Below are 144179 nucleotides of genomic sequence, written 5' to 3'. Positions count from 1 at the left end.
TGCAAGTTAAACATCAATCAGATAGTAAAAAATCTGATGAGTTGCAAAGGACCATGAACAAAATCATTCTTGAAAACCAACTATTGATAGAAGAAAGTTTAGATCAAAGAGCTAAAATTGAGTTCAATGAAAATGAAAGAAAAGATCTTTACAAGAAAATCAATGATAAAGAAATTAATTTAAAAGGTTTTCAACAAGCCAAAGAATTTATAAACTTCATTGAGTCCACACCAAAGAACAAAGGAGAGGGTTTAGGATATGTAAAAACAAGAGAATGTAAACCCACTGTCTTTGTAAAAGCAACTCAACAGATTTCTGATAAATTTTCATCAGATCTGATTCTGAAACTTGCAAGTCAACCTGTTCTGAATACTACTCTTTTGATAAACCCAACTTTGAACCAAAAAGAAGTGAATGCAAACAAGAGTCTGTAAAAACTCCAGAAGCAGTTCACTTATTTCTTCAAAATTATCCCATCATTCCATCACAAGAAAGAATATCAGAAAATTCTGATAAATCTTGTATGTGTGTTGACATACTGAAGCTTGTTCAACACCATCTCAAAAAGAAAAATGCAAAATTTGTTTATGGCTCAGCATACAACAGAATTTCTGATGAAAAGACAACAAGAGAAAATAATTTGTTTAAAATCTCATCAGAAAGAGTACCCAAGCAAGCCTAGGTACCAAAAATCCTCTAACCATTCCATTTCAGGACCATCATGTGCAGCAGATCTGGTACTGCGATTCAGGAAGCTCCAAGCACATGACTGGGGATAGGAGCTTACTCAGCAACTTTGTTTCAAAGCTGGGTAAAATGGTAAATTTTGGAAATGGAGTGAAAGGGAGGATCATGGGATACAGATGTATAAGGTATGGATGCTTGACCATTGAGAAAGGAGCCTATGTTGAAGGCTTAAAGTACAATTTGCTAAGTTGTGGTCAATTCTGTGACAAAGGTTTTCAGGTAACCTTTTTACCAGAAAAATGCTTGCTGATAGGTATGGATGATAACAAAATCTATTTAAGTGGAAAAAGAATAAGGCAATCAATATACTATTTTGATTTCAAAGAAGAAAATGAACATCCAAAATTATGTTTATTTTCAAAAATCAACAAAGGAAGTAGTTGGTTGTGGCATAAAAGGTTGGCCCAGTTAAATTTCAAAAACCTAAGCAAACTAGCAAGCAAGGGTCTGGTAAAAGGATTACCTTTTATATCCTCGAAAAAGGATAAAATTTGTAATGCTTGTGAGATGGGAAAATCCAAAAGAAGCTCACACAAATCAATTTCTGAGTCTTCTATTACACAAAATTTGGAACTTTTACACATGGATTTGTGTGGACCCATAAGCACAGAAAGTTTTTCTGGAAAGAAATATATACTAGTGATAGTTGATGATTTTTCCAGATATACATGGGTCGAATTTTTAAGGAAGAAAAGTGAAACACCTGATCTGATCATTAATTTTATCAAGAAAATTGAAATCCTGTTAAAACTAACAGTCAGAAGGATCAGATCAGACAATGGGACATAGTTTAAAAATTCAAAAATTGAGAGCTTTCTTGTAAGTAAAGGAATCTCTCATGATTTTTCTGCTCCCAGAACACCTCAACAGAATGGGGTCGTTGAAAGAAAGAATAGAACCTTAGTAGAAGCTGCCAGAATAATGCTTGCTTATGCTAAAATGCCCACTCACTTTTGGGCAGAAGCAATAGCAAATGCATGTTTTACTTAAAACAGAACCCTAATCAACAAAAGGCTGAACAAAACACCTTACAACATTATCAATGGAAGAATTCCAAGTGTAAAATTCTTACACACATTTGGTTATAGATGTTTTGTTTTTAATAATTTTGAAAGCGTTGAAAAATTTGACAAAAAAGCAGAAAAAGGTATTTTTCTTGGTTATTCTTTGTCCTCAAAAGCTTATAGAATTTTTATTCTTAACACAAGGACAATCAGAGAAAGTCTGTATGTTTCATTTAATGACTCATCAGAAACAGAGGTTTCTGATGAATACATGAAAGAAAGAAATTTTTCTGACAAACAAGAAAATTATGAACATCTCTTTGAAATGATAACTGAAGATTTCTTAGAACATGATAAATCTCTCACATACAAATCAACAGATATTTCATGTACTAACCCTGCAGAACAAGTGAGTAGTACATCAGAAAATCAAAGTTCCGGTGCACTACACACAACTGAGGCAACCGTTCAGGGGGGAACTTCAAATCCATCAGAACCAACAACTTTTCACAACAAGTTAAGATGGATCAAAGGACATGTTCATTCTGACATCATTGGCAATCCAGCAGATGGTGTGAGAACAAGATCTGCAACTGCACATGAATGTGCATTTGCTGGGTTCTTAAGCAAAATAGAACCCAAATCTGTCAAAGAAGCTCTGAATGACTCAGACTGGATTCAAGCTATGCAAGAAAAGCTTGATCAGTTTGAAAAGAGCAAGGTATGGGATCTGGTACCCAAGCCAAATGACAAATTTGTCATAGGCTCAAAATGGGTATTCAGGAATAAATCTGATGAGAATGGCATAATCACCAGGAACAAAGCAAGGTTAGTGGTTAAAGGTTATTGTTAACAAAAAGGTATTGATTATGATGAAACCTTTGCACCAGTAGCTAGATTAGAAGTTGTAAGAATTTTTCTTGCTTATGCTGCATCCAAGGATTTCAAAGTTTACCAAATGGATGTAAAATCAGCTTTCCTGAATGGTAAAATTGAGGAAGAAGTTTATGTGCAGCAACCAGAAGGCTTTGTTGGTCCAAAATTTCAAAATCATGTTTACAGATTAAACAAAGCCTTGTATGGGTTGAAGCAAGCTCCTAGAGCCTAGTATGAAACACTATCAAACTTCTTACTCAATTCTGGGTTTACTAAAGGTACTATTGACACCACACTTTTCCTCAAAACACACAAAGGCCATACTTTGTTGGTCCAGATATTTGTTGATGACATTATATTTGGATCAACAAATGAAAAATTTTGTAAAAAGTTTCAAAAGTTGATGACCAGCCACTTTGAAATGAGTATCATGGGTGAGTTAACCTTTTTCTTAGGGTTACAAGTTAAACAAAGAATTGATGGAATATTTTTTAGCCAATCAAAATATGTGAAAACAATTCTACAAAAATACTCATTGAAAACTGCTCTGTTTCAAAAACTCCCATGGCAACAAGGAACAAATTAGATTTTGATAAAGATGGAATAAGTGTAGATATTAAAACCTATAGGGGGACGATAGGATCATTGCTATATTTAACTGCAAGTAGACTAGATATTATGTTTGCAATATGCTTTCTGGACAAATATCAATGTGATCCTAAAGAATCCCACTTAAAAGCTGTAAAAAGGGTGTTCAAATATCTAAAAGGCACATCAGAACTTGGTCTCTGGTATCCAAATGATACAAACCTTGAATTAATTGCATACACAGATGCAGATTATGCAGGGTGCAAGATTGACAGAAAAAGCACATCTGGTGCTTGTCAGATCTTGGGAGAAAAATTGGTATGTTGTTCAAGCAAGAAGCAAAACTGCGTTGCCACATCAACAGCAGAATCAGAATATGTAGCAGCAGCAAGTTGCTGTTCACAAGTGTTGTGGATGCAAACTCAACTGAAAGACTATGGAGTAAATCTGACAAAAATACCAATCCTATGTGATTCAAAGAGTGTAATTGCAATAACAGAAAATCCAGTTCATCACTCAAGAACAAAACACATAGATGTCAGATATCACTTCATAAAAGATCATGTGGAGAAAGGTAACATAGAAATGTATTTTGTTCCAACTGAAAACCAAATTGCTGATATCTTTACAAAGCCTCTTGATGAAAAGAAACACAATTTTTTGATCAGCAAACTTGGCATGGTTAATATAAAAGATGAAAATTTTTCAGAAAACAAAAAGACACAAGTTGAAAACCAAATTGATGATCATCAAAATTCTGATAATCAAAGATTAATTAAACATGGTTCTGATAAAGAAATCCATCAATCTAATGGAACATCAGAAGGTCTAATAAATCATCAATGAAAATGATGATTTATCAGAAAATCTGAAGAAGTATCAGAAAATCTGATGAAATCATCAGAAATTCTGATATAACATCAGAAACTTTGTTTAAACATCAAAATGATCACTGATCATCAAAAATCTCTTCATCCTCATGCATATCCCATATGTATAAATTCATAATTGTGCATAGTCTATTTTTTGTTTTTTTTTTTTGTTTTGTATTTTTAATTAAAAAAACAAAAAGGGGGAAAAGTAACATGCATTAAGATAAAATTCAATACAGCAGAAAAAAATCAACCGTCACAAGAAAATTTTTGCAGAAAATTGAATTTTTCTTACACTACCAATGCATGCAACGTCATTTTTTCATAAGAAGTTTAAGAGACACGTAGGCACTAAAATGATTAGGAGCTATGAAAGTAGCCACCTAGCTATTAAATGTTTACTCACACATGGGGCTTAGTAGACTGTCATATTCACTGCAACAGATATCGTCTTAATTGAAGAGATGAAAATAAAAACCTTTTTGCTGTTAATATCATTTATGAGGAACTATCACTTTCATCTATAAATATTAACAACCTGAAAAGGACTTTCTTCACAGCAAAATCATCTCTTCAAAAGCCCTTCATCAGAAATTTCTTATTTTAGAATGGGTCGCCCAAACTCAATGAAAGTTACACAATTCCCTCTCCCTCTTCACAGACTTCATAATCTTAGGCTAAGATCTAACTTGGAAGGACATGCATGGGAGGATTGCAGGTATGTGTATAATATGATCATGCGAAGCCCCTTGGGGCTTTGCTGTATCAACACATGTCACTATATATCCAGAACTTCTTCAAGAATTTTGGTGGAATGCTCAAATCGTTTTAAGTGGCACTTCCATGTGGATAGATAGCAAAGTTATGGGGGTAAAAATCACCCTAAAGGAGGAAACACTCAGAGATGTCCTCCGGTTGGGTGTTGATCAAGAAAACACCTTCCTGGATAAGGCAGATGTGCAACAGACCTTGACAGAAATGGGCTATCATTGAAACAACGTGTCAAGGCAGGTTAGCAAATCTGGTTTTATACCACCTTTCCAGTATCTGGTGACACAACTAAGTGTCTGCTTTTCTAAAAAGATTGGGCACTTCAACGAGCTGTCCCATAGGATGATGGAAGTGATTTATGTTGTTGTACAGGAAAAACCTTACAACTACACTAAGTTTCTCATGATAGACTTAGAAGCAAATATTCATGACCGTCAACCTTTTCTGATCTACCCTCGATTCGTAACCAAGGTGATCACCAGTCAGCTAGAATTCGGAGGAGTGAGAAGTTGGTATCCAAGGGAAGAGCTGGCACTTCACGAAAACATAAGAGATCCTACCCTGGTTCCATCAACGAATCACATTGGACGAATAACCAGTCTTTGGTTATATGTGAAGTGCATGTACAATGTGTTGGATGAGGAGGAGGAGTAGTTGGTGTTTGCTTGTTTTGCTTGTTTTGTGTGTTTAATGTTTTTTTTTTGTTATATATACTAAGTTTGCCTTAATTTTTGGTCTTTCTCTCTACTTAAAAAAAAAACAACAAAAACATGATCTAGAGGGAACTTAGACAACATGTCTGATAAAAACAAGGAAAATCTGATGAAAATCAAATGAAATCTGATAGGATTTAGTGAAACTCAGAAAATCTGATGATCAATCAGAAAATCTGGTAACTTTTCAGAAAACCCATTAAAGCCATCAGAATCTGTTCATACACCAGAAAAATTCTCAAGATAAACTGAAAATCTGTTAATATAACAGATAATCAAATTTTTATGAGAAAAATCTCTTGACAACCAGGAAGTTTGACAAATCAACAGAAAGAAACATCAGAAAACATTGTCTTTAACCAGATTCAAAGAAACTTATGACCATCTAAATTTTTGAAATAAGTTTCTTTCAAAATATTTTTTTCTGAGGACTGGAACAAGCTATATGACAAATACTTCCTGAAAATTAGAACAAAGGTGTGGAGTTCAAAACTGCAATGTAAGTAAAAATCTTCGAACTCTACTTATTCCCTCTCATCTCAAAAAAAATGTTGATTCAATTTCTGTAAATGAATCAAATGCATTCTGATGATATATAAAGGAAATTCAACTCTCAAAAGCATTACTCAAAGATTTTCTGATATATATCATCAAGAGGAAAACTTGGGAAGATACATAATCTCAGAAAAGATTTTTATTGGACCTTTTTGAAAAGGGGTCCCACATGGAGAAAAGGTGCAAGTTGGACATTAGTGTTTATCTTCTAAATCCTTGGTATCTCTGATTTTCATTAAATGATTTACATTACATTAGAGATAATCCAAAGGTTTTTCAAAAACGGTTGTTTCCTAAAAAGATTAAAAAATCATTAAGGTGTCATTAACCACCTTGAATACAAACAACCTACGAAAAACACTCAAAGATCTCTGCTTCTATTCACTAAAAATATATCATTCGAAGATAGAGACTTCCATCTTCAACCATCAAACTCAAAACCCTAAAACCCTTTTCCGAAACAAAAACCCAAATTCTCAATGGCAGCTATCAACATCAACATACCACCAATCGAACACTCTGTTCCTTTCATCACCGAAGCTGAATTTCTTCCATTAAAGAGCAACAATGAAGCAATGAATGATAACATTGAAGAATATGATATAAAGTGTCAAATTCTCATTGAATTTCTGATCAGATGCTCGATAGCTCAAGCTCTTACAAAGGCCAGAGAGGTACCAGAAAAACTCATACAACAAGCTGTAAAAACTCTCAAGGTCTCAAATCAAACAGAGCTAACAGCACATGTCTGGGGTGATATCTTCATTACAATCTCACCGGAGAAAATAAGGGAATGTTTGGAACTTCCCTTAAGCCAAAGCTATGAAGAAGCACCAGAAAAAGAAGATATGTTTTCACTACTTGATGCTGTAATGGGTTACAAGACAAAGATTTCAAAGATCAGTGAATTCAAGAGGAATAAGCTACCTGCCTTCTGGCAAGTGTTAATCGAGATTCTGAACAAGTGTTTATCATCAAAAATTGGAGGTATAGATCAGATAAATATGAATGTTCTGACAATCATGTTCAGTCTCATTAGTGGGTTGAACATTGATTTTGGAATAGAAATATTTAATCTGATTAGAAGATCAATTCTGACTCACACTGGAAGGATAGATTCACATCTACCCTTTCCCAGATTTCTGTCAATCATAATTTCTGATGCATTTTCTGAAAGGAACCTAGAAATTCCAGCATCAGGAAAAATGTGGAAAACATAAATCATGAGACCTTGGACAGCTGTAGGGTCTTGGAAGTCAGATTATGATGTACCTGTTCTGTCAGAAAAAATGATGTATCTGATACTAGAAGATTCACCATACAGAGTAGAATACCTGAAGATGTTAAGCAAAAAGCCAGAAAACAAAGAAGGTTTTGAAAATGTGTCCCCCATGGAGCATGATGCACAAGAGTCAAGCACACCAAGAATGGAGCAGCAGGGTGAATCTGATCCTCTTCCAGCTGATGAAGATGTGAATACGAGTCCTGTGGCAGAAGAACATCATGCTGAAATCTCACATTTGGGAAAAACAGGTGCACAACACTCTAAATTCAATATATTTCATAATTCTGAGAGTGATTCTGATTATTCAATTCAAGGAAAGTATGAAATTTTACATAGAGGCACTGTTTCTACAAAACAAAATGTGAGTGAAACCAAAGACCCATTTTCTGAATCAGATTCTGAGGAGGAAAATGTGATGGCAACAGGTGGAGATCAGTCTACTGATCAAGGAAACCTGGATGAGAAAACTAAGAGTTTCTCAACAACTCATGGAGAACCTGAAAGGGTTCAAGGATATGAGGAAAACCAGGACTTGAATATGTTTCAGTTTTCTAGTGAGGGAACAGAGAATATGGAATATTTCCATCCTCTTAATCTCAGAACAACAGAGAATGTGTTTTCTGCTGGTGTTAGAGGTGGAACATCTGTTGTTTCTCCTATTTACCAAGGACATCAATCTATGTCCACTGAACAACTTCACAAGGAACTTGAAGATACAACTGCCACTGAGAAAACAGCTACAGAAAGAAAACTTGATCTGATACTGGAAGAAATCAGAAATCAAAAATCAGAGATCAATATTTTATCAAAAACTTTCAAAGCTGTGCAGAAGCAGACAGAAGATAACACTGCATGTAACAACTCTCATTAAAATTAATAATTAGAATGATAATTAGTCAATAAGGAAACCCTAATTGAGACACCCAAGTAATCCTGCACTAACCCTAAAATTTTCGGAACAATCGAAATCAGGATCAGGGCCCCTAAAACTCAAGGGGGTAAAACCCTAATTGATAATTATCTTGAAATTGCGTTGTACATATTGAAATTGATTTTTTTAGTGAGTCATACAAGCTAGTCCCGTAGCCAGCAAGTCTACATAAATAGACTGCACCCCTTACGGACCGTAAGGGGAAATGCCATACGGTCCGTAAAGGAGTCCCAAAAATTACTATAAATAGCCGACCTTGGGACTTGAAATTGGAAGTTGAAACGTCGGCCAAACGCTTTCTGTACGATGAATTATCACAATTATACTACAAATAAACACACACTGCACTCGAATTGCTGCCACAAAACAGGGTAAATACTCGATCGCTATTACGATTCATTTTCCGAGATCAATATATCCAAAGAATGTTTAAGTGCCGCCCACATTAGGGTTATACTTTGTCGTTTGTCGTTAAATCGACGAATGTTTAAGTATTGCACTTTGTCGTACATTGTGAGAATTTGATCTCGTGAGTTATCGTGACTGCTGTATTGATCACTAACCCAGTTTTGTGTGCATTATTGTTGAAATTAGGTTAACAGGGCTAAATCATATTCTATCTGTATTAATTCTGCAATGTGAGTCATTCTCTTTTTAATCAATTACTTTACAATACTCCAAATTATTTTCAGAATTATAATTAGAGTGATTAAGTTGATGTAATCACCAAATTACAGCCAGTATGTGGGGTATTGTGCACATTACTACGGTTTAAATCATTTTAGGTGGGCGAACCTAATTTTAATTGATTTACGTCATTCATTGGGGCAGCCAATGGTGATATGACCACTGTCACAGATCCGGTCGAGTGACAAATACTGTGGGTAGTTGGTTGATATCAGAAACATGTGTAAAAGATCTTAACACTGTGAATTATAACAAATATGTCGTTTTCAGTAAAATGAATGATTCACTCAGTATTTCCCCGCTGACAAAACCTTTTTCAAACATGTTTCAGGTGATCTACTGTAATTCAGGAAAAGTGCCGGAGAGCATTTCAAGCTTACGATAGTGGCTCAGTATAAAATAAAGAAATATGTTTTGAAATAAAGATTTATCAGAAAAATCTTATTATTGTAAATTATCGGGGTTTTATCCCGAGTTGTAAAATAAAATAATCGGGAAAAGTTTTTAGCTTTATAACGATCCTGATGTTAAAATTCCGCTGCTAAACTCAATTAAATAAATATCACGGGATTTCTGTCCCGCGGCTTCGGAAACGGGTAAAACCGGGTCGGGGGCCGTGACACTGCATCTCTCAACAAACTACAAGAGTCATCAGAAAACAGAGAGAGCTCATCATAATTCAAGAAAGCTCTCAATGAACTACAAGATATCAAGAAACAGATGGCTGGAGTTGCAACTGCAGGAGAAAGCTCAAGTTCAGGAAGAATTCTTGAAGAAATACAGTTCCTCAGAGCCAATAACAGCAGCATGGCTGAGGCTTTTGAGAAGCTGTTGGTGGAATTGACTGCACAAATAAATCAAGAAAACTAGGAGTTTCAGAAAATGAAGAAACAAGAAGAAACAAATACTCAAGCTCTTACTAATGTTCATTTGTTAGTAAAGAGATTGCAGTATAATGTTGCCAGACTAGCAAAAGTTGATCTTCATGATCTGAAAGCCCCAATTTCACAAGAAAGACAATCAAGAGGATCAGAAACTCCTCAACAACAACCAGAAACCATTCAACAAGATCAAATCAAACAAACAGAAACTTCAACAGCTCAAAAACAGAAGCAGCCCATGGGTCCACCTCCAGATAAACAAAAGCTACTCATGGGTCCTCCACCAAACGTCCCAAAGCCAGACACTTCAAGGGTCCAACAGAAAGAACATGTTCCAGTTCAGTCATCTTCTACAGCCATCATAGGAGAAATAGAGTTCAGCATAAAGATGGATACAAAAGAGAAGAGAAGAATAGAACATGAAGTGACCTCCTCAAAAAGGCCAAGAAAAGTAATGAGAGAAGATTCAGAAGGAAACATCAAAGAAGAAATAGTGCTGAAAGGTGATTTACACACAATTATGTACCCTGAAGAACATCTAAAGCACTACTACTGGAAAGGTCCAGAAGACAACCCAAAAAGTCCACTATCTCCATTGAGTAAAGGTATTGTTGAAATCAGAAACAATGGAGGCTGGGAAATTCTGCACAAACACATGGCCAATCCAATAGTATCTATTGAAAGAATCGATACTTTGACCACTGGAGGAGGCATATTAGGTAATGAAGGACAAAACAAGTATACCTTGATCAGAAAAGATAAAAGTGAACAAAAGGTTACTGATGCAAATCTGGCTGATGATATTCATCCAATGGGAATAGTGAAAATGAAGAATATCATTGATAAAGAGAAAGAGAATGCAGTTGTGATCAGAAGAGCCCTTGACAGCCTCAAAAGTGCAGGAGCAAAGTAATACAAAAAGGCTGCACAGGCAGACTTTGATCTATGTATCAATTTTGAGTATAGCAACAAAGTGCTAATACCTCCTCCCAACACCATAATCCCAACTGAAATTCCTTCTAAACTGGTGAGAACTGGAGCAATCTTTGACAAACCAGAAATGTGTGTAGTCTTCAAAGATGCTAATGATGGTAAAGCTCTGTTCAGAATCAGTGAAATATGCAGGTATTCAAATCAAACTCTGAAATATATAAGGAACTGCATGAATGAGAAACAAGAGCAGCTCAAAAAGAAGGGAAAGAACAATGAACAGCTGAGAAAAACAATTAAAGAATGCATTGAAAATTGGATGGAATCAAGAGGATGGTACAAAGAAATGTACAAGGAAACTCAAAAGGCAATTGATCACAAGAAAAGGCTGAAACCAGGGGACAAATACAGAAGTGGAGTAAAGATCAATTAATGAATTGATGAGATTAAACTGTTGTTTTTGAACAATATTTTATTTTTGTCTGTTTTGAACAATGGTTGGTTTGATTATGTTTTATGTTTCTGAACTTAGTTGTTTGATTTTTCTTTTCAAGGGTTAGTTGAAAGTTGTTTATGTTGATATAGATAGTTCATTTTCTTATAATACTTAGGGGGAAACTGTTAGGAAACTTTATTTGTAAGTTTGAAGAAAATCACAATCAACTGAATCTATGAAGAGATAACAGTCCTGAAGATCACAACAAGAAGAAGAAGATCAGATAGGACAACTGAAATGCATAGCATCTACTTCAAAGAATCACAAGTTGATCAAGAGTTGATTTGGATTATCAGAGAAGGTCATTTCTGATGGATCTGATGATATTTCTGATGAAATATCATCAGTTTCGGACGATTCTGATCATCAGATTTTCTAATGATTTGTTCACCAGAATTTCTGATGAAGTGGTTTATCAGAAATTCTGATGAATACCCCACTTGTTTAAAACTTAGCTCTATCCTGCCACAATGACCGAAGCAATTTGATATTATTAGATATCATGATTACAAAGGCAACTTGGACGTTGGATTCAATGAATATGTCAAATTGCTACTTTTTGCAGGACTTGTTGCATGAATAAACTATTATTTATTCATGTACCCAGCCTTCTATAAATAGAAGGCTCAACCAGCAGAAGACAATTGAGTTTGAAGCTTAGCATTCATATACAATACACAAACTCCATTGCTATTCTCACCCACAGAATTCAAGATTCATTTGTATTAGATAATAATCTTACAATCACCTTGTAAACTAGTTTGTTTCAAAGTGATATAAACTTGATAATTCTGTAGGTCTTGTTTCTGAAAGTCTGATTTCCATTTCATCACATCTTTTTCACATCTTGTGAAATCACTTGCCATATTACGTGAAAAGAAGTTGTTTAGGCCATACTGGGTCCAACAAGTGTTCTTGTTTAAAAAATTGATAACCAGTTTTTCATTAATTCGATTTTTCGGTTAATCGGTTTTCAATTAATTTAGTTTTTGGTTGATTTTTGTTTGGTTTTGGTTAACAACTTAGTTGTGTAAATTATATATATATAGTGGAGAGTTCAAATGAGAAGAAATTTTTTGTAAGAAGAAAAAAGAAGAAATTTCAACCAATAAGAATCCTTTATTTTAACTTCATTTAATATAAGTGTTAATGTTACTATAAGAGTACATTGGTAAATCTACATAGGTAATTAATTTGTAGTCTTCATCTTTAATAGCTAACTACATTAAATAATTTGTAACTTATCCACAAAATATATATTTTTTCAAAAAAATAAAATGAAATAATTTAAAGTGTAGGATAAATTACGAGTTGTGTAAGATAAATTACGAGTTGTGTATGATAAATTTCAATGTGTAGGGTGAATTTTGAAATATGTAGGATAACTTTTGATGTGTGTAGGCAAAAAAAGTTAGTGTATAGGATAATAGTCTTTATGACTAATTAATTAGTCAAAAATGATAATAAATGAGATAAGTGAAAAACTATTTAATGTATTACAAAATTACCCTTTGTTCTTTTTCTTCTCAATTAAATTTTCTTCTCAAATGAATCTTCCCCTATATATATATATTAAAGATCCTGTACATTAATTCAAAAGTGTGAGAAGTGTGAGAAATATTGTGGAGATGACATGTATCCTCAATCTAAATTAATTCAAAAGGGTAAACAAGTAATTTTCTCATTGATTCAATTAATTGATAACCTTCCATAACCGCCACCCTTTATTTTAGGAATACGAATTAATCTATGAAGTTGTTTTTTTTAACGTTCATCAATTATAACTTTATGAAGATCGCAGAATGGAGGTTTTTATAGATTGTTATATAGTGATGAATGCAGAATGAAGGTTTAATACAGTGTTATAGTGTCATATTTTCTGGTAGCAGTCTATGATAATGTATAGTGTTATATTTTCCGGTAGCAGTCTATGATGATGTATAACGTTATATAGTGTTATAGTGTTATATTTTCTGGTAGCGGGTCTATGATGGATGTATAGTGTTTTATAATGTTATATAGTGTTATATACTGTTATATAGTGTTATATATTTCTGGTAGCAGTTACATGTTTCCAGATTTTTAGAATGTCCGGATTTTTAGTGTTAGTTTAAAAATGGGTCGCTGGAATTTAGGAGAGGTTACCTTATTTGAAACATATAAAAAGACACTATTACCTCTACAATTTTCAAATTAGTCCAAATAATTAAAACACAATTTACAATTTGGTCCCTATTGATCTCAAACATTAGATCAAATATCTAATAGTTTAAAACACTTCTTACACTTCTCACACTTTAGAGCATTCACATCCAACCCCCTAAAATTATACATACATTCCACTAAAAAACAACTCCTATATCAATATATTTCCACTAAAAACAAATACTTTTTCTCTCTCCTTTTCAATTAAATAATATTTTTATACCTTTATCATTACATTTTTCTCTCTCCTTCACTCACAACCACTTTCAATATATATTAAAAAATTATAGTGGGTGAACAGTGTCCCCCCAAATATACAGATGAACAGTAACATTTTCTCTCTCCTCCACTCACAACCACTTTTTATACTTTTTATATTTTAAAAACACCACACTAAGAATATGATGCCTTGGAAGTGAATGCTCTTAGGCCCTTTTTACACTATCCTTACCCTATATATATATATATATATATACACATACATACATACACACACATATATATATAACGTGCATGATTTTAAAATGAACGTGTGTAATTACCTGTCGTACGTGATGTACGTTAAGCCGTAATGTACGTTAACCTTCCTCTCTCTCTCTCTCTCTCTCTCTATATATATATATATATATGTGTATTAATGTACGGAAAAGTTATGACCGTTTAAAAATCATAGAGGTGGTTAGTTTTTTATAAGGTGAATTAAGCGTAACCATTAACTAATTATATATAATTTAGTTAAAAATAAGAGAACGAAAGTGTAATTATTGCTTGAAAGACTAATCTACCTTCATTTAATGATTGTACATTATGTATTAAACTTAAAAAAAGTTCGTAACTTATGAGTATCTTAAAATCTCATTCCTTTATGGATTATATATAATTCCGTTTTTGACAACATGAGATTTTTTGTCTTTTCATAAAAAATAACACACTTATGGGATGAAGTCAGTCAATTGGGTTGAAATATATGGCATTGGAAACATTAGTGCTCAGATATAGTTAACAATTTGAGAATTGAATTGAAGTAGTTAAAAGGACCCAAACACAGGAACGCGAATTGTATTTTACTCTTTTTTAATTAGAACGGCTTTTGCATGTGCTTATAAAATTATGTAAAAATGAGTTTTTTACGTCTACGATTTATGGTTCCTCGGTTCACCACTTTTTTGTAGGTCCCCGGTGAACCTACACTTGTTAAATAAATGTAATATTATATATTTAGTAATATAAATGACTTTAAAAAACTCGTTTATTGACCGGGGTATTACACGAGTTGGATAAAATAATGTAAAGATTATATAAACTATAAAGTCGTCAAGACATGGTTTTAAAAAAATGAACTTTTAGGTGACGGTTATAAATTATGTTAAATTACTTTTTTTAATATATTTTTTATTGGATACTAACTTTTTGTATGTAATTAATAAATGTTAACTCACTTAAAGTTTACATAGTCATTAAATATATATTTTTTTTTTGCACACTTAAGTTAAACAAAATTGTAATTACAATTACATTACAAATTACAAATATATATAAATATTAACACATATAAAAATTACGAACTAAAACTTAGACTTTTTTAATACCACCTACTTTTTTACATATTGTATTTTTAGTTTTTTTTATCATTAAAATCATCCAATCACGTTTAAAAGATACTTATTAAAAACAATTATAATCATTATTCTTTTTTTAATATTTTAATTTTAATAAACATAATTTTGAACTTGGTGTTATTTAAAGATTTAAATATAAACTTTTGTGAAAAAATAAGTTTATTTAGAAAATGAATAATTAAACTCATTTGGTAATGATAAAATAATTATCTAATATCTATATATATATATATATATATGTATATATATATATATAAGGGAAGGTTCAAATGAAAACCACTAGTTATTGTGAAAACTCGAAAACTAATTAAAAAACATACCAATTTTCGCCACTTTTAGTATATAAAAAGAAAAATTTCAAAAAAAATTTTTTTTTTTGTAGTACACATACACATGTGTAGTATTACACATGTGTAATACAATTTTTTTTTAAAAAAAGTTTTTTTTATATTAAAAAACCTGCGATTTTTTATAAAAAAAAAACTGGAAAAAAAAATTTTGGTGTGTTTTAGGCTTTTTTTAATTAGTTTTCGAGTTTTCGCTTTAAAAGTGGTTTTCATTTGAACCATCCCCTATATATATATATATATACATATATATATATATATAGAATTGCGCTAAAATAAGAACCAACTCGAGATGTAAGAACCGTGAGAACTTTTTGATCCTGGGCGAGGTGGACTAATAATTTTTTCATAAACATAGATGCGTGTATTATAAACACATTTGTAAAAAAAAAATTCAAAAAAAAAATATCGTGTGTGTAGTTTTGAGCACCACAAGTTTGTGTTTACGTGCACCGTAAATTTTCCGGTAAGATTTACGGTACCCGTAAACACAAACTTGTGGTGCTCAAAACTACACACACGACATTTTTTTTTTGAATTTTTTTACAAATGTGTTTATAATACACGCATCTATGTTTATGAAAAAAAATTTTGGTCCACCTCGCCCCGTACGGTGTAGTTGTTACGGTTCTTACAACTCGAGGTGGTTCTCATTTTAGCAGTCCCCTATATATATATATATATATATATATATATATATATATATATATATATATATAGGCCGGTTATCATACAAATACACTAATCGTACATTATGTACGCTACATCCACAACCGTCAGATCATCTCATTTAAACCACATATTTAACTATTAAATTAATCAAATTAAAATTAATAAAAAGAAACCGCCAAGGTTAAAATTGTCCAATTCTAGATCAAAACCCCTGAAAATCAGCACACAATAAGTCACAAACATACCGAAAAACCCAAAATCAACATTGCATTCTCCTTCTCCCAATTTCCCTGCTACTCTCCGTTGCGATTCAACTAAGATTCATGAGTTTTGAGAAATGAAGCAAAGCAAACAACGACAGACCACAAACGAAGAAATCCAAGTATCGATTGACATTTGCGATTTTATAGTGGAATATACAGGGACTTTAATGTCAAATGCGATTTTGTTTGTTTATTAAAGTTTTAGACTGAAACATATAGTTTTATAAGATTAGGTATTGTTCATAACTACGATTTTGTTAGGGTTTATGACTGGTATGGTTATTTATTAGGTTTTGCATGATTATGCAGTTTTCTTAATAATAAGCTGACATATGTGCGATATTATATAGGGTTTTGTGAGGGTTTTGTATTACAAATGCGATTTTATAGGTAAAGTTATATTTGTAGAAGGTTTTTGTCTTAGCTTAGGTTGAGCATGCGAATTGATAAAACCTCCTGCGATTTCATATGATTAGTTAGTTTTAGCGGATTATGATTAAATTATACATACGATTTTATATTTTTAGTTGCTTAAAGCATGCGATTTAAAAAGATTGGCTACTTTTGGTAATGCTTAACTAAGACGTGCGAATTGATAACTCATTCATGCGATTTTATCACTTAATGACTTTGTATACATGATTAACTGATAAATGCAATTTTATAAAGGTTTTTGACTGATAGCATGCGATTTTGTAGAAATAGATTCTGATGATGACTTTGAAGGCCCAATATCAACACTGATAAAAGTTAACAAAAATAGAAAAAGAAGGGTAGTTGAAGAAAGTTCTGAAGAGGATGACTTTGTTAAGCCACTCTCAAAAAAGAAAAAAGATGACAGGAAATCTAAGATACACACAAAAAAACATTCAAAAAAGGTGGAACCACCTAAAACAGAACATAGGGAATTCTTCAAATACAGCAACGAAGCAATACTGCTGAGATGCCAGCCTAACTCATATATGGATACTGTGAAAAAATTTTCAAAAAAACAGGTTGATGAGGTGAGGAATATGGGATTTGGAGCTATTCTAGATATCAATATCAACCATATTTCGATACGATTGGCATATTGGCTAGCCAGAAACTTTGACGAGAACTTCGATACGCTAAACGTAGGGAAACTCCAAATAAAGATAACATCAGACACAGTTTATAAGGTATTTGGAATACCAAAGGGGCCAAAGCAGGTTGAAATAATAGCCGATAAGAGAAAAGTTAAAAAGCAGGAAAAAACTGAAAAGGGTAAAGAACCAGGAAATGCTGTCAGGGATACATTCATCAGCCAGTGGGGGGGAAACACGAGAATTACCCATGGCTTAATTGCAAATACAATGGAAAATCAAAGAGATGGGGGGAGCCTGTTTAGATTAAATTTCCTGGTGTACTAGATGACGTTCTTTGCGGAGATTACAAAGGCAACAACTGCAAATGATAGATGTTTGCTTGGTGTAGAGGCTGTTGAGGAAATACAAAATCTAGATTGGTGCTCATTTCTACTTAACACTTTGCGTCGTACACGAGCAGGCTGGAAGAACTATAAAATACAGTTTGTGGGGCCTGTTGCCTTTCTTACGGTATGCATTAGTACATTTCATAACATATTTAAAATACTAGTTTGTTTTGTCATATAATTAAATGATCTTGCGATTTATACAACTTCTATACACGCATGAGTAAAACAAGAAGCTTAAATTGTTTGAGAAAGTCGTGGAAATACCAATTATTCTTTATATCACATCTTCGGAGATTGATAAAGTCGAAGAGCATATTTCGGATTACGGACCTGTGTGGACATCAAGTGAGAGTGAAGAAGAAGAAGAAGAAAATGAAGAAGAAGAGGGTCGTTCAACGGAGGAGTATACACTACGACCACCGGTTGACACCACAATAAGCTACAAAAGAAGGACTGCACGTGCAGTACAAAACATAGAAACCATGGAAGAGCCAAACGATAACGAGAACATTGATGATTTCATGGATTTCAGTTTTGAAATCCATGAAATGTCTCAGTTGAACCTTGAGATGGGAGTTAGAACACAGACACAGAAAATGATGGATTATTGCAACACTCCTGTTCAACTTTCACCATCGGTAATCTACGACACAACCCATGAATGAGAATGAGAGGCTTCGAGAATCAACAAAAAGGTAAGCGGAAAAAAATATTAATTTCACTTAATCTATTTATATTTAACATTTGAATTGATAGTATCTTAACTCGAAAAATATTACAGAACCTGTTGAAAAAAATGAAAGCCAATGTCAAAAAATACATTAAAATGGTTCAAGATGTTCAAGGGATGAACAACTTAGTTTCAGAAGTAAAAACTAAGTGTTTTTGGGATCCAGAGATTATGGAGGCCTGTAAGCAGTGGGATGAGACGCTTCGGAATAATCCCATTTGTGTGCCGCCTGATTCGGTTCAAGAGCATGAAACTTCACTCTCTCATGTTCATCAAGAGCCTGAAAATCCAGCTTTTGAAGTTCATCATGAAGTTACTACAAACGAAGAAGGTAGACAGGATGAAGAAGCTCAAAAAGTAATATCCAATGTTTTGGTACAAATGGCATCAGAAGGTAAAACATGTGATTTCAAAATTAACACATGCGAAATTATGTAAAAAAATCACTATTATTTATGCACATGCGAAACCTAAAAAAAACACATGTGATTTCTGCAAAACACTTCAAATTTGATTTCACATGCAATGTCATGTATACCATGCGATTTTGATTCTGATGTATTAAAATTCAATAATTTGTATCTATAGGGGTACTGCAGCCAAATGATGAAGGACTGACAAATAAAGATGATGGAGGAGTGACAGACACCCTTATTGCAAACATGCAAATTGTCGAAACGGGTGTATATGCTTACAAACCTCCTGCCAAAGGTAAAAAACACTTTATATTAGAACAAAATAAAAAAGCACAAATTATTATATTTCTTAACTTGCTCTGGCCTGCAGAAAGTGGTGAAAACTAAACTGTTATCAAAGAAACAGTTAACCTGGCAGAATCTACACAAAACATTCAACAAAAAGTTCAAGAAAAGGAGCCAGAAGTGGAAGCAGTTTCTTTAGGAGAAACTACACAAAAAGACCCTCAACAACCCGATTCGGGTATCGAAGTTGAGAAGGAACCGGAAGTTGAATGCCCTCGGGTGACGGCTGAGGAATTGCAGTCAGTTGAGTTGCTTTTGAGCCTGGGACCCAGCCTGGAAGAAAATAAAGGAAAAAACCAACTAGGGGGAGAAAAAACTCAAAGCCAAAGCAAGTTCCAAAACAAGTTCTACCAAAGGGGTTAAATGAATTCCTTTATAAGACAATAGAAGCAGCCAAAATTTGAGCTGAGAAAAGATGTGCAGAGTTTGGAGACAAATTTTGTTCCCCTTACTGCAACAGAGTGGTAAACATGCACAAAGCACTCTTGAATCAAGAATTGAGTGTGATCCGATATACATTTGCTACATTTGCAGACATAGAGTAAGTAAAATGGTTATATCAACTAACAAACATCTAAATATATACACACAACAATATTAATTATTTATTTTTTTGCCTGGCAGAGATGAACTTTACCGATCAAAAACTGGCGTTTACACATTCAAAGCTATATTTGAAAGCTTCTACAGGGGTCAGTACGTAGCATCAAACAGAATAGATGCATTTGTGGATGTTCTAAACCTTGAAGAGAAAAGGAGGGATAGAAAATCATCACCGTACAGACTCTTCTTGTTTAGCACAATGATGGTATGTTTTCATAAACATTTTGGCATTTGAAATTAAAACAGTAAGTGCATATTCAATGATTTCGCATACTAATTATAGCTAAATCGCATGTAGAATAGTAGATAGTTTTCATGTGAAAACAAAAAACAACATTTCTCATACTGTTGTAATTTCGCATGTGGTATACATACTATTCGCATGTGAAAAATTCCATTGTTTAAATACCTTTTAATACAATACTTAACTTTGATTCTAATTACATAACATACAGCCGGATATCTTTTACGACGAGAAGAAATACACAAACAGCCAACGTCTAAACATATTTGCCTCAAATTTTGAAGACATCATACTAAAATATGAGGTAAAAGAACTTGATTCGGTTGACCTGGTGTTTATTCTGGTACTTCAAGTTGACCACTTCTATGTCTTGTGCTTCCACTTGAAAACCGGCAAAATTGAGCTGATTGACAATTCAGAATCAGCAGCTGAACAAGAGTTTGAGGAAAGATACAAGGGGCTTCCAGACACACTGGTAATACAAAAACTTATACATATACATGTTATATATTATGTAAAAGCTACTAACACAATGTTGCTATGTTACAGAGAAGGGTATTGGTTTTATACCTACGAAAGGCTTTAAAACCAACACCGGCTATAGAAGACCTTGCAACCTCAGTTATAGAAAGAAAAGAGATGAATTGGAGGATGAAGAATAACGGCGTAGACTGTGGAGTGTTTACGATACGTCACATGGAAACGTATAAAGGAGAGAAAACACCATGGGTGACTGGATTTGTGAAAGAAGATGAAGTAAACAACAGACATAATTCACAACTTCATCTCCTAAGGCACAAATATCTCAGTAAAATCATTCTATCCGATCACAATATGCATCGTAAACTAATAATTAAAAAGGCAAATGCTTTCGATAAAAGGCCAGACAAAGAAAGGTATATGAAAGATTTGGAGAAGATAATCCCAGATAGGATGAGTGCATATTTTGGAAAGGCAAAGTAAACTTGTTTGATGTTGGATTTATGTTGAATATTTAGACTTGTTATATAACATTAGTGTTTTTAATTTCGCATATATTATGTTTAAAATCGCAAGTTTGACATTGAATTGCTTAAAATTTGCAAAAATAGGGGAATATACACATGCGAAATAAAAAATCCATTCCATAACACAACATGCGAATTTATTGAAACATGCAAAACTTGGATGTTTTATTAAAACAAAGCACTAAAATAAACAAAGTTCATTCAAAAGATGAAAGATACTCCATTTTCATCTTCATCGAGCATCTTAAGATAGTTATTGCATCCGCCAACTCTTTCAACTGCTTCTCATCCCTCTCATCCAAATCCACCATGAACATAACAGCAATTTCTTTAAGACTACTCACTTGCATCTGAGATAGCAAGTTCAGAATTTCTTGTCTTCTCATCATGTTTTCTGTTACACGAGAAATGTTGGTCTCCAACATCTCTTGACATGATCGATCCTCTTAAATTTGTTCCTGAATCCTTTTCCTCAAAACCTGCTTGATTCTTGATTCAGAAGAAGGGGATGTTGGTAGATCTGCCATTTTTAATATGATGTTTGAAATAGTGCTAAAAAAATAAACTATATAATAAAAGAAAAATTATTGATATGAATTTTTGAAATCAATTATTGAACTGAATTATTTGATTTCAATTATTGAACTGAATTATGAAACACACTGTGCGAAAATAAATATAATTATTTTTAAAGCGTGCGAAATAAATAGCTATATATGTTAAATACTTTCTAGTTTGCGAAATGTCCAACTTAAACATGCGAAATTATACATATGATCCAATCTTAACTACCTGGGCTATGTTAAAAACACCACATGCGATATATCAAACAACACATGCGATATGATAAACTCAACAAATAAAACCAGAAACAACTTATCTTCAACCTCATTACAATCTAATAAAATGAAAAAAGCTTCAAATCAAATAAAACCCAAAACTCAACCATAAACCTATGATGAAAAACCAAAAACAAACATCCTAAATGACGAATCCAGCATTTTCGGAAATCGCCAATCTGGGTTCGGTCAGGAATCAATCAAAAAACCTACAAATGGAATTGATACGAACAATAATTAAATGGACGGTTATGAAACGAACTCGAAATCTGCTTCCTAGTTGACGGAATTCCCTGATTAGCCCTCAGATGTTCGAATAGAATGTCTGATATACCCTTATTTAATTAAATTGAAACAGGACACGTGTATGGCTGTGGGTAGCGCGTACATAATGTACGATAAGGAGATTTGTATCCTACACTTTACCTATATATATATATATATATATATATATATAATACCTGCAAAAGCGCCCAAATATGGTTTATTGAGAGATTTCTAAAAAAAAATCAAATATTTATGTGGTTGGATGGTAAGGATAGTAAAAATACAATATGTTAAATAAAAAACAGGTTGTATTAAAAAACCAAAGTTAATCCTCAACTAAAAAGACAATGTTTTAAAGATTAACTTAGCAAATTTTATAATTATCACGTTAATGTCCATTTTTGTTAAATGCATATGTTGATGACTGTAAGCTTCACGAAGTTCAAAATTATGTTTGTTAAAAATTTTGAAAGGCAAAGAATAGCGATGATAATTGTTTTTTAACCGATTTAAAAAAAATCAAATATTTAATATGGTTGAATGGTAAGGATATTAAAAGTAAAATATGTTAAATAAAAAAGAGGTTGTATTAAAAAAATCAAAGTTAACCCTTAGCTAGAAACAATGTTTTAAAGATTAACTTAACAAATTTTATAATTATTATGCCAATATTCATTTTTTTAATTGTATATGTTGACGCTTATGTATGTTAATAATTAAACTACATTTTCTTCTTTTATTATAATACACGGATTTATTGAATCGTGTGATGTATATCTTATTTTAAAACATAATTTATTTAATCTATACTGTAGAATAAAAGAAACTATTTGAAGGACACTTGTTATGATATTAGGCCATGTTTTATAGATAATTATTATTTTAGTTTAATCTCTTATAATTAATTATAGATAACCCTCATACTAAATATTATTTAGTTTAATATCTTATGGATAATTATTATTTAGTTTAATATCTTCTAATTAATTATAGATAACACTCATACTAAATATTATTAATTTAAGATATTTTTAAATAACCAAATATTTATCACCAAAACCAAACTTTGTATTAATATATTATTTGTTTTTATTTTCATTATTAAAAAATTATTATATCGATTTTATTACACAATTTTTAACAAATTGTATATAACTTTCAATATTACTTTATATATAAAATTAAATTTATTACGGGTTTTTTTTAATATAATTTATATTTTATCACTCAAATGGCTGCTTATTTGCTTTTTGAATAACATGTTTGACCACTGTATCTTCTTTTCAATAATCATCTCCACAATCACCATATCTATCGCGTACCGAGTATATATACATTAGTTTTTTAAATATAGTTTTCTTTATTTGGTATATAAGATCATATTTATTCAAGCCGTGTAATACACAAGGGTTTTTAAAGATATAACTTTTTTTATTATTTGGTAAACAATATTACATTTATTCAACCCTTGTAATTCACATGGTTTTAAAGATATAACTTTTTTTATTATTTGGTATATAAAATTACATTTATTCAACCCATACAATATGGTTCTTATAGATATAACTTTTTATTACTTAATATTTTAAAATGATGTTTATTCAACCTGTGCAATAAAGGAGATTTTTAAAGATATATTGTTTTATTATTTAGTATATAAAATTTATTTATTTAACCCGTGTAATTCACGGGATTATAACCAAGTACTAATTACATAATATTATATTTGCCAGACCATGTAATACACATAATTATTACCTAGTATGGTATATATAGAAGTATAGATAGTCATATATAGATATAAATAGAATATATATATATATATATATATATATATATATAAACGGGATCAGGGGAAACGCTCAAAAGTGTGAGAACGGTGAGAACGCATCCTGGCCCAACACGTGTCCCGTGGCATTAAGAAGGGCGGAGGGCCTTTTTTGTCTTTACATTCTTCTTTTATTTTCACAACGCGATATAATATTTTATGGCGTCTAAGTTTTTTTATTGACGTTAATTGTATTTATTAAACTTTTTGGCGTTTAATTAATTGTTTTTCTGTCACATATATAATTTTTTGGCGTTATATCATTTTCTGGTTATTTTTTTTGGCGTTTGTGGCGTTTTGTATAATAATTAACTATGAGTAATTAATGTTTGCATAAGATTAAAATAAGTCCAATTTTTCTTTTTGGCGTTTATTGAATTTTTTGGCATTTTAATACCCTTTTACAAGGTGCTTTGCCAGCAGCTGTTCTCCCAGTTTTCATTCTACTAGCGTTTTTGTGTTTGTAGTTTTTGGCGTTTTATTTAATAATATATTTTATTTATAGAGACGTAGATAACCAAACAACATATAGCTTTATATCAATACAATATAAAATGAAAACAAAAATAATTAAAAATGGTAATCTAATTTTTCTTTCCAATCTTCAATGTCATCAGCCTCTTCATTCTTGAATTTGTTTTTGACGTTTTAAACCTTTTTTTGAATAGTTTAGCTAGATGCCAACTTTCCTTCATAAACCCAGTCTTTTTCAGAAGATGCTGCTTAGTGGCATCCTGTTTTTTGGTGTGATATTCTTGTTTGGTGGCATGTCATTGAAGATCAACTCTTGCTTGATGCTATTTGTAATAATGGAGTCCAAAATAGCTTCTTGTGTTGAACCCTTTATTCCATGTCTATTATCATCAAGAACAAAGCTCACCATGATGGCATATCACTGTCATCAGTCTCTTTTTCTTGAATATTTGTCCATCTCATTCAGCAAAATATTATTGAGTTAACCCCCTCAAAAAAAGGATCCATTTCAGTGCAAGCTTTGTCATCTGTGGCGTTTTAAAGGGAGTGGTTTCTAGAGGATATGGCGTTTTTTGTGTTTTTCTGGGTGATTAATTTCATTGTGTATAGCCCATCTCTTATAGGAGTTTTTTGGCACGTAGTTTAGGCGTGACTTTTTATTGTAATAAATGATAGTAATAAAGTAACTGTCTTTTCAGTTACTGTTTTTGTATTTACTGTGTTGATCAGCTTTTATCAGTTTTATAGGTTATCGACGTCCCATCTTCTAAGTTTGGCGGTTTTTTTAAAAGTCCTTATGCAGACCAACATGATTAAATACAATAACGGAGTAAATAAAATATTAAGCAGGAAAAATAATTTTTGTTATTTTTGGCGTTTTGTTAGGGTTAACCATTTTTAGTATTATTTTGCCGTTTTGCTAATAAAGATAGAAATATATCATTTAATTATCTTTAAAAAAAGAAGATTACATAGAAGAAAAAAAAAAGAGGAAAAGAAATTAAAATCCTTCGTCAGAAGGTACTTTATCCGAATAGTATCCATCACTTGTTTCATCTTCTTCCTCCTTGGAGTCTTCTTCTTGATCTTCATCCATTTCATCACATTCACCTTCATCAGCTTCTTGTTCCTTCTTGTTCCTGAAGATTCTGAAGCCTCCACCTGAACATGTCTTGCATTAACTCCAATTTTGAGTCTATTTCTGTGTTGGTATAAGTGGCGTTATGCAATTCTTCCATGAAACCTAGTCGCTGCTTTGTCATGATGTTCTCTAGCCAGTAGACTTCCTGCTCTTCGTTGTCGTATGTAACCGTCACCATATCTGTTTCATTATCAAAACGCCATGATGTCATTACAGGGTCTGGCTTCACATCTCCTTTGATTGGTCCAAATTTGCTGGTTAATGCTTTCATAAGCATATGCGTTTCATGGCATTCGTTGTCTAGAGCGATGCCAATGGATGAGATTTGCCTCTGTCTCTCTTCTTCTATCTTCAGAATTGCCCTGACCGTCTTAACATACACCCTCCTTCTGTTGTCAAAATGGAGGACGTATCGCCTGATTCCCAGAGTGTACCTCCACGAAACGATTGTTGCCATTTTTGGCGTTTTGTTTAGGTTGGCGTTTTTGGTTAACGATTTTTTTTTTTTTTTTTGCAGAAAATGGATAGATTGAAGTGATTATGGAAGCTATGTTTTACGTTTGTTTATATAATGATGTTTTTGGCGCGTAATTTAGGAGGGGATTTCTTCTAATAAATGTTAATAACTGAAATTCAGTTATTTGCGTTGTTTCATCTTCCTGTAATATTCAGCGCGTTTTATTTTGAATTTTTGGTGTTTTGTTTTTAATGGCGTTTTGTTTTTTGTATGGCGTTTTATCATTTTTGGCGTTTTGAATATGAGCGGTAAAAGACCCTTTTACCCTTAATGAAGCGCCTCTCATATAATAATATTGATGTTATTTACGAAAACGCCACCGCGCAATCTATTATATCATACATTACGGCTTAACGTACTTCACGTACGACAACATGCGTGATTTGTTCTATAACATGCGTGATTAATGTTTTCTATATGCGTGATTATTATGTTTCAACATGCGTGATTTTGGATTTTTGAGTTATAATGTGGGTAATTTTAAAATGAACGTGCGTAATTACCTGTCGTACGTGATGTACGTTAAGCCGTAATGTATGTTAACCTTCCCCTCTCTCTCTCTCTCTCTCTCTCTCTCTCTCTATATATATATATATATATATATATATATATATATATATATATATATGAAATTGAATGTTAAAAAATATTTTCGATTGTTCTTAACCTCCTCCTTCGTTGATTTTTAAATAGGCACTCTTTGTGAAGTGTTGGTACCTCGTCCAACATAAGTAATTCATACCTTTGTTGTCAAGGCTCATCCAGACGTGCGCCTAGGCCCATTTTTCAGGCCCATTCTAGTTTTTTTCGTTTCGCTTCAAAAGCTCTACTTTCAGTCATGGTTGTAAAACAAGGTTTCCAAGGCCGAGTAGTCGCTACAAGGTAGGCTGCCGAGGCGACTTTCTCTAACTCCACCTAATTACTCGGAATCGATCAAACGCGGTCAAACTCGGCCAAAAACGGATTAGTAGGTCAATTCGGGCCGAGTTTGACTTAAAAAATAATAAAACATAATTTATATGACTATCATATTAATATTAAATAATGAATATAATTTTCACGTATTTTGTTATAAATATTAGTAAATTTATGTTATTAGACATTATTCTTATATTAATTTTCCATCGATTTGAACAGTACTTATTTTTTTAATATTATAGTAATACATATAGTTTTTTAAAACTTTATTATTTTGATATTATAATAATAATTACTTCCTTACTTTTTAAGTTGAATTAGCTTTGTGTCAACCAGTACTTGTATCGAAAATACATGTATAGTCCGGTTCGTTATCGGTACATGAAGGTAAAAACCAGCACCAGCCTGATACAGTTATCGATACACGAAGGTAAAAACCGGCACTAGCCTTGTACAGAAAACCCCAAAAGTCAGTACCGAAATGATTTTGAAAATCTTTTAGTTCGGGAAATTCGGTACTTCTACCCGGTACCATTTGCTCATCTCTGATCATGGGTACCGTACGAACAACAACGGTATCGTGCAACTTTTTTTGTTGATTTTCTTCAACTTTTAATAATTTCCCTTTTTTCAGTTTCAGGTGTAGGGTTGAGCTCGGTGCCAACCGATATCGATACCGAAAATACCAGTTACGGTACTGGTATATGAAAGTAAAATCCGGTAGGCGCCAAAAGTCGGTACCGAATTTAGGGGTGAGCAAAAGGAAAAACCCGACCCTACCCGACTATTACCCGACCCGACCTGAGAACCGATCAAACATAAAATACAGAACCGATTCACTACCCTAAATATAGGGTCGGTTCCGATCCATAGGTCCAAGTCGGGTTTCATCATGAAAAGAACCAAGAACCGACCCGACCCGATTTTATATGAAAAATTGGAACCGGTCTAAATACCTAGGTACTTGGGTTCTGGTCAGGTTGAGTATATTTTTGGTTCGGTTCTCGGTTATTTTCGGTCCGGACCTCAACTTGCTCACCCCTAACCGAATTTGTACTTAAGATCTTTTGGTTCGAGAAATTCAGTACTGGTACCCAGTACCATTTGCTTATCTCTGACCACGGTTTCATACGAACAAAATCATTACCATAAAATTTTTTTGGTTAATTTTCTTTCGGTTATCTTTTAATATTTTTTTCTATATCTTCTTTTTATTCTTGTCAGCGGTTTCGTGCGCAACGCCCTCGTAGTGATTTCAAAACACATGTAAACACAGAGTAAATAACAAAATAAGTTCGCCGCAACGCGGTGATAGTGAAAAAACCTAGTATATTTAATTTTCGAAAACGAATTTCTTTATAATTTAACATGTCCGAGTACTCTCTGAGTACTCTCCACATAACATATGCCGAGTACTCTTAACTCCCCGGTCGACCGACTAGGGAGCGCCTAGCGACTTTTGCAACCATGCTTTCAGGCCATTGGGCGCATTTTCAGGCAAAATTCCAAAAATTTCAGTAAAAAATCGTTTGAACAGGTAAACATGTTTGAAACAATTATAAAAACCCTAAACAAGTCTGGAAATAACCTAAAACAACTTAAACTAGCCCTAAAGAAGCATAAAACATGTATAAAATCCCTAAAAGTTGCATTTTTATACTAAACGACTCGTCTAAAAAAGCCCTCACTTTTTCAACGCCTTGCATTGAGGCCTAAGGCTCACCCTTTACGCCTTAAGTGTGCCTTGCGCCTTTGACAACTATGATTCATACATGAGTTGTGGTACCAAGACTTTTTAGTTAGTTTTAAACTTTTTGTAGATTATTTTTCAACTTTGTGTAGCAAATGAATAATAACACAAGTGATAGTTTCAACTACCATCAGCCAAACCTCATAAAAATCTCTCTATAAATAGTTACGCTTTAAACACATTATGAAAATTATCAAAACACTAGACTAAAAATCCAACACACATTTCATTCACCATTTGAAAATGAAAAATATGATCACAGTTTCACAAGGTGGAAAAGACTCCGAATACGGCAAAATACTTCTCTCGAATGTGATGGTTACGAGGAAAAGAAACCTCATCATGGGTCGTACATGGAGAACTCTTGATATCCAAACGGCTGTATCGATATTGGTTATCCACTTGCTTGCACTTTTCGCACCATTTACGTGTACTTGGCGTGCATTATGGGCGGCCTATGCGACCAGCGTGTTGCGTGGAATTCTTGGTATAGGTCTGTCGTATCACCGAAACCTTGCACACCACAGTTTTAAGCTGCCCAGATGGCTTGAGTACACCTTTGCTTATATTGGAGTCCTTGCTTTTCAGGTCCGTTTTATTTATTTCTTTCATGCATGTCATCACGTAGAGGGATACCAAGAAAGTGTCTCTAAATCTTGTTTTAGCTACACTGTTTTTTAGAATGGTAGTAACATGTCTTACAGATCAACAAAATGTAATTTGGGTTTTACTAAGCTTTTTTAAAATGTATCGTTGGGTGTATATAATAAAAAATGTTTCTCATAAAGGAACAAATCCCGCTCTTTTTCATGCATAGGTAAAACACCCAACGATACATTTAGTACATGTGTTTGCCAACTTTCTTAAGAGTGACTTATTGTAACTTTAATGAGTTTAAATATGATATGTATATAGAGAGATCCTATATCTTGGGTGAGCATACATAGATATCACCACCAGTATGTCGATACCGAGAAAGATACACACTCTCCAATCTTTGGATTTTGGTTTAGCCATATGGGTTGGCTCTTTGATAGCGGCTACATGCTTGAAAAGGTACTTCATACTTCCATGTTCCAAAATGATATTAAAAACTGTTTCTCTTGGCAAATGTTCTTGTTTAACTTGATTTTTCAGTATCAAGAGCGTAATAATGTGGAGGATTTAAAGAAACAAGCATTCTATAGATTCATCAAAAAGACTTATGTATTGCATTTATTTGCATATGTTGTCCTCGTTTATGCTTTTGGTGGATTTACATACCTTGTTTGGGTCGTGGTACGTAAGAATTTGTTGATTATTTTTCAATGTTGTGTTAAATGGAATGTAACTGATGTGGTAACGATATGATATGTAGGGAGTTTCAACAACATTTGCATATCAGGGGACCTTTCTTGTGAATTCAGCTTGTCATATATGGGGAAACCAAGCTTGGAACACAGGTGATCTCTCCAAGAATAATTGGTAAGTTTACATGAAAAAAGTAATACTCAGTCAGGGTATGATTTTATAGAAAACCCTAAAAATTTAAGAAAATCCTAGAAAATCCAACCTCCCGACATATTTTTTGAAAAAAATAACGCATGTAATATACATATTTTTAAGAGTTTTGGGCCAAAAAAAAAAAAAAAAACCAAAAAAGCGCCGAAGGAATATTTAAAAAAAAAATAAACAAGTTTTAGCATTCTTTGTCTAACACATGTTAGTCACAAAAGTTGCTGAAATTTGTTTATTTTTATTTTTTTAAATAATCCTTCGGCGTTTTTTTGTTTTGTTTTTTTTTTTTTTTTTGCCAAAAACTCTTAAAAACATGTATATTACATGTGTTATTTTTTTCAAAAAAAAAAAAAAAAAAAATTGTCGGGAGGTTGAGTTTTCTAGGGTTTTCTATCTATACTTAGCCTACTCAGTTATATAGTATATACTACCTATGTGCTAACTCGTAGTCATGATTGCAAACAGGTGGGTAACATTGATTGCTTTAGGTGAAGGATGGCATAATAATCATCATGCATTTGAGTATTCAGCTCGACAGGGGTTAGAATGGTGGCAATTTGATTTTGTTTGGTATATGATATTGTTTCTCGAAGCAATAGGGTTAGCCACCAATGTCAAATTACCAACTGAGGATCATAAGCTTAAGAAGTCGTTTGCTTCTCTTAACAAGTTCAAATGAGCATTGCCGGATATATATACATATATATATATATATATATATATATATATATATATATAAAACTTGTAAGAACCTATGTATCAAGAATAAATGTCTTCAATGTTATATGTTTGTACCACTGGTTATGTGATGTAGTGAGTGGTACGATATTGAAGATCAAACACGTTGATTCTGCGAATACCCGTGTAGTTCTTCCCCAACCCCAAAATTCAACCCAAAGGGCACAAAATTTTAAGTGAAAATCAGTTTTCTCAAAATTCAAGTCTGATTGTTCAAATGACTAGGGCAATACATAAATAAAGACAGAAATTCGAAATGGACCTAAAAAAGACAACCGGCCAAACACAAGCCCAAAAACAAAATGCCCAAAATACTTGAAAAAACATAAAAATGGAAAAAAACTAATAGAAATAAGCGTTTTTCCGGCCTGGACGATGACCCAAACCGCCGTAGATAGAGCCCGTTCTCCCGTTCGTTTCGCCTGGTCACACGCCCAAAACGGACCCTCGTAGCCCAAGTTAGAGCCATTTTAGTGAAGCCCCTTTTGTTACGCGATCTTGGGCCTCCAAATACAAGATGACCCGCTCTTCCACACTTGGGCCCGCATCATTATGCTATCTAGCTTATAATACGTGGATTTGTGTGTGTCTGTCATTGCTTATATGTGTACAAATTATATACATTATTTTATATTTTATATATATTTTATATATATTTTTTATGAGAGATCATGAATAGTAATTTAAAATTTAAAATAATATATACATTTTTAATATTTTAATATTATAATAGTTGTAATTATATTACCTTTTAGCTTTAACGTTATTTTCCTTTTTTTTTTCTTTTCTAAAACCATATTTATTTATTTTTTAATATTTTTTTTTTCAAAACATATTTTCTTTCTCAATTAATTTGATGTTTCTTAAATAACATATGTTGGTTAATTTTTTTTTCTAAAAATTTAAGTACGTAACTAAATCGATTCTGACGGTTTGGCTTTTTAAACAAAAATGCTACATTTTCAAATAATGTTTGTTTTACAATATCATTTGATGTTGGTTAATTTTTTTTTTTTAAATCTAAGTACGTAACTAAATCGATTCTGACAGTTTGGCTTTCCAAACAAAAAATGCTACATTTTCAAATAACGTCTGTTTTGCAGTATCATTTGCTCTATTTCGCTGCAAAGCGCGACGTGAACAAAACTAGTTTTAAATATTTGTTAAGTTTGTACCCCGAATTCCCAAATCCAGAAACATCAACTCCATGACCTCAAGCTCACAGTCCGCCCTCATTCACCGTAAGGCGAATTGCGCATGAATGTAATCAACACCGAAAAGGGATGTGGCTTCTGTTTACTTGTTAGCTTAAAAGTAGATACCTAAGTTTTCTAGATATTAATTGAGTTTCTGGCCATTTTAGCGGATAAACTCAAAATTGAGATGTTTATAATACAAGGCCTCTAAATCGAACACAGTACAGTCGGGTCACATCACAGTTTAGTGTGTAAAAAGAAATAGTTCTTTCAAAAACACACAACGAAAATTCAATTAGAAACACTACTAGTTGTTTATAATTCAATAAGTCAAAGTTATTTATATCTAACTCAAATGTTTGAAATGCCTTCGCCATGGTCATGAGTAAAAACCCATTCGCTAGCCAGGTGTATCATCGACCCGAATTACGTACCAACACGTCGTAACGTTTAACGCTTTTTATAAAAGGTTAACCTCTTGTATTGTCTAAACAAGTTTGGTGAACGACTTGTGTGACACTCTAGGTTTTTCCGAACGAACACCTTGTAATATTTTGTGTGTATATAAATATTATTAAATGAAAACGTGATCCTTTTTGCATATTACGTGTTGTATTTGTATGTATTATATATATATATATATATGAGAGCCGAGACCACGACCCGAGACCATGACTCGCAATCACCCGGTTGCGAGTGGGCCACTCGGTCTCGAGTGGGCCCTTGGGCCGTAACCGGCTTGGGCCGAAATCCCCTAAGCTTATGTTGGAACCTTGTATATAAACCCAACCTCCCCCTCATTCTTTATTCTTTAGTTACCACACTTCTCCTATTCTCTCTCAACTAGAAACCCCAAACCAACAACATTCCATCTCTTCCAAATCTCGGTTCAAGCAAGGATCTCGGACAAGAACTCGGTCAAGATCATCACTCGGACACTCCATCTTCTCGATTCCTTTCTCTTTGTTTTCGGCTCATTCTTCTTCCTCACAACCGGTTAGTGTTGTTATTATGTGCATGAGATTTATGTATGTTTATGAAACTAGAAATGCTTGATTAGTAGCATTATGCATGATTTTAGGATGATTGTGAAGTTTGACTATGTGTAAACTTTTATGTGTAAAATACTTGTAACATGTTCAAAATGACTAGTTGTATGTTCAAACTAAATGGTAGATAATTTGGAGATGAATATGGATTCTTATGACCAAACATGTTCTTGTATGGAAAAATGTTATTTAAAGAGGATGAACCTAGGATGGTGTATAGTTCATGAACTAGTTGGTGTGTGTTTCCTTGTTCTTGCATATTGATCTTGTTAAAATATGTGTGATTTTGGTTCATAAATGTATGGTATGTTTGAATATGAAAACCCTAGAATGATGAACTTGTGATGAACTAGTTGAATATGACTTGAAGATGTAAAAATGGCAAAGTTTGATCTAAGTTTACTAATATTCAGATTAGGCAAAGTGTTAGTAGAAACCTTATTGGTTGTTTCCTAATCTGGGTCTGAATTCTTGGTACAAATTGGACTGATGGTTCTGCATCATCACGTGTGCATGAAAGTGACAGCTTCCGACTCGCAACCACGGCATTACGACTCGAGACCACGCCGTTGCGACTCGCAACCAAAGCGTGACAACTCGAAACCACACGATTGCGACTCGAGACTACGACGGTTGCGACTCGCAACCACAACGTGACAACTCGAGACCACGGTTGCGACTCGCAACCATAACGTGACAAGCCGAGACCACCTGGTTGCGACTCGAGACCAGCTGGTTGCGACTGGGCTGTCCACTTTGGTTATTGGGCCATTATGTGTTATGGGCTATCTGTTGACTGGGTTATGTGTTGCTGTTGACTGCTTAAATGTTTAGGCCGGCCCAATAACCCCATGACTGTTTATTTGTATGTATGTTACGTGCCAGTTATGTGTATAGATTTTTATGTGAATGCTTGTGCACCGAACCTGACCTATACCGGTAACCATGTTAGGACGTGGTGACCAACGTGATTGACAAGTAACCTAAACCTACCGAGCAACCCAAGGTGAGTTCACAACTTAAAAGCATGCGTCCCGGTGGTTTGGGACACGAGACTAAAACAACCCTATCCCCTTGTAAAAGGGGATACCATTTACATTCCTTCCCTAGTTATTGGGAACAAACTTACTTTTCCTTCCCTTGTATTGGGAAACCTTTTGGTTAATTACTGTTTATACGGATTGCAACTAACGGCACTAAACGAAACTCTATCACTCAAGTCCCTACTACAAATACCGATTAGTCGCCGGGGCCAGGCGAACGGGTTATTAGTTGATAGCGCTATTTAGGTGTTTACCAGCCTCACACCGTGCCCTGGTTTGGGATCGGTCGTGAACTAATGTACTCAGGCATCCGTCAATGATGATAGAACATTGACATCGGGGCATCCTGCGGAAACGCAACGGTTACCTAGTGTTCGGTATTGGAAAACAGTTTAGTCGCTAACTTTTGGGGTAGCTCCCCATGGCATGTATAAACGGATAAATTAACTGGTGAAACAAGTTTTTGGTAATTAAAACTGGACAACTAGTGAACTCACTCAGCATTATTGTTGACCCCTTACTGCATGCTTTGCAGGTAACCAGTGACGAAGGAGCTTGCTGCTTGGGAACGAGTAGTGTCTGTCCACCCTTGAGTTGGGTGTTACCTTATTTTGAAATATGAACTTTGTTTAAACTTCTTTACTTATGCTTCCGCTACTTATTAACTGTTTGAACTTGAAACCTTGAACTCTGAACTTGATATTTGCTAATCTTATGGTTAGTAAGTATTACTTTTGTTATCAATTTTAGTTATTCAGTATAATTGGTGGCTGGATCCTGGTCAGTCACGCCCTCGAAGCGGGTGTTATCCGCAGGTGGATTTTGGGGGTGTGACAGATTGGTATCAGAGCCATTGGTTATAGTGAACTTGGTTTTAAAAAGGGGAAAATCTTTTTGGAGAAAACCAGACTATAACCCGTGACTCGCGACGACACTACACTCCAAGTACAAGGCTCGACACTTTTGACCTCATAGCTCGGACCAGTGTTTACTTGTTTGCTTACTTTATGTTTCCTGTTATGCTATACGTACTAGTGTGCCTAATCAGATAGATACACCTCTCTCTCTTATATCTCGTTCTCGCTACATCACACTCATACTGTGTTTTCTGGTTATGAAGACAATGAGTGGACGTGGAAGAGGAAACATCAACATGACTCAGGCTCAGTTCACTAACCTACTCAACACAGTGGCTGCCGCTTTCGCAGCTCACCCTATAGGTAAGCTCGTTGTTTTAGGATGTTTAGATCCTACCGCCACATCGTCTTTTCGCCTCTAAGTCTATACGTTTCGCTTCTCACCCTATAGGTCAGCATGCACCTGCGCAACCACCCGTGTGTACTTTCAAAACTTTCATGGATTGCAAGCCTCTCCCTTTCAACGGCACTGAGGGTGCCATAGGTCTTCTACATTGGATCGAGAAAATTGAAGCTGTTTTTGCTGTTTGCGAGTGTCCTCCTGCAAATTGGGTGAAATTTGCTACTGCTACGCTTGAAGGAAGCGCGCTTTCTTGGTGGAAGGCGCAGATTCAGATGTTTGGGTTGGAAACTGCTAATGCTACTGCGTGGGAGGATTTCAAGGACATGATAAAGGAGGAATACTGTCACCGGGATGACATCCACAAGCTTGAGAATGAGTACTATGAGCTCAAGATGGTTGGGTCGGAAATTGAAACTTACACCAAGCTGTCCAACGATTATGCTGCTCTTTGCCCAAACATGTCTCGACCTATGTATCGAAGAATCGAACTGTACATCAAGGGTTTGGCTCCATAAATTCGAAGCCATGTAACTTCAGCCAACCACACTACCATTCAGCCGATCGTTCGACTTGCTCACAAACTTACTGATCAGGCCGTAGAAGAGGGCAGGTTGCCCAAAAGGATCAGTGCCACTGTCGGAACTTCTAGTGACAACAAGCGCAAGTGGGAAGGAAGTCAAAGCAAGGATGCTAACCCCACTCAGGCCCCAGCACAGCAAAGGAAAACGGAAAACAACAAAGGCACTCAGCAACAGGGTGGCTACCGGGGAAGCTACCCTAAGTGCAACAAGTGTAACAGACACCACAATGGGGCATGTAACAAGGGCCAGTGTCAGCGATGCCACAAGATGGGGCACGAAGCCAAGGATTGTAGGAGCCAGTTCCCAGCAAGACAGAATCCGCAACAACCCCAACAGCAACAGCAGCAGGGAAACAACCGAGCATGTTTTAAGTGTGGAACTGAGGGGCACTTTAAGAAGGATTGCCCTGAACTGAATCAGAATCGCAACAACCAGGGAGCTGGAAACAACAATCAAAACAACAATGCTGGGAATGGTGCTAGAGGAAGGGCTTTTGTGATTGGAGCTGGAGAAGCAAGGAATGACCCCAATGTCGTGGCGGGTAAGTTCCTACTCGATGATCGTTATGTTTCTGTGTTATTTGATTCCGGTGCCGATGCTAGTTATGTGTCCCTACGTATTAGTAAGAAGCTTAAGCGTCCGCTTTCGTTACTAAGTTCTCCTCATATCGTCGAGTTAGCTAATGGTAGAAACATCGAGGCCTCACATGTTATCAAAGGCTGCAAACTAGAGTTGTCTGGTCAGACATTCAGTATCGACCTTTTCCCTGTTACTCTTGGAAGCTTCGACGTCGTTATTGGTATGGATTGGTTATCCAAGCATCGCGCTGAGATCCTCTGTCAGGAGAAAGCAGTTCGTATTCCTCGCCGTTCTGGCAAACCCCTCATTGTACAAGGTGGCAAAGGTGGAGAAATCTCCGGCGTTATCTCGTTCTTGAAGGCCCAGAAGTGTTTACGAAAAGGGCACACCGCTATCTTAGCACTTGTTACCAACACGCAGGAAAAGGAAAAGAGGATTGAAGATTTTCCGGTAGTGCGTGACTACCCCGAGGTATTTCCTGAAGAACTACCTGGACTCCCTCCCCACCGTCAGGTCGAATTCCAAATCGAGCTAGCCCCCGGAGCAGCACCCATAGCTCGTGCACCGTATCGTCTAGCCCCCGCAGAATTGAAGGAACTCTCTACTCAACTACAGGAACTTTTGGATAAAGGGTTTATTCGCCCTAGTTCATCACCCTGGGGAGCACCGGTACTCTTTGTTAAGAAGAAGGATGGCACGTTCCGAATGTGCATTGACTATCGTGAGCTGAACAAGGCTACCATCAAGAATCGTTACCCTCTCCCGCGAATCGATGACCTATTCGATCAATTGCAAGGATCAAGCTACTATTCTAAGATTGACCTGCGATCAGGCTACCATCAGTTAAGGGTCCGTAATGAAGACATCTCCAAAACTGCATTCAGAACTCGTTATGGTCATTATGAATTCCTCGTTATGCCCTTTGGAATGACCAACGCGCCTGCAGTGTTCATGGATCTTATGAACCGAGTATGCAAACCCTACCTCGACAAATTTGTGATCGTGTTTATAGACGACATCTTGATCTACTCGAAAAGTCAGGAAGAGCATGAACAGCACCTACGCCTTATCCTCGAACTCCTTCGCAATGAGCAACTGTATGCCAAGTTCTCGAAATGCGACTTCTGGCTTCGAGAAGTCCATTTCCTTGGGCACGTGGTTAACAAGGATGGGATCCACGTCGACCCTGCAAAGATCGACTCTATAAAGAATTGGCCTACCCCTAAGACTCCGACTGAAGTCCGCCAATTCTTGGGACTGGCGGGATACTATCGAAGATTTATCATGGGATTCTCCAAGATCGCTCAGCCTCTCACGGCTCTTACTCAGAAGGGTATGGTTTATAAATGGGGTGAAGCTCAGGAAACCGCGTTTCAGAAACTAAAGGATAACCTCTGTAGTGCTCCTATTCTCTCGTTGCCTGAAGGAACGGACGACTTTGTGGTTTACTGCGATGCGTCGATTCATGGGCTCGGTTGCGTGTTAATGCAACGCGAGAAAGTTATTGCTTACGCCTCTCGACAACTTAAGACGCACGAAAGGAACTACACTACGCACGACTTGGAGCTGGGAGCAGTGATCTTTGCGCTTAAGATATGGAGACACTACCTGTACGGTACCAAGTGCACCATTTACACCGATCACAGGAGCCTCGAGCATATCTTCAAGCAAAAGGAATTAAACATGCGACAACGCCGATGGGTCGAACTTTTGAATGATTATGAATGCGCCATCAAGTACCATCCGGGCAAGGCCAATGTTGTGGCAGACGCCCTCAGCCGAAAAGACACTACGCCCAAGCGCGTGCGAGCGTTACAACTTACCATCCAGTCTAATCTCCCTACCCAGATTCGAAATGCCCAGATTGAAGCTCTGAAACCGGAAAACATCAGGGCTGAGTCCCTGCGAGGATCGAGGCAGCAGCTAGAACAGAAAGAAGACGGCGCCTACTATGTGGCAGGGCGCATTTGGGTCCCCCTTTACGGAGATCTACGAGAGCTTGTGATGGACGAAGCCCATAAGTCCCGATATTCAGTGCATCCTGGTTCAGATAAGATGTACCACGACTTAAAAACCACTTACTGGTGGCCTGGCATGAAAGCCCACATAGCAGCTTACGTTAGCAAATGTTTGACATGCGCAAGGGTCAAAACTGAGTATCAGAAACCAGCAGGCCTACTCCAGCAGCCGGAAATCCCGAAATGGAAATGGGAGCAGATTTCCATGGATTTTGTTACAGGGCTACCTAGATCTCAACGCGGGAATGATACTATTTGGGTGATAGTAGATCGATTGACTAAGTCTGCACACTTTCTGGCTATTAAGGAAACAGACAAGTTTTCTACCTTGGCGGAAATCTACTTAAAGGAAGTAGTCTCCAGGCACGGGGTGCCAACTTCTATTATTTCCGACCGAGACGCTCGTTTTACCTCCGAATTGTGGCAAGCTATGCACAGATCCTTTGGCTCACGTTTGGACATGAGCACCGCTTACCACCCGCAAACGGATGGGCAGTCTGAACGCACCATCCAAACCCTGGAAGACATGCTTAGAGCATGTGTGATCGATTTTGGCAAGAACTGGGAGAAGCATCTACCGCTGGTGGAATTCTCCTACAACAACAGCTACCACACTAGCATTCAGGCGGCACCTTTTGAGGCATTGTACGGTCGTAAATGCCGATCACCTCTTTGCTGGGCGGAAGTAGGTGACAGTCAACTCACAGGCCCAGAACTAGTGGTCGATACAACAGAAAAGATTTCACAGATCAGGCAACGCATGGCGGCAGCTCGTGACCGTCAGAAGAGCTACGCTGACAAGCGTAGGAAACCGCTAGAATTCCAGGTCGGGGACCGGGTTCTACTTAAAGTCTCACCCTGGAAGGGTGTGGTTCGTTTCGGTAAACGAGGCAAGCTGAATCCACGATATGTTGGACCATTCGAAATTACCGAGAAAATCGGTAAGGTTGCTTATAGATTGAACCTGCCTGCAGAGCTGAGTGCAGTGCACAATGTTTTTCACGTGTCTAATCTGAAGAAGTGTCTGTCAGATGAAACACTCATAATTCCTTTCAAGGAACTCACTATTGATGAACAGCTACACTTTACTGAGGAACCGACTGAGATCACGGATCGAGAAATCAAAACCCTCAAACGTAGCCAGATACCTCTCGTGCGAGTTCGTTGGAACTCACGACGCGGCCCAGAGTTTACCTGGGAGCGGGAAGACCAGATGAAGTCCAAGTATCCCCAGCTGTTCCCAAACGAAAACCCCAGCACTGAAGCTACAACTGAATTTCGGGACGAAATTCCAAACTAACGGGGGGATGATGTGACACCCCGTTGAAACACGCTAGCTTAGCAGTGGCTGCCTTAACTTTCGGGACGAAAGTTCTTAAAACTTGGGGATAATGTGACACTCTAGGTTTTTCCGAACGAACACCTTGTAATATTTTGTGTGTATATAAATATTATTAAATGAAAACGTGATCCTTTTTGCATATTACGTGTTGTATATGTATGTATTATATATATATATATATGAGAGCCGAGACCACGACCCGAGACCATGACTCGCAATCACCCGGTTGCGAGTGGGCCACTCGGTCTCGAGTGGGCCCTTGGGCCGTAACCGGCTTGGGCCGAAATCCCCTAAGCTTATGTTGGAACCTTGTATATAAACCCAACCTCCCCCTCATTCTTCATTCTTTAGTTACCACACTTCTCCTATTCTCTCTCAACTAGAAACCCCAAACCAACAACATTCCATCTCTTCCAAATCTCGGTTCAAGCAAGGATCTCGGACAAGAACTCGGTCAAGATCATCACTCGGACACTCCATCTTCTCGATTCCTTTCTCTTTGTTTTCGGCTCATTCTTCTTCCTCACAACCGGTTAGTGTTGTTATTATGTGCATGAGATTTATGTATGTTTATGAAACTAGAAATGCTTGATTAGTAGCATTATGCATGATTTTAGGATGATTGTGAAGTTTGACTATGTGTAAACTTTTATGTGTAAAATACTTGTAACATGTTCAAAATGACTAGTTGTATGTTCAAACTAAATGGTAGATAATTTGGAGATGAATATGGATTCTTATGACCAAACATGTTCTTGTATGGAAAAATGTTATTTAAAGAGGATGAACCTAGGATGGTGTATAGTTCATGAACTAGTTGGTGTGTGTTTCCTTGTTCTTGCATATTGATCTTGTTAAAATATGTGTGATTTTGGTTCATAAATGTATGGTATGTTTGAATATGAAAACCCTAGAATGATGAACTTGTGATGAACTAGTTGAATATGACTTGAAGATGTAAAAATGGCAAAGTTTGATCTAAGTTTACTAATATTCAGATTAGGCAAAGTGTTAGTAGAAACCTTATTGGTTGTTTCCTAATCTGGGTCTGAATTCTTGGTACAAATTGGACTGATGGTTCTGCATCATCACGTGTGCATGAAAGTGACAGCTTCCGACTCGCAACCACGGCATTACGACTCGAGACCACGCCGTTGCGACTCGCAACCAAAGCGTGACAACTCGAAACCACACGATTGCGACTCGAGACTACGACGGTTGCGACTCGCAACCACAACGTGACAACTCGAGACCACGGTTGCGACTCGCAACCATAACGTGACAAGCCGAGACCACCTGGTTGCGACTCGAGACCAGCTGGTTGCGACTGGGCTGTCCACTTTGGTTATTGGGCCATTATGTGTTATGGGCTATCTGTTGACTGGGTTATGTGTTGCTGTTGACTGCTTAAATGTTTAGGCCGGCCCAATAACCCCATGACTGTTTATTTGTATGTATGTTACGTGCCAGTTATGTGTATAGATTTTTATGTGAATGCTTGTGCACCGAACCTGACCTATACCGGTAACCATGTTAGGACGTGGTGACCAACGTGATTGACAAGTAACCTAAACCTACCGAGCAACCCAAGGTGAGTTCACAACTTAAAAGCATGCGTCCCGGTGGTTTGGGACACGAGACTAAAACAACCCTATCCCCTTGTAAAAGGGGATACCATTTACATTCCTTCCCTAGTTATTGGGAACAAACTTACTTTTCCTTCCCTTGTATTGGGAAACCTTTTGGTTAATTACTGTTTATACGGATTGCAACTAACGGCACTAAACGAAACTCTATCACTCAAGTCCCTACTACAAATACCGATTAGTCGCCGGGGCCAGGCGAACGGGTTATTAGTTGATAGCGCTATTTAGGTGTTTACCAGCCTCACACCGTGCCCTGGTTTGGGATCGGTCGTGAACTAATGTACTCAGGCATCCGTCAATGATGATAGAACATTGACATCAGGGCATCCTGCGGAAACGCAACGGTTACCTAGTGTTCGGTATTGGAAAAACACTTTAGTCGCTAACTTTTGGGGTAGCTCCCCATGGCATGTATAAACGGATAAATTAACTGGTGAAACAAGTTTTTGGTAATTAAAACTGGACAACTAGTGAACTCACTCAGCATTATTGTTGACCCCTTACTGCATGCTTTGCAGGTAACCAGTGACGAAGGAGCTTGCTGCTTGGGAACGAGTAGTGTCTGTCCACCCTTGAGTTGGGTGTTACCTTATTTTGAAATATGAACTTTGTTTAAACTTCTTTACTTATGCTTCCGCTACTTATTAACTGTTTGAACTTGAAACCTTGAACTCTGAACTTGATATTTGCTAATCTTATGGTTAGTAAGTATTACTTTTGTTATCAATTTTAGTTATTCAGTATAATTGGTGGCTGGATCCTGGTCAGTCACGCCCTCGAAGCGGGTGTTATCCGCAGGTGGATTTTGGGGGTGTGACAACTTGCCGGGTAGACACGTGGTTAGACCTTAGTGTCTTATATGGTTTAGGACACTTGTAGGTCGGGGTTTTTCTGTTGGTTCGAACATTTGTTGTTGCTAGCTTTTGCACAGAGTGCTTAGGTGAGTTTTCACGCCCCCTTTTGTTTTTAAAATGTTTATTTAAAGTTTGGGGGAATTACATGTTTGGTACGAGGATGGTAGTTGGGGATGAAATCCATTCGGTCTATAATGTGCACATAAGTTTATTGGTTTGAGCTCGGGATGCCCTCGTGGTGGTATTTCATTTTAGTGACTCTTAGTCTGTCGAGACCGCGAAACACTCGAATAGATCTATTGGGTTTAACAAGCCTCGCCTTCAGTTAGTCATAATTATGGGTGCGATTGTGTCCTACTTGCTAGACGTCGCCATGATGTGCGATGTGACGATGTAACATTGATATGGTTTGATTACGAGCTTATGTTTGGCACATATGCCATGGTTTTGCAAGACCATGATTTGATCATTGTGATTTTCATTAGACTATGCATACTAATTTTTATCATATGATTAAGGTTTCATTTGTGTCCTTTAAACCTGTGAACTCACCAACATTATGTTGACATTTTAAGCATATTTTTCGGGTAAGTGAACGACGGTTCACAACTTTTGGGAGTCCTTGCATGCATCATAGATAATACCATTTTATGGGATTTTGCCATGGGATATATTTGTCAAAGCCTTAGTCTTAAAAACATTGTCTTTTGTTGGGTATTTTGGACAAGTTGTCTATTTTGGGTTATGTAAACCTAAACATGTTACTTTGGTTTGTAAGTCTTAAACTATTGGTATTGTATTGATGTTTTAAATCATATTAGATGTTTGCTAATCGGATGCTTGAAAACCTTTCGTGTCACGCCCCGTGTTTCTGCCTTTGGCGTGGTGTATACTTGTAATATAAACGCAAACTTGTAACATAAGCACATACTTTGCTAGGGGCGTATACCTACCAGTTTTTTTCTTTGCACGAATGTCACACCCCGATTTCCACGTGTTTCACCGGTGGGCCCGGTGGGGGATTACCGTGACGTAGTTGGCAACAATATAGTCAAACCACACAATATATAAATGCACAGCGGAAGCATAAAGATAAATTATATTTCAACCACTGTTTGTAATATCCAAGTATCACGAGTAGTCGAAACAAATCCACAGGGAATCAAAATAAAATATAAAATATTGTTCAACAGATATTGGCATCCCAAGCTTGCGATACTCTAACGATGCTAAGGAGTGGTCAGCCTATTACGAGTAGAACCTGCATTAATCTTTTTGGGGAAAATACGTCAGTTTACACTGGTAAATACATTCAACCGACACTTTTGTAAAATATTTAATATAATTGATTTGAATGCACATGGCACAAACTCTTTATAACTTGGGATAATTCATAATCAAATCTTGTAAAAGAATTACATGTTTACTATGCGTTCGATCGCCCGGGTCGTGCCGGGTTTAAGGTTAATAGACACGCCACAAAGCATAAAGCCGTGGCGGGAAAACCAAGGGTTATACCTTTAATAATATAGACGCATTACGGGTGTACGCCTACACCCGTGTGTTGGGGTCATGGCCATTTCGTAAAATGATGCCAAGGATATCCGGGACATGGTCATTAAGCTCCCAAAGGCGTAAAGCCAACAAAACCAATTTTTAAACGGGTCACATTGAAATCACCCGACTACTAATGAGTTGGGGTCAATTGCCCTACCAAGCGGTATTTTAAATACCGTAACCCAAGCCCGTATAATGGAAAATAAGTTAAAAGTATTTACCTGAGCAAGTAATATCCTTAATAAACAAATGCAAGTTTCTTTTACTGGTCTCCTATTCTGGAACGAAGGTTTAAAACAACCTATTAGAATCCTAACGGGTCTTTAATTTAGCCTTAGCTTAGACCGGTCAGTTTCAAAGGATAATTACGGTTTAATCGCGTGAAAGGCGAAAACCGGGAATGGAATGTGATTCGGACCCAACAAGTTTGAAGACTTGTTTTATATGGGTAATATAACCACACTCTGTATTTTGAGGTCAAAACAATAAGGTTTGACCCGTTTCGGCTAGTTTATGTAAACTAGTTACATAAACCGGACCGTGCGCGCAAAAGGCGTAACGGGTAACCGTAAGAGTCCTACACAAGTTTCCTAAGTCAATATGCTTTAAAGAGGTTGTGGTATCAGTAGGATACCTTCCATAATGCCCGTAACGAGTTTAAATCCATTATATGCCCCGTAGGGGTATTTCGGTCATTTTAAAGATTATAAAAGAGGTTTCTGAGTTCTACAGGAAATCTGAGTTTTCCGAACAGTTTATAAAGTCCAAAATACTCTATTTATTATTTAAAATCAGTAGCAACTGGAATCGGGTCAAAAGACCATGTAGAACTCAAGTTATGCTCGAAAAGGGTATATTCGATATTTACCGAACCGATGCCATAACCGCAGGTTTTGGGCAGGTTAAAAATAATTAAAAATATTTAAAAATCCCAAAATATTATCTTACATCAGTGTGTAAAAGTTTTGGTGTCGAAATTTGGGTTTAGATAGGCGTTATGCTAATTGCGCCGTTTAATTACTAAAGTTTCCGTAATTGCGCTATTTAGCATAACTCCTATTCTGGACCTCGGATTGACGTGAAATTTTTGGGACATGCTAATAAATCAGTAACTAAGGTTATTGTCTTTTCACGTGTCCAAAAATTCTCGTTTTAAAGTAAAAAGGGCGTTACGGTCAACTTTTAAGCATTTAACGGAAATGTGCTAAAGACTTGGACAAACAACGAACCGGTCACAGAGGGTTATACCATCATGTAACCTGGTCCTATGAGAGTCCTATGGCATATCTAACTCATACCAAAACGGGTCAGAACTGAAGTCAAAGAAAAAGTCAAAGTTTTGCGACTTTCGGTTCCGAACCGGGTCAAAACAGTAAATGGTCGGTTCAAACAAGCTTAGACTAGTTAATATACTTATTATCATGTTATATGAGTGTTAAAATAGGTTACACGCTATCTACATTACCGATTATGCATGAAATCGCAAAATAGCATTCTGTTGACTTTTTCTAAGCATGTTTGACTCGACATTCGGACTAGTTAGAGTGGGAATCAGAGGGTGCCCTTTTAGGGGTTTAAAGCCCACATGATTACCAACATATAACTACCTTTGATTCGACAAACCACTGGACCATTTGTGATTTATCGTAAAGTCAATCGTTAATTACGACGGATTGACTTTTAAGCTATAACTATGTAAAAACTAAACCACAAAGGGTTAGGCAAACTTACAGAAGCTTGGTACACGACCAGAGATGATAGAAGAGTGCTCTTGAGCTCCAGAAGTGATCAAGAAAGCAGGTTTGAGGTGTGGTTACAATGTGTGCACTACATGGCCTTTTATAGTAAAAATGGAAGCACAAGATCATCACAACTAAGGCTACAAGGGTTCCTTGATCATCAACATGTGTCCCTGGGTGCTAGGGGTCGTTTAGGGGGCGCCCATGCTGCCATAATTGTGTTCTAAGGCGGTTAAAATAGCAAACAGTGAACCTGTCCCCGAATTCTGCATCTGGCGCCTTGACGCGGCCCGCGTGAAGGATCAGGCTTCCCTTACGCAGGTCGCCTGGATCCTGTTATCAGCAAACGTATCTGCACCTGGCCCGCGGCCCGCGTAAGATTACTTGTATCTCTAACGCGGGTCGCGTGGGACTTGATTTCCAAGATTTTCAAATCTTTTGCCATTATTGCCCTGGCCTTTCGGTTTCGAAGGGGTAACTTTGCGTTTTGGGCCTCGTTTATTTACGAATAAGGGCCTCGTGACTTTTATCCGCGCCGTTAAGTCCCCGGTTAGTTTAATTACTATCCGAAAAGCCCTAACTTTTATTGTTGACGCTTCTAACCCCTCGTATACGAAATTGATCATAACTTTCTCGTTTTAAAACGGAACTTCGTGAAATTTATATCGTATACTCAAGTGAGCGTAATTTACTGTTACAAAGCCTCGGGTATGTTAAAGGGTCACTCAGAGGTATAACTTAGACATGTTGACACAATTAACCCCTGTAGTTTGTAATCTCTCACTTTCTTCCGCATTTCATTCCGTACGATCCATGATTTATCCGTTTGAAGGTACGAGCATTATTTAGGGTTACTGTACAGTATATTTATCCCTCGTTGACATTTTTAACCCTCGAATTTACACACTTTCAATGTTTGTCAACCTTAGTCCTTTATTCAGTATTTAACACCACATGTAAACTCAAGACACGTGTCAATACATTATTGGACGCAAAAATTTCGAGGTGTTACAACAAAACCTTGATTGCTCAATGTGGCGGCTGTGACGATCTGGATCTGAGAAGATCGCCTTCACAAAATCAAATGGCTCAAAAAATGACGCATCCCCATGCATAAACTTTCATAGAAATTCCACATTTATTTGAAAAATATACCTTGAATGAGTACATCTCGAACTGAGCGTGATTCAAATACGAGTAAAGTTCGAAACTATATCAAACGACCTCGAAATTGAGTGCTTCAAGCAGCAACATGTTCCGTACATCTAACTCTACTTGTTCTGCCCTGATCTCTACCAGAATCTGCCAATACCTGACCTCCGAGTCTTTAAATGAAATGGCCACTATTGTAAGTATTAGTTTATGTGTTGTGAAGCTCCTGTAAAAATTTGAGCTCCATCACACAGTTGGATCTCTAGGGATTGTCCGATTTTTGCAGCTTGGTTACCCAAAAAACAAGATTTTTAACTTGGATGATGGGTTCTCTCTCTCTGTCTCACACTTCTCTCTAGCACTCTCTCTCTCTTTAAAACTTGATGAAGAAGAAAAAAGATCGAAAAACCCTAATCCCATATTTTTATACCATGAAGTTTGTGAATTTAACATAATCAACCCTTGAACCTTAAAAGAATACAAACGAGTCCCCTACTTTTGTTTGTTTACAAAGGGGGCTAAATTTAAGGTGTTGCAAAAACATAACCGGTCCAAATTAGAAAAGTATATAACCGAACTGAGTTCAACCTATATATTCGGTTTCTCCATTTTTGTTATTTGATTAATGGTTATTATTCGGTTTATTCAATTGAATTTTGTTCGAATATCTGAATAGACAAGATTTGTGGAACCGATGACTGAACCAAAAACCGAATTCACAATTTAGACATGGTTAGGAACCAAAAACCGAATTCACAATTTGGTTTTGTTTTTTCAGATTACAGATACAGTTTCGTTTCCTTTTTTGTTCACATCATAAAAAATGTGACTTTGGAATGTGAATAACATCATAGTTGTCAAACAAATTTAAAAGAGTTCAACAAATACGCATAATAAGAACTAGATGTGCACATATACATTCTTCTTAAAACCGAAACCGGTTTTGCTCCACCAGTTTTGTTACGGTTCCACCCCAGTTGCTCATTTCAAAAGACCGGTCTTGGTTCGGTTTGAGTTTGGTTCGTTTTTGGTTTGGTTCGTTTTTGGTTTTCGTTCTGGTTCTGGTTCGAAAACTAGTTATTGCACACACTTTGTAATACTTCTTTATGACAAAAAAATACATAAAATTCAACTTTATTAACATTTATAATTCTCGAAACAAGAAAATACAATAATGAAATACCAAAAAATAGACTTATAAGAATTACAATTATTAAATCAAAAAACATAAATTTATTTTTCGTGTTATTCTTCGTCCGAACTATTTTTCATGAGAATCGATGCATTGTAGGAGAGTTCTTTGTTAGATAGGGGATCGCCTAGTCTCTCTTGCACCTCTTCTTCCTGTATATGTTCTTCAACTTCCGTTGATTCTTTGAGAGTTGTTTGGTGTTGTACACGATCCATTGCGTCCAGGTGATCGTTTAAAATATGCACAATTGCACGTTTCATCATTGCCACGTATTAGGGTCTACCATTGAGTGGTGACACAAAGGTATGATTCTGGTAAATCGTGTGGAGCCGATCAAACATCAAAAGTTAATTTCACACTGGTTTGTAAGTTTAAAATAAAATAAAAATAATAATAAATAATACAACTATATCCTTTTTTGCTTGTTTCCACAATTTTATACAATAGCATCATATAGTAGTAAGGCTTACGTGTTTGTAACAAGGTTGGAACGTGGCTCAAATCATCTTTGTCAAGCGAGGGTTGTTGAAGGGGTCGAATGGCAAACCTTCTTGAATTACGAACTTTGCCATTTGATCTTAAACCTTGTTAAAATCATAAAAGTGCCACATTGATGGTCGATTGATGTTTTACTACTTTTAATGTTGTCACAGTTCGCTCGGTAATATTTCGTCATATGATTTATCAAAGTTGAGCTTGAGTTTGGTTGAAGAAAACTTCCACACATTATACAACGAGCCTTTTAAGAGACATTCGACATTAGACATATGTTGAACCACCCACGTACTTGCCCGAAAAATTACGGGTTTGGAGTCGTTTCTAAAACACTCGTAACGGTTTGGCTCGTTTGAGGAAGCGACACCAACTAATGCTTTTGATTGAGCACTATGTGAAGCCATAATCAAATAAGCAAAGATATTCAAAATCGAGTGTGTACAAGAGCGGGTTTTTGCTTTTTTCGAGTTTATTTTTGCGTTTTTGAGTGTTATGATCAATCTAAAACATAAAAAAAATCTATTTATACTAACTTTAGAGGGGGGGGGGGGGTGATTAGTTAGAAAAAAAAGATTTAATAAATATTTTCAATGACTAGCACATTTTAACGGTCAAAGCTAGTTTGCGTAACCAACCGGTTTGAAAAATCCCAGACCAATTTTTAAGGGGACTGGTTTGTAACAGGGACCGAGTCGTTTTCAAAATTGGTTTTTTGTAGATGTGCACAAAAAAGTTGGTTCCATATCCAACCCAGAACCGGTTCCTACCCGCTAAATGGAGGAACTGGTCCAATCTATTGGTCCTACCTGGTTCCACATTTTTTTCAAGATCGGTAACTTGTTCCAACTCAACCTGGATTTACCCGGGCAAGAACCGGTTTCAACGGTAAAAAATTTTAAAATCGGTTCCTAACGTTAAAATAGTGTTTTGACCGTTTTTTATTACTATTTTGACTGTTGGAACCAGTTCTTGTTATAAAAAAATTATTACCAATAGTCTTGGGATGTATTGGTTGCTTACCCAACTCGGAAACACATAAACGAACCCAAAAAACCGCAAAACAAACAATTTACGAAAATGTCACAAGCTTGGAGTGACGATGAGGCGTACGCGTTGGGTCTAGATTTTGTACACAATAGGACCGAAGAGTTACGAACGGTGGGTCCAAGTATTATATTTAGGAGGGGTTTTTGGTCTCAGGTTAAGGAGAGGTTTGACGAGGAAATGCCGAAATGGGTTATCAAACCAAACGTACAACTTACAAGTAATGGTCTTAAAGCAAAGATAATACGCATGACCCAACCAATAGGAAGATTTCATGAAATTTACCGCTGACGAATGGAAGGGTTGGAAGACGCAAATGACGATAAGCAAGTCATTGAAGAATCAATGGCCGAGCATGAACGAGTTAATGAAAGACCGTTTACGAAGCTTGAAATTTGGAAGCTTATAATAGATGATCAATTGTAGTTAGTATTAGTGATTTAGTTTTAGTTGTAGTATTTTAGTATTAGTATTTTTGTGTAATGTCAAGTATGTTTAATGTTAATGTTATTTTATTTAAGTTGAACATTAAAAAATAAACATGAAAAATTAAAACATTAAAATATTAAAATATTACATACTAAACATTAAATATTAAGCATTTATATATTCTTAAAGAAGAATGTCAGTGAAACAGTGCACGTGAATGTACAATATTACCCCGTTTTCAAACAGTAAATTACAGAATTCTCCTTGCCCTAGGTCCTTGTCGCCCTACATTTAAAATCGCCGGTTTTGAAAACGACGCACAATCCGTTGTCGTCTGATTGGAAGAGAGAGAAAGCCGGGAAGAGGCGGCGAAGGTGGTGGTGGACGGTGGTTATGTTAATGCCGATGGGTGAGGGCGATGGTGGATGGCGGCTAAAAGGGTGGTGTGATGGACTTTAGTTAATCTTGAAAGACCACCGTCACTTCTTAATTGGAAAGAAATCCGTTAAGAGTCTTTTGTGTTTTCTTTCCTTGTGATTAGTTGCTTGTTGAGGGAACAAAAGAATTCTATGACCATCTTGACTTAAGACAGAATGGTTTCTTTCAAGATCAATATAGGGTACCATTTGAGACCAGTGAACAACTGCTTTAAAAGGCCGTAAATCATCAATAAGAAAGGAGTTACATCATAACGAAATACCGAACCCGGACCACAAAACCATGCTCTCGTTGAGCGAGGGCCTGCACTCACTCTGTTCACCTCCCCTGAAGGTATAGAGCGTTGTCTTTTTTTTTTTGTTATTTTGTTTTTATGCCTTCAGGGGAAGAAGGGAAGGTGTAGCCAGGCGAGGGAAGCCCCGAAAGGCTTCTTCGCCAGGCGGCTAACAACAGCAGGTAAAGGTTTAGAGATTTCATCTCTCTCTCCCTGCCGGTTGTAGCCAGGGGAATGAAGTTCGGGTGATCTTCATTCTCCGGGCGGCTAACCTCTAGTGACTTTGTATTAAAGCCGGCTGAAACAGAGGGCTTGCTTGTATCCCAAAAAGAGGTAATCAAGCCCTCATGCCTGAAAGCCGGCTAAAGAGGAAAAGTCATAGAGAAAGCCTAGCCTTGAGTCCGCAATTCGTTTACGAATTGAGTAAGGACTCGCCCTTAAAAGAGGGGGAGGGGGTTCGGGGGAGGGGGAGATGAAATCTCACCACTCCAACCGGGAAATCCCTCTGAAAACAAAAAAACAAAAAAAAAAAACAAAAAGACAACGCTCCATACAATTTTTCAGGGTATGGAGCCACGTCGGTCGTTTGGGAATGGACGAACAGAAATAAGATTTTTGACAAGTTGAGGTGCAAAAAGGGTATTATTAATTTTAAATGGTGGGTATGGGAATGGTAAGGTATGGTTACCTATGGCATGGACTGGAATTTTATTGCCATTTCCGACGATAATATTTCGTGCAAAAACCTTATTTAAATAAGAATTAAGATTGTACGAGTTGCGAGTCATATTACCTGTAGCCACGGTGTCCATGTACCATTGATTATCTGGCGGGTGCAGACTCATTGTGTTGAACGCCTGGTCCAATGCAGTAGCAGTGTAAAGTTGGTCAGAATTTGCGTGGGCCTGCTGGGGTCGTGGGCCGAGTATACCAGGCCGTTGGTTAGGTTTTGGACTTTGGGTAGATGGGCCTGTAGGATAAGGACAAGGTGGTATGGCCCAATATTGAGTAGGAGCCCATGCTTGTGGTCTTGTAGTCCACTGACCTACCCCATAACCAGATGGAAAAGGAGTGCTACCAAAGTGTGAAGGAGACCATCCTTGGTTGGGATTGGTGAAACTCGTTTGGCCACGCCCGCGGCCTCGGGTTTTTCCTCGGCCCCGATAACGGCCACCGCCGCGGTTGTTGTTACTGTAAGAGGGTGGGGTTTAGGGTGGAGCAGATCCGGTTGGAGGTGTTGTTGTGGTATGAAGGGCCGATTCGGAAGAGGCATGGTTGGCTTTGGTGGTTTCTTCAAGAGTTAACGCAGATCGGGCTTCATAGAAGGTGGGAAAGGGTTTGGTATTCTGGAGAATGGAGGCAGTCCCACCGTAAGCTTCATTCAGACCTGAAAGGAGTTGGATGACCAGGTTTTTTTCGGTTACAGGGGCACCAACGTTTGCTAATTGATCGGATATAACCTTTGTTTCTTGACAATAGGCAGCCATGGATTGAAAGGAGTCGAGTTTAAGGTTTGTAAACTTTTTCTGCAGTAAAACGACACGAGTGGCTTCATTGTCATGAAAGAGGCTTTTGAGTGCCGCCCAAGCGTAACAGGCTGTGGAATCAGGACGGATAATGGTGCTTAGTAAGTCATTTGATATGGTGCCATAGATCCATTGAAGGACTATGGCATCAAGGCGACTCCAAGTTTCATCAGGGTCGGATGAGGCGTCGGGTTTGGCGCCTTCTGTAGCAGCGGGTTGAGGTGTGGACGTGCACTCGGGTTTCAGGGAAAGGTGGTTTAGCACTTGAAAGGCGCGGCAATGGATTTTGAATAATTCCGCCCACGAAGCATATTGGCTGGATTCGATTTCGAGAGTGATCGGAATGAAGTTTTTGATGTTGGTAACGGTGATTGCGGGATGTGTTTTAGGATCCATGGGGTAATAAGAAGGTTGTTGGTGAAAAAAAAATGAACAGGGGAAGGTCACGAAGAAGTGAAGCAACGGATTGCAAGGTAATGATAATGTTGGATGAGAAAAGAAAAAAAAAAGAAAGCTTCAGAGGGATCGGAAAAAAATGCTCAGTGGAGCTTTATGGCTTGATACCATGATAGATGAGATAATTTTTGCTTGTTGCTTTCTGTATTCCACTATCGAATATATACAGATAGGAGGATTGATTGCCTACAACTTTGGCAAACCAATCAATTTCAAAGATTTGTTCCATTAATATGGCTATTACAATAAATACAAATATATTCCAAGAATACAAAAGTTATATATGCTAATAGTCTCAGATCTTAATAAAAAGAGTTGCGCACTATCCCTTCTTCGACTGCTGCCCGACGAAGGGAGTCTCGAGCAAGATTCAAGTTGCTATGACGAGCGGCAACGGTGGTGTTAAGATTTGGTACGGGACCTAATGTTGTTGCTACACCACCATCGTTGCTGGATCTTCACGATCTGTTTGCCGGTGCCGATTTGAACCGCGTTCGTGAACCACGATCTACCATCGTACACCATCACTGCTACTGTGAACTCTTTATACATCAAAACGAAGAGGAAGGAGGCGAATGGTGTGAAAGACTTCCGGAGACGCTCTAACTTCGCCCCGGTTTCACATGCCGGATGTCGAAAACCTACAGTCAATTATTTTCAGGTGAGGATGTGATAACAAAGAGAGAGGCATGTCAGCATGTGTGTGTTGTGTGCGAGAGAAAGGGTATAAAGCTAACAATTTTTTTTTCGAACGACACTAGGCTAATGAAACTTGAATTTCTTGCAAACCAAAATATTGTAATACTATATAATCCACATTTATATATCCATAACGGTGGCAGCTTTGCTTTTTGGACAAAAAATATTAGGGTTTAAATCTTTGAATAGATGTAATTTAGTGTGTAGAGTTAATTACTGTTTTCGTCCCTGTGGTTTGTCAAAAATCACTATTTCAGTCCATTAGTTTAAAATTGCGATTTCAGTCCATGTGGTTTCACTTTTGTAACCATTTCAGTTCATGTGGTTTCACTTTCGTAATATGGGTGGTAGAGATTTTTGCCTCTTAGATAAAAAAAACTAAGTTCAAATCCTAACATGAATGTAATTTAGTATTTATTGGTGTAGTTTATGAGTAGGAGTAATGTAATCTTTATCATTCAAACAAAAATATTTATGCAAATCATACCGATACTTTTATGTATTTAATTTTGGCATCTAAGTTTACTATCAAGTTAGGCCAAAAATAGAGTTATGTTTTATCAACCTTTCTTTCATTTATGTGACGCTCGCTGATGTGCGAGATGGATTTACGTAAAAGTTTTGAATATAATATTTAGAGTTTCGTCAATCTAATGTTAATATTTTTGACAGTTTAACGTGCCACAACGCACGCGGTTCCATAATAGTTTGACCGAAAACAAAGAGGACTCATGTTCACCTACTTTTCCTTATAAGATTATATAGAACTATACAATGCAACGTACGAGACATTATACTCTTTTTATATCAGCCTAAGTGTGTAACAAAGTAAAAAACGTGTCGCGTCACACCTAGGCATCACACATTAATGTCATCATCGTAGCACGTGTAACGAAATCACAAATGTGACGTTGCCGCAACAACGCGCGGCATGAGTTAAAATCTAGTTACATCATATTATCCTAAGCTTACACACAAAGTGGAAGTTAAACACTACCGTTATTGTTGGCCGGCGGATGCAGACGACTCCCCCTCTTTTTTCGTTTTCTTCACCAGGCAATGTTTGTTCGTATGTTTTTGAGAGTTGAGTTTGCCACGACTTTCAAGAATTTCTCACAATATTTGCATCGACCCATCTCAATGTTGTCCGACATAAGACACGAGTCGTAGTACTTCCAAACCTCTGGGTTTCTTTTGGTTTCAAGCACAAAAACAACATTCTCGTTGCTTGAGTGGTTTTGTGTTTTTGAGAGTGTTTGAGAGTTAAAGAAGTAGTGTGGTTAAAACTAAACATTCTAGGCCTATTTATACAAATACATATGATATGAATTATGAGCCCAAAGAGTTCTTGTCTAGCCCATATTTATTACTCTTGGGCCTTGGTAATCTCGGCCCAGCCCATACAAACTACACCAGTCAGTCTAAACTCTAGTTTTCCGATAAGTTACCGGTGATTAACATCCCTGAACCACCATAATCTCAAATTTAGGGTTTCATACTCCGTATCACCATCATCACCAATGACATCACGCTCTCAAATCGACGACGTAAGCATTGAATCCTACCGTTTTTTTATCTCAATTATGCCCTAATTACTGTACTACAGTCTTCGTTGACGATTATTTATTGTTTGTAATGAACGGCGATTGTAGGATGATGATTTCGGTGGTGATTTGCCCGGAGTCAACGCTGCTAGGGTTTCAGGTTTGAAATAATGCTCAAAGTTGAAGTAACTAGTGTTTTTGATCTAGTTTAATGACTTTAATCGCCTGTGTAATGTGATTGTAGGTAATAAGAGGGGATTTGGAGATATTGATGACGATGATGATGATATGTTTGGCGCCAAAAAGGTGTGTTTTGAGTGTTGTTGATTTGTATCTGGTTATTGTTGGTGAGTTTAGTGTCATCAATATGGGTAATTGGGTTTAGTTAAGAGACCAAATGAGAGATTACAGTGTACATTGGTGGAAATAAGGGGGTACCAAGGTTCCATTGGATTCAAAGGGCAGTCAAGGGGGCTGTGTCTTATTGGTGGAGGCTCGGGTAGTGTCCCAAGATAGTTGTTAGAAACCGATTCGAGATGGTCAATCTCTTGATAGATACCCGTAGAGTGGGTTAGAAACTTAGAACTCAAAAAATTTCTTTATCTTGCTCATTTATGCAAAATATTATATAAACAAAATAAAGGACACTACCAATAGCTATTGTTACATTCAAGTGCTATAGGGAGGAACCATTAGTTGGTTAAATCTTCAAAGTTGTTTTCTGTTTTAAGTGTTTTTGGCTACGGCTACGTTTCATACAATGTATTATACTGCACTTCTTTTTTGAAAAATGTGCACCCAAAAAGAGTGCTGTATCCAGGTTGACACATGATAGCTTGTTATTTATGTTTGTCGAAGTGTCACGCTTCATGTTAGAATTCCTGTACCATTTTATCTGTTATGTGACATTTGCCATTACTTTGTTTACGTCTCAGGCTAATTTAAAAGTAGAAGAAACTGCCCCAGGTGTGGCAACCGGGATGATTTTATCCCTTCGTGAAAGGTAACACAAATTGATTCTTGTTGGACACCTCGTTTTTAAGGTTTTGGTCTTGTAGTAAATTTCTATTTTAATCAAACATTAATCCATCTTTTTTTGCATTTCTCTTCTTTGTGCTTTATTTTTTTGTAGCCTCCAAAGCTGTAAGGATGCTCTTGCAACATGCCAGGTATGTATAAACTTATTCTTATCACGTCTATGTTACTTTCGTGCCTTCTTTTATAAATTTATTTTGCAACAAGTTATTTTTAATGTACTATAAATGGGCCAATTTGGGTTGTGTTTTGGACTTTTGTCTTCAACTGGTCCATCATGTCAAATAAAAAGAAATGGCTTTAAAATAAACACGTGAAATAGGTCGAAAGTTTTGCCTGAAGTATAGCTTTTTAATGTGTGTGTGTATATATAAAATTGAAATAATGTATTTTTGTCATCATATTTGGCATACTAATCATTATAAAAACACTTTAGAAGTTTGGGCGAAAAGTGTCAGTGTGTCACGTCAATGCAACGTTACCCAACCTCACCTGTACGAAAGAGTTGCGTGTTTTGACAAGTTATTGAAGTCGCTCATTGGCCATTTTTATAGAAAACTAATGTAAGGGGAAGGATCAAATACAAAACAATCGAGACCTAGGAAGTGTAAGAAACCGGGTCAAACAAACTGCGATTGACCTCATTCCAGCGGCATTGGAACCAGCTCGTCAAACCCTATTTAATTATATATAGGGTTTAGCTTCTAGGGTATAGCTTTAGATTTTAGCTCTTTAGCATTAGCATTAGCATTTAGGGTTAGCTTAGGTTTTGGCTTTTAGGGTTTATAGTTTAAATTTTAGGGTTTAGAATTGGAGTTTAGGGTTTTTTATTAGGGTTTGATGAGCCGGTTTCAATGCCATTGGAATAAGCTCAATTGGAGTTCGTTTGACTCGGTTTTCTACACTTCCTAGGTTAAGGACAATTTGTACCGGATCCTTACCCACTAATGTAATTTCTTAAATGTAAAGATGACATATTTTTGCATGAATATCTACTGTGTTTACATCCTCTGCATGGTTATCTTATTTTTACGATGGTATTTATTTTGGTAATAGTCGGAGCTCGAAGAAGCAAAATCAGAAGTTCAAAAGTGGCATTCTGCTTTTCAGAAGGAGTCCTTCATTCCTTCGGGCTCATCAGTTGGTTGGTTTCTTATATATATGTATTATTGTTTTATCACAATAAAAAGATGATATGCGGCATTGATATTGTGTTTATATAGGTTATTGAACAATGGTTACTGATGTGTTTTCTGTTCATGCAGAATCTAGAGTCGTAGTCAATTATCTCCAAAACCTAAAATCTTCTGAGGAATCAATTCGAGAGCAGGTTTAGCGTAAAGAAGCTGTGTTTTTTTTTTTTTTTTTTTTTTTTGTGGAAAGTGAATGCAAGTTCTGTTTGATTAATGCTGTTTAATGTGTTCAGCTAGAAAAAGCAAAGAAAAAGGAAGCCGCATTTATAGTAACTATTGCAAAGCGAGAGCAGGAAATTGCAGATTTGAAGGTGCTTATTTTTTCTCTACTATACACAAGTGACAGATATAAAAAATATATCCAATTTAATGCGAATACCGTAACTGCTAAAAATAAGTTCTTAACTGTGATAACATTGTTATAGAAATCTTTTTACTGGACAGAACTAAAACTAAATAGATAAAATTTGTTTTCAACTGTTTTAGGCCGCAGTTCGGGATTTAAGATCACAACTCAAGCCTCTATCAATGCAGGTACACCACTATTCTTTCTCTCTCTGGCTACCTTTTATTAAGACAAAATCTCCTGCTGAAAAAGTGACATTGTACGAACCTTTTTAAATCGCTATTTGTTACTAATATTTGTGCTTATTAGTTATTACAAAGTTTAATTCAACTTATAATTTCAAGCAATATTTTAACTTGCAATACGTCATTTGACTTTTCCAAGTCACAATGTAGCCTTCTATTTGAAACGTTTATAATGTGATCTTACTGTTACATGCATGGATAATAACAGCAATTTTCTCACAATTATAGATCTCAATATCTCCTCAAATCTAATTCAAAATATTAATATCCCGCTGTGTTAAAAATTTCAGGCAAGAAGATTATTACTTGATCCCGCAATTCATGAGGAGTTTATGCGTTTGAAGGTAGTCAACTTTCAGGATCCTGTGTTCATGTTTAAGATTTATGTTACCACTAGAGACGGTTATAGGACACCTAATCAGTAATTGTAAAATGTTTGATATTAACTACCTATAAATTTTTACTTTTGGAGTAGCCTAATTAAATATTAAACACTGATTAAAATAGTTGGAGCTTAAGATTTGGTTGACTTAATATTAAACATGTGAAACCTTAACTATACAATGCTGATGTTTGACCTGTTGGTGTAATGTGGACTAGTAGTTGACCTTTTCAGCATCTTTTTATACGTTCAACTGAAAAACGCCTGCATTTGCAACTTCAGAATTTGGTAGAGGAAAAGGATAAGAAAGTGAAGGAGCTGCAGGACAACGTTGCGGCTGTCAACTTCACGCCACAAAGCAAAATGGGAAAAATGCTAATGGCGAAATGCAGGACCCTGCAAGAAGAAAACGAGGAGATAGGAAATCAAGCCAAAGAAGGAAAGGTCAGTGAGATGACACAGTTTTCTGCAATGTTTTCAGGGCCGGACGCCAAACCGGTCTCCTCACTAGTCCACTGGTCGGACCGGTCGAATCGGATGTAAGAACCGGGTGATTCTGTAAATATTATAAAAACAAATAGACTAAAATTAATTTTTTTAATCAAAACCCGGTTCAACTGCCCGGTTTTCTGGTCCGACCGCCGGTTTCCGGTACAACGGCCGGTTCAACTCAAAACAGTTTTGATAGGGTTAACTGGACCGGGATCCGACTGGTCTGGGGTTTCAAAACACTGGATATCTGAGTGAGTATATAAAAAAACCTGTTTTTGCATAACTAAATCCCTATACGTTAAAACTTCATGAAACAGTTATTTTTTTTTTTTAATTTTAAAGGCTTAATCTATGCACAAGTAGGATTTTTTTATGTTTATCATTGGAAAAAAAGGACTTTATTTTAGTAGTTAAGTGTTGGGACTCTACTACTTTACTGTCAAAGTTATTAAAATTGAGGGATTTAATTTTCCGAAAAACAAAGTCCAGGGACTTATGTGTGAATTTTGAGAAAGTCTTTAGGTTTTTCCAACAATTGCCTTTTTTTCGTAGTGTAGCTATTTGTGTTTTATCTCAAATGGGTTAAAGAAAAAAAAAAGATAAAAGATAATGCGTAAAATGGGTGAAACATGAAAGACAGCGAAAAGTCTATATTTCATGCATACAGCTTCTAGAATCTTAATTAACTGAAGGGTATGGTTGTCGATGAAGCTTACTAAGCATTTCAAATTTCTGGTTTGTAGATACACGAGTTGTCAATGAAGCTTGCTTTGCAGAAGTCTCAGAATTTAGAACTCAGGAGCCATGTTGAAGGTTGACTTATTTTTTTCTTTCTTTGACCATTATGTATCTAATCTTATATCACACTAGCTAGGATGCTCATAGGAATAATTGTGTTTTATCGCGTTTCTTGAGGTTTATTGTTTAGCAAAATGGTTTCTCACTTTCTGAAGTGAGATGAGATTTTGAAGAAATCATTATCTCAGAATAGATTTTTAATTTTGACTTTTTCTGGTCAAATGGCGGCAATCATGAAATTGATGACACTTCTCACACGTATTACTTATGAACTATTTAATAGGTTGGTTATTTAGATGCTTAATGTCATTTATTGTTTTGTGCTTTCTTTATTGCAGGTTTATGCAAGCATATGGAGGGACTGACGGATGATGTTGAAAAATCAAATGAGATGGTCTCTGTCTCTCTCTCAACCCTTGTGCTTATAATTATCTATTGAGTTAATTGCCATTTTTGTCCTTGTGGTTTGTCCAATTATGCCAATCAAGGCCAAATTTCAAATTTGTACCATTTCCGTCTCTGGCCTTCTTGAAACATGTCAGTTCCGTCCAAAAAACTAACGTCTGTTTAAACCTATTGTTTAATGAAGGGTAAAACCGTCATTTTCCTTTTCTTATTCCCTCTTTTAATCCTATTGTTAATAGTGTTTAAGAAATTAAGAAAAAATAAAGAAAAATGATGTTTTTACCCTTCATTAAACACGGCAGGTTTTAACAGACGTTAAGTTTTTGGACGGAACTGGCATGTTTCAAGAATGTCATACAAATTTGAAATTTGTCCTGGACTGGCATAATTGGACAAACCACAAGGATGAAAATGACAATTAACTCTCATTTATTACTTATTATCAGCCATGTGATCACGTTTCAGTCGGGCTGGGCCAACCTGTCTTAAATTTTTTTGTCAATTTTTTTGAATTCATAAATAGTCAATGTATTAGAGCACACGGGGTGGTCCGTGATACCACCCCATCACGCGTTAAACTAAAACGTAACACCGCCACCGCCCAAAAAATAACGCATTATATTTTCAACGCGTTGAAACCTTCACGCGTTGAAAAGTTTGAATGTTTGGCTTCTTTCTTGACGAACCTTTCACTGGGCTTGACGAACCCTTCTTTCATTTGAGAAACCTTCTCTGTGACGAACCTTTCACTGGGCTTTTTGGGCTTTTGGTATGTAATTTATTTTTTCACTGGGCTTTTGGGCTTTTGGTATGTAATTTATTCTGTGGCTCGGTCATCATAATTTAAAATTAAAAATTAAAAAAAAATATTTTGCTATGTAATTTATTTTTTAAGTTTAATGAAATTTATATTTTAGTGTTTTATTGTTAATTTCTAATTTTAAAATGAAAATTAAAAAAAATTGGGAGTGATAGAATTCCATCACTAGTGATACCACCCCCCCTACATTTCTATCACTAGTGATGGAATATTGGGTGATGACATGGCATGATTTGATTGGATAGTGGGAGTGATAGAAATCTATCACTAGTGACCACCCCTCCTCCCCTTAGACCACCCGTAGTGGGGCGTGATTTTTAAAAAAAATTGAAAAAAAAAACCGCCCCAAAACGCCCCCCACCCCATTACACTAGGCGTTACCCGGCGTTTTTTTTTTTTTTTTGAAAATTTGCATGTGAGCGTTTTAATTAAAACGCTGAAGAGAGATGGGGGATTTTGCATGTGGCCAATGAGATTTTTGCATGTGGTCAATGGTACTGTTTGCTTTTTTGACTAGCCAATCAGCAGCAACTGTTTGCTTTTTAAATTTTTTTTTTTTGTTTAATGATTGGAAGGGGCATTATTAGGCATTATTCCCACTACACCACTTTTGCAATAACGCCCCATACTGACTGGGATGACAAGTGTCGAATAATGCCACATGGTGGGGGCATTATTTTTCTCTACCACTACGCATGGTCTTACACATGATTAAAAAACTGTATTACCGAAATAAGCATTATAATTATTTTTAATAAAATGATTTGGGATGTTGTTATCACCATTTGAGTACACATTATACAATTTCTGACCTGTTTTAACTCATTCAACCCGTTTCCTTTTCAGGTGCTAATCTTAGAAGAGAAGCTTAACGACAGAGAAGCCGAGATCAAAAGATTAAGGCATCAGCTGCAACAATATGATGTGGCGGAGGAAAAAACAGACACACTTGCTACTGATGAAAAAGATACCAATGCGGATGTTGCTGTGCCTATGGAACAGGAACCTGAACCCGAACCCAAACTCGAAAATGAGGAATTATAGGAACCCCGAGTGTCGGTTTTTCATGTATGTGACTATGTGTATGTTGTACATCAAGTCTTCATGGCACATAAACTGTGAGCATTCATGTTTGATGAATGATTTTGGGGTACTAAACTAATCGAGTTTCGTATTTATGGGTCCCACATGATCAATATTCATGCATATTTCATATGCTTTCTGCCATGGTTGGTAAACTGGTAGCTGAACTTGTGCTTTATTTGGTTATTATCTCAATCACTTTGTTTGCAACTTCAGTTGATTTGGGTGTAGTTTTTTTTAACTTAAAGTGTTCGAACTGTGAAACCATGTTTTTCAAAACGTGAACTTAAATATGTTAGTTCTAGCTTAGCCGGATGACCGATTTAGCTTAATTTGGATGGTTCGGTCAATTTTCAACGGTTATTGAATATCTTTGGTTACAATGGCTAGCAGGTTTTGGTTTAATATACTCTTATTAACCCTTTATTAATTTGCAACTTTCGTGTGCGTGGCTACTTTCTTGTGTGTGGCTATTTGTTTTCTATTCACTCATTTTCCGCGACCTGCGTGGTTCCTTTGGCTTTCGTTTGGCCGTCTATGGCAGTTGCCTCATTTTGTAGAGAGAGAAACAGAGAGGGGATTTTGTCCACCGTTGCGCGTGGCTTTACTGGCCATTTCTGGCCATTTATGGCGGCGACGGATCTTCAACGTCCTTAAATCTTTTATGCCTGGGTCTCTTTGGTTCTGTGGACTTTGGTGACGATGATGGTACAACAGTGGTTGGATTGTGTAATACATATCGCTTTGGTTTTCGTGCTTGCTTCGATACTATGGTTGTGGCGGCGGCGTTGGTGGTTGTCGGTATTCTTTTGTAAGTTTGTTTAAAGGCTGTGATAACGTGTATTTAACGTAGGTTAAACACCATATCATTCTTGATTAAAGGGGGCATCAAGAGGGGAGGCGGTATCCTCTTAACGCTCGTGAGAGGTATCCTCTTAACGCTCGTGAGAGAATTGTGAGATAGGGTCCATCCCAAATCAACCAATCACAATTTCTTTTTTGTTTTTTTTTCTTAAACCGCAAGGTGATAGTTAAAGAATGTGTTAGTTAAAGTTTATTGTCTCATTGGCAGTGATGTGACACCCATGCCACCTCACCCAAAACTTTAAACATCATGTCATGCTGGTTAAAGGGGGCACCAAAAGGGGAGGCATTACCCCCTTAATCTCCGTGAGAGAATTGTAAGATGGGGTCCAACCTAAATCAACTAATCACATTTTTTAAACCATAACGTGATAGTTGAAGGATGAGTTAGTCGAATTGGTGGAACAAGGTCAAAGTGCCCAAAGTTTGTTTTCAATAAATACATCTAAATTCACTTAATTCAAAAAATCTAATTATTATTAAACCGGTATGATTTTTAAAATAATATTCAAAACATTTTTTTTATAGAAAGCACGAGGGATATAGATAAAAAAAGTATCTGTGAATCAACCCAACAGTACTGTAGTAAATGAATACGGTACAAAGTCACAATCTTTAAAATAAATGAGAAGTGGTGGAGGCTTGAACACACAATCTTGTCTCCTAGTAACATGCATATGTGACTAACCATTATACCAACAACAAATTACAGTAATGTTGTTTGTTTGGTTACAAATCTATGTATTAAACTAGACATTAAAGTAGCAGTTAAGAGTTGAGACTTATTTCACATATGGAAACTGGTCAACTCTCGAGTTTGACCCGGGTTTCACTGTAGTCTTATTTCATATTCACCAGCCATTGTTATGTATCTCACCCATGGTAGTGTCTGGTAAGCACTTTTTTCGATAACCTTCAGGTGACGAACCTGCAACCGTAAAGTAATGACTAATGAATGCGTCAATTCAGGCCGTGTTCACAGGTTAAATAAATATTTTTAACTAAACGGCCCGGTAACAAACTAGTCAAGGCTTGAAAGGGATGCACACACACCACTAAATCATTTTATTTAAAGATTATTATTATTATTATTATTTATATAATATCGATTTGTAACATTTGTAGGCATGAAGGATTGTACTCATAGTTTAGTGAGTTGTACTCATATTTGGGTTCTTTTATGTTTAACTTCTTTTACTTTCAACCATAAATCACTTTTAAGCACATACAAATTAACATTTGTAGGAATAAGGGGTTGTACTCCAATGTGTAGGCGTAAAGTGTGTGTGGTTCAACATCTCTTTCTAAGTTTTGAGAGTTAACACAATGCAATGTGCGTGTGTGGTTCGACGTTTTTATGTTGTCTATTTTTCCCGTTTGACAAGTTCTTCATAATGTGCGAGTCCTAGATGGACTTAGTTATTTTTATTTTCTATATTTACGTTTCAGTCTAATTGCTTCGTATTAACACGTCGCAAACTCAGTGTTGGTGGTCGCTCACGGTGGTGTGACATTGCTACTATTTGACACGGTTTTACGCCTCCGCCGCAATGTGGGGATGCTAAATACTAGTTATTATTATAAGTAATCATTATTTATTTTTTTATAGTTTTTTCCAAATGAAGGACAAAAAAGTGTTAGTGGGTCAAACCAATGACGTGACCCATTTTGACAGTATGTTTTGACCTGTTACTCAACCTATTTGGCCCGCCGATATTGCCACCACTAGTAAAAATGCATACCTGTATACCAGATACAGTAAAATACGGTATCTCAAACTTCACACGTATAGGAGTTTTTTTGTTTGGGGTTGGATCTTCATAAGCGACACTCGGGAGTCTAAACTCGGCCCCTAACATATACTCCTGCAATTGTTAATGCTCAAATGGTGTTATGACAACAAGAAGCATTTACAACAATGCAAAAAAAAAAAAAAAATGTTCATAAAATTCCAAACATTATTTGGTACCTTGTCACCGGGGAATGACCTTATTCTCCATATAAGCGAATCGTGTTCAGGAGCATATGAAGCGGCTCCCATTGTTGTTCGAACAATTGGTTTTGTAGCATCGGATGGCACGGGTATGCTAATTTGGACATTTGTTGCGTTACTGTTTTTAAACATTAGTTATTAGATCGCCTCATAATTCGACTAAGAAAACTCATTTGTATCACGAAAATGAAAAAAAAAATTGTGGCCATGAGAACTCGTTAGGGAAAACTCACGGGCCCCACCAATACCCTGGTGGGATCAGATAAACGTTAATTACATGAGGCGTACCTTCGCTCTCTAAATTGGCTTCTAGCTTTTACAAGCATCTCAATCCTACTTCTCGCATGTTTTTCGATTTGAGCCTCAACCCAAATTAACGGTTTCACCTAGCAGCAAATAAAAAATTAAAAATAAAAAATCTGAAATCCTGATAATTATCGAAAAAGGGTGTATGAAATATGAATCAAGCGCGATGCAACTGAAGATAACCTGAGTGCTAATCCTATATGTCATTAGATCAAATGATCCATCAGGAGGAATAAAAGATATTGTGCGGTCCTTTTCATAGCGCGCTAGACGTACACATCTATTGAAAGCAACAATCAAGTAAGCATGAAGAGTGTTTAGATCCGTAAACGACCAAATTATAGCATACGCTAGTAATGTCTCTATTGATGTCTTACTGGTGAAATCTGATGTCTTCTAAATCAATGCATTTCCCCTTTGAAGACCGATCTTGTGCATCCATTAGAACTCTATCGTTAAGCCCAAGCTTGCACTCAGGCATTCCACTGCACGAAATGGTTAAAACTTCAGTTAACCGTATAAATACTTGTGCGTAGCGTTAATCATATATAGTGGTACAAAGAAAGGGATCACAAGTAAAGTAACGAGTACAAATGTTTACGCAATTCTCACAGTTCTTTACTTAAAATTAGTTGTGTATTCAATGACCCCCCCCCCCCGTGGTGTGCGCACACACTTTAGATTAATGTTGATAGTGTTACATGATAAACTTATCGACTTTGTTGTTGTGAGCCATAATTTTTAAGCACCTTAAACACGTTCTCATCTTTAACGCCCCGCCAACTTCTGACCGAATCAACTGTCGGTTACTATTGACTAGTATGTTAACACTTTCAATCACATCCAGGAATACCTGATATCAAAAGAGAAAAAGATAACATTGCAATGTTAATGTTAATATCAATGACCATATTGACAAAAAAGGTGCATACTTCATTCTTTTTGTAATATATTCCTTCATTTCGCCACGAGACCGCATTGGTTACAGCCATTGGAGGCCTTTGTGTAACTTCCAACCTATAAGCGTCAGTCTTGATAAACTCGCTTAAAATCGTTGCTTCGGTATATTGTGGGTAACCAAAGTCCATCATTTCGTCGAGTAATTCATACTGCCATATTTTGCTAAGTATGAGTTTATATAGTTGGTTAACTTAACTGAAGTGTAATGAAGGGTTTCATTTTTACCACTACAACAAAGTTATCTCTAAGAGATTCTTCAACCAACTCTTCGAAATAATACTCGAAAACCTGAAAAAAATTTATAATTTATTTAGAAATAATTAATGACATGATAATATGAAATTCATCATCATGGGTTTTGAAAAATGAAAACAACCCATTTTTGCGAATCCAAGCGTAAACCATAAGTATAACCATGGGGTAATAAAGCGTTAATCTTAGTACTCACATCGGCTAACTTGTGGAGAAATGCAATGAGGCTAGCAACGTTACAGTTTTGCCTGGATACAGCCATTAAGTATACATTGTTGTGTCGAATGAATATGTGAGACACGCCGTTATCAAATACTACTGGACCTTGAGCCTCAATATCTTCCTGACATAAATCAAATGCACAAAAAAAAAAAAAAAAAAAAAAAAGAAAACACATTTGTCCCTAAATTAGCATGAACTTACTTCATGAATCATATTTGTTCCATTATACAAAGAGATTGTAATGAAAAGGATAATGATAAAGCTAACAAACTAATTATAAATTTATAAGCCTAACTAGCTAACGGTAATGATAAAACGTCACTAACTATCCTAATATTCAAACCGGATTTAAAATAGTTACGAACAAAAAAATTATAGATGAACGATAAATCAAATAATAATAACTATAGTCTACATTAATCGTTTTATGCTATAACGAAAACCGATTTGCTTGCCAAAAACCTAGAAACTGAAATTTTGTTATATGCATACAATTGGATCCATCCATACTAATAATATCATAAAATTATTATACCTCATTCTCAAGAAGTTTTGTGAAGAATCTCTCGGCTTCAACGGATAAAATATCACCACGATAGTGACGACTGATCAAACAGCGGCCCTTGATATCGAGAATGAAAAGCGCTGAAACGGCTCCAGCCATTGTTTTGCGTCAATCCAACGATGGGATATATAGATAGATAGATAGATACAGGAATATTGTTGATGATGTGACAATGGTGAAGAAAATGCAGTTGAATCTAGAGTGTGGTCACCTATGAATTTAGTAATATATGAATGCTAGAAACATTGAGGACATGTGATTTGGTTTTTGGAGATCGTACGTGCAAGTTGAGATGGAGATGAAGAATGTAACGGGTAGAAATGGTAGTTACTAGTCACTATTTGTTAATTACACGTTTCCCCCTCTACTTATGTATATTTGTAATTTGACCATACACACACACACACATACATACAAGGGTAAATCATGTCACACGTATGAATCTTAACACTACTCATATAACCCAAATATATATATATATATATATATATATATATATATATATATATATATATATATATATATATATATATATATATATATATATATATGAGCAGGAGTTGTGTGGAAAGTCCTATTTTCCTAGAAAGTCTAGGAAGCAATAGTATAGTGACATGTGGCATGGATGTATTTTAACTAGAAGGGCAAACATGTAATTACATATATTTTTTTTTATTTTTGGTAATTATCTCAATTTATATATTTTTGCATGTTTCGTTTTGTAACTGATTTCTATGCATCAAATTCGGGATTGTAGTTTCTTTTCAATCCAAATCTATTCCAAATTCCACGAACACGAAACACACATCTATATATTATAATCCGATCATCCTATTATTCATCAGCAAAGTTCTTATTCTATATTTTTTAAGTCTGAAAGATCATGGCTTCGAACACCCTCGCTGATGTTGCAGATGGTAATTGCAGTTACCTTTTTAGCATTTTTGTATTGTTTTACTATAACCTTTATTCAAAATATTCAGATTGTTCTTGATGCTGTGTTTTAACAGCAGAGTTGTCGAGCTGTATTAAGTACATAAAGGTTACACATTGTTTTCATAACCTTGATGATGTGTTTTAACAGCAGAGGTCACCTTGTTAAAATCCACAGTTTTTTTTTACGAGCAAGACCATCAAGCTTTGTTGTTGGTGATGTGTTTTAACAGTTATACAGATTCTTATTTGTCTGTGTTTTAACCGTATTGTGTTTAACAAGTTTCCTGTTGCAATAGATATTGAGGTTGTAGTCAACCTTTTATATAAATCATGTTAATGTTGTCTGTTAAATAGTGTTGTGTTTTAACAGTTATTGAGCCTGAAGACAATTTTTTTTAATGTTCCATAGTGGATGTTGTGTTTTAAAAGTAATGTGTTTTACTAGTTATGTGTTCTATTTTAGTTTCTTATTGAATGATGTGTTCTAAATTGACTGTGTTTTACTAGTTATGTGTTCTAATGTAGTTTCTTATTGAATGATGTGTTCTAAATGTACTGTGTTTTACTAGTTACGTGTTATTATTGGATGTTGTGTTTTAAAAGTAATGTGTTTTACTAGTTATGAGTTCTTTTTTGTAGTTTCTTATTAAATGATGTGTTTTTTAACTGTAATGTGTTTTACCAATTACTTGTTTCAACAGATGCTGAGGTTGTGCCAAACCATCATCATGTTATTGGTGTTGTGTTTTAACAGTCATACATGTTCAGGGTGTTTTTGTTCATTGTTTCACATGAGTTGGATGATTGTTTGTAGTATGAAGGTCACCCCTTTTTTTACATAGTTGAATGTTGTGTTTTAAATTCCATAGTTGCAGTTTTTGTTCATGTTTATTTTAAACTCTTTATGTGTAAACATCAGTTTGTTATATGTGATGTGTTTTTTCTGTTCAAAGGAGGGTCAAAAAGACTTTCGACCAGTTGATACTTTAGTAGATCAGCCGTCCGATAGGTGGGTACGTAGGGTACCATCAAAAAGGACCGGATGCCAGGCTGCGATCAGAATAAAACTTACCGATGCTAAGAAGTATTTGCTTTATCATTTTATAGAGGCGCACAACCACGATTTTGTGCATGAAGAAGATTTACATCTTCTCAAGGAAAACAGGGGTATTAATCGTGCACACGAAGAGATGATAAACAAGATGTCACATCTCAACATCGGGCCTGTTCGTGCATTTAACATTATGAAGGAAGTGTATGGTGGGTTCGACAAAGTCGGTGCTACCAAAGTCGATTTTAAAAATTTCAAGAAGGAGTTAAATCTTTTTATCGGAGAGTTTGATGCGGAAATGTTTGTCAAGCGTTTGATGAGAAAAAAGGAGTTTTTACCGAACTTCTCTTGTGAATATGAAACCACAGACGAAGGTGTGTTGAAGTGCATTTTTTGGGCCGACGAGGATATGAAGAGAAATTATTATATGTTTGGGGACGTTATATCATTTGATGCTACATACAAGCGTAACAAGTAACTATGAGTTTATTTTTTTTACATATTTATTGTGTTTTAAATCTTACTGTGTTATAAATACATCATGATTTGTTTTTTCATCGCTGATTGTGTGTTTTTTTAAAGGTATAACATGATGTTTGTCCCTTTTACTGGGATTGATAATCATAATAGGAACGTGACACTTGGTGCTGCAATTCTCGGTTCGGAAACGGCAGAGACGTATAGCTGGTTACTTAGGGCGATCAAGAACGCATACGGGTACGCGCCTCCTGTAATCGTTACTGACCAAGACCCTGCGATGAAAAGGGCTATAGCTGATGTTTGGCCTGAGTCGAGGCATCGGTTATGTATGTGGCATATCATGGATAAACTCACTACAAAGGTATGGGTTTTATATGGCAGGGTTTTATTTTTTTTTATTTTTTGTGTGATTTGTTCTGTGTTTTAAAATTAATTTTTTTTGTCATTCACGATACAATGTGCCATTTTAGGTTGGGGCTGCCTTATGTTCAAATACAGATTTCAGGAAAAGATTGTCTGCAGTTGTTTGGACTGATTCTCTATTGCCCGAAGCTTTTGAGGCTGAATGGGCCGCTATTATTCATGATTTCGGGTTAACCGACCATGAATGGCTGACGTATATATATGGGCTACGTGAATCATGGATTCCAGCTTACTATCGTGAAGAAGAAATGTCTGGTCTTATGCGGACATCATCTAGGTCCGAAAGCGAGAACCACTTTTTTGGAAAAATTAGCAATCCAAAGTGCACGTTGGTTGAATTTCTTAGCCACTTTGATACGGCTATTGAAGCGCAAAGGCATGAGCACCGAAAAAACGATCATGACACTCGATACACCAACCCTGGAGAGTGGAGTGATTTTGTTCTCGAGAAGCAAGCAGCTCAAATATATACTAGAACTTTATTTTTTGATGTTCAACTCGAGATTCAACATGCGATTCATCGTTGTGCGAGTGTCAGATTAGATCACGTCGGTGATTTCATTAAGTTTTTTATAAAGGATCTCGATCAGCCATGTTCTTCGTACTTTGAGGTGATTGTTTATTTTTTCTTTATGTGGTCTTATTTTTTGTCTATTATTTATTTTTTTATGAACTGTGTTTTATTGATATTAAATGTTACAGGTTATGATACGCGAGGAGGATGTTACTGTTAAGTGTACATGCAATAGGTTTGAGCAGTTTGGGCTGTTTTGTAGTCACATTTTTTGCGTGTTACGGATTCTTGATATAAGGGAGTTTCCTAAACAATATATATTGAGGCGTTGGACGCGTGAAGCTGTTCCAAATAGTTCCCCCGGGTCCATTCTTACGGATGGTGGAAATCCAGATCGTAGTGACGAGGTTAACCGGTGTGTTCGGGAGATTAGTCACGCAACGGAGTATGTCGTTAACAAGCTGATTTCAAATTTTGATAAGTTGTCTGATTTTCGAGACCATATCAAGCAGTTTATGTCAGCCGCGGATGAAGCTCAAATAAATGCACCTCCCAAGACACGACGTAACCGATTTGCTGAACTGCTAGGAGTTGCTCCAGAGAGCACGGCCACTATCCGTGTTCCAGTTGGTACCAGGTTCAAGGGCTGTGGTTCTCATAAACGCCTTAAATCTCAAAAGGAGCGAGCCGTAAGTCAGTCTGGAAGTAAACGTCGTCAATGTTCATTATGTAAAAAATACGGTCATAACAGAGTAACGTGCTGGAAATACAACGTGGCTGGGGCTGAGGCAGGTTCTTCGCAGAATGCTGGTGGTAATGAAGACACAATTCCTGAAGGAGATGCTGCTATGGTTGTTCAAGGTGATGGTACTGGTTTGAACGATGATGATGATGTGTTTTACACATCTGGAAACGATGCAGATATGGACGATGAGGAGATGGCATAGTAGGATCTTTTTTTATCAATATTTTTCTAAGTACTTTGCTGAACTATCCGTTTTTTAGTTTTATTTTTTTATCGTATGTTTGTGTTGAGATTTGGTTTTGGTGATTTTAAGACTGATTTGTATTCGACATTTTATGAAAATAGTTGCTTTTGTGTTTTAGTTTTAAGCTCTTTATGTAGTAGCCATATCTGTTTTACGGGATTCTGGATTTGTTCGTGGGTTTGGCATATTTGTTTACTTCGTTAAAAATGTGTTTTAAACTTGTTTTAGTCCATAAAGTGCAGTTTTCAACTGTGTCTTAAGTACTCACTTTGTTCCAGAGTAACGAGCATACTTTTTAAATGTTAATGTGTTTTAGTAGCCATATGTGTTTTAGCATACTATAAAAGTTAAATGTTAACTTTGTTCCAGACAAAACACAAGCCTTTTAAATGTTAATGTGTTTTAACATTTTTAATTTGGATTATGTTCCTTAGAATCCATCCGCCTGTTATACGTAATGTGTTTTCACAGATATTCGAACCTGAAGTCATTCTTTTGTATACTTGAAGGTTTTTTTCAACTATTTAGTTTATGTTATTGATGTTAAAGTGCGTTAACTTGTTTTAATGTATGTTTTCACAGATACTCGAATCTGAAGTCAATCCTTTGTATACTTGAAGGTTGTTGTAAACTATTTAGTTTTTGTATTTGATATTTAAAGTGTTTTAACTTCGTTTTAAGGCATAGACACTTGATGATATAGATAGGTTGCTTACCAGATTTTATTATTGGCACTAAGTATGTAGACTGTGTTTTAAGGGGTCACACAACTGTAACAATGCCTTTTCCAGACAAACCATCAGCCTCTTTAAATATTAATGTGTTTTAAGTTTGTTTTAAGGTATAGATGCTTGATGACATAGATAGGTTGGTTCCCAGATCACATTATTGGCACTGTGTTTTAAGTATCTAGACTGTGTTTTAATAGGTCATAGCACTGTATATCTTTTGTAGATTGAAACAAAGTAATAATATAGCCACAAATCACAAGGTTCAAGAGGTTCAAAGTTAACATATTTGTACTTGTTAAAGTCATTGAGATAACTGAACAAAACAAACTATCTGGGTTTTAAGAAAATCAGTGCACAATACGTCAACAAACTACCGCTAACAAAGTTTTTTTTCGAGAACATGTCATTTTAAGCTAGTTATCCAATCTTGCAAGGATTGTGTCATAGGCTTTTGATTCTAGCCTCTTTTTTTCATCCGCCGACAACTTGTTATATTTAGCAACCTCGGCTTTAACAAAACCTCTGTACTCGTTTCCTTCACTTAGGAGCATCTTCGTAATGTACTTACGCCGGAGATCATCAATCTCTTTGATCTGCTTGTATGAAATCTCACCCGCATCAGTGCACTCATTTGAGAATCCGCATTCCCAACCTTTTCCAGATACGCCCTTGTATGTTTCCATATGGCGCATCAGGAAGACGCCACAATCGATTACATTATTTTTTGTACGCCATGGCATTTCCAATCGTACCGGCTCAACCTTATCGATCACCCCGCCCGCCGGATGCCCATTTTTTTCCAAGTACACCGATAAAGCATCACGCTGCACGATAAACAGTTTAAATCAGCGCTTGTGTTTTAAGCTGAATGCATTAAAATGATCAACGTAATTAACAAAGAGATAAATTTAAAGTTCTGACTCAGTGTGTTTTAAGCTCTTAATACCGTTATTATGTATAGGCACAATACTGTAGTAAAGTAATAAAGTAATACACATGTAGAGGCACAATACAACGTAGAATTAAGTAACAGTGTGTTTTAATTGAATATTTATATGTTATTATGTTCTACACTGTGTTTTAAAGATTCACTAGTGCTGCTAACGTATCATTCATTTTATCAAGTGTGTTTTAGCACACTAAACTTATAATTATCATGAAGTGGGTTTTAACACATTAAGTAACAGTTTAAGTAACATTTTAATGTGTTTTAACACATTAAACTTATAATATCATCATTTAGAGTCATTTTATTATCACATGTGTTTTAACATCAAACCTTATTCATATATATTTTGTAAACATTTTTTTTGCAGTTTTTAATTTTTGTGTTTATAAAAAAATTGTAATCCAAATGACATGCATTTATATAACACAGGACTTTTGTATTTTATATATAGACGGGCGTACCAATTTTTCCGGCCTTTTTTTGTATTTCGCTTGCATTGAGACATCCTTAGCGCTGTTGTCCAAAACTTCTACCTTCATGTCCTTTAAATTAAAGCATACACAATAGAAATGAGCTTCGTGTAAGACTGGTACAAAGATGAGGGCATGTTCAGGTATCTTTTTGACATCAGCTGAAACTAAAACCGGTTCCATGTTGTCTCCGAACGTTTTTGCTCTTGATTTTGCATTTTTAATGTAGTCGTCTTCATTCTGCATTTCAAATTAATCGTGTTAAACAATATTACTAAAGTTGACAACTTAAATTGCAATTCCAATATGATCAGCCTTACCAACATATTGACTGAACAGAACAGGCGTGCGATGCTCCCCTTTAGCCTGAATTTTTCTTCGTAATTCAACAAATCCGCCCACGCGCTTATTACCAATATGTGCACCTCGATTCCCGGCAATAATGATTCGAGCGGAGATCTCATCACCGGCACTCCTTTCTTAGTTCTGAAGACAACATCCCTAATGTATACAAATGTGTTTTATTAAATGTTTTACAATTTATTCATCAGAATCAGTTTCAAACTGTTGTGAGTATATCGGTGCATTACTATTTTTTCGAATACAATATTAATGTGTTTTACCAAAACAGATGTGTTTTAACATACCACATTGAACCCCAGGCTGAAAACATGTATGAGCTGACGGAGAGCTCAGCGTTTTCAAGCTTTGCCTTAATCGACACTGCCCGCTTCACGTAAGGTGACCTTAGAGCATCAGTCAACTCTGTTTGTCTTTCCGGTCTTATTTTCGGCTTTCCAAGGTCCAGATCGTGTATTAGCCGCCCACGTCTAATTGTATATTCGTACTCTTCCTGTGTTTTCTGGGAGATTGGTGTGACGGCGAGTGCGGTCTTCTCCATTTCTTCAACCTGAGTCTTCTGTGCGGGCGGCTCAATTACTGCAAGCTGAGTCGTCTGCGTGGTTGTCTTGTCAACCGTCTTGCATACCTCTTCGGCCAATGAAGGTGTCCACTGCGACAACTGTGACATATCTAAATTCTCCTTATTTGCCTCTTTTTCCGGTGTTTTATCATCAGGAGTTTGTGGTTGTTCGGTTGTCGTACACGTTGATCCGACCTTTTTCAACTTATCTGTCCACAATTTGTGTACTTCTTTGATTTTTTCACTTTGGGGGTACAATTGGAAACCTTCTGTAAAAGTGTCGGTTATCCTTTTTACACATTCGTCGAATTGATTCAAGAAAATCTCCAACATTCCCGCATGTACCTGAATTACATCATACACACTTTATCATATTCTTATTTCTCCAATTATGCAACGTGTTTTTACCAGGTTATAATGTGTTTTCCCTATCAATATTTGTGGTTCTTTTTTAATTTTTTATGTTGTTTGTGTTTTACCTACCAGCAGTGTGTTTTATTAGCAAACAGAATATGTGTTTTAAATGATCAGGCTGTTAATACTTTAATGTGTTTTACCATTCGTAAAGTGGTTTACCAATCACATAAATGTGTGTTTTAACATTTAGCAGTGTGTTTTACTAATACCAAATATGGTTTAGCAGCAGTGTGTTTTAGCAATCACAAGGTGTATTAAATTAGCATTGGTGCTACTTCCAAACCCTGCACTATGTTTTTACCATTATTAAAAGTGTTTTACCTTTTTGGAAAATGTTATTTTCCAATCATTAGTTTGTTTTTTTATTATTAGTGTGTTTTTACCAAATAATTATTAAATCAGCATCAGTATTCTGTTTTTACCAAATAATTAGTGTGTTTTAATAATTCCAGTTTAAGTTTTTTGGTATTCTGAATGTGTTATTAGCAAACAGAATCTGTGTTTTAAATGATAAGGCTGTTAATACTTTAATGTGTTTTACCATTCGTAAAGTGGTTTACCAATAACATAAATGTGTGTTTTAACATTTAGCAGTGTGTTTTACTAATACCAAACATGGTTTTTAGGTAGTATGATTGTGTGGTTTAAGATGTTAAGTGTAAATAATTGAAAAATTAAAAGATTACCTCGTCGCTTTGTGTCGCTGGTGTCGATCCATATTGAGATGCCATAGATGAGCTAATTCCCGGCTGACTTTGTTGTGTTTGTCCCCACTCGCCGGTTTCTCGGTAGTATCTTTCTATATCGGATGTATCTATAATAGGCACTCGTTCCTGGCCAGCTTCTTCATTCATGCAATCTGCGAAATCGGTTTGGAAACCCGCATTAACCGGTATTTCTTCTACAACACGCGCATTTTCCGGACCACTTTCATTTAAAATTTTCTTCTTCCCAGCCTCTCCGGCTTTCGGCAGCTTCTTTTCAGTCTGTTTTTTTTTTCGGTGACGGTGAGACCGGAGGTTTACCATGTGCTTTACCGGCCGGCTTTACGAATGTTTTTTTCTTTTTTTCCGGAACACACTTGGTAATGTGTTTTTCAGCCTTCGGTTCATCTTTTTTCTTTGTTTTCACTACTTCTGCTTCGATGTCATCATCACTCTTTTTTGCAAATGGATACCTTTGTTCCGGTTGTAACTCGTACTCTTCCACTAAGATTTGATCTAATCTGACCGAGTCCAACTTTATGCTCACTGCCTCGATATCGTCATCATTGATATCTTCGATGAGATGCGCTGCTCTTTGTTCACCTTCTTTGTATATCTTCTGGTCACGTATCAACGCAGCCTGTAAAAAACCAAATAACGAAACTAACGTCAGATGTGTTTTAAAGGTTTGGTATACTCCAGGTTGTGTTACATCACCTATAATACTGTTTAACTATTCTTAGAATGTGTGTTGATGGTTTTTATATACATAATGGTCTTCAAAATAAGTTTTGAGTCTATCGGTGCATTTCTATTTTTTCGAATACAACATTAATGTGTTTTACCAAAACAGATGTGTTTTAAAGGTTTGGTATACTTCAGGTTGTGTTATATCACCTATAATACTGTTTAACTATTATTAGAATGTGTGTTGATGGTTTTTATATACATACTGTGTTTTACCAGAACAGATGTGTTTTTACCAAAACAGATGTGTTTTAAAGCACATTACTCTTTGTTTTATATTAGGAAATTACATATCTATTTAGAACATACCACTAGCAATGGCATTGGTCCAAGGAAGGGCTCCTTTGGTGTCCATGCTTCCACCGTTCGATCCAGACACCTGATCATGTACTCACACCAGTTAAAACTTTTGATATCCTTCCCTCGATGCAATGCTGGTAAAAACTTCATATTAATTGATGAATTCGTAGTTGTCTCTCCCAGAAGTGTGTTGTAGAACAACAAAAAGTTCAACACAAAGATCCGTCCGCTCGCTTGTTGCCCCTGCATGTATGTTTTGAACTGAACAGGCGTCAAGCGTGCAGGATCACTTTCGAATTGTGCTTTCCATTCTGCCACAACCTCGTGGAAATCAGCCCTTGCTCTCGCTACTTCCTTTATTTCTTCGTTCCCTCTCGGTACTCCGAACACATCGTGCACCAATTCCTCTGTTATTTGAATGTGGTGGCTACCGCAATTCAAGACCCGTGTTTTAGTGTCGTAATTATTTACCAACCACCAACTCAGAGTTGAGGGAATCGGACCCATTCGAAAGCTAAGTATTGACCCGAAACCTATGTTTCGGACAGCCCCCCGTTGATTTTCGTTCAAAGATTCCATTAACTCCCCCATGTGTTTAAGAGCCAATCGCATAGTTAGTTTCCCATCAGCAAGTGGTATGTAATTCTTTACCGGTTGTCGCTTCTTGTGTGTTTTAGAGTCTTTGATTGATGTAGCATATGCGGGTTGTTGTGTTTTTTCAACTACTTGTTGACCCGCACCTGACCTTGTTTTTTTCCAAGGTGGGTTGTCAAAATCATCATCAGAATCGTCTATTGTCGTACCTGACAAAACACCAATATACCAAGCCGGTCAGCAAGTCAGTCTTTTAAGTATCTGAAATTTAGTCCTTAATATTAACTTTACCGTGTGCTGCTTCTTTAATCGGCTTAACCGTTTGTACAGTCGCAGCTTTCTTTTCTTCCGGTATGATTCCAGCCTCTTTGTGCTTCCTCTTCGTACCGGTTTCGTTTCCCTTTTTGTTTGTGGCGGCTGATTTAAAGCCCATAAAATTTGTTAGTACTATGCTGTTGTGTTTTAACTCATTGAACATATGGTTTCACGTTCGTTCATTTAACTTACATATGGGAATTTCACTTTTTTCGTTTGGTTCCGACTACAATACGACATTTTTATCCATTACGTTCGGAAAGAGATGTGCAATGTCAGACAGAAGGGTACCGGCAGGCGGTTGTTGTGTGGACGATACTTTGCTGTCTATTGTTTCTTTATGTTTTTTAACACGCTCAACTGTTTGTAACAAAAATTAACACAACTTATCAGACAGGTGGCCATATAAGTTACCCACCCCCCCCCCACCTTTAACTGCCACAACTAACCGTACCCTGTAAAGGTGATCCTTCTTCTGTGTCCGATTCATCCAGTATTATTGGCTTGTCCGGTGGGTTTCCGGGTACCCTTGAAAGCCATTTTCCTTTTATTCTCTCACTTTTTCTCCGTTTGACTGAAAACACATCTTTATTATTTATAAAACACATTTCTACTGCCTTATCTAATAAATTAACCTTAAAACAAACATGTTCACCGTAAACTTATGACCAAAATGACCTTAAAACACATATGCTTTACACCCACATCTAATAAAAAACCCATTAACAAAAACAGTTTTTTGGACAACACATCATTACCCTAACAGTAAAACACAGCATGCTAATACATTACAATAAAACACATTTTGTTCTAAAAGTGTACATCAAACCTATTTTTAATACGAATAAAGCACTTACAGGCTGACAGTAAAACACATCGGCACTGTTCAAGTAAAAGGCTGACATTAAAACACATTTTCAGTACCCTAACCATTAACAAACACAGTTTATGGAGAACCCACCACACAACCTATCCATAAAACACATTATATTTACACCTATCCCATAACAGATGTATGTTCAAAAAAAGGTACATAAAACACATTTGTCCATTGAAACCATCTAACTACCTGTGTTTAAAACACGTCATCGGAAACACACCCATAAAACACATTTGGGGCAAACTCATTAACACAGAGAATTGGTCTATACATAGTGTAAAACCTATATAAACATTCCATATCACACATACCCAACAACAAAAAAATCAAAACAAAAAAAAAACACAGTCATCCCAAACAATCGTAAATCATACTCACCTTTTTTTACTCTAAAACACATACCTGAGGTTCTCGCTACTACAACTTTGCTCCCGGATAGTCTGTTTTCACTTTCACCCACTTTGATTTTGCTGGATTCCATCTTGTTTAAATCCTCTTTTTTTTTTTTAATTTCTTACCTGCAAACATAAAACACTTCAATGTAGAGAACTATCGAACCCTAATCGCCTTCTAAAACACAGCAACCAATGTCCAATTGATCTTACGTATATAAAAGATTGAAAATCTCTTATCTTCATCCATGATTCTCGGTATTTTTGGTATGAATATTTTCTGACTTCTTCGAGGGTTTAGAGAGAGAAAGTGAGAGAGAGGGAAATTCGCGTGTATTAAGGAGATGTGATGTGTTGACGGTTATACTTGATTGTTTTAAAACACTGTTAAGACGATTTTGCCCCTCATCATTTAAAACATTCTATTAAATTTTATTGAATATTACAATCTTGCCATTGATTTGATCTCAACCATTAAACACACCAATCCAATGGACAAGATCGCTTCCTAGGCTTTCTAGGAAAAACACACTTTCCGTGCGAACCCTACTCTATGTATATATATATATATATATATATATATATATATATATATATATATATATATATATATATATATATATATATATATATATATATAGGGTAGGGATCCTAAGAGAAGTCCACCCTATATGAGAAACTTGAGAAGCATTCTGGACCACACATTTTTCTAAGCCTTTCGTAATATACACATATGTATAGTTTAAAATTGACTATATACATATGTGTATAACTCAATATACATATATGTATATAGTCAATTTTAAACTATACATATGTGTATATTACGAAAGGCTTAGAAAAATGTGTGGTCCAGAATGCTTCTCAAGTTTCTCAACTAGCCTATCACTTTTCACATGATCCTTTCCTATATATATATATGTATGTATGGTGGAGTTATTGTAAAAAAGACTAAAAGTGTGAGAAAGGTAAGAAAGAATCTCAACCATTAGATTAAAATTAATTGAAAAGGGTAGGATTGTAAATGCATTAACAAATTTAAATATGGTAATCCTTGATTTAAGGATTTGGAGAGAGAAAATCCTAGATTTAAGGACTTATAACCGTCCATAAATATAACACCATTCAGAGTATGTTCATACATGGTGTTTTAAATGTAACACCATTCAGAAAATATAACACCATTCAGCACAAAAATAACACCATTCAGCAGTAAATAAAAAAACACCATTCAGTACAAGAATATAACACCATTCAGCAGAAACACCATTCAGTACAAGAATATAACACCATTCAGCAGTAAAATAAAAAAAACACCATTCAGTACAAAAATAACACCATTCAGTACAAAAATAACACCATTTATTAAAAAATAACACCATTAAGTACAAGAATAACACCATTCAGTACAAAGAATATAACACCATTCAGTACAAAATAACACAATTCGATACAAAAAATAACACCATTCAGTACAAAAAAACACCATTCACATACACACGGGTAAACATATGTTGTAAATGGAACCCATACATCGTGTCGTCGTGGAATTGAAAGACAACCCCATCCCACGTTAAATCGCCGGGACATAAAACGCATTAACAACTCACCTATATCTTCTGATCCGAAACAAACCGAGCAAAAACGAGATTCCTTGCACAGCGGCAGAGGTGGTGGTGATGTTATACGTTGGCTGGATTCGGTGGCAGTGGGGTTGTGGTGGCCGGATCAGGTGGTGGCAATCTCTGATGGTGATGTCGGTAAGCAGCGACGGGTGATGTCGGGTTCCGAAACAAACCGAGCAAAAAGATGGAGGCAGAGGTGGTGGTGGTGTTATACGTTGGCTGGATTCGGTGGCAGTGGGGTTGTGGTGGCCGGATCCGGTGGTGGCAATCTCCGATGAAAAACGAAAAGTGGAATTTGTGGAGAGAGAGAGAGATATATTGTAGGGATTTTTGATTGACAGTTTCTATTTTTGAATGTGTATAAAGACTTTATTGCCCCTAGAATTTACAATTCAGTCCAAAAAATAAACCAAATTTTATAATTTGGTCCCTATTAATCTCAACCATTAGATCAAAGATCTAATGGTGTAGATTCTTTCTTACTCTTCTCACAGTTTTAGTCTTTTTTACAGGATCCTTTACCTATATATATATATATATATATATATGAATCTTAGCACACACATACATACAAGTTATTTTTTCGATTAAATTGCTGTACTAAAAACGCATCAGAAAAATTAATTTTCCAGAAATTGGCTCATTTCGAAGACAGTAATTCGTAGACAATTCAGACAGTTCACAGTGACAGACAGTTTTATGTGTCCATTGCGTTTTAGAAATAAGAGAGTTTTATGTGGTTTCTGGCTATTGCGTTTTAGAAAAAAAACACATTTTTAAGTGTTTTTAGTCATTGCGTTTTAGGTAAAACACATTTTTTAAGTGTTTTCAGTCCATTGCGTTTTAGAATGAGTCATTTTTAAGTGTTTTCTGGCCATTGCGTTTTACATATAAGACATTTCTTTGTGTTTTTGGTGCATTGCGTTTTAGGTAAAACACTTTTTTATGTGTTTTCAGTCCATTGCGTTTTAGAAAACAGACATTTTAAGTGTATTCTGGCCATTGCGTTTTACAAATAAGTTATTTCTTTGTGTTTTTGGTGCATTGCGTTTTAGGTAAAACACTTTTTTATGTGTTTTCTGGCCATTGCGTTTTACAAATAAGACATTTCTATGTGTTTTCTGGCCATTGCGTTTTACAAATAAGTCATTTCTTTGTGTTTTTGGTGCATTGCGTTTTAGAAAAATGTCATTTTTTAGGTTTTTTTTCATTGCGTTTTACGTGGTTTTTCTATTGCGTTTTACGCAACTGGGTTTAAATTTTTTTTTTAAAAATATAGCAATAGTATACTCGTTTTAAAGATAAAAAAACGCTCGTTTTTTTGGTGCAATTTTTATAAAAAAATAATGTCGTATGAAAAAGTTATTAACGTTTAAAAAATGGGAGGGAATTGGAGGAGAGAGAAACTATTGGCTTGGATTGACTAGAATGCCCTTGAACAAACTCACGCGCCTATTTTCTTCCTTTCAATTTCCCTGATTTAATCTTAGCCCTTGATTAACTTAATGGATGGTCAAGATCACTTTCTATCCTTCCTAGCCAAATAAATTTCCTATTGTATCTCCACCCTTAATTATAAAACAATAAAAGAAAAAAAGTAGACTCAGTATTATCAAACTAACCTAACTTTTTTTAGACTACTTAATTGTTCGACCATTGAACGGATATTGAGTCTGGATTTCTGAACACTATGCCTCATAATAAGTAGGGATGAGCATATGCCATCGAATATCGATCCGATACCGATCCCGTACCGATCCTGATCGGTATCCACTTTTTGGCGTTTTCGGTATCGGTACGGTACGGTATCAGTATTATACATTATACCGATACCAACCCTCAAAATACGGTATAATACCGATACCGTACCGTACCGATACCTAACCAACATGTTTCGGTATCGGTACCTAGTTTGGGTGAAATTCGGGATCGGTATTAGACGATATCGGTATCGGATACTGATATGCTCATCCCTAATAATAAGAGTTCATTCTGTTTACTAGAAGTCAATCAGTTTAAAAATTTTAACTTCTACCAAACCAAAGATTTTACTAAAATATTGGTTGGAGCCCATACAATAAAGAATGGGACTCTCCAAAAATAGGCGTATGCCATTTTAGAGCAACGAGCACACGGTATTCTTTAGTAAAAGGCGAAAGAATAGTTCGCTTTGTGCTCATTGCATGGCTGCGTATCTTTTTGACTTCCACCTGTTTCTTTTATATAACACTCTTCCTACCTCTGTGTTTCTACTACCCAACCGATGTGGGATCAAAAAACATGTTACATTGTGTTTTGTAAATGGGAAAGACAACCAAGGACAACTGAATAAGAATTGTGTTTTGTATATTTAGTTCTTTTTCCAATGGTGTCAAACTGACTCACGTATGCCACATTAGAAAAAAGAATATATATATATATAAAAAGTTTATCCTAGACAACTTCGTCATCCGTCTTATAATTTCATTTTATAACCATAAAATACGGACTTTTTAAATTCGAAATACATGACCAACAAAAACTTAGTTAATAATTAAGATGTACGTTGTTATAGTATTTCGACATAGTCGACTAACTAGATTAAAATGTTCAACATTCAAAAGAGTTTACAAAACAACATGTTTTAAACTAGATTAGACTAGCGCGGAAGCATTCAAAACTTGTGTTCGGTTCTTGATTCCCTTGCTTGATCAACATCCACAACAAACGAGCATCACCTATGGTCAAAACCACAATAATTGTTAGTTTTGTCATCTTAATATTAAGTAAAAACGAGTTTTATTGCTTAAATAATGAAAAACAAACAAATTAACTGCCAAACTGTGAGCCACGGTTCAGGACTGTGGCCCACGGTTCGCCCAGCTCAAAACAGAACTGCCAGACTGTGAGCCACGATTCAAGACTGTGGCCCACGGTTCGCCCAGCTCAAAACAGAATTGCCAGACTGTGAGCCACGGTTCAGGACTGTGGCCCACGGTTCGCCCAGCTCAGCCTTCTTATATTTTTTTTTTTCGCTTAATTCCCCATAGCTTTTTATTTACATATCCGTTTTAGCCGATTCTTATTCCTATATGTCCGTATTAAAATTACGGATCTAACCATATAAATTTCACTTAACGAAACCCGGATTATGAACGAATGGCCCACAAAATCCTTGTTTCGATTATTCGACCCATTAACTATGTGTGCAATTTGTTCTCCAATTTATTCTTTGGCATTCTGATCTTATTTACCCATTCCTCGGGCTAGAAATTCTTGGCATATCCGTACCATTACATTGCTTTACGCTCGTATTCGAATTTCGTGCTTGTTTTCTATAGATTCAAGCATTGCCACTTTATGCAATTCTTACAACTAGTTTCTGCCATTTGACCCGATAACACGGATTCATAACCTTAACTTAGTATAACCATTCATTGCTAAAATTGCTATCTAGCTCTAGCGCAATATGAGACTTTCAAATCTTTACGCGCAAGAATCAATAAAGACATAGTTTTGACCCGTTTGGTTGACGAGTGAAAATCCTCACTTTAATGTCAAGCCAAACTATTTCTAACCAATATTTTGACTCGTTCTCTATTATACACCGAACGATTCTAACCGTTCATTTCAACCCGTATGGTTTATTCCCACCATACTTTAACCATTTACTTTGACCCATTTGGTTTGCCGAGTGAACTTCGTCACTTCCACGGCTTACCAAACATACTCTAATCATTAAATTTGATCCGTTTGATCTATCGAGTGAACTTCGTCTCTTCAATGACACATCAAACGCGCATATCACACCACGATACTATTAACAAGCTATAACTAAACATTTTTGCATAACGTAACGAAACTAATAGTTACGTACCTTCAAAGCACTTCCTTCAAGCGCGTATCACCACCGGCTTGTCCGCTTGACGTCCCGGTTTCCTTGCCTATAGAGTTCAATCACAATTTATTTAGAACTCATTTCTTAACATATATCGCATAGTTTGCCGAAACTTTACAAATATGCGTTTTAGCTCTAATTTCAGTTTTAAGCCTTCTTTGAGGCATTTTTACAAACACCTTAAAGGCACAAATTTCTCACAATTCATTATCAAGTTCATAACTTGTTATATAGCCAAGATTAACGTCATTCGGACAATTTCATATCAATTTTAACATCAACCAACTAGAAATTACTTCATAAAAATCAGATTACACTAGAACAACAACCAAAATCCTAGTGTTTGTCAAGTTCCCACAAAACCCACTAATCACCTTCATTGGTGTTTATGGAATTCACAAGAATTAAGCATGATTTCAACATATAATTGTCTAGGGTTCACTCCTAGACACAATATTATTCCTATATCATTCATATATCATTCATGCAACAACAAATTTCGAGTTCTCTAATTTCATCCAGAAATTCAAGTAGAGATTTCTTATAAAATTCACATACCTTATGATCCCCTTACAGTGGAGATCACCAATCTAAGCTCGAATTTCGTTTTGGAACTGATTTGCCTTCTTGATTTGATCAATTTTGTAAGCTAGGGTTTGGGTTTTTTAGAGCTCTTTTGGCTCCTGTGATCTACACGACCAGAACACACACTTTAGTGTGTGTTTTGGTGTTTTGTTTTTTAATAAATAAAACCCATTTTAACTTTTGTTCAACATTAGCCCTTTTACTTATTCAAGTTTTGTAAAGGGTATTTTAACCATGTTTATTCTATTATGTCAAGACACTAACTAACTAGGTTATTTATTCCTAGTTATTTTATCTTGACGATTACCGATGTTTAGTTTAAAATATAATATTTATATTTTCGGGGTGTTACTAGTCTACCCCCCCTTAAAGAGGTTTCATCATCGAAACCTTTATCACGTAATTCAATGGGTTAAATTTAATGAACCTGATTTTGGCGATTAACTTTGGGCTTTGCTCACGTTCACTAATCTTACTAGGGAATTATAGTAACGTCTTTTTGGTTTCTAAGCGTATGCGCCTTTTACGTGTAAGGCCTCATGGGCCGTTACCTTCGGCTCTTATCCTTTATCTTTATTGATTGCTCGTCTTGGCGGTTAGACTTATTAGTCACCGGTTACCTTATACCCCATTGCCCGGGTATATCCACTTTGCCTTCTTAAGTCTTACAAACTTCTATTATCACCAATTCATAGTTCACGCTATAACGTGATTATATTCCATATTACTTTTCTTAACCGTGATCGTTTCACGTCATGTTTAAGTTTATATAAAATTTTTCATTACCGAAACTCTTCATTTTTGTCAACCAGACCCTTCATGATCTCTTCATTTAATTAACTTAGCGAAACCCATCGCTTCTATACTAACCTTACCTCCCATTATTATTTTACACTGGGGGTCTGTTTGGTATGGGGTAATGGAATGGACGAAGGAATGGAATGGACGAGGTAATGGAATGTACGAGGGAATGCAATGGTCATTACCATTCCATGTCTTGTTTGGTTACCATGTGTGAATGGAATGAGTTATTATTGTGTATTGTTCGGTAGGCAAGAAAAATGGAGTAATAAAATCAGCGGTGAGTGGTGGTGGTCGGTGGTTATAGGTGGCGATGGTGGGTGTCGGCGGCGGCGATGGGTGGTGGTGGTGGCGGCGAGTGGCGGTGCGACGGCGGCGACAAGTGGTGGTGGTGCCAAGGTGGTCGTTGGTGGTGGGTGGCAGCAGACGTGGCGGTTAGTGGCGGCGGCGGCTGGTGGTGGCGGTGGTGGTGGTGGTGGTGGGTGGCAGCAGAGGTGGCGGTTGGTGGCAGCGGCGGCTGGTGGTGGCGTCGACGATGGTGGTGGTGGGCGGCGGCGGCCAGTGTCGTTAGCGGTTGGTCGCAGCTATGGGTGATAACGGTGGCGAGTGGGTGGCGGCGGTGGCTGTCGGGGTGAGGTGGTGGCGGGTGGCGGCGATAGCGTCGGTGGTGGGTGGTGGTGGCGGTGGGTTGTGGCGAAGGTGGTGGGTTGTGGTGTTGTTGATGAATGGTGCAAGAGGGGATGGAATGGAAAAAAAACATGGGGGGTGGAAGGAATGATTTTGAGGGAATGGAATGCATTTTGGAATGGGTGATTCCATTCCATTGACCAACCAACACCCTTTCCTTCATTCCCTCGTAACCATCCATTCCATTCCACCTCTCATTCCTGCATACCAAACACTACCTGGGAGTTATAACCAGTTTCCTTGCTTTACATTATTGACTCGTAGGCTCTCTTTTACTTAGCCTCATAGGCTATTTCCTTAGATTTCCACCTTTTTAAGGTGAGACTCAAACAGTTTGTTTCTTTCTATTTGTGACCCAAGGGTCTTTCTGGTCTCGTAGACCTTAACATTACTTATAATTCCTGAAGGTTGTGATGATCCCGTAGATTCATCTTTTACTCATCTCGTTCTAAAATATACTTTCGGTGTCAATGCACCCTTTTTAAGTTTAGAAATCATTCGTTTAAGTTCTTGAATTCTATGGACCTTGACCGTAGTCTAAGGCTACATTTGTTTTCTTCCGAATTGTCCTTCCAACTCTATGAGTTCTAACGTCGTTTACACGTCGGTTTGTCCTACGTTTACCATTACTCGGTTCTTACCTATACTTCCTTACGACCCGTTACCCGGGTTCTTTATCTTAATGTTTTTAACATTCTTATTTCACTAATTTGCGTTTTCCTTACTATTTCAAGCGTTATTCCTTTCGCGCATCTCCTCAGTCATGAGGAATACTGTATTGGCGCAAACTATGGTTGACATCACTCCATTGTAACAATAACAGAAATCAATTCATCTCATTTTATTATTCCATGTCGTTGTATGGAATTTGCCCACATCGTTTATCAATATAAACGATGTTCCTAAATGTTTTATTTGGTTCGGCCAAGTCTATCACCTTGTCTTTGCCATTTACTACTATTACAAATTCCGGGTTCGGGTGTAATTACACTCCTTCCCAACACAACACAACATTTATTCACTTCATTAAGTTCCCGGGTTCGAGTGTACATCCACTCCTTCCCATTGCAATATTTATCGAGATTACTTTTACCTTGGTTTCACATACTCGTCATTATTTATTTATTTATTTATATATATATATATATATACTTATATATATATACATAATTCATTCATCTCACTAATCATATATGCTCATATGCAACTATCGTTCATTATGTGAATTATTGTATTCTACTTATCTTATCGTAATTTATAACGTATACCTGTTTGATATTCTCCCTGATGTACTACGTTGTCTCAAGTCATCGCTTGATTTGAGTTCTTTGCTAGCATGTTCTTTGTCATGCTTCCGAACCTTCCTTCATTTAGATTATTTATCTCCCGTCATCTTCAGATGCGGTTATCATATCATTCGAACATTTCTAAATTATTATTAATCTTGCTATTCAATGTTGACCGTCTTATTATACGAGGCATTTAAATATACTTATTTCATAAGTACTTATTTTATAGTCAATCTATGGTTAGGGTTTATACTACCTAATCATCTTTTATCAACACTAGACATCTCGAATCCATAATGTTTATGTCACTATTAAACATTTCATTTTATAACATATGCATCATTCGCTTTGGTTTAGCCAAGTTTACCACTTGCTTAAACCATTCATGTTTAGTGCACTTTCCGGGTTTGTATGTGTTAACACGCTCCTCCCGTGCATATCAAATCAATTTCCTTTTTCTAATATTCAAATAAAATTTACTAAATGACTAATTCTTACCGGATGTTTGATCAAGCTTGAACCGAACACACTTTGTTGACAACCTTGAGCTCTGATTACCAACTTGTAACACTCGTCTTATAATTTCATTTTATAACCATAAAATACGGACTTTTTAAATTCGAAATACATGACCAACAAAAACTTAGTTAATAACTAAGATGTACGTCATTATAGTATTTCGACATAGTCAACTAACTAGATTAAAATGTTCAACATTCAAAAGAGTTTACAAAACAACATGTTTTAAACTAGATTAGATTAGCGCGGAAGCATTCAAAACTTGTGTTCGGTTCTTGATTCCCTTGCTTGATCAACATCCACAACAAACGAGCATCACCTATGGTCAAAACCACAATAATCGTTAGTTTTGTCATCTTATTATTAAGTAAAAATGAGTTTTATTGCTTAAATAATGAAAAACAAACAAATTAACTGCCAAACTGTGAGCCACGGTTCAGGACTGTGGCCCACGGTTCGCCCAGCTCAAAACAGAACTGCCAGACTGTGAGCCACGATTCAGGACTGTGGCCCACGGTTCGCCCAGCTCAAAACAGAATTGCCAGACTGTGAGCCACGGTTCAGGACTGTGGCCCACGGTTCGCCCAGCTCAGCCTTCTTATATTTTTTTCCGCTTAATTCCCCATAACTTTTTATTTACATATCCGTTTTAGCCGATTCTTATTCCTATATGTCCGTATTAAAATTACGGATCTAACCATATAAATTTCACTTAACGAAACCCGGATTATGAACGAATGGCCCACAAAATCCTTGTTTCGATTATTCGACCCATTAACTATGTGTGCAATTTGTTCTCCAATTTATTCTTTGGCATTCTGATCTTATTTACCCATTCCTCGGGCTAGAAATTCTTGGCGTATCCGTACCATTACATTGCTTTACGCTCGTATTCGAATTTCGTGCTTGTTTTCTATAGATTCAAGCATTGCCACTTTATGCAATTCTTACAACTAGTTTCTGCCATTTGACCCGATAACACGGATTCATAACCTTAACTTAGTATAACCATTCATTGCTAAAATTGCTATCTAGCTCTAGCGCAATATGAGACTTTCAAATCTTTACGCGCAAGAATCAATAAAGACATAGTTTTGACCCGTTTGGTTGACGAGTGAAAATCCTCACTTTAATGTCAAGCCAAACTATTTCTAACCAATATTTTGACTCGTTCTCTATTATACACCGAACGATTCTAACCGTTCATTTCAACCCGTATGGTTTATTCCCACCATACTTTAACCATTTACTTTGACCCATTTGGTTTGCCGAGTGAACTTCGTCACTTCCACGGCTTACCAAACATACTCTAATCATTAAATTTGATCCGTTTGATCTATCGAGTGAACTTCGTCACTTCAATGACACATCAAACGCGCATATCACACAACGATACTATTAACAAGCTATAACTAAACATTTTTGCATAACGTAACGAAACTAATAGTTACGTACCTTCAAAGCACTCCCTTCAAGCGCGTATCACCACCGGCTTGTCCGCTTGACGTCCCGGTTTCCTTGCCTATAGAGTTCAATCACAATTTATTTAGAACTCATTTCTTAACATATATCGCATAGTTTGCCGAAACTTTACAAATATGCGTTTTAGCTCTAATTTCAGTTTTAAGCCTTCTTTGAGGCATTTTTACAAACACCTTAAAGGCACAAATTTCTCACAATTCATTATCAAGTTCATAACTTGTTATATAGCCAAGATTAACGTCATTCGGACAATTTCATATCAATTTTAACATCAACCAACTAGAAATTACTTCATAAAAATCAGATTACACTAGAACAACAACCAAAATCTTAGTGTTTGTCAAGTTCCCACAAAACCCACTAATCACCTTCATTGGTGTTTATGGAATTCACAAGAATTAAGCATGATTTCAACATATAATTGTCTAGGGTTCACTCCTAGACACAATATTATTCCTATATCATTCATATATCATTCATGCAACAACAAATTTCGAGTTCTCTAATTTCATCCAGAAATTCAAGTAGAGATTTCTTATAAAATTCACATACCTTATGATCCCCTTACAGTGGAGATCACCAATCTAAGCTCGAATTTCGTTTTGGAACTGATTTGCCTTCTTGATTTGATCAATTTTGTAAGCTAGGGTTTGGGTTTTTTAGAGCTCTTTTGGCTCCTTTGATCTACACGACCAGAACACACACTTTAGTGTGTGTTTTGGTGTTTTGTTTTTTAATAAATAAAACCCATTTTAACTTTTGTTCAACATTAGCCCTTTTACTTATTCAAGTTTTGTAAAGGGTATTTTAACCATGTTTATTCTATTATGTCAAGACACTAACTAACTAGGTTATTTATTCCTAGTTATTTTATCTTGACGATTACCGATGTTTAGTTTAAAAAATAATATTTATATTTTCGGGGTGTTACAAATGGCATCTCCAGTGATTGATCTTAAGAGAAGAATGTACAATCAATTGACAAGAAAATGATCCTAAACAATGGTCAAAATAACTTTAGAATAACATGATCATGAGCTTACTTGAAAAGCTGTCAGATCCTTTTGATGTTATTTTCAAAACATCCTTTAACTATTTTTTAAGGTGTTTTTCTCAAATAAAACCGGATATATTACTTCATTTTTTTAATAATATATTTTGAACTTTTACTCATTTTTGATAGTAAAAGTTTCGTCACCGGTCAGGATGTAATTTCCTTATTTTTTTTTGTGAAATTATTATCCCTAAATCTGATCAAAAGGAAATGGTACACATGTCAAGGTCATGTTAAGCTCAAGTTGGTTTGTCACCGATCAAAAATTGATTGCAAATTGATTTTGAACTACTGAGATACTCATGTTCTAATTCAAATAATTAGACACAAATTGAGTAGCCTTAGTAGAAAAGTCTTCATCATCTGGGATGCTGAACCACTGTCAGGAATAATAAACATGTGGCAAAGCCTTGAACAAAGATTTCTGAGATAACTGTTGGCAATTTAAACTTAAGAATTTACATCCAAAATGTAAATTGTTGAGTATAGCATTTCTGCAGAATAACAGATGTTGAACATGAGATTGTGTTTACACAAAATCAATACCCACATCTAAACAAGCAGATGCTAAAATTATTTGTCAAAAGTCAAAACACTGCTGCACAAACAGTTGTTATACTAATGACCTTCACTATTGCTTTCTACCACTGTTGTACCTTAAATGCTGTTGTGCCTCAACATCTGCTCTTTAAAGTCTGTCCACTGTTGAAAGTCAACCTCTGCTCCTTGAAAATCTTGAAAAACACTGATGTTCAAAATCATTGTTCTATCCACTAATAGTAAAAATCATCCACTGCCTCATTTTGTTACCGTTGTAACTACTGATGGTTGATCCATCAGTGGATGTCAAAACAACTGTCCTCCATTATTTACTCTTTCATCAGGTGTTGACACGTGGTCAGCTTTTTAGTCGTCGGATCGTTATAACCGCTGCCACATCAGCATTCACTTTTTCCCTAAAATAAAACCCTGATTAAACCCAAACAGGGGCTCACACTGTCGAATTGAATTCCAAAAATTCTCTTCTCAAAGCAGTTTCCCGCTCTTCTTCACAAAAATTTTCTTCGATCTTCTTCATCAAAAATGACGAAATCAAAATCGAAGTCAAAATCAAAACCATCTTCTTCCTCCACTCCAACAGACGCCACTCAAATGGCCTCTGAAACCACAGAAATTCGTTACAAAGCCCCTCACAACTATGTAGGTATACTCACAAAACCCACAACCGACAACACCTTTGACACCATCATTGGCATCCTATCTGCATCAAAGTATAAAACTTTGATAACAGCAGACGCTCCCATCTATCTAAAAACCCACAGAGAGTTCTGGAACAATGCCACCCTTGAAAAACAAGGAGACACTGTCACAGCCATCAACTCCTCGATACAGGGTAAAAAGATTCAAATCTCTCCACAATCTATTTCTGAAGTTTTCAAACTCAATGACCTGAAAGGTAAAACCTTTTTTTCAAAAACTGAGTTGAAAAAGGATTTCATAAATAGGGGCTATGCAGAGCAACCAAAAAGGGATACCTTACAAAAAGGCTATTTCCCTTCTGCACCCAGATTTTTGTTTCACACTCTATTGATGTGTGTTTCTAATAAAACAACGTCTTTTAATGAAATACCATCGAAAATTCAATGCCTGGGGTATGCAATTTTAAACAATGAAAATTTTAATTATTCCCAGGAAATATTTGATGATTTGGTAAAAAACGTTGATAATAAAGCATTTTTGCTCTTTCCAAGATTTTTAAGCTACTATTTTGAACAAAAATTTGTAAAGGAAGATGCAGAATTGCCCAAACAAGGTGCTTCTTTTAAAATAAACTGTTTAACACCTGAAACATTCTCTAGAATGTTGGCACCAATAAAAACAAAAGCAGAGGTGCCTGAGCAGAATTTAGCAGATGAAACTACTCCTCAGGTATCGGCTGCTGAGCCCACTGCTCCAGGTGATCAAAGCAGCACACCCACTGTTTTGAAACCCACACCTGCCACCACAAAAAGAACCAAAAAGAAAACATCCAGAAAGCCCACCAAACCCAAACCAAAGGCACCTCTGGTAGATGAGATCCCAGAGTCAATGCCAGTGACAGCACAAAAGTCACCAATAACCACTGCTGCTACTTTCTCACAGCAGATGGAAGAAAGATCTCAACCCTTGCCTCAAACTCCTCCTGCATCCTCACAAAAGGATCAGGTTGTAAACACAGGGACCCCACAATATGAAGCTCTGGACCCACTCGGATCTATCTTCCACAGTCCTAATCCCAAGGACATGTCTCTTTCAACCCCTTCACTCTCACCCTCTATATTACCACAATCCATGATACCCTTGTTGCATACAGTTGGTATTACTCAAACAAAAACTAGTTCCTCTTAAACACCTATCACTGAGAGTATACTCCCACAAGTGACTAGGTCTGATGTTTATATCTCTGTTATCCCAGCAACAACTGAGGAGGTTACACTGCAGGAATTACAAGTAATTCCTGTCAGTAGTTCAAGTGGAGCAGCCACTACAAATGTTGAACCCACTGGTTTGCATTTGGACAATGGTTACATTCATAACACTCCCTTGAAGGCAATTTCTTCAATAGCACCACTGAGAACCACCAGTGAGTTTGTTTTAACTACTGGCAACATCAAAAGGTTATCAAGTGCTGAAGAAAGAAGTCCCCAGTACCAAGAACAAGGGGCATCAATGGCTGATTTTTGGGACTCTGTTCCTAAGTCATACATTGGTAAAACCACTGCTGGTGGGGATTCAGATGATTCTGTTAATTCGGGTGATGATACAAAATATCAGGAATTGACGGGTAGGGTTGAAAACCTGGAAACCTCAGTTGCTGAAATAAAGGATATGGTGCAGCAGCTGTTAAAAGCTCAGAAAGCCCAATCCACTGCTCCTCCTGCTCAAGCACCTGCTCAACAGGCACCTGCTGCAAATGAGTTATGGACCATGTTCCAACCACTGCTGGAAAGACAAAAGCAGTTGGCTGATCAGCAGCATGCTGTACATGTACAAAAGCTGACAAACATGGTGGAGTCAAGATTTAAAGATACTCAGGAAGATATTAAAGCTATCAAGGCTCACATTCAAAGTGCCTCTGGAAAAGTTCCCTCCACTGTTCTCTTCATGAATGAACCCTTCCCAGATAATGCCAAAAAGGGGGAGAAGATCAAGTGGAAGAAAAAGGGAATTGATGATGGTATATACAATGAGCCAGAAAATAGCCAAACCAAAGCCACGGTATCAACACACACCACATCACCACACACCACCACAACTACTGCTCCACCATCATCTGTGATCACATCACCAACAACAAACTCACCACCAAAAACAGCCATCTCATCATCACCTCCTGCCAAAAAGCAGAAGACAGCAGATGTTATAACATCTGCTGTAATGACAACAGTGGTTGAAACACCAGTTGTTCCAACTACTGTTAGTCAGTCACTCATCACCACTCAAACCACTGCCATCACAACCCCTACTTAAAAGCAGAAGACATCTGCTGATACATCAGTAGTTGTAATGACAACCGCGATTGAAACACCAGTTGTTTCACCAGCTGTTAATCAACCATCCACCACTGCTCTCACCTTTCCTACATCACAACCAAAGCTCTTCACTAGAAAAAGAAAGCCAATCTCTGCCGATGAGAACATACATGATCCTAATGCTGCAAAATATCCACTAGAACTAGAAGCTATCAAAAATGAGATGAGGCAATGTAACACCCTTAAAATTTCTACTTGAATTTAGCTATAATTCAAGAGATTGATATAAGAGATGGCCTATTTTAAAACATAGGTTCCAAAAATAAAGTTTTAAAGTAGCGAACATTAGTCAACTACCGACTAATGTTTACATTCATAGGTTGTTTTGCAAACTAGTTTACAACATAACATTTTTTTTTCTTGCAGAGTTAATTTACGCGGAAGTTTCAAAAATTTGTGTTCGGTTCTTCAAAAGCTAGCTTGACCGTTATCCGCAATCTTTGGATACCTAAAAACTGAAATGTTTACATTAAACATTAGTATTAGAATACTTAGAAGTAATACATATTCGAAACTACGTCTAAAACGGATTCGAATTAACAATGAAATACCAAAATTTATCATAAGTTCTAAAGCTCTACCGTAACTTACGGTCGATACCGTAAGTTATGGTAGCTTCTGGGAATTTCTGGTTCCACCGTAACACAGGGGAAACCCACCGTAACCTTTTGGTTTCTACCGTAAATTATGGTATATACCATAATTTATGGCAGACGCTGGAATGTTATGTTTGGTTTGATTTGTTTGTTTACTTGAATCAATTTCTCGGATTTCAATCCTACAAATCAACATGTTTAACCCTCGTATTCTAAGATGTCATTTGTCAATAATAACAAGAGACCGAGTAACCATACTACAATGTATTACCATGCCTTATTTGGTTATTCGACCCGTTTGGCTCATCTAAGGAATTCTCCATTTTGATGACTACCAACGAGGTCTAACCAGATTCTTGGCCTATTATTCGACATAGCGAATATCATCGCTTTAATCCAACTCAACTTTTAATACACAATCCAACTACATATATGCTAAATATCAAAATTTACCCAAATGTAACGAATCAAGTTACATACCTACATAATTTGTCGACATTGCTTTCTAATCATAATTACCCATTCCCGGGCTTGTCGACCTTAGCGTAACCCTTCTAATCCTTGGTTTTTGCTTTTATAACTCAATTTAACGAGTGACGTTCGAGTCACTCCAAACATTACCATTTCGACCATTATTTTAACACATTCTTCATATAGTGAATTACATCACTTTACTTACATCCCATTATGAGTAATTAAGTGGTATTATCAATAAACATATTTAACCAACTATTTATTTTGACCCGCTTGGTTTGTCGAGTGAATTCCATCACTTCTTAGACTTACCAAACGCAACTATTTTCGCTATAACAACATTAGACATATTTACGACTAGGCTTATCTACGTAAATGTAACGAGACGACAAGTCGCGTACCTTTAGAGCACACCCTTCAAACGCGTATCCGCTCCGGCTTGTCCGCTTGACGATCCGGAATCTTTGCCTAAAGAGTTCAATTCACAATCAACTTAGAACTCTTTTCATAATCATTAACGCATAATTCTCTATAATAATCAAATCTGCGTTTTCATCTGATTTTTAACATTTTAATCCCCACTTAGGCATTTTAACAAACACCTAGCGGGTCAGATTTTTACATCATCAAAACCAAGTTCATGACTTGTAATAATCATCTAAATCAACTTCAGTTAGTCACATTTACACATGTTTTAACTTCCAAATTTCAGAAAGTACCTCATAGAACTCAGATTACACTAGAACAAGAATCATGATCTTAGTGTTTACCAAGTTTCTACAACTTATTAATCACCTACAATGGTGATTATGAACCCTACAAGTATCATGCAAGATTTTGACAAGAAATTATCTAGGGTTTATCCCTAAACATCATACTTTTTTCTGAAATCACTTTCTATGATCAAATTATACTAGAATAATCATTCTAAACCCTAGTGTTCATCATTATCTTGTAAAACCCATAACCCACCTTTAATGTGTTCATGGAATTTCCTGAATTTGGACATGATTTCACATGTAGTTGTCTAGGTTTTACTTCTAGACACCATCTCATCACTAAGCTAACCAAATCACAAACATGCATCATCAAATTTCAGATTTCCCAATTTCATGAGAATTTCAAACAGAGAATTAACACCAAATTTTACATACCTTGTAACCCCCTTGTGATGAGGATCACTAATCTATGTTCGGATTTTGATTTGGACTGAGTTTGATCCTTCAATTTAGAGATTTTATGCTGAACTAGGGTTTTGAAGAACTTGGTCGCCCCTTGCTCTTGTCTGGTCGATCTCACACACGTATGTGTGTTTGAGATTTCTATTTTTCATGTTTTATTAAACTAAATTTTTGTTTAATCACTTTTGGTCCCTCTAATTTCCTTCAGTTCCCTTTTTGTCCTTTAACTACTCACTAGTCATTATCTAACTAGGTTAGTGTCACCCCTAGTTAGTTTATTTTACTAATTTATTTACAAATAAATTGTAAATTTTATGAACTTATATTTTCGGGATGTTACAGGCAATTCAATACTAAGGAAGATCCTTCAAAAAGAAGATTCCCCTCACTTATAGACTTTATGGCACTAGAGGATATGGATGATTATCTCAAGCTCAAGGCAAGAAAAACTAAGATAAGAGCTAAAGTTGAAAGTGAAGGTCTAAGTGATGAGGCCATTGCTGAAAAACTGGAATTCTTCCTCTCAAAAGTAAAGCAGATGGAAGAGTTTGCACAAGAACTGAACAAAGAAAAGGTGATCAACGAAATAAGTTAAGAAAAGAATATCCAGCCTATATCATGAAAGAGAAATTCTATCCTGCTGAAGAAAAACAGTTTGAAGAATGGCCAATAGTTGCTCTAAAGCATGAGGCTGACAGGATTGACAGAATCAAGAATGATCCTAAAAAGAAGAAGAACGCTCCAAATTGGAGCAAATACAAAAAGCTCATTGCTGACCTCACTACTGAGTATAAAAGAAAGAAAAAGGAGCTGGTGGATGCAAAAATGGACAATGCCTAAGCCATATCAAAATGGTCAAAGCAGCAGACTGATGAAGCCTATGAAAGGTTGAAGAAAAGGAAGATAACTGTTTCAGGCACTTCAAAGAAGCATGAACAAATGATGAAGCTTGAACAGCAGATAGAAAACCTCAGAACACTGTTCAAATCAGCAGACAATCCTATTCTTGTGTCAAACCAAGAAGAAGGTAAACAGCTGTCTGAAGAAGAGGTAAAGAAAAGGGAAGCTGAGTACTTCAAAGAAGTCATCATGAAAATGGGTCTAAAAGAAGAGAGCTCAACAAAGCTTCAGAACCTTTTTAAGAAGGTATTATCCAAGCCTGCATCACCAAACACTTCAACAGACATGACAAACATTGAGAGGCAAGAGCAAATTGAAAAAGAAACTGCAGAAGACATAGCTGTAGCAAACAATGTCATTGAACTAGCCTTCAAAAGAATGTCTGAAAGTCTGCAAGTGTTCACAAGGCCAACATCTTCAAGCTCATCAGAGAATAAATCTCTCCCAAGAAACCCATTAGGATTAAAAGTACTAAAGTGGACGTCTGATCAAAAGACCCACATATTGACCTTGGTCAGATCCAATGGTGAAGTGAAGTACATATCAAGGAAGGAAGCACTAGGCCTTAGTGTTGAAGATTTGCAGGATCTCCTTGAACTTACACTGTGTAGGGATGAAGATGACCTGAGTTCCAAGGAATTTGAAGCTGAATTTAAAAAACAAGCCAAGGAACTTCTGATGAGAAATAAAAATCCAGAATAATGAAGTGTTTTGGCATTATCTGTTCCAGGGGAGATTGTTGGGATTGAACCCTACCAGAGGAACAGATAATGAAAGCCAAAACCGGATCACAACAATGGATTCACAATAAGCAGCTGTTTACTATAAGCTTTCCCATTGACTGTGGCTCCAACATCTGATACACTCCAAAGTACTGCCTTTATCAACATCTGCTGACCTACAACTGTTGTTCTATTCAAGGACTGATGAAGACTAAAACCCCTGCTGTTCAATCTGCTGCCTTGAGTCAAGCACTGCTGATCATGACAAGTACTGCTGGGTTCACAGCAGTAGAATGATGCAGCAGCAGTTTTATTCATCTTATGTAATGTAATGCAATATCAGTAGTTAGCAAAGCAGTAGTTGTATAGATCAGTAGATAGAGTTTGTTAGGTTGTTAGATGTCACTTTCATGGTAACGTCAGCTGAGATGCTTCAGTGGTTTGGATTGTCTATAAATGTAACAGTACTCTGTACTGTTACATTTGATTGTTTTGAGTGAGTTCTTCTCCTCAATTCAATCCTTTCATCTTGTACAACCAACCTTGGGGTATCAGGCTGAGGGGGAGTTTAGTTATGTAAGCAGGCTTGTAATCTTTTGATTTTCATTGTAATCATTCGACTTAATGAGAAAGCATGTGTTTATCAAACTATTCTCTTCTTTGATTGTGTTTACAAAGTTTGTATCCATTTCCACTGCACTTTACATTGTTTTATATTCATTGATTTGTCAAAGCCTTACAAACAAGCACAGTCAATCCAAACTCAGATCCTAACACTTGAGAAGGATCTTGCGGTGCATGTATCTTGTGTCGGTCCTTAAAGTAAATTTATTCAAAAGTAGCATTATGGGGGTGGGAGTGGGAGAAAAAGAGGTGGAGAGGATGGCGAAATTGCTTCGGTGTAAACAAGGGTCGATTCCGTTTCAGTTTCTTGGTCCTCCTATGGGAGAGAATATGAAAAAAATCAAACCATGGAAGCCTATTATTGATAAATTTAATAAGAAGCTTTTGGCGTGGAAGGCAAAGACATTTTCTATGGCGGGAAGGTTGACGCTGGCTAAAGCGGTTCTTGGTAATCTTTCGTCGTATTATTTAGCTTTACTCAAGGCCCCGGTTAAAGTGATAAATACGCTAGAGGGAATTAGAAGATCTTTTATATGGGGGAAAGTTGGAGGCAAGAACAAGATGAGATGGGTTTCGTGGTGTAAAATTGTGACACCAAAATTCATGGGAGGGCTCGGGTTGGGCGAGATAAGAAGTCTTAATTGGGCCTTTCTAGCAAAGTGGAAATAGAGAATAAAGAGTTGTTTGACACAGTTGTGGGCTCGTGTTATATCGGCGATCCATGGCAGTCAAAATAGTGTAGATAATATCCGACTCAAAAAGGACATTAGAGGCGTGTGGAAAGACAACTTGGCCAGTACTAAAGACATGGAGAAAGCGGGCATTACGGAGTCGGATAGGTGGGGTATTGTCACTGGGGAGGTAATAGATAGCAATCCCACTAATTGCTATCATTCTCGTAAATCACTCCTAGTCAATATTTTGTATTAAATGTATTTATTATTTTCCTTTTATGCTCTGATACCATGTAAAGACTAAAAGTCTCTGTACCTTATTGGTAGAGATTTGAGCATCGCACTAACCGGGATACACTTGCCTTTAGAGATCTGGTAACAAAGGCAGAAAGCCATGAACAGTTTTTGCACACTCTTAATCCACCCACACCACCTCCGGTTGCTTTCACATCAAACCAGCAACGTGCTCGGGGTTCGGGTTCAGGTTCGTCCCAAAACAAACCCAAGTCAGGTTCCTTCTCCCGTGGTTCTAGCTCTCAGTCATTCTCTCGCGGCCCGCGTCGACCGCCGCATTGTCAATTGTGTAGAACCGATGGACATTATGCAAACAAATGTCCTCGCTTGTCTTCATTTGCCACTGCCTCGACTACGAATGAGAATATTGCTCAAGCTTTTCACGCCCGGTGCCACGTTACCACCGGTGATCCCGATTGGGTAGCCGATGCGGGAGCTACTACGCACATGGCAAACTCTCCGGGTAATCTTCATACTATTGCTCCGTATAAGGGTACCTCTACAGTAGCCTTTGGTAATGGCAATTCATTACCAATCTCTCATACGGGTCATTTTTCTATTAATAAGCACTTATCTTTAAAAGATGTCTTGGTTATTCCTAACTTAACCAAGAATCTACTATCCATAAGTCAATTAACCACTGATTATCCCGTTGATGTTTTATTTTCCCAACCCTATTTTACTATTCAGGATCGGAAAACAAGCCAACCTCTCGCTCAAGGTCGGTGTGAAAATGGTCTCTATGTGCTTCGGGATGGGAATCTTGCTTTTGTTGCTTCACTTTCTTCCAATAAAGCCTCTTTTGAACTTTGGCATTATCATTTAGGCCATGTTGCCTTTGATACTATTTCTATTTTAAAGAAATTTGGTTGTTTGTCGTTTACTTCTATTTTACCTAAACCGAATATTTGTTCCTCGTGTCAACTTGCAAAGGCTCACAAAATGCCTTTTGATTTAAATAAAAAACGAGCATCAAATCCTTTAGATCTTGTTCATTGTGATTTATGGGGTCCTTCGCCCACTATGAGTGTTGATGGTTATAAATATTACGTTGTGTTTGTTGATGATCATTCGCGGTTTTCATGGCTTTATCCGCTTAAAACAAAGAATGGTTTTTATTCCGTCTTGTCAACTTTCTTGCGTTTTGTGCAAACGCAATTTTCAAGAAAAGTTAAGGTTTTTCAAAGTGACGGTGGTACCGAATTCGTCAATCAACACGTCCGGAAAATCTTTGATGAAAACGACACCTTTCATCGGTTATCTTGTCCTTACACTTCTCCTCAAAACGGTAGAGCCGAAAGGAAACATCGACATATAGTAGAAACGGGACTAGCCATGCTATTTCATGCTCGCATCCCGGCCACTTATTGGGTTGAAGCATTTAGCACCGCTACATATATTATAAACCGTTTGCCGCCCGGAGTGTTAGACAATAAATCACCTTTTGAAATTTTATTTTCTACACAACCAACATACCCCAACTTTCGGGTTTTCGGGTGTCGCGTCTACCCGTATCTTCATGACTATGCACCGAATAAATTAGCTCCACGAAGCATTCCTTGTATCTTCATGGGGTATGCAACCAATACAAAGGATACAAATGTTTAGACCCACAATCGTCTCGCATGTATGTCACTCGTCATGCTCGTTTTGATGAAACATCATTTCCGTATGACAACAATTCTTCCAGTTCTGATTTGACCACTTTATTGCTCTCCACTTACCAAGAGGAATACCCCACTCATAATATTTCCTCTAATTGTCAACCTAACCACCCTAGCCCTACCCCACCTGCTTCCACCAAAACTCCACCCCCGTGCATTCTGTGCAAACATGACCCACCCATGCATGGTACTTCCCATACAAACTCAATTCACACACCTCAAATACCAAATTTAACCAACACAACCCCATCTATAACAGAACCTACTCCTCAACATACTACACTGTCCCAAACCGAACCGACCCACTCCTCAACCGACTCTCAAACTTCCCCAGCCCCAACCGAACCATTCCTCAACTCACCTTCCTCAACTCAATCGGTTGGTTCTAACCATCCTCCTGAAGCATCTTCAGTCCATCCTATGGTTACATGGTCTAAGGTTGGTGTTTTCAAACCTAATCCCAAGCATCGTGCCACTCTTGCTCGTACCATGCATCACAGTTTATATGTTGCTTTGCCTGCCACCCCGGATCCTAAAGGCTTTCGAACCGCTTCCAAAAGTCCTCATTGGATGAATGCGATGCAAGAGGAGATTAAGGCTCTACAACGAAACAATACTTGGAGCTTAGTACCTCGACCCGCATCGGCCAATATAGTAGGCTCCAAATGGGTCTTTCGCACCAAATATCACTCGGACGGTTCGATTGATCGACATAAAGCACGCCTTGTTGCTCAAGGTTTTACTCAAATTCCGGGCATTGATTTTTCTCACACTTTTAGCCCAGTTGTGAAAGCCTCAACTGTTCGCGTTGTATTATCATTGGCCGTCATTAACAAATGGCCCCTACATGAACTTGACGTGAATAACGCCTTTTTAAACGGGTCCTTGACCGAAACCGTCTACATGGAGCAACCATCGAGTTTCATCGACTCGAGTTTTCCAGATTATGTGTGTAAACTAAGTAAAGCTCTTTATGGTTTAAAACAGGCGCCGCGCGCATGGTTTCAAAGGTTAAGCTCGTTTCTTGTTAATTATGGCTTTACATGTAGCCGGGCGGATACGTCTTTGTTCGTTTTCAATCAAGGAGATTGTCTTATGTATCTCCTCGTTTATGTCGATGATCTTATCCTCACCGGTAACAAACCCGTTATGCTTGCCAACTTCATAAAACGGCTACATAATGAATTCGCCATTAAGGATTTGGGGTCGCTAAATTATTTTTTGGGATTGGAGGTTATTCATACTAATGACAGGTTGTTCCTAAGTCAAGCAAAATATGCACATGACATCCTTAACCGCGCCGGGCTTCTTGATGCCAAGCCCGTTCCCACACCTCTTGTAACAACTGATTCTTTCCCATCTACCGGTGCACCATACTCCGATCCTACCTTTTATCGTTCGATCGTTGGTGCTTTACAATACCTAACCATCACCCGACCCGATCTTGCATATGCGGTTAACCAAGCATGTCAATTTTTGCATACTCCAACCGAACATCACTTCCAACTTGTTAAACGTATACTTCGATATATAAAAGGGACAATATCACATGGCCTTGTATTTCAACGACCGAAGCATACTACTCTTTTGGGTTACTCCGATGCCGATTGGGCTCGATGCATTGAAACACGACGGTCCACTTATGGTTATTCAATCTTTCTAGGTGGCAATCTTGTCTCATGGAGTGCAAAGAAACAACCTACCGTATCTCGGTCAAGTTGTGAGTCGGAATATAGAGCTATGGCTAACACCGCCGCTGAAATCATTTGGATAACTCACTTGTTACGAGAACTTCATGCGCTTCCACCGGATAGACCCACACTACTTTGTGATAACCGTAGTGCCTTATTCATGAGCTAAAATCCCGTTTCTCATAAACGGGCTAAACACGTTATGTCCGGTAAGCTCCATACTCGCTTTGTTCCTACCAAGCTTCAACTAGCCGATATTTTTACCAAAAGTTTGCCGAAACCGCAATTTGAACACTTTCGGGAGCTACTTCGTGTTTGTTCACCGCCGTCTCGCTTGAGGGGGGATAATAGATAGCAATCCCACTAATTGCTATCATTCTCGTAAATCACTCCTAGTCAATATTTTGTATTAAATGTATTTATTATTTTCCTTTTATGCTTTGTAAGTAATGTCTATATATAATGCTCAAATATCTACCAATAAGGTACAGAGACTTTTAGTCTTTACAGGAGGATAGTAGCTCTATGTTTTCTGTTACTTTGTTCAGAGAAGAGGTGATGAAAAAGATAGGTACAAAGGTTAATGTTACGCCTTTTAGGGGGAATGTATGGGCTCCTATTAAAATCAACTTGTTTGTGTGGAGGTCGGTTATCGGGTGCATAGCTACGAAGGCAGCTTTGGCGGATCGAGGGGTTAATATTAGGGGTACAACATGCAGCCTATGCGGGTTTGAAAGAGAATCAGCTGCATTATGTCTAAAGTTATTTGGTGGCATATATTTTCATGGGTGAAGATACCATTCCCTTTGAATGCACAATCTTGCCAAGACTTGATCGGAATAATTCAGCAACAATGTGGAAGTTCCAAATGGAAAAGAGTCATTGAGGTAGTCTTCTTTGCGACTATGTGGAGAATTTGGAGGTCGAGAAATGAATCGTCTTTAATAATGCAAAACTTTCGGTGACGAGAACGGTGACATTAATCAAGGAAGATGCGTTTTTGTGGCTAAAAAATAGATCTCTATATGATAGTCTAAATTGGGGTAGATAGTGTGATTTTAATATCTGAGATGTGATCATGTAAGTGTCCTTTTGTTTCGTTTTATTTTGGGACTCCAGCTTTCCTTTTTAAACTAAACCAACAACCAAAAAAAAAAAAAAATATATAATCGCCGTTAGAAAAAAAAAATCAAATCAATCAAAAGCCAATCAACCGCCATTACCCTTACCTTTTTAAACCAAACCAACAACCAAAAATCACTACACATCTATCTCGGTAAGTCTCTCTCTCTCTATATAACCTTTTTACCCTAAGTTTCTCTCTCTAAAAACCTCTCTCTCAAGTCGCACGTTTTCTGTGTTGGTATTAGAACTTACAATATTCTCACGAAACTTCAAACAATGAGGATCAACTCAGGCTTTTTATTATTGTTGCAGTGAATGAAAAACAAGAACATAGAGCTGCCATTATATAGGACAGCATACAACGGCTAGAATGCATAAACGGCTAGAAACAAAAGACTCGGACTCCCTAACAACTTAGACATATTCAAAACAGAAAACTGAATAAGAAAACTTCAAAGCCAACGTGCATGATCCTCAAACCTTCTAGAAGACACGTGCATAGGAGGATTTAATCACATTTTAATACCCCCCCTTGATTGATACTCCTGCACTCCCAGTTGATAGCGAAACATCACAAATTTCTCTCTTGCCAATGCTTTAGTGAAGCAGTCTGCCACTTGTTCTTCTGTGCTACAAAACTTGAGAGCTACTTTCTCTTGATTCACCATATCTCTAATGAAATGATACCTTAGATCAATATGCTTTGATCTACTATGCATGACTGGATTTTTTGACAAATTTATAGCCGATTGATTGTCACAATAGATTGAAGTTGCATGTTCTTGTTTGATACCCAGATCTTCCAACATCCTTCTAATCCATATGCCTTGACAAGTAGCACCAGTAGCTGATATATATTCAGCCTCAGTACTGGATAAAGCCACCGTATTTTGCTTTTTTGAACACCAGGACACTGCACCATTTCCTAAGGTAAATACATAAGCACTGAGACTTTTCCTGTCATCAAGACAAGCTCCCCAATCACTATCTGCAAATCCCACTAACTCAATCTTGTCTGTTCTCTTGTACCATATTCCATAAGCAACAGTTGCTGCTATGTATCTAAGAACCCTTCTAGCTGCACCCGCATGATTCTTTGATGGAGACTGCATGAACCTTGATAACACACCAACTGCATAAGCAAGTTCCGGACGTGTATGAGTTAAGTAAATCAGACCACCTACAAGGCTTCTGTACTTGGTTTCATTGACTCTATCTTCACCATCTTCCATCTTGTACTTTTCATTAGGACACATTGGAATATCTTCCAGCTTGCAATCACTCATGCTGAATTTTATCAACAGATTTCTGGCATATTTTTCTTGAGAAACAAAGATACCTTGGTCACATTGCTTGACTTCTAATCCCAAAAAATATTTCAACAACCCCAGATCAGTCATCTCAAAAACTTTCTTCATTCCTTCTTTGAACTCAGCAATCAGAACATCACTTGAACTTGTACAGATAATATCATCCACATATAAGCATACATAGATGAAGTTACCTGAGTCGTGCTTGACATACAGAGTTGGCTCATTGAGACTTCGAGTGTATCCGGTTCTTGCAAAATAGCTGTCAATCTTACCATACCAGGCTCTAGGAGCCTGTTTTAGGCCATATAGAGCCTTATGCAACCTGTAAACCTTATCTTCCTTTCCTTTAACTTGAAACCCCTCTGGTTGCTCTACATAGATTTCTTCAGCTAGTTCTCCATTGAGGAATGCTGACTTTACGTCAAGTTGATGCACCATCCAACCTCTATGAGCAGCAACAGCAAGCACCATTCTTATAGTTTCAAACCTTGCTACTGGAGCAAAGGTTTCTTCAAAGTCTATGCCATATTTCTGAGAGTAGCCCTTAGCCACAAGTCTGGCTTTGTGCTTGATTATCTGACCATCCGGACCAACCTTTGTTTTGAATAACCACTTCAAACCAACTAAATTCTTCCCAGTAGGCAAGGAGACCAGCTTCCAAGTTCCATTTCGATTAATAGCAGACAACTCTTCTTCCATTGCAAGTACCCATTCCTTCTTTTGAACTGCCTCATTAAAACATGTGGGATCTGATATGTTTAGAGCAAATTGACAACTTGAGTATTCAGTTGGCATCTCCTCCGTGTTAGCATACAAATCAGTCATCGATCTAACCCGGAGAGGAGCAGAGGAACTTGAACTTGACCCAGCACTGAGCTCAGCTTGATTAGATACACCTGGAGATGTGGGCTCTTCCTGATTAAATGAAGGACTTGCTGGATTCTCTGTGTTATCAGCCACATTCTGAACTTCCTCTTCTACAGGAAATGGATCAGCATACATCCGTTCATAAACTTGTTTCTCTGACTTGTGCACTTCTTGCCAATCCCAAGCTGCATCCTCAATAACCGTTGTGTCTCCACTTCTTCGAGTTTCAAACTTCTTTGTGATGGGATTGAACAATCTATACCCATTGCCATTTGAAGAATAACCGAGGAAGATCATCTTGTTAGACCTGTCATCTAATTTTCTCCTACCATGAGCAAACACATGACCATATGCAATACTCCCGAACACTTTCAGAGTTGAGACATCAGGCTTTTCATCAAACCACACTTGATAAGGAGTTTTGTCTTGGACAGCAGATGTAGGGGATCGGTTGATGACATAGACAGCAGTAGCTACAGCTTCAGCCCACAGATAGTTTGGTAACCTCCTCTCCTTCAACATACTTCTTGTCATCCCCATGATTGTTCTATTTTTTCTCTCCACAACACCATTGTGTTGAGGAGTGTGAGGTTCTGTTAATTCTCTTCGAATCCCATGCATTTCACAGAATGAATTGAACTCCTTTGAACAGAACTCTCCTCCTCTATCTGTTCTCAATACCTTAATATCACATTCACTTTGTTTTTCAACTAGGGCCTTGAACACTTTAAACCTTTCAAAAGCATCGGACTTCTTTGTAATGAAATAAACCCAACACATTCTAGATACATCATCTATAAGCAGTAGATAGTACAAACTACCCCCTAGACTTTGTACCTGCATGGGTCCGCAAAGATCTGCATGCACAAGTTCCAGCCTTTTTGTAGCCCTCCATGAATGAGCTTTAAACGGAAGTCTAATCTGTTTACCCAGGATACACCCTTCACATATCTCTACCCCTTTTATTTTTGGCATGCCAACAACCATTTGCTTATCATATAAATTTTTCAAATCTCTAAAGTTAACATGTGCATATCTCTTGTGCCATAACTGAATAACTGAGGTATCACTAGGAGTGCAGTTACCTGATTTTGTAGCATCAAGGACAAACATATTGTTGTTTGACACAGGGATCTGCATAAGATTCACACCACGACTTCTAATATTGCACATGCCGTCTTCAAACAAAAGTGAGTATCCCTTTCGCATGAGTTGCCCAACACTCAAGAGATTATACCCTAGAGTTGGTGCATAGTAAACATCACTCAAAAGCTTGAACCTGCCAGGACCAGTATTAATCCGAACTACCCCTTTTCCTTCAATTGCAAGAATCTTTTTGTTTCCCAACTGCACTTCAAGCTTGAATGACTCATCTAGCTCAGTGAAACTGGTTCTTGCCCCTGTCATATGATTTGAACAACCTGAGTCAATGAACCACAGGTTGTTTATCTCATTGACAGGAGTTGTTTTTGTCATGAGGGCAAACGGAGTTTCACAATGAGATGTGTAAGCCATAAACAAATATTGTTCTTCATTTTTGTCTCCTTGTTCATCACTTTCTGCTGCAACATTCACTTGTGTTTCATCATTATACCAGCAGTCTTTTGAAAAGTGGCCATACTTCTTGCAAGTATAGCATTGAGGCACTTTGCTTTTATCAAGTGTTCTGCCCCTTCCACGGCCCCTGAAGCCTCCACGACCTCTACCTCGTGTGTTTGTTGGCCGATTGCTTTCTTGGATCACCTGTAAAGCATGATCTTCACCTTTTCCTGTTTTTTCTGTGGATCTACTGTTGAGCCTCTCTTCCTGGGATTGTAGAGATCCCATAAGTTTTACTGGTGTAAGTTTGGTGAGATCAAACGAGACTTCAATGGACGGCACAATATAGTCAAACCTAGGGGTAAGACTACGCAATATTTTCTCAACAATAGCCTGATCCGTTACAACTTCACCATATGCTCTTTTTTGACTCACAATTCCCATAACCCTGGAGAAATATTCTCCAACAGTTTCTCCTTCTTTCATGGTAAGATTTTCGAATTCTCTTCTTAGACCCTGAAGTTTTATAGCTTTTACTTGTGTATCTCCTTGATACTCCATTTTCAAGATTTCCCAACTTTCTTTTGATGATTCAGCAGCAGCAATTCTGGAAAACAGTTGATCATGCACACCTTGTTGAATTATCGCCATAGCATGAGCATCTCTCTTCTTTGCATTCTTGAGTTTGCCTGCATCTGTTTCAGCTTCATTCACACCTTGTTCAACCATATCCCATAGATCTCTTGACTTCAGAATTGTCTTCATACGGATACTCCAGTGTTCATACCCTTCTCCCTTGAAGACAGGGATTGGAGTAGGAGCAGTGGGTAACGTACTTGTTTGTTCAGCCATAACAGATCTGATTTGCAGAAAGGGTTAAAACAGGGAAGGATTACACTCTCGCTCTGATACCACTGTTGGTATTAGAACTTACAATATTCTCACGAAACTTCAAACAATGAGGATCAACTCAGGCTTTTTATTATTGTTGCAGTGAATGAAAAACAAGAACATAGAGCTGCCATTATATAGGACAGCATACAACGGCTAGAATGCATAAACGGCTAGAAACAAAAGACTCGGACTCCCTAACAACTTAGACATATTCAAAACAGAAAACTGAATAAGAAAACTTCAAAGCCAACGTGCATGATCCTCAAACCTTCTAGAAGACACGTGCATAGGAGGATTTAATCACATTTTAATATTCTGGATTCTCCAACAAGCAAGCAAGAGGTTTATCAATCTAGGGTTTGTTTCAAAATTTGAATCGTTTTCATTGGCGCGCACTTATATCCTCCTGTTGGATTTAGGGTTTAGCTTGGTTTAACCAGTATCCTATCGATATTATTATTGTTGAATCTATCGATTTGTGTTTCATAACATTGATTAGGTTTTGTTATTTAGGTTACATATGCATATGCTTTGATTCTTCTTGTTAGTTTTGTTATAAATAATAACTTTCCTTGAGATTTCCAAACGCTTTGTTAAATACAGAGAGGTTGCAATAATGGCTCATAAAGACTGGGAGATATTCAGAGAGTGGAAGTTAGCGCACGCCAAATCGTACCCTACTGCTGACGAGGAGAAGAGGAGATTCGAAACCTTTCAGCAACATCTTCGTGAAATAGAGGCTCATAATTCGGGTCCAGACGCAGCGTATTATAAGAAAGGCTTGAGCCCATTTTCCGACATGACTTTTGAGGAGCTCAAGATAGGATTTCTCAAACACGATAGCGTCGATGATGGCTTGTATGACACTGAAACGGACGAGGAGGAGGACGACGACAAGGTACGTGCAGCTTGTCCATCGCCAAAGTAAATATTTGTACCAAAAAAAGATTCACAAATGGTAACTACTAATTAGTGTATCTTTGTGTATATATGTTAGGTGATGACCAAAAAAGAGGATGTAGCGGTGCCTGGAACCCGAAAATGAAGAAAAGACTCAAAAAATAAACGTATGCCACTTAATACAATGAGCACACAATATTCTTTAGTAAAAGGCGAAAGAATAGTTCGCTTTGTGCTCGCTGCATGGCTGCGTGTCCTTTCTTCTTCTTCCCCGTACCTCTTTACATGACACCCTTCCTCTTTGTGTACTTCGACAACCCGACCAATGTGGGATCAAAAAAGATGTTACGGTGTTACTTATATTCTATATAATGTTTTGTATTCTATATCGGAGATACAGCCGATGATTAACGCGCCACGATCACGATCCACAAGGTCAGTTCAAAGCTGAACAATTCATGGATTCTACAGTGTTAGTTAACCACAGAGAAACAGGCTATATTTGGACCAACTTGACTAATTCATTATTTGTCAGCAATACTTTATGTTACGCGTACAAAAGCAAATTAGTATAAGATCAGGAACTGAAACAAGCATTTGGACAAGTAAGTTGGCCCTAGTTAGACCATGAACAAATTCAACCAGCGAACCGATTTTACTAGAAGTCAATAAGGTTAAAAAAATTCAACTTCTACCAAACAAAAGATTTTACTACGAAAATTGGTTGGAGCCCAAACACAAAGAATGGGACTCTCCAAAAATAGGCGTATGCCATTTTAGAGCAACGAGCACACGGTATTCTTTAGTAAAAGGCGAAAGAATAGTTCGCTTTGTGCTCATTGCATGGCTGCGTATTTTTTCCACTTCCACCTGTTTCTTTTATATAACACTCTTCCTCCCTTTGTGTTTCTACTACCCAACCGATGTGGGATGAAAAAAAAATGTTATATTTGTGTTTTGTATATTTGAAAGACAACCAAGGACAACTGAATAATAGGGCTGTAAACGAACTGAACGTTCAGCGAACAGTTTGTGAATCGTTCGGCGGGAAGTTCGTTTATGTTCGTTCGTTTAATAAACGAACGAACATGAATAAGAAATTTCGTTCGACTAGTTAAATGAACGAACATGAACAGAAGTCTCGTTCGTTCGATTGTGTTCGTGAACGTTCGGTAAGGTGTTCGTGAACGTGTTCGTGAACATTCGTTGATTTGCGTTCGTTTATGTTCGTATGTTTGTGTTTTAATTGAAGATCTTTGTACTTTCTTATATTTTATTTGTACTTTATATATTATTAAACTTTTATTTATTTTATTACCCTAACAATTAAATTAGGAAACCCACTTTCACCTTGTTTATACATATTTCCCTTTCATTTCTCATTATTTACATCGACGAATACGATCGACCTCCGTTCCACAATAAGGGATTCAAGTTCGAGTGCTACTCTCTGGGCCATCTATCTTTATCCTCCGTCGTGTTCGCCAAATTTGTTTGTGTTCGTGAACCGTTCGCAAACACGCTCATTTCCTTAATGAACGAACACGAACATAAAATCTCGTTCAGTAAGTGTTCATGAACCGTTCGTGAACACATTTATTTACTTAACGAACACGAACAAGGTCTTGTCCGTGTTCGTTCGGTTCGTTTACAGCCCTACTGAATAAGAATTGTGTTTTGTATCCAATAGTGTCGGACCGACGTATGCCACATTAGAAAAAAAAACATATACATAAAAAGGGTCAGTGTTTACCCGGTTTCCTTAAAACAGATTGTGGTTGCTATACCTAAAATCGCAAGCGGAATCATGTGTTGTTGTTGGCTTTGCTGAAAACTCGTTAAAACAGAATCTCCAGCTTATATCGTGTATCCTCTATTTGAATTGAGGTAGAAAACTGTTGGAAAATTAGAATAATGTGAATGGAAATTAATTTAGTGATAATTTATGGGACTCTTCATGGTGACAAACTCTTGAGTAGAGTTTTTATGTCACTTGATTAGCTTTTATTAGAGTTTTTATTTCTCTAATTAAATACCTAATTAAGTGAAACTTTACTAGAGTTTTATGTCTCTAATAAATCACCATTTAAGAGAAACTTTTCATAACCCACATCTCTTGTAAAAATAGTAGGCTTTGTGCCTCATTTTGAGATAGAGAAAAATGCTAGAAAAATACAAGAGAAGGGTTACAAGAAATATACATGAATATATGGAGAGTTCTTGGAAAGAATAAATACTTGGAGACCCATGTGATGGGTACTTAGAGAAATATGTTTTCTCTATACGATTTCATCACCTTTGTATCATAATTTTCCACAAGTTCTAACACTACAATTACCGGATGTAACCTTGGGCCCGTGAGCCATCTCCGGCAGTACAGATTGCTTCGGCTGTTGTACCCTGGGAGACAGACGCGTCATCTTTAGTAGAGGCGCGCAATCTGTTTTAAGGGAAGCGTGTTGAACACGTGCCTCAACCAAATTCGTCAACGTTTTAGTTTGCTCTTTGTTGCAGTCAAGGAGTATTTTTCAAGACTCAAGATGATGAATACTCGAGTCTAGGATGCTATCAAGTGCGCGTGAAGGACCCACCAGAGATGCGGCTTGAATTAAGATTGGTATATATAATTATATTTATATTCTTTTATTTAGTTATTGCAACCAGTATTGTACCATGATATTTCCTAAGAATAACGAGAGTCTCGTTACGATATATTTTGTAATTATATTTTACAAAAGGTGAACCTATTTCCTACAAACTTAAACAGATTTCATGAGATTGTTGCTACAATCTTAAAACCTTATTTATAAGGATTTTGGGTTCACAAAAGGATTTATAATAATAAAAAAATATATATTTTAAAGATTATGATCTTGTAAATATTTGCTTTTGGGAAATATGTATGTGGTACAACTTGTTGTGTTTGGATTTCTTGAGATTGAGATACAATCTTAAATCCTATACCGCGGTACAAAACGAATGGTTTTGGTTCAACCGTTTGGTTTTTAAACGATTTTGGGAATCGTTAATTTTTCTAACTTTTGTGTTAGATCGGGTTTATTAGTGTAAACCATACGTTTTTTGTAAACGTTAAATTCTCTAACATGTGTGTTAGACCGGAATTATTGGTGTCAACCATACGTTTTTTGTAAACGTTAAATTCTCTAACATGTGTGTTAGACCGGAATTATTGGTGTAAACCATATGTTTTTTTGTAAACGTTAAACTCTCATAAGTAGAGTTTTTTTATTACTTTAAATAAGAGTTTTATGTTAGTTGATTAGAGTTTTATGTCTCTAATTAAGTCTCTATTTAAAGTAAACTATTCATCCACCCATGGATTGATATGAACAAATAAGTCTTATAATGATTTTTGTAATCATTTGTCTTCTAACATGTGTGTTAGAAACGTTCATGAAACGCGTTAGTTTGAAGCAATTTTTTAATTGTTTAGTTTCTAACGGCGTATTAGAAATGACTTATTTATTTGAACCATATATGTGTTTTAGCAAGTCGAATTAACATTTTGTGGAAATGTTAATATTTCTAACTTGCGCGTTAGAATTTCTTTCATTTTAACATGATTGTTGAAAATGGTTAAAATACAAATCCTTTGAAATGTTTTATGTTGACATTTTATATAAGCAATTTGTTATAGCATTGTTTTAATGCTTTGTATGATTTAGAAATAAAATGTCATACATTGAAGTTAATGGTTGATTGGCTTCAAGGAATTAAATCACCATAAAGTGATGGTGTGGTAGTTATATGAATTTAATGAAATTAAAATCATTTACTAGACTCTTCATATGGAAGATAAACTCTTAAGGAGAGTTTCAAGTCAAATTATTAGTTTTTATTAGAGTTTATTTCTCTAATAAAATCTCTAATAAAGTGAGACTTTTACTAGAGTTTTAATGATGACATTTGATGAGTTTTATTAGAGTTTAAATATATAATTATTGAGACTCTTAACTTTTCATATGTGAAACTCTTGAATAGAGTTTTAATGGTGACATTTGATGAGTTTTATTAGAGTTTAAATATATAATTATTGAGACTCCTAACTCTTCATATGTGAAACTCTTGAGTAAAGTTTTAATGGTGACATTTGATGAGTTTTATTAGAGTTTAAATATATAATTATTGAGACTCTTAACTCTTCATATGTGAAACTCTTGAGTAGAGTTTTAATGATAACATTTGATGAGTTTTATTAGAGTTTAAGTCGATAATTATTGAGACTCTTAACTCTTCATATGGTGAAACTCTTGAGTAGAGTTTTAGTGATGAAATTTGATGCTTTAATTTGGTCATGTTATATATATAATGACTTAAAGTTTTCTAACATGTGTGTTAGAAAATGTGTATCACGAATACGATGTTAGAGATTGTTCATAATGGACATAAATGTTTTATGTAAACATTTAATTGCCTATGTGTGCATTAAAACTGATGAGAAACAGTTTATTTTATAAACTATATCTTTGGAAAACGTTTTATGTAAATGTTCGATTCTATAATGTGCTTGTTATAACATTTTTTTAACATGTGTGTTAAAAAAATGTTATTTGGTGAAAACAACTTGGTGTTGTTGTGAACAAATTTAATTGTTCAAGTTTACTACTTAAATGTAGTATTAACAACTTGGTGTTGTTTTAAGCATAATTGTCCAAGTTTAAAGTTTCAAGATGAAATGGGAAACTTGTACTTACAAGTGCATGGAGTCTTATTGAGGGAGTACCTCAAGACACGCCATGGGACAATATTGTTGAGAAGATTTCGGTCAGATTATAAAGTGTTGAAGATAAAAGCACTTTGCTATTTGATGTCTACATATTGTCTAAGCTTCCGTTTAAATTTCAAAAGTGATTGCCACTTATGATTTAGTTTCCAATGTATTAATTTTATTGTTTTGTGTTCAATATCTTCGGATAACACATGCAATTTTTTACAAAGAAATAAATCACTAATGGTTGTGACGTATAAATTATTTTTGTGGAAAATAATTATATCGTCGGTTATACATTGTTTAAAAGAATATGATTTTAAACGGATAGCACATGAAAAATACTTGGACATAAACAACTTGAGAGTTGTTACATTGACTAAAAGTCAAAGATGAAACATCAAATGTATAACCACATCATGAATGAGTAATGAAAGAACGTAGTGAGTGTATTGAGATTAGGGGTGTTCATCGGGTTTTTTCTTCGGGTTTCGGGTTTTTCGGGTCGGGTTGTTCGGGTTTTTCTCTGGGAAAAATTGACCCGATAACCAACCCATTTAAAGTTCGGGTTAGTCGGGTTTGGGTTATTCGGGTTCGGGTTAGTTCGGGTCGGGTTATTCGGTTTTCGGGTTTAGATGTAACTTGAAAATAAATGTTTTTTTTTTTTACAAAAATATCATCAAAATTCATATTTTTACTTTATAAAATATCATCAAAGTTCAAAGATTAATTGACAATATGCTATTATAATATTTAAAAAACCCAAAACTTAGTGTTCCATCTATTAAAGGCTCAAAATCTAAACACTTCTATAAGAAAAAAACAATAAATGTTCGGGTTTTTTTTCGGGTTTCATGTTTCGGGTTTTTCGGGTCGGGTTGTTCGGGTTTTTGGCCTGGAAAAAGTGAACCGATAACCGAACCATTTAAAGTTCGGGTTGGTCGGGTTCGGGTTTCTCGGGTTCGGGTTTTTCGGGTATTTGCTAATTCGGGTTCGGGTGGCTTTGAATTCGGGTCGGGTTTCGGGTTTTGGATAAAAATGAACAGCCCTAATTGAGATGAAATACACTAACGACATTCATGTCGCATACTTCATTAGAAGTCATTGAAAAATTCACAAGTGTGAATTCTAACATATGAAAGTAAAAGTACTATATGTTATTGTATACCTTTAATAAGTCTTGCGAGATTTATAAGTAGATGCGTCTACCACTTGATTATTGTTAGATCTATATGGAGATTTTACATTCATTAGGAGAGCATCCTAAATATACATATCTCCTAATGAATAACAATAGATGTGTGCAAATCACTTATGGCAAAATTATGAATGCCATGTTGTTGAGTGTCGATCTAGTTAACTCTATCTCACACATAATAGTGATTGTAGACAAGAAACATTCATCTTGTTGGTGATGAATGTGTTCAACAAGTGACTTGGATTAAGACTTAGTACTTACGAGTCAATGGTAGATTGTTAGAGATCAAAGGTAATCAAGTTATGTTCCTTAAATGAATGATGAAATTTAGCTTTGTGCTATATACAATAATTTGCGAGACCTTCCTAAATATTGATGTTTTAGGATTATGAATAAGTCTCATTATTTTGTCTTAACAAGGGATGAATGTTGCAAAGTGATATTATGATATCCTTAGGGCTGTGAAGAATCAGAATGATGCATCTTCTGTTCACATGCTAAAGTATTGTAGTCTAAAGCATGCTAGACTAGTACTTGGTTAATTATGGGTCTTGACGGAGACTAATTAACTCTAAACATTCAAATGTGTATGAACACAAAAAGAATTTGTGTATGGACAAAGTTGAGAGAGAATTTTCATTCATTATAAGGAAATGACATGTAACTTTTAAAAGTTTGTTCGAAAAGCTAATGAGGAGAACTCATTGTCTAAGCTTATTCTAGATGTTAAATTAGAATTATTCTAAGTTGGTGACAAACTTATGACAATGGCATGTGTTGCTTTGGTCAGCTCGGAAGCTTGTGTAAGCTAATGCAATATGAGTTGAATTCACTGATACAATAAGGTTGGTCTTGTTCAATCATATGTGTATAAATGTCGCCATAAGTGGTGTTACGGAAATGTTTATCAAATGGCAAGAAATGTGGGGGAGGAACCATTTAAGAAACAACCCTATAAGGGTATGTAGAAATGGTTCTCATTAACACATCTAAATGTTATCCAATAACACTTAAATGTGGGGGGTGTCTTGCATTTGTTTTTAGCAATAAGGATTTTGTAATCCAATCTAACATTGCAAATAGACGACTAAGTGGAGGACACAAAGGTCGTAGTGTATAATGGAGATGTGTTTGCCTTAAATGATACACGTATCTTACGAAGACATATGTTATAACCAGATTCAGATGGCCACTGAGGTTATAGTCTTAGAAGTTGACAATAGGCAAAATTAACTTATGAGTTAAGAACACATCATGACAACTGATCTCAAATACGCAAAGTTATTTGCTAATGTTATGGATCCAACAACCTGAGGGTTTATTAGAGATCAAGTTGTGGAATGGGACTGAAGCCCTTAAAAAATGAAGTTCATATGATGGAAACCTAACTCAGTAGACTGGAGATCCCAAGAATTGAGTTCAATAGGAAAACCTAATTGTATGAATAAGCGAGGTCACTGTGGGGGAATAACCCTACGCATTTAATAAGGTAGTTTATTATAAAGATTAATAAACTTCCTAGTCCATTCCTAAAAGTGACAAGTGTGAGGCTAAGCATAATATGTGGTAAATGATTTGGATAGATCACGGTAACCACAATGCTTTTGATGATCTAAGGAGAATCACCTATGTTAGAGAGAAGTGAGGTCGCTTCGAATGGAATTGAGGGCACAATTCCTAGAGCTCTCGCAGAACCAGGAAAGTGTTCCACGACCATTATTGGACACGACTATGAGGAGATGACCCGGCTAGGGAGAGTCTTGTGTGAAGTGTATTGTCGTCTACACAAACGGCAGACGAGTTCAAAGACATCGAGATCTACTCAGAGCTAGTGGGCTAAGTGCATTTCATGAGCGAAGGTTCAAAGGGTAACACCTACCTATCGTATGCAAAACTCAACTGTCGAGGTTCCATTGGATTTTTGTGTGTTTTGATTAATCTCCATTCATGTGGGGGATTGTTGGAAAATTAGAATAATGTGAATGGAAATTAATTTAGTGATAATTTATGGGACTCTTCATGGTGACAAACTCTTGAGTAGAGTTTTTATGTCACTTGATTAGCTTTTATTAGAGTTTTTATTTCTCTAATTAAATACCTAATTAAGTGAAACTTTACTAGAGTTTTATGTCTCTAATAAATCACTATTTAAGAGAAACTTTTCATAACCCACATCTCTTGTAAAAATAGTAGGCTTTGTGCCTCATTTTGAGATAGAGAAAAATGCTAGAAAAATACAAGAGAAGGGATACAAGAAATATACATGAATATATGGAGAGTTCTTGGAAAGAATAAATACTTGGAGACCCATGTGATGGGTACTTAGAGAAATATGTTTTCTCTATACGATTTCATCACCTTTGTATCATAATTTTCCACAAGTTCTAACACTACAATTACCGGATGTAACCTTGGGCCCGTGAGCCATCTCCGGCAGTACAGATTGCTTCGGCAGTTGTACCCTGGGAGACAGACGCGTCATCTTTAGTAGAGGCGCGCAATCTGTTTTAAGGGAAGCGTGTTGAACACGTGCCTCAACCAAATTCGTCAACGTTTTAGTGTGCTCTTTGTTGCAGTCAAGGAGTATTTTTCAAGACTCAAGATGATGAATACTCGAGTCTAGGATGCTATCAAGTGCGCGTGAAGGACCCACCAGAGATGCGGCTTGAATTAAGATTGGTATATATAATTATATTTATATTCTTTTATTTAGTTATTGCAACCAGTATTTTACCATGATATTTCCTAAGAATAACTAGAGTCTCGTTACGATATATTTTGTAATTATATTTTACAAAAGGTGAACCTATTTCCTACAAAAACCTTGTTTTATAGTCATATTAAACAGAAAATATAAACGGCATTAATTAAGCATTTTAAAATGCAATTCAAACGAGTTAGTGGACTTTACAAACTGATTAAAACCTTTGTGTCGTTAACGGCAATCCTTCTGTTTCAATCAGCTTCGACTCATAAATGAGTGATCAGCTCAAATCTAGGCATGTTCAAAAAGCTTGCGGCTCATGGCTCGTTGGAAAAAAGCTCGTTTTGTTTTCGAGCTGAGCCAGCTCAAGCCAGGGTGCTCGGCTCGATGGCCTGGCTCGAGCTCGGCTAGTGGCTCGACCTGATGGCTCGACTTGTGGCTCAATTCTATGGCTCGTATGTATGTTTGTATATATTTTATAGAAATGCGTGTTAATTTTTTTTGGTTTCTTATGTTATCAGTATTTGTAAAAAAAAATATAAAATTAAATTAAATTAACGAGCCGGCTCGATTAGGCTCAAGCTAGCTCGAAGTTTTTACGAGCCGAGACCTGACAGATAAAAAGCTAAACCTTTTTGCTGTGCATCAAGAATTGTGGGGCCCCAATATCAACAATTCGAATCCCTACACCATATAAAACTTGAACCGGTCCAATCAACATGCTACAACCATAGTTATTAAAGGCGCTAGGCGCACTCAAGGCGCATGGGCCTCGCCTGGTGCCTAGGCGCAAGGCGTAAAAAAACGAGGGCCTGAGAAAATAAAAATATATTATGTAATAGAAAAATAATAATATTCTACAAAGAAAATAAACCAAAACCTATTATATAATCCTACAAAAACCAATTACTTTGGATGCCTTTACATACCATCGCATCCTTTCATTGCAAGGCACCCGTTTAATTTTAAACGCATCTCTTTAGTAATGCACTTTTATGCACTTATTGTAAAGCCTTAAAATAAAAAAAATGCAAATAGTCACTCGGATGCGTACGTGCCCTTTCCTCCTTCATTTTTCACCTTACGGTCACCATGATTCTAACCAACTGACGCCACCCTTACAGGCAGCCGTTTAACCTAAGTACTAATTATACGATATTATATCACAAAATCATGTCTGTTGGGACGGTAGTTACAACTTTTCAACGAAACAAAAGACGCTGGTTCAGTCTTTTTTTACCTTCCTTTTCCTTTTACCAGTTTTTCACATTTGGCATCCCATCATATCATTAATAAACCGTAAGAAGTGTGTGCTCCATTGAGAATAGCCATGAAGACTGGGAGATATTCAGAGAGTGGAAGTTAGCGCACGCCAAATCGTACCCTACTGCTGACGAGGAGAAGAGGAGATTCGAAACCTTTCAGCAACATCTTCGTGAAATAGAGGCTCATAATTCGGGTCCAGACACAGCGTATTATAAGAAAGGCTTGAACCCATTTTCGGACATGACTTTCGAGGAGTTCAAGATAGGGTTTCTCAAACACGATAGCGTCGATGATGGCTTGTATGACACTGAAACGGACGAGGAGGAGGAGGAGGACGAGGTACGTGCTTGTCCATCACCAAAGTAAATATTTGTACCAAAAAAGATTCACAAATGGTAACTACTAATTAGTGTATCTTTGTATATATATGTTAGGTGATGACCAAAAAAGAGGATGTAGCGGGGCCTGGAACCCGAAAATGAAGAAAAGACTCAAAAAATAAACGTATGCCACTTAATACAACGAGCACACAATATTCTTTAGTAAAAAGGCGAAAGAATAGTTCGCTTTGTGCTCGCTACATGGCTGCTTGTCCTTTCTTCTTCCTCGTACCTCTTTACATTACACCCTTCCTCTCTCTGTATTCTATATTGGAGATACAGCCAATGATTAACACGCCCACGATCCACAAGGTCAGTTCAAAGCTGAACAATTCATCAATTCTATAGTGTTAGTTAACCACAGAGAAACAGGCTATATTTGGACCAACTTGACTAATTCATTATTTGTCAACAATACTTTATGTTACGCGTACAAAAGCAAATTAGTATAAGATCAGGAACTGAAACAAGCATTTGGACAGGTAAATCAGCCCCAGTTAGAACATGAACAAATTACGGTATTCTTTAGTAAAAGGCGAAAGAATAGTTCGCTTTGTGCTCATTGCATGGCTGCGTATTTTTTCCACTTCCACCTGTTTCTTTTATATAACACTCTTCCTCCCTTTGTGTTTCTACTACCCAACCGATGTGGGATGAAGAAAAATGTTATATTTGTGTTTTGTATATTGGAAAGACGACCAAGGACAACTGAATAAGAATTGTGTTTTGTATCCAATAGTGTCGGACCGACGTATGTCACATTAGAAAAAAATATACATAAAAAGGGTCAGTGTTACACGGTTTCCTTAAAACAGATTGTGGTTGCTATACCTAAAATTGCAAGCGGAATCATGTGTTGTTGGCTTTGCTGAAAACTCGTTAAATCAGAATCTCCAGCTTATAGCGTGTATTCTCTGTTTGAATTGAGGTAGAAAACTTGGTTTTATAGTCATATTAAACAGAATATATAAACTGCATTAATTAAGTATTTTAAAGTGCAATTCAAACGAGTTAGTGGACTTTACAAACTGATTAAAACATTTGTGTCGTTAACGGCAATCCTTCTGTTTCAATCTATATTACATCAGCTTCGACTCATAAGTGAGTGATCAACTCAAATCTAGGGGTGTTCAAAAAGCTCGCGGCACATGGCTAATTGGAAAAAAGCTTGTTTTGTTTTCGAGCCGAGCCAAGGTCGAGCCAGGGTGCTCGGCTCGATGGCCTGGATCGAGCTCGGCTTGTGGCTCGACCTGATGACTTGACTCATGGCTCAATTCTATGGCTCGTGTGTGTTTGTATATATTTTTTTAGAAATGTGTGTTAACTTTTTTTTGGTTTCTTATGTTATCAGCATTTGTAAAAAAAAAATAAAATTAAATTAAATTAACGAGCCGGCTCGATTAGGCTCGAGCCGAATTTTTTACGAGCCGAGACCTGACAGATAAAAAGCTAAGCTGTGCATCAACAATCGTGGGTCCCCAATATCAACGATTCGAATCCCTACACCATATAAAACTTGAACCGGTCCAACCAACATACTACAACAGGTAATTTTTTAAATAGACAAACTTCTTAGATAGTTCATACACTAGTCAAATATTTTTAAATAGTCCATACACTAGTGATATGTACATAAATTATAATAATCAAAAGCAATAACTATGAGGGGTAAAGAAATTGGTTAAAATAATGCCCTTTTTTGGGGTTAGTATTCTGCAATCAAGATGTGATAGTGTTTAGCCGATTGCTTTGCATCTTAGGGTGCGGTCATGACCCTTATAACCACTATGACCTTCTACGTAGGCGTCGTGTCATCCATCTTTAATCCACAATTCAAAACCACAACCCTAAGGGTGTGGTCATGACCCAAACCACCATCCCCTTTATTTTTGTAATTTATTTTTGTCTAAAAATTATCAAATGGGAGGGTCGTGGTAATCGTGGTTTAATCCATGGGAACCACCATCAATCAAGGAGGGAGGTGGTGTACCATTTAATTAATGGTCCTATGTGGAAATAATGTTCCAATTCATGACCCCCACACCCCATCGCCTTAGAGGTGGGATAAGGTTTTGGGACCAATAGGTCCTGGTTTCGATTCCCACGAGGGGCGTTTTCCCATATTTATTTGGTTTCCTAATTCCTCCTGAATTGGTGTATATGCATTATGTCTAGTGGAGACGGATATGATCGGATGATTCCGCTGATGGCACGATGATACTCCAGTGGTCCGTCAGTGATCCAATTTTGCGGTTAAAAAAAAAGATGTGATGGTGTTTCATACATTATTTCTTCTTTTAACCATGCTAACTGATCCTTATATAAACATTGCAGGAAAACATATTCTAAACACTTCATCAAAACAAGCGTTTAGAAACTATTTGTAACAAGAAGAATCAAAGCATATGCATATGTTGTTAGCCAATAATTGTGCGGATCATTATTGTGTATATTAAATGTATTGATTGTATTTATTTATTTCCGTAATTATCTTTTTTTTTTTTTTTTTTTTCCGTAATTATCTTTTTTATTTCCGTAATTATTTATTTCCGTAATTATCTCCTTCTATTGTAACTATTTATGAAGTTATGTACATTCTTGTTTAATGAAATGAGTGAGGGATTAGAATGTTTTACATGGTATCATCCTCTAGGGTTTAGTTTTCGAACTTCCCTGCCGTCCTAACCTGTTTTCGAACAGCCCCTTCACGGTTCTACTTTCGTTTTATTTTCCAATCATCTTTTGTCTCCATATCGGCATCAATGGCCGACAAGGCAGACACCTCTGCACCTGAAGCCGCCTCACACAAGCCCCTTCATCCGGTCTATACGGTCTCCAACATTCAAAATAAGGTACGTACCCTCGATTGTATAAAGGTTTCTGTAAGAATGGTAAAATACTTGTTGATCTTATTGATATGTTTGGTTACAATATATAGAGATCACAAGAAACCCTAAAACCTAACCGAGCCCGTGGGCTTACATTAATAAACCCTAGTCTATAATACAGTCCAATACTCCCCCGCAGTCAGAGCGGTAGAAAATCGGACGCTTAGACTGGAAAAAAAAAACAAAACAATAAAACTAAACTAGTCTCAATCTCGGTTCTTGACTTTTAGGTCCAAATTTCTGCCAAAAGAAATAACAATCCGTATTCTTCAATACTTCACATTAAATCGATCTACTGCTCCCACTGCTTTAGTTCCTTAGTTCCCGGAATAATAACACAAAACAAGCAAGATCCCAATCGGTCATGACAAGACTAACAAGGAAGAAAGGCTGCAGAAGAAAACCGGCGACCATGGTCGAGCGCGGTGTGTCTAAGAGAGATGGTGAAAGCCGGTGATCGTGGTCAAGCGCGGCTTCAAAAAGAAGTGAGATCCGTAGATCAAAAAAAGAGATCTGATCAAACCGTGGTTTGATAGGCTGGACCGTGGTCCGGTGAGAACAAAAGAAAGAAATGAAACAAATAGACACCCGGCGACCGTGGTCGTGCGGTGGTGTGTCAAACTGAACACCGATGAGCGTTGTCAGCGAGGACTTCGAAAAGAAGTGAGATCCGTAGATCAAAGAAAGATAGAAGGAGAAGGCCGGTGATCATGGTCAAGAGGCGACAAGAGAGAGAAGGGAGATCCGTAGATTTAAGTGATCAAACCGTGGTTTAGACCGATGGTCGCGGTGACAATGAACAGCACGGTTGCGGAGCGTAGTCCAGCAAGTGGTGCGGCAACGCGGCTGGTGGTGGCTAGTGGACGGTGGTCCAGCTAAAACACAGATAAAATAAAAATAAAAAGAAAGAAAGTTGCCGCTGCAATTTAGAAGTTATACTTCAGAAACAAACCGTAAGAACCATGATGATGTATGAGTAATATTATAAAACCAACCCATGGAATAAATTATGGATAAAGAACTTCATGATGATGCCATCAAGAAAGCATCAATAAGTCAGCCATGACATGAGAATTTGATTTGGAAATGCGACGACAGAAGAACTCAAAAGAATATTTGATGAGTGGAATTGTAACCAGAATCTTGAACCGATGAAAGAGACTTTATTCAAACAAGAAATAGATAGTAGATGAAACTAGCTAAAAGGAAAATAGTTACTGGACACGAAAATAAAAAAAAGTTAAGGCCGGACAGGGCGGCAGCGGCAATGGCGGCACGCCGCCCTGTCTAGGGTTTTTCTCAATTGTTGACGGCTAGGGTTTTATTATTTTTGTGTGGCGCGGCGGAAACAGTATAGAGCGCGGGCTCTGATACCATGTAAGAATGGTAAAATACTTGTTGATCTTATTGATATGTTTGGTTACAATATATAGAGATCACAAGAAACCCTAAAATATTAATAAACCCTAGTCTATAATACAGTCCAATAGTTTCATATGCTTTATGGGTGAAGCTCTTTACGCTTCATGCTAAAGGGTATAATGTGTTGTGTCACATTGACGGTTCGCCGCCACCCGAAACTGATTCGGCCGACTTTGCCTCATGGGAGAACATAGACTCCATCGTTTTACAATGGATCTATGGTACTCTTTCAGATGACCATCAATGGCCGAAGAATCCACAGCCTTGGAGGCTTGGCAACGGGTTAAACGACTATTTGTGAATAACAAAGGCCGTCGCTCCCAAGCTCTCCAACATGAACTAGCCAACCTAACCCTCGCCTCAATGCCCACCCTTGAAGCATATTGCCAAAAGATACGCGACTTAAGTGACCAACTCCACGCCCTAGACTTTATCATGAATGACCACAATGTGTGCTTCATCTTGTTAAAGGTCTTCCCAAAGAATTTGACACCATAGCTTCTATTTTGAACAATTCTTTACCCACATGTGAAGATGCTATTGACCAGTTTATTTCCGAAACTGGCCACCTCAAAACACTGGATGCTGTCACCCGAAACCCAGCCATTACAGCCGCCATACCACCCGCAAACTAGCCGCCTTCTACTACACCATCACCTCCTGCCCAAAACCAAAACAACAAGCCATCTCCAAACAGCCCAAACTACAATCCCCATCCGACCCAATACCCTAACTAACTCTTTGGGAACCCAATTTGATCTTTTTCTCTGTCTACTCCAGCCGTACAACCGCCTCAATAATTATTCGTCCTTTTTGTGACTTCTGATTTCGTCTATCGTGACCGTCAAAGTGGGAATTGCGTCCCTCCCTGTAGGTCTCTTTCTTTATGTCTATCTCTATCCAAATATATATACACTTCGTATTTGACTTGGAAAATAATTCATGTTTCTCTGTCGAAGTGGGCCTGTTGTCATGCTGCAAAGGATTCTCATCTAACTATGGGACGACACTCTACCTTGGTCTTTGATGATAATGTTATGCAGCAAGATACAAGCATACACAGAGTATCGCAACTTTTGTGGTGTAAAAGCACGTGCCATTTTTATCGTCAATGTCTTTTCTCGCCGCCTCTTGAAACTTGGCAAATTTCTTTCTTTTATCGTCAATGTCTTCCTCTTCCTCCATGATCATCTGTGCTGCCAGCATTACGACGTTTGCAAAAAATAAATCGCCTTCACACGAAGATGACGAACACCACGATAAAGAAGAGGACATGCCTAAAATTTTATAAAAATTAAGGTAGTGTATATAAATGTGAGAGAGATTGGAAAGACTTGGGTTGAAACTTGAAAGGGTATATATTTATAAAGTGAGAGAGAAAAAATATTATTTTTTTTTACAACTAGCCGTTTTTTTCCAACGGCACTTTTTCTTGATTTTAGGCCCGACAAGGACGATGAGGAGGAGCCGTTGAAGACGAGGCCCGCCCTAGGGGGTGGTGTTCATGCCTGGCGCTGGAGCCCGTCAGCCCTAGGCCGGTCTCCATATCGGATAGTCTAACATTAAGTGTTTACGAAAATGAGAATTAACACACATTTCGATTTATATGGCCAACACGGGTCATACTAATATTAATAAGATATTCTAGAAGTTGAAATAAAAGGCTAAGTTTTTCATTTAATGTGGACATACTTGAGCCAAGTTTCAACTTATTCATCTTAAAATTCGAAACCAGATGAGAACTAATATACACGTGATTTAAAATAGTTGACTTTTTTTTTACCAATAATTTGTAGATAATCTTCTATCTATTATATATAATAAACCAATTTTAGGACACTTGTCATTATTTTAAACTATCCTTAATTGTAGATAATTATTATTTAATTTAAATTATTAAATATTAATTAAATTAATATAAATCTTATCAACTCTAAATCATTGGCATAAACTTAACTTCAAATCATAAAGTCTTATCTAAACTAAAAAAACATTATTTTACTTAACACTAGATAAACATGCATATTATTTATTGTTAATTTATTATTGTTAACTATGAGAAATTATATTAAATAACTTATTAATCAAACCAAAAATTTTAAATAGTATTAACCTAATTTAAAAAATAATAAAAAAATCCATTATGATTTAAAAGATTTTTTAACAATAGATAAACTCGTGTAATACACAGGGATTTTAAAGATATAACATTTTTTTATTATTTGCTATCTAAAATGAAATTTATTCAACTCGTACAATACACAAAGTATTTTTTAAATATAACCTTTTTGTTATTTAGTATATAAAATTACATTTCTTCCACCCGTGAATACACAAGTTTTTTTTAATGATAACTTTTTTATTGTTTGGTATATAAAATTACTTTTACTCAACCCGCACAATACACGAGGTTCTTAAAAATATAATTTTTTTAGAGTTAATTACATAGTTAGTACATGTGGTTTGCACAAAGTAATATATTTAGCTACTAATAGTTTAAAATCACCTTCTAGGGTATTAACTTTTCATTTTGTAACGTTTGGAGGTATTAACGTTAATTGTTTGTTAAACTATTAGTACCTAAGTATGTTATTTTGTGCAAACTATAGGGACTAACTATGTTAATACCTTAAAAGTTAATACCTCCAAGGGTTACAAAATGAAAAGTTAATACTCTAGAAGGTGATTTTAAACAATTAGTACCTAAGTATGTTATTTTGTGCAAACTACAGGGACTAACTATGTAATTAACTCTTTTTTTATTATTTAATATATAAAATTATATTTACTCAACACATGTAATAAATGAGGTTTTTAAAAATATATTGTTTTTTTATTTAGTATATAAAATTATATTTATTAAACTCGTGTAATATACGAGGTTCTAACCTAGTCTAGGATAAATATATCAAACCTTCATTCTGTAAGATTTAAACTCCTAATGTTATGATTATGAGTTACATCATTTATCATATATCCTCTTGAGGACAAATTAGTAACATGTGTTACATTAATATGATATTCTAGAAGCAGAAATAGAGGACTAAAATTTTAATGGTAATCCGGTTGGAGGAGACATAGTTGTGCCCATATAGGATGTAGAGGGTATATTTCAACTTATTCATGCTAAAAAGTTAAAATTACTCGATATGAGCAAAAATTTACTACTAAAAATATCATGGATGTAATTTTTTTTTTATAATTATATAAACTTATATTTGAATCAGTAAAAATGTTCAGTTAATCATCCAAGAAAATAAAAGAGTCTATCTGATTCATAGTTTTTATATGCTTAACGGTTATAGTAGACAAGTGCGGAAGATAATGGAGGTCCAGGGGTGCCCGGCCCTGTGCGTATTGTTATTTTTATTGAAAATTTGTTTTTTTTGTGTAAAATATTGAATTTTTAAGAGTTCGACTCCTACCGATTTAGATTTTTAGAGTCTGACCCCAACCTAATTTATGTTTAAGCTCCGTCGCTGATAGTAGATGGTAGTGGTCAACACATATCATTAATTTCACAAATAATTTATAGAGTTAAATGCCATTTTAGTTCCTGTGGTTTAAGTTATTTTGCCAGTTTAGTCCAAAGGTTTCATTTTTCACATGTGGGTCCAAAAATGTTTCACCGTTGTCATTTTAGTTCACTGGATTAACTTCTTCCATTTTTTCTGTTAACGAGAATGACAATTCAGTCATTTTATATGTAATTCTGTAAATTAGAAGGGCAATTTGGCCATATAAAATGACCAAATTGCCCTTCTCGTCAACAGAAAAAATGGAAGAAGTTAACCCAGTGGACTAAAATAGCAACGGTGAAACCTTTTTAGACACACGTACGAAAAATGAAAACTGTGAACTAAACTGAAAAAATAGCCCAAACCACATGAATAAAAATGACATTTAACTGTAATTTATAAATATACTATGTTATAACCCCGTGTATTACACGGGTTGAATAAATGAATTTTATACCAAATAATAAAACATTATCTTTTTAAAAGCCTCCTTTATTGCACGGGTTGAAGCAATGTAATTTTATATATTAAATAATAAAATAAGTTATATCTATAAGAACCATATGTATTGTACGGATTGAATAAATGTAATATTATATACCAAATAATAAAAAAATTATATCTTTAAAACCATTGTAGTACACGGGTTGAATAAATGTAACATTGTTTACCAAATAATAAAAAAGTTATATTTTTAAAACCCCCCGTGTATTACATGGGTTGAATAAATATGATTTTATATACCAAATAATAAAAAAATATATTTAAAAAAACTAACGGATTTTTTTATATTTAAAGTAGGATAAGATTGAATATTAATCTGAACTAACGAATTTTTTTATATTTGAGTAAACTGCCATTTTGGTCCCTGTGGTTTGGGCACTTTTGCCATTTTAGTCCAAATCTCAAACTTTTTAAATCTGGGTCCCTGTGGTTTGCATTTTGTTGCCATTTTAGTGCAAATCTCAAAAACTCTCATTTTTTACTGTTCCAACATGCCTTTTTTGTCTTTTTGTGCATGGGTAGTTTTGTCCAAATGCATCTCATTAAAACATTTTTTTAATTAAAAAATCCCCAAATAAATGCACCATCTGTCTCTACCTTTCTTTCAGATCAGTGGTGGTAGGTTTAGGGTTTTCGAGTGGCGACGGTGGTGGTATTTAATGGGTACAATGACGGTTGTGGTTGTGGTTGTTGATGGTGACGGTGGTGGGTGTGACTGACGGGGGTGGTGGTTGTTGATGATGTTGCGGTGATTATAGAGGAGATTGATGGTGGTTTGTGGATGTAAGACTTAGGTTTAGAGATATGAGAGAGAGAGAGAGAGCTGAGATGGTGTATATCTGGGACCATTTTCCCTCAAAGGATAAAGACAAAATAATCAGTTTTTAATAGTCAAATAGGAAGTAATTTAAATTTTGGACTAAAATGACAACAAAAATGAAAACACAGTATAGATTATATGATTATGTTACATCAATAATTTAATCGTAACATTTTTTCTATACAAATTAAAGACTATGTTGAACTTTTTTCCAAAAAAAAAATATGTTGAAATTGTTTGTACTTTATTATTAATCAAACTTAAAAGTTAAACCACTCAATTTATTTAGACCAAAATACTGTTTTATTCATTATTCCGTTTTCCAAACTGGTTCAACAACCGAACCGAAAAAAGTCTAAAACAACAGCTCAAACTCAAAACATCAACCCCAGATGGGCCCATCAACCCCACTTCCTCAGCAATCCAACGGTCTGTGACACAACATCTTAGTAACGGTAGCAAGACACACGACCTTTATTTCCGTTTACATTAGATGACGACGGTCCACCGAATTCCAGAACATGATCCGTACAAACAAACAACATTTTGAACAACATTATATAAACCGACACGACACACACATCTCTTTAATTAAATACCTCAAAATATATTTATATTTCCAGAAACATATATTTGTTCATCTGTTCATCTTAGCTTTATTCAGGTATGTTTTTACCGAATTTATTTGTATTGTTATCAACATGAACACGGAATTTTATTTGATTAATTAAATGAACGAACACGAACAAAACGTTCTGTAATACGTTTGTTCATCGTGGTTTTTTTTATATTGTTTATATGTTCGTTTGTGTTTGTGAACTGTTTTTTCGTTCGCAGATCATTCGATTGCGATCATGGCCGGAGCTTTGGTTCAATCGACTAGTTTTCCGTCAACGGCTGCCGGTGAAAGCAAGGTCCGTATGAAGATATCGGGTTATCGAAAAGGCGAACTAAAGATGATGTACAGCTTACAAACCCCTCCGGTTACAATGAGAACTTTCTCCGGTTTGCGAGGAACCAACGCGTTAGACACCTTGCTAAAAAGGGGCCATGATTTCCACTCAAAAGTTGCCGCTGCAACAATCGTTCGACGGCCAAAACCGTCTAGAATCGTGCCAAAAGCCATGTTTGAACGGTTCACCGAAAGAGCGATTAAGGTTATAATGCTTGCACAAGAGGAAGCAAGACGGCTCGGTCACAACTTTGTGGGTACGGAACAGATATTGCTTGGGCTTATCGGTGAGGGCACTGGCATTGCGGCAAAGGTGTTGAAAGCGACGGGAGTTGGTTTGAAAGACGCGCGTGTGGAGGTTGAAAAGATTATTGGTAAAGGAACTGGATTTGTTGCGGTAGAGATCCCGTTTACGCCTCGTGCGAAGCGTGTTTTGGAGTTTTCGTTAGAGGAGGCGCGTCAACTTGGTAACTCATTTCGTGTTTTGGTTATTGGATCGCAATGTTGGGGGGGGGGGGGGGGATAGTAGTTTGGTTATTAGTTTTCGGTTAGTTTAATACGTTGTTTGAATGTTTCAGGACATAATTATATTGGAACAGAGCACTTGCTCCTTGGTTTGCTTCGTGAGGGCGAAGGTGTTGCGGCTCATGTTCTTGAAAATTTAGGTGCAGAACCGAATAATATTCGCACACAGGCAAGTTCGACGGTTTCTGCTTTGGTCCCCTAATGTTATTGCCTTCATTATATCCTTTCTAAAATGCACACACTTGTGAATTTTATTAATATAATCACTTGTTAACTTTTAAAAGTGTAAATTGTCATTTTCGTCCCTGAGGTTTGGCCATTTTTGCAACTTTCATCCAAAAGTTTGTTTTTCCGCATCTGGATCCTTGTGGTTTTAAAATGTTGTCATTTTCGTCCCAGAGGGCCAAACCTCAAGGGACGAAAATGTTAAGATTTTGAATCTATGAGGACCCAGATGCGGAAAAGCAAACCTTTGGAAGTAAGTCGCAAAAGTGACCGATCCTCAAATATGAAAATGACAAATTACTCCTTTTACAATGATCAAAATTTGATAAGGTGACATTCAACATGTTTGCAAAAAAAAAGAAAGTTATACCATCTTATTTTAACCAATTTAAGAGTTAACAAGTCATTTTTATGGTATGAACTCTCTTTATAAAAAAGTTAATAATTCTTTAATTGTTGGAATAGATTATCAGAATGGTTGGTGAGACTGCAGAATCTATAGTTGCTAAAGCAGGTGTTACAAGCTCCAACAACAAAATGCCGACACTCGAGGAATACGGGACCAACTTGACAAAGCTAGCAGAGGAGGTACGTTACGTCTCATGCAAGTTATTCGACCTTTTCACTCTTAATGCAGTTTTTATATAAGTTGGTTTGGTTTATAATTATATAGGGTAAGTTGGACCCTGTTGTGGGAAGACAACAACAAATAGAAAGAGTTACGCAAATTTTGGGCAGGCGTGCGAAAAACAATCCCTGCCTTATAGGAGAACCTGGTGTCGGGAAGACGGCTATCGCTGAAGGCCTTGCCCAAAGAATCGCAAAGGGCGATGTTCCTGAAACGTTAGAGGGCAAGAAGGTGAGTGTCATATCAATTATTATTTTTAACTGTTTATGTGTATAATTATAGCATATACTCTTATATGGTATCTGATGTGGTATGCGGTTAGTTTGTAAAGAGTAAAGTACACGGATGGTCCTAGTGGTTTACCAAAATTTTGAATTTGGTCCCTAGCTTTCCAAAAGTACATAGATGGTCCCTGTGGTTCGCACGTTGTAACGCATTTAGTCGCCAGCGTTTTCCAAAAGTATATGGATGGTCCATGTGGTTTGCACTTTGTAACGCATCTAGTCCCTAACTTGGACATGCTATAACCTTAAGATTTGTTGGCTGGGGACTAAACCGCTTAGAAAGTACAAACTACAAGGACCATCCGTGTACATTTGGAAAGCTAGGGACCAAATCCAAAATTTAGGTAAACCCCAGGGATCATCCGTGTACTTTACTCTTTTTTAAAACTGATTTATTTTTAACGAGGGTTCAACGGGTTATCCACAGCAATTGTTCGACCCCAGGGGGCAGGGGTTTGTGTTCGGGAGGTTGGGGTTTGCAATTCAGAAAGGATTGGCGGCGCAGCTTGTTGCCCGTCTACCTTCTGTTTTGATGTAACTTAACAAGTTTTCTGGACTTTATTTATATATCTTTTTAAAAAAAAAATACCTATATGTTTCCAGAAAATTTATTTTGAAAACCCTTGATGTCAAATGGGGTAACTCTTTTGTTTTCAGTTTTGGGTTAGTCGCTATCTAAGATTTCGACTTCTGTGTCTTGGAGTTGCCAATACCGACCGGCGACCATGTTTTACATTTTTGTCTTGTAGCAGTTGAAGTTACTATTTGAAATAGCTACAAGACAAAATGCCCCATCCTCGTATAAAGTTCTTAGTTTTTTTTTTTTTTTTTTTTTTTTAATATACGTACCTTGTCAAGTATAAACTATATTCATATACTAATAATCTTATTTTATAGCGGCTTCTGACCCGTTTTCTAATCAACTAAATTCTTTTATTTTATTTTTACCTGTTGATTGATTAGTGATAAAATACAACTTGAATCGACGTGTTCATAAGTAATGGGCCGAAATTGCCTACAAGTCGAAGGAGATTTATCTTTTACATCCTTTTCTTCATAATATTAGAATTTCACTTTAAAATTTACGCTATGCATTCTTTGTTTCAGGTAATAACTCTAGATATGGGTCTTCTTGTGGCTGGAACAAAGTATCGCGGAGAGTTTGAAGAGAGATTAAAGAAGTTAATGGAGGAAATCAAGCAAAGTGACGAAATTATTCTATTTATCGACGAGGTGCACACACTTATCGGAGCCGGAGCCGCAGAGGGTGCCATTGATGCCGCTAACATCTTGAAGCCCGCTCTTGCTAGAGGTGACTTACAGGTGCGGTTATATTCTTACGTTCGCTTTTCGTCTTTCTTTTATGTTTGGTTATTGATCAAGGTAACTGGTTCAGTGTATTGGTGCAACAACACTTGATGAATACCGGAAGCATATTGAAAAGGACCCGGCACTTGAGAGACGGTTCCAGCCCGTTAAGGTACCCGAGCCAACGGTTGATGAAACAATACAGATATTGAAAGGGCTTCGTGAACGATACGAAATTCACCATAAGCTTTGTTACACCGATGAAGCATTAGTGGCTGCAGCAGAATTGTCATACCAGTACATAAGGTATACATGTCGGTTGTAAACACATTTGACCCGTTCCCCGTTTAGCTAAATTTTTGTTTTTATTGTTCACTATTTATATGACATATGACGATTGTTTGTGTATACGTACAGTGACCGATTTCTTCCTGATAAAGCAATTGATTTGGTCGATGAAGCTGGTTCTCGTGTTCGCCTTCGTCACGCACAAGTATGTGTATTTTTTTTATTTGAAATATTTCTTCTATTTGCTTTACTTTTTCATAGGCGCGACAATGATATAATCTTACGCTCTGTAGCTCCCGGAAGAAGCCAGAGAGCTTGAGAAAGAGCTTAGGCAGATAACGAAAAACAAGAATGAAGCCGCTCGTGGCCAAGATTTCAAGAAGGTACATGTTAATAATCGAAGTATAAACATGATTACAATAACTATATTATTTAAATACTAATAATATTTGGAACAAAACGGTTTAAGAGATGTTGTAAGCCGTGTTTCAGAAGTCAGACATGGGCCAAAACCGGCTACATAACCGGTCCGGTTGAGTACTTTTGAACTGCCTCCATTTTGAAGTTTTAAACCGGCCAACCGGACCGGATTTATAAATTTGTTTTTTCATTCCCAAATCCCATTTACCTATTTATTTACTATTTTGCTCCATATTTTGGTTATATAAATTTTATATTATTTATGAGCAGTCCAGTCAGTGGACCAGTAAGGTGGCCGGTTTCAGCTTTTCAAAAAAACGTAAAGTACACGGATGGTCCCTGTAGTTTACCAAAATTTTGGATTTGGTCCCTAGCTTTTCAAAAGTACACAGACGGTCCCTGTGGTTTGCACTTTGTAACGCATTTAGTCCCTAGCCAACAAATCTAAAGGTTTCAGCAGGTCCAAGTTAAGGACTAAACGTGTTACTAAGTGGAAACCATAAGGACCACCCATGTACTTTTGAAAAGCGGAAACCATAAGGACCACCCATGTAATTTTGGATTTGGTCCCTAGCTTTTCAAAAGTACACAGACGGTCCCTGTGGTTTGCACTTTGTAACGCATTTTGTCCCTAGCCAACAAATCTAAAGGTTTCAGCAGGTCCAAGTTAAGTACTAAATGTGTTACAATGTGCAAACCAAAAGGACCACCCATGTACTTTTGTAAAAAGCTAGGGACTAAATGCCTTACAAAATGCAAACCACAGGGACCATCCATGTACTTTTGGAAAGCTATGGACCAGATCCAAAATTTTGGTAAACCACAGGGACCATCCGTGTACTTTAATGAAAACGAATGCATTACTGTGTTAAAATGACTCGAACCACTTTTGCCATCTCTACTTTGATACATAGGCTGGGGAGTTGCGGGATAGAGAAATGGATCTTAAAACTCAAATATCAGCGCTGGCGGGCAAAACCAAAGAAATGAGCAAAGCGGAAACCGAGGCCGGTGAGGAGGGTCCCATCGTAACAGAAGTCGAGATTCAACACATCGTATCTTCGTGGACCGGCATACCGGTTGATAAAGTCTCCACCAACGAATCGGCCCGCCTCCTCAAAATGGAAGAAACCCTTCACACACGAGTCATCGGTCAAGACGAAGCTGTCAAAGCCATAAGCCGAGCCATCCGCAGAGCCCGTGTCGGTTTAAAAAGCCCAAACCGTCCCATCGCCAGCTTCATCTTCTCCGGGCCCACCGGTGTCGGGAAATCCGAACTAGCTAAAGCTCTAGCCGCCTACTACTTCGGCTCGGAAGAAGCCATGATCCGGTTAGATATGAGCGAGTTCATGGAACGACACACTGTCTCGAAACTCATCGGTTCACCGCCCGGTTACGTCGGATACACCGAAGGTGGTCAATTAACCGAGGCGGTCCGTCGCCGCCCCTACACCGTCGTCCTATTCGACGAAATCGAAAAAGCTCACCCTGATGTCTTCAACATGATGCTTCAAATACTCGAAGACGGAAGGTTGACCGACAGCAAAGGACGAACCGTTGACTTCAAAAACACACTTTTAATCATGACATCGAATGTCGGGAGCAGTGTTATCGAAAAAGGCGGTCGGAGAATCGGGTTTGACCTCGACTACGATGAAAAAGACAGCAGTTACAACAAAATCAAAAACTTAGTCACAGAAGAACTAAAACAATATTTCCGACCCGAGTTCTTAAACAGATTAGACGAAATGATCGTGTTCAGACAGTTGACCAAACTGGAAGTCAAAGAGATAGCCGATATCATGTTGAACGAGGTTTTCGACCGGTTAAAGGATAAAGACATTGAGCTTCAAGTGACCGAACGGTTTAGAGAACGGGTCGTGGAGGAAGGATACAACCCGAGTTATGGTGCAAGGCCTTTAAGAAGAGCCATTATGAGGCTATTGGAAGACAGTATGGCCGAAAAGATGCTCGCCCACGATATTAAAGAGGGTGATTCGGTAATTGTTGATGTTGATTCTGATGGTAATGTGACGGTTCTTAACGGTAGCAGCGGTGGTGAAGCACCCGAGACTTTACCGGAACCTATTGAAGTGTAGACTTGCTAAAAATATGTTGTATGTACTGTGAATATTGTCAATATTGTCATATGATGAATTTGCATATTCATGTTATAACATTTGCATAGATAGGCTTAGATGTTAAAGGTTCATATATATTTTCTTAATGCAATAAAAACATGTGTATATGTTTTTTTTTTTTTTTTTTTTTTTTTAATATTTGATTTTATAACTGTCTTGTATTGTGCAAGTAAAAAACAAATAAAGCTTAACCATTTGACTATGTATCCAAACAAGTAGTACAAGTAATTGTTGACTACAAACTATAGTAAAAAATAAAAACAAAGATGTCAAAAACTTGGGACCACAAAAGGGGTTTCTTATGTGGCGTTTTGCTACATCACGTTTTTGTCACAAATGCGTCGTTGTGACACATTTTCTATGAAAACTAGTGGTATCATTTGATATTACATCTTTCCTTGAAGCCAAAGCTGGAACAAACATCACACTAAGAGTGCTTAAAAGTGAGTTGTGCCAGATTTAGCTCTAGCTTAGCTCGTTTATTCTTAACGAACCAGATTTGAGCTTAAGGTAGAATTGTAAAAAGTTCGAGCCAACTTGTTTAAATTAAAAGTAATATCTAAGTGAAAAATAATATTATAACTAATACTAGAGTGATTTATAAGTGTGGTCATAAACCATATCATGTGGGCCTTTTCTGTAAATGGAATTGAGTTATAAGTTTTGGGTTTAGCTTAAACGAGCAAACGAGTGAGCCAACAAGCAAGCTTACCTTGGCTCGAGCTAGCTTCTTTATAAACCGAGTTATCTCAATTCGACTCACTTATAATTGAGAAGGACCACAAGCTTATTAATTCTATATTTCTTATTTGATTATAGATACAAGGCCATTCTTATAATATTTACAAAAAGAAAATTTGGCCATGATTAGATAATAAATAAACGTTTATGTATGAGAAAACAAGTACTTCAATTTAGACATCTAATATGGATATGCATTAGGTCCCATGATCATCAAGATTAGGTTATAATAATATCATGATGTTAATGGATTTGTAGTAACATGGCTATGATCATGGAATAGACCCAAAAAGCTACTTTCGGCTTTAAATTTTCTATATTTAGTAAAAGAAAACAAAACTATAAAGGGTCCACAATATCATTTATGTAACCCCTACATATATATACATATGAAGTTGGTGTAAATTAGAATACAGGAATGCTATTTTAAGATATTCAAAATTTAAAAACTTTTTTTAATTTAATGTATAAAGTACAACTCTAAAATAAGGTAAATTAGTCATTCAAACATTATTTACATTTTAATTCCTCATCTCTATTACATTTTAATCCCTCATCTTTAACCATTAATTATTAGTTACACTTTATCCTGTTATGAAAAATTATTCACCCCCGTGACTTTTTAAACGTCCATAACTTTTTTATATATTAATTTTTTCTAAAATTATACCTTAAAAACGAGTATTTTATTCTCTTTGGTTGGGTATAGTATTGCTATATTGTTTTAATTAAAAAATTGATATGTTAAGTGATTAACAATGTATATGGGTGAGCAATAACTGAATCGTTAACCGAAAGCAAATCGAAACATACGAAATTGAACCAAAATAAATCAAAAACTGCATTAATTAACTAATAACCGAAAACCGAATTAACCAAAGTATGGTTATTAGTTTTTTTGGGTACCCCCGTAACTAGATTTAACCGGACCATTCATATTTTCATATATTTCTAGTTTTTATAACTTCAGTTCACGTATTTCATATTTTATATTTTCATTTTATGTATTTATACTTTAATATTTTTACATTTATTTCATGTATTAAAACCTTAATTTCATGTATTTCTAAGCAAAAGTTTTAGCTTAAGTTTGCTTTTGGCTATTAAACGAAATTAGACAAACCAAACAAAAAATCGTTAATCTAACCGAATAAACCGAACTGATTAACCAAAAACTGATTGGTTAATAAAATAGACTAACCGATAACTTCGATTTTGGCTTCTGTTGAGGGTAATAGCCGAATCGACCGAACCAAACACACCCGACAGTGTCTATGTTTCCAGTCACATCGTACATGCACCTTTCTAGTAAACATAAATAAATGTATTTGATTATAGACACGTGTGTAATTATATCCCCGTTTCACACATTTTTTTAACACTAATTACCAAATTTTATAAGATAAATACAATATAAATTACACTTTGTAGGATTTTTTCACTCTCAACCTTTTCGTTATAGTGTATACTGTTTAATCATCAGAATGTCCTTTGGACCGCTTAACACACTTCGTACATGAAGTTGACTTCTTACCAGAACTAGCATGCATATATAATCAGTAAGACCACAAGGTGTGGGCGTGGATGAGCGGCGTTTATTCCTTTCAACACCGCACACACTACACCCACCCTGGCGTTGTAAACGGCGTTAATGGTTGGGCTTGAACTTTTCCACCGACGTTGAAGATAAATGCTCGTCGACGTGGCGTAGGCTGATTGGGGTGGCTAATAGCCGTTGGATCCCAACAACATTATTTTAAAAAAAATTATTAAAAAAAATTATTTCACCCTATCTAATGAAAAAAACTCACCATTTTCACCTCACTATCTTCTATCCAACTCATTCTCAACCTTCATTTTTGTAAAATCTCTCAACATTTGATAAAAAATAATGCATCCACACGACCGCAACTTTGATCCGAACAACCCCTATGGTTTCGGCGAAGTACCGAACACCACTTCGCCTTAAGGGTCTCAACCGAACCTACCACGTTTTACCAATCCGAACATATTGGCTTACATTCATCTTCTTACGAACCTACCTTTTATGTTTCAACAACAACCGCTCACTCCTCTTATACCAAACTCCCCTACACCTGAATCCGTACCGGAAACTCAACCTACACCACCCGAATCCCCTACGCGAAAAAAACGAAACCATAAAAAGAAAACCGAGACCGAGAAGGAAAAAAGCAAAAGAGGATCGTTGTGTATATCTGTGGACAAACGACAAAGAGGTGGCGTTGATGAAAGCTTGGCTTTTGATTTTGAGGAATTCTGTTATAGGTATATTTTTATTATATTTATGTAAAAAGTATATTTCATATCTATAATTTTTTTAATAGGTATCTATAATATATAAAATTATTAAATAATAATAATAATAATAATAATAATAATAATAATAAGTATGTGTCACGTGTCGAATAACTCCCCTCTTCCACGCCCATTCACACACCCCCCATTTTTTCACCACGCAACTTTTCTGACACGTGTTTACGTGTCGTCCATATGACACATAAAACTCATTTTCAAGCCCTCCATACCGTGTGTACTGATGATTTTATAAAGGGGTGTAACATAATCATGTCATTGTTTGCTTCTAGCTAGTTTAATTTTCTTAAATTTGTAATACACAAGTCGTTCCTTAATAATTTTTATACATATTCTTAGAAGCAGATTCGTCTTTCTTAAGACCGTTTTATATATTCTTGAAGTTCGAATATCTTTAAAAGTAGTGACAAATAACCTTATTTGGCATCAAGATTTGATTGTATTTTTAAACATCTTAATAGATAATGAGATACGATCTAGATTTGGAGTCATTGTGGGCTATAAGTCTTCGGTGCATGCATTTGCAAGTCAAATATTATTATGCCGACTAGATTCAATAATTATATCTTTATTGGTTTATAAGTTAGCTTAAACCTTTAGAACCCAATCCCCCTTAAATTCAAGCAGCATTTTTTGAATGTACCTTTTTTCTTAAAATATTTTAGCTTCTAATAATTAAATCTATAGATATAATCTAATCATTGAATCTCATCATACTATTATCACAATTTAAGGAACAAGGAGATCCAAAACTATCATTTGACAGTTTGACCATATATATCACTTGCTAGATTCCTTGGTTCGGTCTTCTCATTTTGAATGATCTTTGTCGCATTTCGGTGTACCCTGTTCTAGCTCGAAAAAACGTGTCTTAGGCCATAACGAAATTGGGTATTGGGAGGTCTAAACATAATGACAATGGACTAATAACTAATCTAAACCTTAAAATAGTTTTGTAAGTGGGTCTATATTGGTGTTTGTATGGCACTATAGCTATACCCTATTAATTTATTTTATTTACATATAATAACGTGCCATTCATAATATCAGGCCCTGGCCGGTGGTCCTCCCCATCCACCCTCAGGACTGGCCATGGTCATAAGTAATCTATATAATATTTAAATATTACATAACTCTATTAGTTTAGTTGAAAAATGCTCTCATTGAAAAGAGTTTTTTTTTTCTCGGAATCAATTTGAAAGGATGAGATTTCAAAGTCGGTAATGTTAGAAGTTTGGTATTTTATGATCAGATACCTAAGGTCGGTATATCTTTAAAAGAACCTTTTTATGAATTTGAAAGATCTTAAATTCAAATTTTACAATCGTTAGTTCTCTTTAAATCGAAACCAGACTAGCCAACAAGCCATATGATCGATCACCAAGACACCAAATCAACCATCAAATGTTAAAAACTAGTGATGATCATTTAACTTAGGCAAAGAGATTCCTGTTTTAAAAGAACTATTTTAAGGTTACACGTACGAATATATTAGTGGGTGAGGGAGAAATTATGAAGTGTAGACCCTGTTGTAGGTCAAGAGAATCCTCTTTAGATATACATTTTCAATATAAAGGTAAGTTAATTTTCTTTAGAACATATTTTTTTCAATTGAAAAGATAGCTTCACATGGGCATTCCTCTGAAGACGAAAACCAATGATTGCTTTCAGTTTTTTCAGTTTTCTAATAACAAATCGAGTAAATTGTATTTTTCTCTTTTAGATTGCTTTCTTTTTTTCAGTTTTCTAATAACAAACTGAGTAGATTGTATTTTTCTCTTTTATATTTACCGAGAATCTAGTGCCACAAACTACCCATTTATCCGCACACTTTTCGAATTCAATACACATCGTATAGGCCTATACGATGCGTATTGAATAAAGTAAAAGACTTGGCAGACTGACAGGTGCAGGTGTTGTCTGGCGGCGGGCTTAATACACATAGTATAGGCTTATACGATTCGTATCAACAATCAAGGCACTAAATTTTTGAAGTTTATTTTTTGGTGTGTTGTGTCGAACGCGAACCCGAGAAACGAAAGGGATTTCGAGCAGTTGGTCGATGACATGATAGATAAAGATCTTGACATGATAATATCCATTTTCAAGTGTTAGACTAGATAGTCTAAGATGAAATATATTAAAATCATTCAAGCCCACCAGTCTACAATGTGTTATGGTGAGATTCTTCAAGTTTGCACAGTGGGAGAAAAGACCAGCACCCCCTGTCAGTATTGTCATAATGCAATGAGACATAACTGAGATTTAAGCAGCGTGTTCCGATCCACGTTTATCGATATTGTTATAGGTGATGAAGAAACCCTAAAACAGAACATAATCCCATATTGTCTAGAAAAACGCTTTTATCATGTGTTATATGGTAACAACTACCAAGAAAGTAAAATTCAGTTGTTGGACATTATGAGAGAATGCATAGTTCAGATGGAGAACGGAATGCGTATGTTTGATCACTCCAAGTGTTTGGTGGAAAGCACGATATTCAGATCTCTATTCGGTTATCTTTTCGAGCTTTTACAAACGAATATGTGGTTCCCAATTTGTAAAATATTATGTCCGTGGGAAATGTTTTAAAAATCAGATGCAATTTTACGGCACGCTTACCTTAATCACATCTTCCATGGAGCCGATCCGACAATAGGGCACACGGATCTTATGCCCACCCGAGACCGACCTCTGGATTACACGTGTTGAATGATCGAGAGAAACTTCTTCGAGCTAATTGCCGATATCTCATCCTTCTTATCTTGTTCAAAATTTCTACGACGTGTTCCGATCAACGTTTATCGACATTGTTACAGGTGATGAAGAAACCCTAAAACGGAATATAATCCCATATTGTCTAGAGAAGCTTTTATCATGTGTAATATGGTAACAACTACCAAGAAAGTAAAATTCAGGTGGGTTTGAGGCGTTTTCCCAGTTGTCATCATTTCTAAAATATTATGTCAGTGGGAAATGTTTTAAAAATCAGATGCAACTTTACGACACGCTTACCTTAATCACATCTTCCATGGAGTCACAGATCCGACAACAGGGCCAATGGATCTTATGCCCACTCGCGGTATAACCGGGAATTGCAAACCGTAACCGTTTTTTACTATGGAAGTCAAACCCTTCGACACCATCCAGAATGTGAAATCAGCGATCTATAATATGGAAGGTATTCCCCACTCCTGGCAGAGACTGATTTATGGCAACAAGCAACTGGAAGATAGCCATACCCTTGCTGACTATGACGTCCACCATGAATCAAACATCTATCTTGTTTTCTATGTTTTGACTGATTTAAACACCCTAAATGAAAAAAAATGTTAAATACATAAAATATAAGAACTAATTTCTCCACTCACCATGAAATGGAACAGTTTCTTCATAGATTCCGTCCGGTTTCAAAGCCGATTAAGGATTACGAGTGTTCTAGACTCGTTCAAGGCATGCTTGTTTGTGCGATTTAAAGAAATAAAGATGCATTCCACGAGGATAATGGATATGGTAACAACGGTTCTCCAATTCCAGAAACTTATTCATATCTCTATTCGGTTATCTTTCCAAACTACAACACACGAATATGTGGTTTCAACAAATTGGTGTGGGTGTAATGATGTGGCCCTTGATTTGAAAACAAGTGGTTGTAATCATTGCATTACATCCCCGTAAAAAACAAGTGGTTGTAATGATGAGACCCTTGATTTGAAACGCAAGTGTCTGTCTATTCAATTTAGAGGAATCATTGCACTACATCCCCGTTAAAAAACAGAATCGATAAATTTAGGGAAAATGGGGTTGAAAGATGATAACTGATGTGCGTAAAGTGTGATATATTTTTATGTATATTTTTAGCTCTTTTTAACCACTTTAGTCAAGTTTTAAATTTATAAAACACGATATTTACTAACACCAAACACACATATGGGCAAGTGCACCCATCGTGAGCGTAGTATAGTGTTGGTAAGATACCGAGGTCGTCCAAGGACACAAGAGCTTTTAATACCGGTTTATCCTCAACGTCTAATCAAATAAAAAAATTAGAAAAAAGGTTTTAAACTATAAAATAAAAACTAAAATGCTGAAAATAAAAATAAAATAAATAAAAAACAGATAGACAAGATGAATCACTTGGATCCGACTCGCCTTTAGTGTAACCTTTGATTATTTCCGTACTTTTGCACTTTTTAAGAGATTATCTTAGTTATTGTAGTAGGCCCCTCTTTTGAAGGTGACGTTACCCTTAACCCAGTAGTTTGAGTCAGCAAGGATACAATCCTAAAGGGTCGGATTATTGAAAGATAATTAACTAAGTTATTAATGCATAATGTGGTAGGCCCCTCTTTTGAAGGTGACGTTACCCTCGGCTAAGTAGTCTGAGTCAGCAGGGGATACAGTCCTATGTAGCCGGGTTAAAGTTTTAATAGTAGTTTACATATGAGGGGATAAAAGAATTTGGACCCTCGCCATCCAATACCATAGGGTATTGAAGGAGGTCCTACTAAATTTGACCCAGGTCCTCGCAGGATCTATACACTGAACAATGGCAAGACTCTTACCAAACCATTCCCTTAACCCCCGACCAGGTAGCCAACATATCTCCATATAGACCGAGGAGATATGAATGGTGAAAATCTTTTATTTTACATAGACAGTAAAATAATGCCAAGACACCACAGAAAAATGATAAGGAATAATCACTTTCAACATATAAAACTAGTTATTAAAGTCATTAATACATAACCAAATAAAAAGTGCGAAAAGATTAAAAATAAAAAGTATTACACTAAATGCTTGTCTTCACCAAGTGATGTAAGAGACTTAGGCAAACATGGCCTTTGATTGTCAA

The 144179-nt window shown here is 36.5% G+C and overlaps 6 protein-coding genes, 3 long non-coding RNA genes, 4 other non-coding genes and 1 pseudogene across 15 annotated transcripts; 5 read left to right on the top strand and 9 right to left on the bottom strand.

Moving 5' to 3' along the window:
* Positions 1-29190: 29190 nt before the first annotated feature.
* Positions 29191-31170, top strand: LOC110902455 (palmitoyl-monogalactosyldiacylglycerol delta-7 desaturase, chloroplastic). Of its 2 annotated transcripts, XM_022149092.2 has the most exons (5): positions 29191-29565; positions 29893-30033; positions 30115-30255; positions 30335-30441; positions 30940-31170. In XM_022149092.2, exons 1-5 carry the CDS (start codon positions 29221-29223, stop codon positions 31151-31153), a joined length of 948 nt encoding a protein of 315 aa, XP_022004784.1. In that variant the 5' UTR covers positions 29191-29220; the 3' UTR covers positions 31154-31170. The 2 variants fall into 2 exon arrangements, with proteins under 2 accessions (XP_022004784.1, XP_035835582.1); XM_035979689.1 differs by having other exon boundaries at positions 29893-30255.
* Positions 31171-48346: 17176 nt separating this feature from the next.
* LOC110912183 lies at positions 48347-58809 on the bottom strand. Its single transcript, XR_004872305.1, has 3 exons — positions 58723-58809; positions 48891-53723; positions 48347-48731 (listed from the first exon to the last, which is right to left on the bottom strand). It is a non-coding gene; the product is annotated as an uncharacterized LOC110912183 (long non-coding RNA).
* Positions 55169-62285, top strand: LOC110912176 (FKBP12-interacting protein of 37 kDa). 2 transcript variants are annotated; one of them, XR_004872298.1, is made up of 14 exons: positions 55169-55328; positions 55434-55485; positions 55570-55631; positions 56261-56328; positions 56458-56494; positions 57417-57504; positions 57626-57690; positions 57787-57864; positions 58040-58087; positions 58435-58488; positions 58809-59065; positions 59762-59831; positions 60155-60210; positions 61888-62285. XR_004872298.1 is itself a non-coding variant. In XM_022156848.2 (14 exons), exons 1-14 carry the CDS (start codon positions 55302-55304, stop codon positions 62083-62085), a joined length of 1065 nt encoding a protein of 354 aa, XP_022012540.1. In that variant the 5' UTR covers positions 55170-55301; the 3' UTR covers positions 62086-62285. The 2 variants fall into 2 exon arrangements, 1 of the variants encoding a protein (XP_022012540.1); XM_022156848.2 differs by having other exon boundaries at positions 55170-55328; positions 58809-58970.
* A 59-nt stretch (positions 62286-62344) lies between these two features.
* Positions 62345-67385, bottom strand: LOC110912192 (AP-1 complex subunit mu-2-like). The gene is made up of 11 exons (XM_035979685.1): positions 67257-67385; positions 66696-66842; positions 66473-66535; positions 66220-66396; positions 66037-66140; positions 65665-65772; positions 65471-65567; positions 65270-65367; positions 64958-65099; positions 64731-64853; positions 62345-63916 (listed from the first exon to the last, which is right to left on the bottom strand). The coding sequence occupies exons 1-11, from the start codon at positions 67383-67385 to the stop codon at positions 63818-63820; spliced, it is 1287 nt and encodes a 428-aa protein (XP_035835578.1). The 3' UTR covers positions 62345-63817.
* A 1769-nt stretch (positions 67386-69154) lies between these two features.
* LOC110887400 (protein FAR1-RELATED SEQUENCE 5) lies at positions 69155-71772 on the top strand. Its single transcript, XM_022135060.2, has 4 exons — positions 69155-69747; positions 69856-70114; positions 70224-70787; positions 70879-71772. The coding sequence occupies exons 1-4, from the start codon at positions 69155-69157 to the stop codon at positions 71635-71637; spliced, it is 2175 nt and encodes a 724-aa protein (XP_021990752.1). The 3' UTR covers positions 71638-71772.
* Positions 71773-82792: 11020 nt separating this feature from the next.
* On the bottom strand, positions 82793-82914 carry LOC118489769. The gene has a single exon (XR_004887784.1). It is a non-coding gene; the product is annotated as a U5 spliceosomal RNA (small nuclear RNA).
* A 319-nt stretch (positions 82915-83233) lies between these two features.
* On the bottom strand, positions 83234-85301 carry LOC110902467. Its single transcript, XR_002571137.1, has 3 exons — positions 85161-85301; positions 84582-84648; positions 83234-83442 (listed from the first exon to the last, which is right to left on the bottom strand). It is a non-coding gene; the product is annotated as an uncharacterized LOC110902467 (long non-coding RNA).
* Positions 85302-88579: 3278 nt separating this feature from the next.
* On the bottom strand, positions 88580-90649 carry LOC110902475. The gene is made up of 3 exons (XR_002571141.2): positions 90518-90649; positions 89939-90005; positions 88580-88802 (listed from the first exon to the last, which is right to left on the bottom strand). It is a non-coding gene; the product is annotated as an uncharacterized LOC110902475 (long non-coding RNA).
* Positions 90650-109630: 18981 nt separating this feature from the next.
* LOC110902483 (probable cysteine protease RDL3) lies at positions 109631-110394 on the top strand. Its single transcript, XM_022149102.2, has 2 exons — positions 109631-110047; positions 110147-110394. Exons 1-2 carry the CDS (start codon positions 109766-109768, stop codon positions 110192-110194), a joined length of 330 nt encoding a protein of 109 aa, XP_022004794.1. The 5' UTR covers positions 109631-109765; the 3' UTR covers positions 110195-110394.
* Positions 110183-110298, bottom strand: LOC118489770. The gene has a single exon (XR_004887785.1). It is a non-coding gene; the product is annotated as a U5 spliceosomal RNA (small nuclear RNA).
* A 388-nt stretch (positions 110395-110782) lies between the features above and the next one.
* On the bottom strand, positions 110783-110898 carry LOC118489768. The gene has a single exon (XR_004887783.1). It is a non-coding gene; the product is annotated as a U5 spliceosomal RNA (small nuclear RNA).
* A 9518-nt stretch (positions 110899-120416) lies between these two features.
* LOC118489771 lies at positions 120417-120533 on the bottom strand. Its single transcript, XR_004887786.1, has one exon. It is a non-coding gene; the product is annotated as a U5 spliceosomal RNA (small nuclear RNA).
* Positions 120534-120769: 236 nt separating this feature from the next.
* On the bottom strand, positions 120770-120899 carry LOC118489772 (annotated as a pseudogene).
* A 9107-nt stretch (positions 120900-130006) lies between these two features.
* Positions 130007-136271, top strand: LOC110912210 (ATP-dependent Clp protease ATP-binding subunit ClpA homolog CD4B, chloroplastic). Its single transcript, XM_022156891.2, has 10 exons — positions 130007-130142; positions 130316-130897; positions 131009-131124; positions 131646-131768; positions 131854-132039; positions 133200-133415; positions 133489-133706; positions 133818-133893; positions 133982-134071; positions 135023-136271. Exons 2-10 carry the CDS (start codon positions 130333-130335, stop codon positions 136205-136207), a joined length of 2775 nt encoding a protein of 924 aa, XP_022012583.1. The 5' UTR covers positions 130007-130142; positions 130316-130332; the 3' UTR covers positions 136208-136271.
* Positions 136272-144179: the final 7908 nt, after the last annotated feature.

Source organism: Helianthus annuus, chromosome 2, assembly GCF_002127325.2.
Source record: "Helianthus annuus cultivar XRQ/B chromosome 2, HanXRQr2.0-SUNRISE, whole genome shotgun sequence".
In the NCBI taxonomy this organism is placed as follows: Eukaryota; Viridiplantae; Streptophyta; class Magnoliopsida; order Asterales; family Asteraceae; genus Helianthus; species Helianthus annuus.
This window is presented reverse-complemented; position numbering and strand designations above follow the sequence as displayed.

What these genes read in the sequence shown, in the direction of transcription:
- LOC110912176 (XM_022156848.2), top strand. Translation starts at nt 55,302, where the DNA reads ATGACATCACGCTCTCAAATCGACGAC. An exon ending in ATGCTCTTGCAACATGCCAG is followed by an intron (nt 56,495 to 57,416) that starts GTATGTATAAAC and finishes TTTTGGTAATAG; the next exon opens with TCGGAGCTCGAAGAAGCAAA. An exon ending in ACTCAGGAGCCATGTTGAAG is followed by an intron (nt 59,832 to 60,154) that starts GTTGACTTATTT and finishes TCTTTATTGCAG; the next exon opens with GTTTATGCAAGCATATGGAG.
- LOC110902483 (XM_022149102.2), top strand. Translation starts at nt 109,766, where the DNA reads ATGGCTCATAAAGACTGGGAGATATTCAGAGAGTGGAAGTTAGCGCAC. An exon ending in AGGAGGAGGACGACGACAAG is followed by an intron (nt 110,048 to 110,146) that starts GTACGTGCAGCT and finishes TATATATGTTAG; the next exon opens with GTGATGACCAAAAAAGAGGA.
- LOC110902455 (XM_035979689.1), top strand. Translation starts at nt 29,221, where the DNA reads ATGAAAAATATGATCACAGTTTCACAAGGTGGAAAAGACTCCGAATAC. An exon ending in TTGGAGTCCTTGCTTTTCAG is followed by an intron (nt 29,566 to 29,892) that starts GTCCGTTTTATT and finishes ATATGTATATAG; the next exon opens with AGAGATCCTATATCTTGGGT. An exon ending in GATCTCTCCAAGAATAATTG is followed by an intron (nt 30,442 to 30,939) that starts GTAAGTTTACAT and finishes GATTGCAAACAG; the next exon opens with GTGGGTAACATTGATTGCTT.
- LOC110887400 (XM_022135060.2), top strand. Translation starts at nt 69,155, where the DNA reads ATGTGTTTTTTCTGTTCAAAGGAGGGTCAAAAAGACTTTCGACCAGTT. An exon ending in GCTACATACAAGCGTAACAA is followed by an intron (nt 69,748 to 69,855) that starts GTAACTATGAGT and finishes GTTTTTTTAAAG; the next exon opens with GTATAACATGATGTTTGTCC. An exon ending in TGGATAAACTCACTACAAAG is followed by an intron (nt 70,115 to 70,223) that starts GTATGGGTTTTA and finishes GTGCCATTTTAG; the next exon opens with GTTGGGGCTGCCTTATGTTC.
- LOC110912210 (XM_022156891.2), top strand. Translation starts at nt 130,333, where the DNA reads ATGGCCGGAGCTTTGGTTCAATCGACTAGTTTTCCGTCAACGGCTGCC. An exon ending in AAACGTTAGAGGGCAAGAAG is followed by an intron (nt 132,040 to 133,199) that starts GTGAGTGTCATA and finishes TCTTTGTTTCAG; the next exon opens with GTAATAACTCTAGATATGGG. An exon ending in TTGTCATACCAGTACATAAG is followed by an intron (nt 133,707 to 133,817) that starts GTATACATGTCG and finishes GTATACGTACAG; the next exon opens with TGACCGATTTCTTCCTGATA.
- LOC110912192 (XM_035979685.1), bottom strand. Translation starts at nt 67,385, where the DNA reads ATGGCTGGAGCCGTTTCAGCGCTTTTCATTCTCGATATCAAGGGCCGC. An exon ending in CATATAGGATTAGCACTCAG is followed by an intron (nt 65,368 to 65,470) that starts GTTATCTTCAGT and finishes ATTTGCTGCTAG; the next exon opens with GTGAAACCGTTAATTTGGGT. An exon ending in TTACTGTATCTGGTATACAG is followed by an intron (nt 63,917 to 64,730) that starts GTATGCATTTTT and finishes TTACGGTTGCAG; the next exon opens with GTTCGTCACCTGAAGGTTAT.